The following is a 122,382-nucleotide window of genomic DNA, read 5'->3' as shown; positions in this document are numbered from 1 at the left end:
AGAGTTAACTTGACTTAAAGTTAAAGAGGCACCTACATAGGGAATGTATCTAATAACGTAAGTATCTACACAGGTATGTACAAGTTATATGTGCCATATAAAGGAGCAGGTGCAATATGGGGAGCGATGTGATCAATGGTAGCACACACTGAGTAAGAGGTAGGACTAGAGGTAGGTTGCATTATAATAAATACGGTTTATAAATAGAGGTAGGAATGTTGGTTGCATTATACTACAATAAATATGGTTTATGTCACAGTCTGGCTGAGGCAGAAGAAGGTGGACCCAAGTGCGGACACGCAGAATAACAAGACTTTATATTGAATTAAAACGAACTGTTTATTGAAGGCTGATCTTAGCAATAAAAAAAACAAAAGCAAAGACTAAATCATAACCTAAACTGGGTGAGCTAAACATAACAAAACTGTGGAACATGGACATAGAGACCTTGCATGAATGCATAATCATGGAGACAAGGTAGGATAACAGACGCTCAGACAAGGAATGAATGAACACACACAGACTAAAAGCACACAGGAGGTGATCAGGGGAAGTGGAAACACATGGGGAAACAGCTGACACAAATGAACATAACAACGTCACAGTGGAAGAGTAAAACTAAACACAATGAACACAGCAACACAATACTCTTCAAAATAAAACAGGAAACGTAATGAAACGCAGACCTGACAACATGAACTTAACAAAAGACATGCAGACATGAAACACATGAAGGACATAGGAGACTTAACACAGGGGTTGAAAACATAAGGGGAAACTAATAAACAAAGAACTATAATAATAACCTAGGCATGATAGAAATGAACTTAGAAAACCTAAAGGACTTAAACATAAAAACAAACTAAAACTCAAAACACTGGGTCAAAATCGTGACAGTTTATAAATGCAGTAGAAATGTTAACAGTGAAGTTAACCTTTAATCAGGGTGGAGGTAGGATATGTTTGACAGTTTGTGGGTAGAAATGTTTATTGAGTCTGTTTCTCTTTGACCTGATTGAGCTGTAGCGTTTACCAGAGGGAAGGGGGGGAGTGTACAGGGTGCGAGGGGTCCTTGATGATGAAACTGACTTTCTGCTGAAGTCTGCCAGTATAAATGTCTCTGAGGGGGGTTAGTGAAGTTGTGAAGTTGCCCGCTCTGCTGCCCTCACCACCCGCTGCAGTTTTCTCCAGTTTTACAAAAACTTTAAAGAGTCTTTAATTGGAATTCAAAAGTTTTTTTTTTATCTTTTCATACTTGAGAAACAAAGGATATGAGAAATGATCTTATCTTTCTCTGTGTTATTGTATTACCATAGAAAGTGCCTTGAGGTGACTGTTGTTGTAAACTGGCATTATATAAATACAATTGAACTGAAAAAAATAGAAAATTATTTTCACAAATAGCAAACGTCTTAACAGTTTTAAAACAAAAGTCAAGCAAGTTAAGCAAAATCTGCACAGCTCAGCAGTTACATCCCAGCACAGCAGGGCGCACCATTAAGGATGCAGGTGGAGAAGCTTTATTCACAGCTAAAAGGTTTAAATGGATTTTTTTTTTTACAAGAGAAAACAGAACATAAAAAAAAATACTGAGCTCAAAACAAAAACAAAAGAACAAACAAACAAACCGAAAGATGACTTTTTAACCACGAGCAACAGAAATTTAACTGAAATAATATTTTCTAAAAGACCAAAATTAAACCTAGTGACTGTAGTTAAACTTAAATTTAAACCCACTTTATGACTTTATGGAAGCACAAAGTTTGAGTAATGAACTAACTGGTAATTAGAGTGCAATGATGGCAGGAAGTAGAACATGACCGCCTGCAGTGTAAATGCTGGTGGGGGTGGCGATGGAGCAGCTGGAGAGGTTCTCTGAGTGACCAGGAAGAGGCGGGTCGCACAAATGAGATTCTGAAAGGCAGAATGACAGACGAGCAGGGATTTAAAGTGAACAGAGGCTGATCGGCGTGCAGATGGTGCCTGAGGAAACTGTTGGACGAGAGTGATAATGATGAAATTGAGTTTGACAGACTGGTAAAGTGTCATGTCCTGAAGACAGACAGAAGAGAGAATGCACATTTCTTACTGAACTTGAGATTCAGATGCGCGTCATGTAGAACACGAAGCACCTCAATGTGGATTCAGTTTTAAAACAGCTGAAATGTCTTAAAAACTTTGCACCTAAGGACGCCTCAATCATCAATCCAACTGTATTTATGTATATATATTGTCTGAGTCTCTCCTTGCCCAATGTTGTGTCATCAGTCACTGCTGTGTGTTCCCCATGGTATTCCTTAATATGTGCTTTCCCTTGTTTGAGCTTAACTTTTGGTTTATCTTGGACTTTCTGTTATTTTAGCACAATATTAAAGGCTCACTTTATTACCTCACCCTATATCCTGAGTTCTGGGTGCTGCTTCCCACACAGCTATACCTGCCTGATCCTTGATAATGTTTTATGTTAACAAAATAAATACATTGGATTTAAATTAAGCACATTTTTGTGTAAAGAAAATCAAACAGTTAGACAAAGATTTACTGAAAGAAAAAATAATGCCATACTTGACAACTGGATATAGTACCGGTAAAGTGTGAATACAACATAATACATAAAATTAAATTCAAACATTGATTTATGATATATAATAGTCTAATCACATAAAGTCCATGGACAGAAAATGGGACAGACGAGGGGGTCACACATGACAAGAGCAGGGCTACACTAGGACACCCACATTTTCTATGCCCATCTCCTCTCCAACCTATGCCCCTTTAGGAGCTGCACAGCTGATCACCACCTGCCTCCATCTCACCCGATCCGTAGCGTCTTCTTCACACCAACCCTCTGCATGTTCTCCTGCACTACAGATGCAAAGTTAGACTGATCACCGTAAAACACAGATGCAACAAATGGAAAGTTGGCAGCCCTGCTTTAATGTAAATCAGCTGGAAATTGATTGGACTGGTAGTCCAATGGTGGAAGGCAGGAAGTGTGGGCACAAATCTGAAGCAGGGACCTACATTATTTTAATGGGAAGGAGCATAGCTGAAGGTATTTTTGAACTTTATTCATTGTCAGTGAACATTGTCAGATAAATTCAATATACATCATCAAAAAAGAAAAAGAAAGGAATGCATCTGAACATATGTAGATACAATTCCTTTACAAAATTTAGCAATTTTACGCCTCATGATAATACCTTTAGAGTTAAACTTCTCAACCTACAATATACAGGGAGATATTTCTGGAATACTGGAATACCACTAAAAATACCACTTAAAGTTTTTGAGTAATGCCAAAATGAATCATTTAAACTACACAAGTCAGCAAGTAATCTACACTGTAAACGCAATCATCCTGTATTTTATCAATTTAAATCAATATATTTATCCTTGTACATCACAGTTTGCAGAATCTTTATTTAACTTATTTAGCTTCTTCAAAATATAACATGCCAGCATAGCAGGAGACCTATAAAGGAAGCAGGGTTTGGGCTTATCCAGGTAACAGCCTGGGCTCTCACTGATATTAAGGTGGTTCATGTCCTGCTGCAGACCAAACCTGCTCCTGTGCAGGGTTTGTGTGAGATGTGACAGTTAAATCACCAATCCTCTGTGCAGAAAAAAAAGTCACCATTCCTGGATGGTATACTTCTGTGGACAGATACTAACAGACTCTAAAATTTTTTTTAACAGCATCTAAACTTTTGACTTTTTTTCTGCAACCCTGGATTACTTTATTCAGCTGGTGGCCATGCACGTGTGTGCTCTTTGAATTGCCTGCCATTCAAATTACAATGCAGAGACGACAACACTTTGCAGAAACATAACTTCAACTCAATCAGGACATAATGACAAATAATCAGTACGAATAAGGGTAAGTGGTCAAAGGCAATTTTTTAAAACCTTTATGTCAGTTCAGCTGACATAAAGGTTTTAGCAGGTGCACCTATTTTGGGCACAAACTGAACCACATAACGCTGGAGGAGTGAGCTGGAGGGGGCTGAAGCAGGTTTAGTTTAGTGAAACTAATTTTTTAGCAAGATATGACAGTGGGGAGCACCAGTGAAGGGTGAATCACACAGTAAAAGTGTTTATATAAATATTTCATAAAGCTTTGAATTTCTAAAACAATCCTTTTCTCCACTTTGCAGCAGCATTGTTATAGCAACCGGTTGTTCAGCTGGCAGATAGCGCATAAGCAGCAGCTCACCTTTTCCACCCACCTCCAGGCATTATGAGTGTTATGAAACCCCTGCTTCACGCACGTTTGCATGAATAAAACCCACACCCTACGTAAAAGTGATCACACCCACATCAGATGAACAATTCTGTTCCTAAGCAACTGATGCTCTCTGCGTGGGGCTTGCATGTTCTCCGTGTGTCTGAGTAGGAGTCCTCCAGGCGCTCCACTTTCCTCCCACAGCACACAGACATGCAGCTCAGCTGGAGTGAGCACTTTAAAACACTCCTACGTTTGAATAAGTGTTCGTGGGTGGTCTGACGGAACGGGAGTTTGAGGTTTCCCTGTGAGAGCGACAGTGCGCAGATAGAGCTCCAAACCCCCCACGGCAGCTATAAAGACTCCAAGTTCTGTGTTGCATTTTCTTCCTTAATAAAATTGTCCTTATGTGCATTTCAGTGGTGAATACAGCAGACCACAGCCCTGTTAACTGACCCAGGAGGCTGCAGTGTTCATTATACTTCACTATAATTAAATAATCCCTGGAATAATTTCTCTGATGACATCAGGAGGGCTCCCCTTTAGAGTGAAACTTAAAACTTATCTTTTGGCCTCATTAGCTGATTATTCTCTGATTAGTTTGGCCCATGTCGCGTTTAGCCTCACCGCTGTGGCTCTCACTCACATGTTTGAATTATTGCAAGTATTCATAATTATACTGATGTGCTTTACAAAAGGTTATTACTTTATTTTGAGCTGATACCAACATTACAGACTCGCCTGCTGGTTCCTTTCTATATTGGTTTTTAAAAACAGTGAGAATCACTCGTTAATCAGTCATTAACTAATCAGGTATGAGTCTGATCTGTGCCTGTGTTTCGTATTTGTACAGTCTTTAGAGGATCTGTGATGGTCTTCTCTATATTGTTATGTTTTTAGCTGAAACTAGAAGATGTAAAGGCAGGTACTGAGACAGAATAACAACAAACACACTTTTAGGGTTTTTATTACAAGACCAGAATGCACAATATTGAATAGGGGTTGGTGAAGAGTGGGCAAGCTGCTGAGGTCCTTCACAGGTGAATAATTTTTCCAGAGTGAGTGTTTGATTATGAGCCCGAGGGGAAGCAGGCACTAAAGGTGATGTAGGGTGGATGAAGGGGAAACAGTTAAATACGTGAATACATAACAGAGCCCATAGCAGTTCTAAAAGACGGAACAATCTGGAAATATGTGCTAGTAATGAGTTGGTGGGATATGGGTGCACTAGCATGAGATTTGTCAGGAACAGGTGACGCTACTCCAGCCAGATTTTCAGTCCATCTAAACTTTTAATCCATCAATGAGCAGCTAAAAAGAAGGATTCACAGAATTATTGGACTCCATCCCTCCATCCATCCATCCATTCTCTTCCGCTTATCCAGTTCAGGGCTACAGGGGGCTGGAGCCTATCCCAGCTCCTACATGGTGAGAGGTAGAGTACATCATGGACAGGCTGCCAACCCATCGCAGGGCCAATAAGACACATAAACAAATGTTCACATTCAAGCAGTTTAAAATCTCCACTTAACCTAACTCCATACATGTCTTTGGACTGTGGAAGGAAGCAGGAATACTGGTAGAGAATCCACGCAAACATGGGAAGAACATGCAAATTCAGCAGAGAAAGACAAGGAGTCCATCCTAATAAACATTAAACATGCCCACCGGTGTTAATATCTACCACAGTAATGCTGTTTTTGTATCATTAGCTCAGCTCAAATCCAATGTGTAAAACCAGAGGGTCACTAATGTTATACAACTCATCCCAAGGGGACCATGAGTATCTGGAGCACATTAATCATAATCCATCCAATAACTAGGATATCTCTGTCACCACACTCACAAAGACGACACTAGATGTAACACAAACCATCTTCACTGTGTTAGATGTGTTAGTGTTATATCAGAGCAATTGGCAGTTATCTACAGGGTGGGCCATTTATATGGATACACCGTAATAAAATGGGAATGGTTGGTGATATTAAAGTCCTGTTTGTGGCACATTAGTATATGTGAGGGGGCAAACTCCTCAAGATGGGTGGTGACTATGGTGGCCATTTAGAAGTCGGCCATCTTGGATACAACTTTTGTTTTTTCAATAGGAAGAGGGCCATGTGACACATCAAACTGATTGGTAATGTCACAAGAAAAACAATGGTGTGCTTGGTTTCAACGTAACTTTATTCTTTCATGAGTTATTTACAAGTTTCTGACCACTTATAAAATGTGTTCAATGTGCTGCCCATTGTGTTGGATTGTCAATGCAACCCTCTTCTCCCACTCTTCACACACTGATAGCAACACCGCAGGAGAAATGCCAGCACAAGCATCCAGTATCCGTAGTTTCAGGTGCTGCACATCTCGTATCTTCACACCATAGACGATTGTCTTCAGATGACCCCAAAGATAAAAGTCTAAGGGGGTCAGATCGGGAGACCTTGGGGGCCATTCGACTGGCCCACAATGACCAATCCACTTTCCAGGAAACTGTTCATCAAACTGTTCAACTGCTCGGACCTGGCACCCATAATGTGGTAGTGTACCATCTTGCTGGAAAAACTCATGGAATGTGCCAGCTTCAGTGCATACAGAGGGAAACACAACATCATGTAGCAATTTCAAATATCCAGTGGCCTTGAGGTTTCCATTGATGAAGAATGGACCCACTATCGTTGTACCCCATATACCACACCAAACCATCACTTTTGTTGTTCCAACAGTCTTGGAGGGATCCATCCAATGTGGGTCAGTGTCAGACCAATAGCGGTGGTTTTGTTTGTTGACTTCACCGTTCACATAAAAGTTTGCCTCATCACTGAACAAAATCTTCTGCGTGAACTGAGGGTCCTGTTCCAATTTTTGTTTTGCCCATTCTGCAAATTCTGTGCGCCGATCTGGGTCATCCTCGTTGAGATGCTGCAGTAGCTGGAGTTTGTAAGGGTGCCATTTGTGAGTAGCTAATATCCGCCGAAGGGATGTTCGACTAATGCCACTCTCCAGTGACATGCGGCGAGTGCTACGCTGTGGGCTCTTGCTGAATGAAGCTAGGACAGCCACTGATGTTTCTTCATTAGTGACAGTTTTCTTGCGTCCACATTTTGGCAAATCCAACACTGAACCAATTTCATGAAACTTAGCAAGCAGTTTGCTAACTGTAGCATGGGAGATGGGTGGTCTCGTAGGGTGTCTTGCATTGAAATCTGCTGCAATGACCCGGTTACTGTGTTCACCAGATATCAACACAATTTCGATCCGCTCCTCACGTGTTAACCTCTTCGACATGTCAATGGCTGTGAACAAAGAAACTTGTAAATAACTCATGAAAGAATAAAGTTACGTTGAAACCAAGCACACCATTGTTTTTCTTGTGACATTACCAATAAGTTTGATGTGTCACATGGCCCTCTTCCTATTGAAAAACAAAAGTTGTATCCAAGATGGACTTCTAAATGGCCACCATGGTCACCACCCATCTTGAGGAGTTTGCCCCCTCACATATATTAATGTGCCACAAACAGGACTTTAATATCACCAACCATTCCCATTTTATTACGGAGTATCCATATAAATGGCCCACCCTGTATATTTAACCCATATTTTCTTTGAAAAAATGAATTGCTGTCCATGAAGCCCAACAAAGATTAGGCATTTATTCGATATTTTTGTGCCCGTCCTAAAACTCAAGTTAATTATTATCTGATATAGAGCTACTTAACTTAAGAACATTTTCATTAACAATTCAGCTCACTGATAACTGTGATGGTTGAGTTCCTTTTATCCTTGCACTGATCCCTAGTTTTGCTATACCTCTATGTAGAAAAGAGCCTCAGATTCTCTTGACAAATATCGATTCCCCACTTGTCTGTCACTCTTCATTTGTCCTTAAGGGTGACAGTCAATTAGACGAGAGCATTTCCAGGACTTGATTTCACTCAGCTAGCTCTGCAAGGCCTCAAGGAGCAGCTGTTCAGTGAGGTGAGAGACTGGTGGCTGAGTTTCCAGACCAAAATGGAATTATGTCCCTATTTTCATCCTGATGCACTAAAAGTGCAGCTTGCCTGAAATTGAAATGAGAGTCTTGCAGTTCTGGGTATCCGCACTTGCCTAGTATGCACCTCAATCATTCAGCAGGTTTGACAGTAAGAGCCAAGTTTAAAGAGAGGGAAATGCAATAAACCTGAATATGTAAACATTGCATCTTACAAATATGAAAACCTGCAAAACAACACAATAAAAAAAATCTGTACATGAGTCAAAATCTCTCTCTCTTGTGTAAGCAAAATACATTTTTGACTCAATAAAAAATAACAAGTGCTTTCAAATTGCTGTATTTATGAATAGCTCCATTGTCTTGTCTGCTTCTGTTTGAACTACGCTCTCTTTTGCGCATAATTAATGCTCTTAAATGTGTGGAAGGTAACCTTGTCTCGTATGCCTCTGTGTGAAAAGTACCCTCTTCTGTGTATAATTAATACTGTCAAATTGTTCTCGGTGTGAGCAGTGCGCTTTTCTCCCTTCCCCCTCTTTACCTTTGTGTTAACAGCATAGTCATTCCTTTTGTGTGTCAGCTCTGTTTATTTCATGTTTTCTAAGTAGAGATTGTTTTGGTTGATTTGGAATTCATTCTACTTATATAATGCGATTTTCTTTAAAAGCCTAATTCATGCAGCTTAATCAGCAGGCAAGATGGGTATGTTGAGATAAATCTTTTAAGGGGAGATGAGCACGCCCCTGCCAACCACCGCAAGAGGAATGTGGTGCTCTTGATCAAAGTGTAGGACAAACAGACAAACCCTCGTCCCCGCTGGACGGACTCCTTATCTGTCCCCTCTGACTGTCTGTCCTATTTTTAATGGACAGTAAAGTTGTGACATGCCCTGTTTGTCCCATTGTTGACATTCCTCTATTCTCTTAAGCCCTGGAGGCTTTGTGTTTGTTAAGCTGTAGAGCATCCCTCCTCCTCCTCCTCCCTCTCTCCCCTCTCTCTACTATCAATTACATTAACAGCATCCTGAAGCTTCCCCCTAGCATGTTGCTCCATTTTGTGACAGGAAGCCTCACTGCTGTTAGTTTATGGCCTCCTGCTACATTATTGCACTACGCTGGTAATAGAGCATACTCTCTATTCTAGTCCAGACTTTGTCCTCTAATCCGAGCCCTCTTTCCAATGCCAGACGTTTTCTGGTGACAATGAAGTATTTTTATGGCTGTGCTGATATCATCACATTTCTGTTTGTCCCTCATCTCCCAGGGCACTGCTTACGGGAAAATGAATTATACAATACAATAGATGGGGTGGATGCTCTGCAGTCAACTTGAGGCCAATTTGCCCTAACATGACTTGGCTTGTGTTTCCAGCTAGCTATACAGCTGAAGGTAATTTGAAAGCTTCTGAAATTTTGTATTCCTGCTTTCTTCCTCTCGTGTTAATTATGCATTACCAGGAAGACGCTGGTGGAGCCATGTGGCATGTCAAGTTTACCTCTGATCGTTACCAAGGCCAGAAATAGTACATCAGGCATCCCGACTCTAATTGCTTGTCGTATTCAAGCCAGTATGCATTGTAAAACCACACACCATGTAAATTCAATGGAGAGCCACAGCCTTAAATCATTCATTGATTTGAGTGAACTGCAATGGCAGAAAAACGCTGGAAAGTCATGCTGCCTCGGGCTTTGAGCTTCCCCCAAGGATTGTGTGGAGTGATGGTTTTGCACTTCTCCGTGTGCACGCACAGCATGTTTGAGCCACTCAATTCAAGGTATTTCTGCACATGAGATGTTAATATTATGCTTCACTTGCTTCAAGCTTGATCTTAAAGCTGACCCCTTGCTCATTTGAACATTGAAATACCTTTTCTTGTTTTAATCATTTGTCCTGTTCATTCACAGCCCAGAAACGATAAAAAAAATTAACAGGAATCCTCCTGTAAGCAACAACAAAAAAAAAAAAGAAAGAAAGAAAAAAGAAAAAAATTCTCTGAACAGTCTCATTTTTTGTCTTAAATAAATTGCTCATAAATTCCCAAAATTGAAACTCATATATGGACATTGAGATTTAAGTTCTTTCTCTTTAAAAAAAAAAATATAGAGAGAAGTTCAATAAACACTCCAGTTAAAAAAAAATCTGGCAATTATTTCATGGTTCAGACTTACACCGTTAAAAGACACTCTGGAGAAAAATGAAAAACTATCATATAAGATAACTGAATGCAAAAATAGTTTGCATCTATTTATTTAGCTCTAACACACTGACATAGTTTATCTCAAGGAGTTAAGAGATTCAACCATTTAGATAACTTTATGAGAGTCAAACTCCATACTTCACTGGCCACAAACAGCAAATTTGATCTTAAATGTATTATTATTATTATTATTATTATTATTATTATTATTATTATTATTATTATTATTGTTATTATTATATCATTATTATTATTATTATCATTATTATTTATAAAGAAATGTTAAAAGTAAGATCCTCTTAATGAAGGATCTGTTTACAAAACTCACAAGCCACTTCCTTGGCTACACCTTTCCAGCACTGGTTCAGACTCCCTTTGACCTTCTGAACTGCCTTAATTCTTCATATCATGGATTTAACAAGCAACTGGAAACATTCCTCAGAGATTTTGGTCCTGACTTGATAGCATCACGGGATTGCTGCAGATTTGTCAGCTGCACACCCATGATTTGATTCTCCCATTCCACCACATCCCAAAGATTTCTGTTGGATTGACATCTGGAGACTTTGGAGGGGATTTGAGAACAGTGAACTCACTGTTTTGTCGAAGAAATCAGTTCAGTTCATATGTTGTGCCTTTATAAATGCTCTTCTGCATACCTTGGTCAGATCGAGTGGTTCTTTCACGAAACTGCTACTTTTAAATATCCAAGTATTTTCATTATTGTGAAATATTGCTATTCCCACAGGAGGAGCTAAACAGCAATTTACTGATATAATTTGAAGTATTAAAGATGATTTCTTTGCGATTTTGGCCAATGCTGTCGCTGTCCACTGGACCTCATGTTTGGTCATCTGGGTTTGTAGGCTCAACTCATTTATTCTGAAATTTCAGTGTTTAAAATTAGGCTTTTATTCTGAAGAGATCCTGCTGCCGGCGGAAGTCGTGGCATGCACGTCATGGCTACCTGTCTGAAAAATCTGTAGCTAAACTTTCAATTTGTTCTGAAAGCACAACGATTATGGCGACGTTTTTCGGGGAAGTGCTGTCGGTTTACTCTCGGGCTGTGGAGGAAGACGACGACGAGCTTGATGAAAACGAGGAAGATGAGCAAATCCGCAGAGAGCTGGAGGAAAAAAGGTAAATAACTAGCTGTAGCATCGGGGAGTGAACGCAGAAAAAGCATGCAGAGGGGAATCGGGTTTAGTTAATCTAGCTAGTTAGCTCGCTGAAATTCAGAGATTATTGCCAGTGAAATACTAAGACGTACAAAGGTATGCAGACCATATCATCCCAGTTTAAGCATTTTCTTACTCTGTCAGCTGGATGGATATCTGCCGCTGAAGCTAACTGAGCTAACATGACACATGAGTTTTCAGTTCACCCATTCAAACAGCATTTACACACGTAATGCAGGAACCAGTTTTTAACACTTTCGTCAAGTGTACAAAAAGATATGGCAACATTGTCATTGCTATTATGCCCTTAAATACGGAAATGGTTAGTAATAATAATAATAATGATAATACAGAAACTTAGTAGTCAAACAAAACGTTAGGGTAGTGTCAGGAAGGGCATCCTCAAGAGTGAGATTTCCATAAAAATCAGTCGAAGCCCGGTTTATCAGTGCTGCTGATTGAAGACAGAGGAAGAGAAGATGTGTGTTTGGAAGCTGCCAGAGAGAAGGAAAGGTAGGAGGTGAGGGTAAGGACTTTAAATGCAAAGGATTTTAAATGTGAAGCTTTCAGGGTGCCGGAAAGAGGAAGACAACAGAGAAAAATAATGGATGCAATGAAGGAGGAGATACAGAGGGTTGGTCTGACAGAGGAAGATGTTAGGTTGGAAGGGTGAGATGGAGGCATTATCCATTACAAAATCATGAAAGTATTTGTATGTGTAGTTTTTCCAGAATTCGATCTAGAGAATAGCACATTTCATGATTATTTTATGTAAGAGAAAACAATATATTAAAATCAAGTTTTTCAAAGGCAAACCAACACATTGTGTGATGACAGGCAAAAAGTAGACACATAGATTTTTATTTTGTTTTTTGTCTTTCTTTTCATTCATTATATAGACAAAAGTTCATGTTACACCTCCAGGAGCTGCTCATCTATGGAAACCTGTAAGCACACAGTTTTTGTGCTGATGTTAATGCCAGGGGAAGTTTGGAGCTCTGCTTTCAATGAGCAAGCAGCGCGTAGGTGACGTTTAAGCTCTGTATGCCTCAGCACTCAGCAATCCTGCCCTGTACATGATTTCTGAATGCTTCCCAATTCCCATAATATCACTTAAAGTTGTTCATGGAATATGGGAGGAAAGAAAAATCTCAAACTGTTGCAACAGTGGCGTCCTATTACAGCAATACACTTGATTTTAGTGATCTTCGTAGAACGACGTGTGGAAGGCTGTCTAAACATCTGAGTTTAAATATTTTGTTCACTAAGCCCAGAACCCAGGATTGGCAGATCTCATTAGGAGGAGCAGTTTTATAAATGCATAAAAATGTTGATTGGGGGAAAAATCTTTAAACTCTTTCTTCTCCACAAAACCAAACAGAGAGGTTCATCTGCACTGGAGCCCTGAAGTCTCTGAGTCGCTGAAGTCTGGAAACAAGTTGCAGTGTTCAGACTTCATCCTTGCTGTGGGACAAAATGCTTCCAGTAAGTTGCTGCTGTCTCTGTCCTGTCTGCTGACTCACCTGTGATTGGTTTAACTGGATGCCCAATGTTATTACACATTAAATGAATATTTAATATCCCCGTCGGGACACTGGAACATGGTGGACCAAAATGTCAACTCAGAGGCAGTAACAGAATATTTCCAAGAATCTTTTGTACTTTTAAAAATGATGACATGGGAAGCGAGTAGGTTATGGTGCTAAAACACTGCAGGAAATATAATGCAGACAGTCGGGGATTTGTGTTTTGATCATCACTTAATCTGCATCTTATTTTCTCAATTATTCAATGAGTCTTGAACCTTTGAATATGTAGTTTTTAAAATTTTTTTAACTAACTGTTTTCACTGAGTTGGTGACTGTTTTATTTCTTTGAAGTGAGGTTTTGATCCACAGCTCTAGGTGGCAGTAGGCCACGCCCCTCGGCAACACTAACACTGTATACTACTGTGGACTGGGATAGCAACAACATGCATTTTGGTGATCTGAAAAAATTCAGTTGACATCAGATCTTTTTCAATTCAGTTTTATTTATATAGCACCAAATGACAACAATAGTTGCCTTAAGGCACTTTATATTGTAATCCCAGTTAAATAAACTTATTAGTTTTTCAAGCCTACCTTCAATATCTTAAGTCTGGACTTTTATTTTTGCTCATAATCTTTCCTTTTGCTATTGTTCCCTTCCGTAAGGGATACCAGTAGCGCTCTTGTTATTTCATGTTTCCTATTTGGAAATAAACACTTGACTAACTTGTGAGCTTTCTTTTAAAACTGAGAGACTCTGTCTGCACAGGTTTTCTGTCAGTGCACATCCTGTCCACGCCAAACTGGGATACAATCGGACGTGCGTCGGCGTGGAACGAGAGGAGCCGAGCTGTAACGGGGCAAAGCTGCGAGGAATCAGCGTGTGTTTTCTACAGACACAAGGACAACCCAACAGTGAGTGACGCACCGAGCGGGGCAGCACTTCAAAATATATCTGAAAGCTCCTGACGGTCGAGAACTCGATGATCATTCAGTTTAATGGGTTTGCTCCTGAACTTCTGTTTAATATTTTTCAAGTGCTGTTTGAGATGTTCGCTCATTTATATCAAGGGCACTTTATAATGGCTGCGGCCTGTTCGCTGTCGAGCTGCAAACAGATGAGATATCATAAAAGAAAAATCTGAATAAATTACGTGCAGTGCAAGAGTAAAGAATGAAATGCTGGTTCTGTTACAAAACTTGGAAGAGAGGCCATTACACAGAGGATTAATGAACCCTGGTAATCTAGTGTCTGTTGTCAGAGTTATAACCGACCGGTTTATTGTGTGCAGAACCGCCTGCCCTCAGCCACACGTGATTCAATCGAGATAAATGTAGTGAACGGTTGCTCCTGCGCTGCCGAGGAAGCTTCAGATTTATCACGAGTGTCCTGCTGCCTTCAGGTGGCTGCTGGGATTTAATGTACTGGGGGACCACAGGAGCAGCTGTGGACAGCAGATACCGCGACAGTTGGCCATTAATTTAAAGATCAGTGATTTACTAAAAGTCCTGCTAGCACAACCTTCATTTTTAATGCTGATTTAAAGGGTGGGGAGTGTGTTTTAGACAGTAGTTGGTGTGTGTGGTGGAAAATAATGCAGCAAAAGCAGGGATATTAAGTCTAAATAAAGCTCTCAGTTCAGTGTAGGATCAATAAACGTGATTTTTCTTTGAAGAGTCGAGAAGCCTGAAGAAGTTTGTAATGCGTCCACTTTAATCAGTCATCGGTGGAAAGAAAACTTTAATGTGAGTTAGAAGATAAATCATTGGTTTATGTTTTTTGATAAAGGCAAAATACCCAGTGTTTGCTGACCTCATGTTCCTGATTGAAATCTCTGACAATTAACTGACTAAATAGTAAAGTAATGCTCTAACGTAAGTGTGTGTGTTGAATCAAACTAATTTAGCTACGTATTTAGTGGAAGGGGTGGCTACAGCCTGTCCCCTGTCCTGGAGTGAGAGGCGGGTTACACCCCGGAAAAGGTCACAGTTCATCCCAGTGAAAGACAACCATTCTCTTTCACATTCACACCCAGTTTAGCCAGTTTAGAACCACCTAAACTAATCTTTGTCTTTCCGTGGGGCCCCAAATTTCCCGGTCCCATGTCTTTCAGTGTCAAGTACATTCTTCTTTAATGTTTTGGGTGGCAAATACCTTGTAGGTGGGTTTGTAGTAGTATTAAAAAACAAAACTAGAGACACTATATTCAAGACAAAAAATGGCCACACAAACTTCTGGATTATTTGAATATTTAAGAATCCATACTTGTCGGTCCTCTGGGTGTTTAGTTTGACTTTAATTCAACAACTTTAACTAATTATTGCAGAGCTTAAAATGTTGATTTACTCTTCTCTGATTTAAACTCATTTAATCAGTTAGAATATGGGGAAATCCTATTGCATTTGAATATTAAAGGTCTGAAAATGTTTAGTTTTTTAAAATTATGAAAGTTGCATAAAAAGTTTTATTTTTCTTTCCTTGAAGGTTTTGATATGCCAGGTGTCGTGCTACGTTGCAGAAGACCAGCTTTTTCAGTGGACAGAAAAGGTATGTTTAATGAACTAAGCGAAGAACTGCAGGGAGATTGTGTTATGTTGTTAACCTAGACTTTTTTTATGATGTGAAATGTGAGCCAGTGGTTGTTGGCGACCCATTCTGAGGACTTGAGCTGAGCATTTTTGACACTGAATGCTCATAAGCTAAGCCCGATTTAAAGAAAGCCCTGCTTCATGCAAGAAACTACCGGCTGAGCCTATAAACTCAGATTAGAGAGGTCAAATAAAACTTTTTACAGCAGTTGTCCCTTGAAGTTTAATGCATTTAAACTTCAAACTTCCATCATTTATATACAGTTTGTTTTTTCTTTGTGCAGAGCCCTCCAGGCCAGCATCTGCTTCTCAGTCTCTAAACCCATTTTTTTTCTTCTTTTAGTTCAGCACAATTTTATTTATTTTTTGTTTCACTTGTGAAGCACAACAGCATCATAAAGCATAAGGTTTGCTATAATATACATTTACCAGTATCTCATCCAGGCATGATCAAGAAGCTCAGATTTTTAGACCAAACAGGAGAACTGGGATAAAGTGTGATCTTGTGATGGTTGTTGGTGCTACACAGGCTGGTTATAGAGATCAGAAACTGCTGATCTCCTGGGATTTGTTATAGTGCAAAAGCAGGGTAGCATCTCACACACTAAACCTTCAAATTGGCTACAGCAGCAGGAGACCAAAGAAAATTTCACTCCATTTGGCTGAGAACAATAAACTAGGCTGTACTAGACACCGGCACACCAAAACAGAAGCAAATTGGAAAAATATCAACTGGTCTCACGAGTCTCCAGTCCTGCTGCCAGAATTTGGTGTAAACAACATTGATCTATCCTGCTTCGTGCCAAATGTTCAGACTGGTGGTAGTGTGGAACATTTTCTTGGTACATATTAGGTCCCTTATGTGTTCAGTAATAAATCAACCACTGAGTGTACAGTAATTATTTATTTACTGGCTTTTTTTTTTTAACCACACACTGAGATTACAGTGAGACATGGAGGTTTTTCAGCGTGACCAGCATGGTTACAGTGTTGTTTGCCTGACTGTGTGTTTCTTTTGTCTCCTGTAGGTGTTTGACTGTCTGCAGCTCAGAGAGCTGAATGTGACGGTTCTGTCAGACACCTCTGTGGCTGATTATAAGACGGCAGACTATCTGGGCGGCAGCTCCGCTCCCTTCCTGCGCTCTCTCCACACCAGTGCTTTTGGTGATCAGCCTGTCTGCCAGTCACTGGAGCAACCCAACATAGTTACTGGACTTGCAGCTGCAGGTATTACTGTTGCACGACTGCGTGACTCGGATGTCTCAGACTTAAACTGTTCGTACTTCTTTTTCTCTCTCATTTTGCAAACGCACAAGGAAAACCTACAGACGCTGCATAAAAAACTGCAACTCTGTTTCCCCAGTCGTGGTATTGCTGTGCAAATTTAGCAGAAAAAAACCCCCTTTGATGTTTGATTGAATGGCAGCTTTATTCTTACAGATGGGTTAGGGAGGCATTTTCCTTTAACCCAGATTTCCTGCCTTCTAGGCAACCTTTCCTAAGTTATTTTGGTGTCATGTTCACCTCTTGTTTCCTTTCCATGTTTGAAATCAACACCTGCCAAGCACCAGATTCTCCTACTGAACAACATATACATGAATAAATCTCTGATAGGCCAAAATCAGCCAGAAATATAAGCCAGGTGATTTACTGGTCAGGCTCTAGTTCTGCAGACCGTATTCCCATTCTTTATAAATTAATGAAAAAACCCTCTACAGAGTTTCTATAGAGTCTTATGTGTTAACTCAGGAGTTTTATCCTACTTCTATAAGACATTTATCTGAAACAGTGTAGATGACCAAGACAATTACTGTGAAAAGAAGAAACCGGAAGAAGTAATTTTCTCACAGACATACAACAAGTCATGTTTCTGGTATAAATTAGGCCTTAGCAAAGGAATTGCCTCAAACGTTTTTCATGACCACCAGAGGGCGACACCGGTGCTTGCACAAACACCCCAGTACTGTAGAAGTCTGAGTAAAAGCAGCGTTCGGCCCCAACCTCTGTTTGCTTATGAGTTTAAGGGCTTGGTCATGTGATTTGAGTCATGCTGACTAAAACATGAAGCCCATTTTGTGAATTTTGTCTGTTTAAATTTCAGAATGGTTTATCTGGCGTATGCTCATGCTAATGTCTTGTTATTGACGTGTCACTGGGTTGTGAGCATGCGGTTTCAATCACATCCACACCTTGCCCACTGCAAAAGGTTTCAAGACACCAAAGCTCAGTTTGACGTCACAGTAGCTATGTCCATCTTTTGTATCTGGGCTCTGTGGTGTAGTGGTTAACACATACATGCCAAAACTCCCTGGATGGAGACACAAGTCCAGCCTAAAGAGGTCACAAGTTAATGCACTCAAAGTGCTGGTCAAAGACCAGATTAATGGGATTATTGCATCAGGCAAGCTGCCTCTTTCCACTGTGGTGACCCCTTGGGAAATAAGCGAGGTGCTGAAAATATCTTACTGTTCATTGTGAACTGAGATCAGTGTTTTAACTTGAAAATATTTTCACTTTCTGTGTATGTCATTTCCAATTTGGTCTTGAATTCCGTTTAAAGTGGCTTTAAGAAGGTGCTTTATAAAGACACATATTTAACACCTAGTTCTGCTGCACAGCACCAGTCTTTCTCTTCAGTAATGGGACAAAGTGAAATAGGCTGTAAAAGTTCTGTAAATAAAGCTTTAGCTGTGTTTGTTTCCCAGCTTTTCTTGTTGAAGTGTCCTTGAGTAAGATACTGAACCCCAGTTTGCTCCTGATGTGTGTCTGTGTGTGTTTGAGAAGTCGCTTTGGACAACAGTTTCTGCCAACTGAATGAAATGTGGTGCCATTAGGCTCCTCTCCACTCACTGAGAACACAAAGTCCTGCATCCTGATTTTTGGTGCGAGTGCTCTTAAAGACGCAGGTTCCAAACAAACAGATGTATCATCAGGAGATCACTGGACGGTCACGCACACCTCATATCAATAACCTTGGTGTCTTCTTCTTCTTCTTTGTGCTGTTTCATCAGTACTGAACCACTGCCAGGTCCACCGCATCGCCGCTGTTGTTTACCAGTGTTACAGTGATGTCATTGGCCCTGACTCTGTCACCATGGAGACCTACAAGCCTGTATTAATCAAACTTGGCAGATCTATACAGGTGAGCTGTTTTTCCTTTTTATATCTGAAGAGGCTTTTAAAAAGGTCACAAAGGAAGGATGCACACGAATGTCCTACATCTACTGAGCCGCTCTCTTGGCTGAACCCCAGTCGATGACGCCACTGCAGGTTTTAATGCTGATGGAAATAGAGCTGTAAAGTTTGAGGAGCAAACTTTCAAAAGTTTATTTCAATTTTAAGGTCTGTCTTTCGAGCAATAGCCACAGTCAGAGCTCCCACAGGTCATTTAAAAGTCACAGATAGTGAGTGAAACTGAAAGAAAGTGTCTCCTGAAAAGGTGTGTGATTAAGAGAAGTCATAAACACTTTCATTTTGTAAATAGGTTGCTCAGCATTTGTTATTTTGTTGTCAACCTCTATTTATTTTAAGATTCACCTACATTTTATTTATAGAGCAACGCAATAACCTTACCATATAACAAGACATGTTATATGGTAAGGTAAAGACCCTGCAATAGTACAAGAGGAAACCCAAATGATCAGAAGATTACCTATGAGCAAACACACGGCGGCAGTGGGAAGAAAGAACACCTTTTTAACAGGAAGAGATCCCCAGCAGAACCAGGCTCAGAGAAGTGATGGGAAAGAGAAGAGAGACAAAGGGAGAGCAGAGAGAGATCAATACAAAGCAAACTACAGGAGTGAGCAGACAGAATTTAATGCTATGCAGTAGCAGTGTATAGATGCATTGTGAATGAGAAGAGCAGAGTTGAGATTGGTCGGTGCATCATGGGAAGTCTCCCAGCAGTCTGAGCCTGCAGCAGCATTAACTACGGGATAGCTCAGGGTCACCTCTTCCAGCCTAACTATACCCTAACTGGGAGCTTGTTGCACAAAGAGGGGCCTGATATCAAGTTAACCAGAAGCCAGAAAAGCAACGTTATAACAGAGACTCATACAGAGTATTTAAAACAATAGGAAGCGTCCACTGCATTTTCTGTTTTTTCTCCTGTTGTTTTTTAATGTTTAACATGTTTTTGGGCTTTGTGGTGAACTCAATCTCCTGTTCCAACCCACTTTAGGACATCTGCATAGATCGCACACTGATAATCCTTCACAAAAGATGCAAATGCAGCAGCACTAGTTTTCAGCATGAAAAGGATATTTCTAATTTTAGCTATATTGTTCTGATAAATAAAGGTAGTCCTAGATGGGTTTAATCGATGTTAAAGAACTCCTTCTGGTCAAAAATGACTCCCGGGCCACAAGAGTGAGTGTTTGGTTAGACGTCTGTGAAGGTTCTCAGTCATCGTGGTGGAGAGAATCTGGGACTCTCCACCATTTGACTCTTAGAACTGAAGAAGCTTCTCGGATGAGAAGTGAAACGTCTTCAAGCAACTTAAACAAGTCCAGACGCTTTTCTTTCCAAGCTCCTTAGACTGTCTGGTTAGACCTTTGAGATTTCTTGTAGACACAGTTCACAATCTAAACTCATGTGAAACTTCTGTAGGTTTACTTTATTACGAGGATCATTAACGGCTTAATCTTGTCAGTAATCACATTTTTGTTCATCAGGCCTGCGTGGTGGATAGCTCTAATCCATACAACACCCATGAGCCTTGACGGCTTGTTGCAGTGCAGGAGAGGCAGAATCAGAGTGGAAGCCAAATGAAAGTGCTTCACTGTTGAATTTATCTGAAATATGGTTCCCAAATGAAACCAAACCCAGAAGCAGGGATTCCAGCAGCAGCTTGTGTTAAAATTTTTCTCTTTCAACCTTTAAGATTTTTGATTTGATAAAACTTTGCGAAAAAGTGCCCTCGGAGTCTCAGATTAAAATCTCCCAAGAAAGTTTTAGGTTTGCATGTTTGACTTATTATCAACGATCCTTTCCGATGCAGCTGCTCTTCCCTTGCTGATGAATTATCCAAGAGTGATTCATGCTCCAGCTCTGACTCAGGCAACATTGTCTTTGGTTACTTCACAAGTCAGGTGTCTAAGATCAAAGAAGATGAGTTGTTTTTTTGTTGGTTTTTTTTCAGCAAATTTGTCAGTGCCTACTGTAACGATGGAAATGCGCTTTATTTATACCCGAGATCTCTTTTATATACTTTGAAACCCTTGCAAGTTTTTAGAGAACATCAGTCATCAAATCCATGAGGGTTTATAAAACAAAAAGCTGTATTTAAATGAAACGAAACTGTTTTTCATTTTAATTTCCTGCATTTCTCTTTCTCCTCAGCTCGATCCGTCTCCAAGCACAGATGCCCTGCGCAAGTTTGTCAGGACCACCGACCTTCAGAGCAATCTTTACATCTGAGTCCGTGCTGCACCCTCTGTAATTCTATTTTTCTGTCGTAAAATGCTGTCATTTTTTAAAATAAAGACATTTTAAGGAAAAAAATATTAGAAATCTTTTAAGTTTAATTATTTACTTCAGTCTGTCCATAAATAATAGGTCCTAAAAGTTTCCAAAGAAATGCAGATGCATACCAAGAAAGCTGTTGCAGCTTTATGGAGAACATATATAAACTTTTAACTTGCCTGTAACTATTTTCTTAAGAATTACAGGCTAAATCGTTCCACAAGGTGATACAGACAGTCCACGTAAAAACATTTCCATCGGGGATAAAAACAGCTGAGGTTACTTGAAACTACAGATTTGTAAACTGCTCAAAAGTTTCCTCCGTTTTCCTCCCTCTCTGATTCCTGAATAAAGTCAATTTTATAAATATTTTTATTGGGTTTTTTTTTTCTAGAGAGTCAGATAAGTATTTTTTGAATGCATATAAAATTTGGTACAAATATTCTTGGATGAAATCTGTCAACCTTTGGTTCCTTCTGAGTTTTTGTGCCTGCAAAACTAATAACACTCCCAGATTAGTGAGCCTTGAAAAAGCACGTTTGATAGATGTGTCCTCTGAGCTATAATCTCTTGCATTAATCTCACATGAAGTTATTAAGTGCTATACATATCCTTTTGGGCGAGCATGTCTCATTATTCCCACTGATCTCCTGTCAGCTGTGCATGCTATGGCAACAGCAAAAATAAGCCCAACAGTAGCTGAGAAGGGCCTATATTTCCATTTTATGGCAAGCACAGTTTCATTTTGGTGCAGAAAAAAGACAAAACTGAAAGCAACATGTCACAAAGGCAACAAAATGCTTTATTATAAAGTCTTCTTACACATTTTCAAGTTATATGTATGCATGTAATCATTGTTTATGAAATTATTACTATAATTTATGAAATGGACAGATTGGAGTCGTTTCATTTCCCAGTGTGTGGGGATGACAGTGTTTCCTCCTGGCCAGATGGGGGCAGCAGTGCGCCGGTGAACCCCAAAACGCTCAAAGAAGTTGAAGTGAGCGAAACTCAAACAAACCAGTTGGTCTAGATTGTTCACAGGTCCTCGTAACAGGTGCTTTTAAAAAAATTATTTTTTGCCATTTAAACAGTGGAGATCGTGCATAATAGAGTCGATGTATGTGCTGTGTCTGTCTGTAGTAAGCCCGCGTAAAAATATTGCTGTCTGTGGGTTAGCCCTGCTTAAAACGTTAGCCTGGTTACCAGGCTACCAATGAATGCTAACCGGGTTATAGCTCCTAAAAACGGCAGGAACAAAGCTCCAGTCGGGCGGATGAAGGAACACCGAGCCTTCAGAGCCAGCAGAGTGCTGGCTGAGAGGAACCAGGCGGTGGTGGCGGTGGGAGCCTGGGTGGAGGGCGGACAAGACTTCGTGGAGCATCCGGCTGTAAGTTTGGATGTGGAGAAGCTAACTGCTGACAGTTACTGTTTGTTGACATAAGCTCTCCTTCCCGTCTCCTTTCCATTTAAATTTACTTCATACTAAAGAACTATCGATATATAAGCAAATATTCACACCGGAGGAGTTTAATCCATTGCAATTTAGACATTTATTATAACTGTTATTAATGTTGGGTGGTCTTAATCTAAAATCACTCTTCACTTTAAAATTATGTTTCTAAGACATTTCACATTTCACTGTCATAAATCACCCTGATGTTCATCTCCACCTGCTCCACCCTGCTTGCACGCTCTTTTTTACCTCTCATGTGCACTGTCTGCTGGTGTGAGTGGTCATCCACTTTCGCTATTACACCTGTCTCCTTCTCATTAACACACATGTATTCTGTCTCTCTTCTACTGACTATGAATGAATGGTTGCACTTGTGATTTGGTAAGAAAAACCTGGAAAATTTCTATTTAAATTCCAACTGTGCAAGATTATAGACTTATCAATATCAATATAGACACAGGGGGATTTTACATTAATTAAAGAATAGAAGGACATTTAACTGGCAAGTAGACTTGCCCTAGATGCAAATTTTATATAAGGTTAGCTGGTGCAAGTCTTAGTTACCCTTGGTTTTCTTCACTACAGTTTTCTAAACTAGTTTTCCTGTGTCTTGGTTTAGACTCTTGCTTTGCTGACTGATGAGCTACAGGCAGAGAAGAGGAGGGAGAACGAAGAGAGCCTTCAGCGTTTTCAGGATGAAGTGCGCCACCGTGTGGCACAGAAAGCACATTTGTTCAAGAAGAGACAGCAGCTGCAGACAGATCCAGTGGTAAAAAAAAAAAAAAAAACTTGACACAAATGAAGTAATAATAATAATGGATTGGATTTATATAGCGCTTTTCTAGGCACCCAAAGCGCTTTACAATACCACTATTCATTCACTCTCACACACTGGTGGAGGCAAGCTACAGGTGTAGCCACAGCTGCCCTGGGGCAGACTGACAGAAGCGAGGCTGCCATATTGCGCCATCGGCCCCTCTGGCCAACACCAAGTAGGGTAAAGTGTCTTGCCCAAGGACACAACGACCAGGACAGAGAGCCCAGGGATCGAACCGGCGACCTTCCGGTTACAGATGCGATTCTCAACCCCCTGAGCCACGGGTTAATTATGTTCCTTTCACCCCAGATTCCCACCTGAAATTAACACTGCAGCTAACCAGATTTATAGCTAACATTATTGAGTTATTTTGACTATCATTTAGAAAAGGTAAAACAAATTGTAATGTACTATCATTGTCATTGTTAAATTTATCAAATATATTCCAGGTGTTTTATTAAGTTTAATATCTAATTAAATGGCATGTTGATTATGTTGATGTAACATAAAACCCTTAGATGAAGCAGCTCCTCATATCTGAGAAAACTTTGTGAAACCACATTTTAAACACACGGATAGCTGAGCCCTCTGATTGCCTTTCCTGCTGCTGCTGATGTTGTTGTCTTCTTGTCCTGTATTGTTGCATATGGTGTATTTTTTGTCCAGGTGACACCTGACATGCGAGTCATCTGGACCCATCGTGAAGGTGAGACAGTGAGAACTGCTGCACAGCAAAGGGTGATGGAGAGGAGACCTCAGGAGGTGAGATATTAGTAAATAATTACAGGTACAATGTGTGCACCCTCCAGAGAACTAAACTTTAGTGAGATGTGAGTTTTAGATGTGCTTTCAGCTTAGTTGCTTTTTAGGGTAGGATGGTAGTGATGTTAAAAATGGCAAAATAGTTCAGTTCAGTTACTTCAAATAGGTGAAGCTGAGGCCTAGCAGACACTGATTGGCCACGGCTGCCTATTTAGGACCTCCTGTCAGTCACAGGACGACACCCTAACTTTAAGGCTTAACAAAATCCAAGCAGATGAATTATAAAATGTTCACCCACCATACAGGTGTCATTAAAGGGGGCAAGTATCCATAGAGACCAAAACTGTAAATGTGCTCATATAACATGTGAGTCTATTGAGACTGACGATCTTTCGCATCAAGCCTCAAATGGCCTTTAGAAGAAGTGCAGTTTGTGGCTCCATTTGTAGGCCTCAGAGGTTGCTTTCCGAAGTCTTTCCTGATTATAAGAAGCTCTTAAGCCTGTATATTTTTTTTGTCCTTAATGACATGTTGATCAGAGACGTGTGTGTGGGTAAGGTGTGGCTGAGAAATTTAACGTAATGTAGATATTTACAAAGAGTGTCTGCATTTCTTATTGTCCACCAGGGGTGCATCGAGTTTTCATCCCACTTGTAAACTGATAGTCATCTTCTTTATAGGATTCAGCCTTTAAAGTTATTTAAAGTTTTTAAAATATGTTTTAAAAGTATTATCATTGAATTCAAAAGACATTTATTTGAAGTTTGCAGTATCTGCCTCAAACGTCCATCTACTGTATTTGTTGAGACCTTGTTATCTGTATATGTTCTTTTTCTTTATTTTTTATTGTGTCGGATTGTTTATATTTTGCAGTGTGTAAAGTGTGCTGTTCTTGGATTGCAGAAGGATTCCACTGTTCCTTGTGTGACTTCACACAATGTGACACTGATTAATCTGGATTTGTATTTATTTCCACAATTTTCCAGTCTGCTGAAGGCATGAGGCAGGTCAGACTCAGACTGGCTGCCTGTCAGGTGATGCAGCAAGAGAAAACAACGTCAGAACTTCCTGGAGGCAGCTGGAACATCTCTCAAACGAGACATGTGAGCGCCTGTGTCTCATGCTTGTTCCTCTTTTCAAACCCATAATTCCATATTCGGGTTATAATTAAACATTTCCCCCTTCACCTCACAGAAAGCAGAATCTCATGCTCTGGGAGCAGAGGAGGATGCTCTAGGAGAGGAAGATGATGTTGTCTTCACCAGTCGACATGAATGTCCACTTGTTCAACAGAAGGTGACTGAATATTCAAACTGTGTCCCATGTTTATTCCTTTCAGTTTTTAATGGTTTTTCTTAACGTGAAATTCATTATATCCACACATTTACCGACCAACTCGGCCACCACATAGTTACAGATACGATTAAATTATTTGGAGCATTTGCACTGTAAGATGCTTTTTTAGTCAAAAACCAACATTGAAATTCAGTGAATTTGGAACTTGCTGTACACCTCCATTAAAAATTATCTTCACTTTCATGTCATATAGTATTTAAAAGATGGATGTAAAACGTCTGGATCTTAAAAGTGAAGCCTGCATGGAAGTACCCTAATACTCCATTCTTTCTAATAGTCAGCAGGGGGTGACTCCTGGTTGTAAAAAGAAACAAGTCTATGGAAAATGACCCTATGCTTCCTCCTCAGTCACTCAAAAATGAAGATAAAGCTGGGTATATTTAGGGCAGGGAGCTGGACAAGCCACTCAGAAATGGGAAGTTGAATTAATAGGTGGCTACATGGTAGCTACACCATATGTAAACAGGCTAAAAACAGCAAGATGTAGATAGTAAGTTTGATGATCAGGCAGTTTACCGATTACAGCAAAGGTCAGAACTTGGCTTTTTGCGATGTGATGGTAAACAGGAAATCTGATGCTTTAACTGTTGGTGGATGTCAGGCTGAAAGCTCAGTGCTAGGAAGAGTAGTAGGCTTTTCTCCTCTTCTCTATTGCTGCATTTTTAAATGCCTTACATAGTGTTTATTGAGTGTAAATCGTTGCCCTTAATGTTAAAGTCCAATGTGGATTCTTAAGAATTATTTTGCCTACATGGGATGGCTAGAGCATGATGATAAACTCAACTCTTTCAACCCACAAAGATTAGATTTGATTACCTCTGCTGTACCTTTAATGATGAGTTTTGATACTTTGGTGTATGCCGATAAAGACGTGGTTTGACGGCCATTAGAAAAGTTCCTGGGTTTCTGCACTGGCAGAGTCCACCCTCACCAACATCCAGTTATTCTGTTCCATAAGCAGGTCTGAAAGCACTCAGTTCAACAAAGAGCTTCAAGGGCTAAAGATTTAAGAGTGAGCCTCTGTTTCACTCTTGCCAAAAACACGTATAGTTCAAAGTTTATGAGCATGATATAACGCCTCAAAGAGCAGAATTATAAGCCTGAAACCAGGTCAGGTTTCATTATTTCATTACAGGCTGTAATGTTTAATTTTACCACATCAACATCATCATCATCATGATAATGACGTGGATGTGTGTGAGGTTAATGGAAAAAAAAAATATAAATATAATGTCCAGTTCCCTCTCACATCTTGTGAATCATTATAAGCTCCAAACAAGGACAGTAACATAAAGTAAGGCTTATGTCAGGCTTCCCCTGTCTGTACAGATTTTTGCTTTTGTTTTTGTGTTGACTTGTTTTCACAGGAAATTGAGTGAGCTGTCAGCTAACCACACAGATATGAGTTTAGCCTCAGGGTTGTGTGTATCTTAAAAAAACAGTGTTTCGAGATTGTGAGTGTGCTGGATGAGTAAACCTGTGGAAAAAAAACTAGAGTGTTATTAAAATTGTCACTTGTTTTAAATGTTTCTCACTTTGCACGCACCTTAACTGTGGCATAACTTCAATCTTTACCAGCTGCAGCCTGTACATATGGAGTTATGCATATGAATGTTATACATTTTCAGTGCACTACACTACCTTGTAATGCTTTTAGTTGCTACTGTTGATCCATCCATCCATTCGCCTCCACTTATCCTTTTCAGGTTTGCAGGGGGCACTAATGGGATCAATGGGATTAATGGGATGAATGGAGATAAATATTGGCCAATAGAAAAGGGATAAGATGCCAGCAAAAAAGTAGAAAGTTCTTTATATTTATTTATTTCTTTATTTATTAATTGCAGAAATATTTCAGCAATAAGTCATAATCAGGGTAGCCTAATACAGACAACAGTCACAATAAGTCAGGTTAGATTCCTGTAACATTCAGAAACCAGAACTCTAATTATAAAATAAAACCAGCACAACATACAAAAATACAGTTTTTTTTAAAAAATAGCGTGAAGACAATATCAATATACACACATAATCTATGATGTTAAAATCACTAGACATAGGAAAAATAAATGTGTAAAAATATAAATATAATATATGTAGGCAGAAAGTTAACACTAAAGTTAACAGATGTTGAAAAAATCCATAAATATTCTGCAGCTAAATGACAAAAACATATATTCAATATCAAATATCTGTGCACAAAAGGTATCCGCTTACATCATAGCTTCCCAGTTTAGACATGGGGGGATTATCTCCTGGTACAGCAGAAAAGCAGAAGGATAAATAATTATGGCAATGAGCCCTGACTAGTATTTCTCTCAGGTTTTTAGCACAAATTGATTTATTATTGAACAAATGACCTGTGGAAGGGTCACCAGATAAAATATGCCAATATTTACTGATACTTCTTTGTAACTGTTAAGATAAAGGAGAAAATGTGGTGGCAAACACCACATTTTTGAGCCCCTCCTTGAGAGACATTTAGGTGTCAATAAGTTGCTGCTCTCTATGTTTTTGACTCTATCTTTCAGATAGAGTCAGGTCTCTTAAAGCTGTAACCTCTAATGGTTACAAATATCTCAGGCTTGTTCTTCAAAGGCTTTTTTGTATATTATGCTTGTGTCTTTTTCTTTTTTTATGTTATGATTGGCACAGTTTTGCTTTTTTGGAGGCGTTTTTCTTTACAGATGTTATTCATTAAGTAATTATTACTTATTATTAACTAATAGCATTATTACTTAATGCTAAGTTATAGCATTAAGTAATAAGGCACTACTTTTTGATTGGTCAAGGAATCTAACCTGGCTTTTAAGGGAAGTATTATCCAATAAATACTGTACAAACTACAGTATCTAATTAATAAAGGGAAATATAACAAAGTAGCTCTGTAGCAGAGAATAGGATAAATCAGAGATTGAATGTGCAGGAAACTCTTATTAAAATGAGTTCTTATAGGATGTGTCAACATTAACCAATAAAATAAAGTCAATTTTTTAATATTTGAATATCTATTTATGCTTATAAACTGATATTTTGGAGGAATACATTTTTATTTTTATTAAAAGAAATGTTTGTTTAAATGTCAACTTTTTGATAATAATGTGCTTTTAACACCTTCATACATACATTACTTTGGCTGAGGGTCAGTAGATCAGTCTTCACTCGTCTTTATTTTATTTGTATGCTTTTCAGGGAAGTGAACGTCCACTGTGGAATCCTGAACAATCACAACCTGATTCGGGATTCACATCCAGCTTCAGAATCTGGCCTCTGACTGACCAAGAAGAACTGAAAAGACAGGTAGGAATCAGAAGCATGCACAAACCTTTGGCTTTACTGGTTTGATGTCAGACGTCACAGACAGCGTGTTTGTCTCTGCAGCGCAAGTCTCAGTTCCTGATGCACCGCCGCCTGGCCATGAACATCGAGAGAGAGCAAGTGAAGGAGAACAAGCAGCACAGGAAGCACCTGAAACAGACAGCAAGGTGAAGAGAGGACAGGCGTACCATGCTGTATCGCTTCCTCTTGTGGTTTGGGGTGTTCCATTAAAGTGAATCTAAATCCTGAGATCTCTCTATAAAGTGTCAAACTGCAGATCTCTCTAACATGACACATTTTCACAGTAGAGGAAATAAAAACATTTGTTTTCTTAGCTGAACAGTGAGCTTGCTTGGAATACAATAGATATCCAAAGTCATTTAAAAAAAACCTCCTTTAAACTTAGATTACATGTTATTGTCAGTGAAAATCTCCTTTCGTGTGTTCTTGTCTTCACTGAAGGATCAAAGCAGAGAAAGAACAGATGCGTCTGGAGGAGGAGAGGAGGCTGGAGAGAGTTCAACAGCTCGCAGAGGCCAAGCAGAAGCTGGAGGAGAGGGAGCTGCTGATTCTGGAGCGACTAAAGCTTGAGGAGGAGGAGAGAGCTGTGGAGTTACAGAGGAGGAAAAGAGAGGAGAAAGGCAAAGTAGCTGCTAGGTAATTAAGCAAGAGAGACTCAACTGAATATACCTAATGCAATTAAAACAGGAAAATCCACTGATGTTTAAATGTGGAAGTCTGTTTGCAGTCATTGGAGAGTGCTACTTGATTTTTATTTAAGGCCAGATTTTGAAGGCTTTTGTTGCCTCCAATAGGATAACAGATGTAAACCTGCTGCAAACCTATTTGAGAGACGGGGCATATGTGGGTCTGTAGGGTTAATTTTCATTTTCTGCCACTCATCTGGAGTCGCATAATATTTCTCCCAATCAATGTTTTCTGCCTCTTCCTGGCTAGAGTCTGGTCCATTTCCAGGTCCAGTGAGATGTGGTGTATAATCAATCAAGACATTTTTGTATATTGACAAGTGATTAGTAGGGGAATTCAAATTCAAATTCAAATTTTATTTGTCACACACACACAACCATACACAGTATGACATGGGGGTGAAATGCTTGTAGCTGTACAATGCCCGACCATTAAATGACAAGAAAAGTTTTACAATATTTACAATTTACAGTTTACTACAAAAAATGTACAAATTAACTTAGGAATTTACAGTAAAGAATGTGCAAATAGCAGAAGAGATTATAAAGATAAGGATTATAAATTATAGGAATTATAGGATTATAGGAAATGTGTGGTGGTGCGTGTGGTGACGTGTGTGAGAGTCCAGTCTTATAGTGACGTGTTTGGGAGAGTCCAGTCCTACACCTGGTTCCGGCCCCGAATAGCCTGGGGGAAGAAGCTCCTCCTCATTCTCTCTGTTTTGGCCTTAAGGGAGCGGAAGCGCTTCCCAGACCTCAACAGTGAGAAGAGTCCATTGTTGGGATGGGAGAGGTCCATCATAATCTTCCTAGCTTTGGACTTGCACCGCTTGGTGTAGATGGACAGCAGGTCAGGGAGCTCTGATTGAATGATGCGTTCTGCCGAGCGCACCACCCTTTGCAGATCTCGTCTGTCCTGCTTGGTGCTGTTCCCAAACCAGGTGCAGATGTTTGCCGTCAGGACGCTCTCGATGGTGCAGGAGTAGAAGTTCTTGAGCACCTTCAGTGGCAGATGGAAGTCTCTAAGTCTTCTGAGGAAGAAGAGACGCTGACGGGCTTTCTTAACGAGGGTGTTGATGTGACAGGACCATGACAGGTCCTGAGTGATGTGGACACCCAGGTATCGGAAACTGTCCGCTCTCTCCACTGGCGTGCCACTGATGATGAGGGGTTTGTAATTCCTCGCCTGCTTTGTAGTGAAGTCCACGATCAGCTCCTTAGTTTTGCTGATGTTTAGGAGGAGGTTATTCTCCTGGCACCAGGTCTCCAGGTTCCTAATCTCCTCCAGGTAGGCCGTCTCGATGTTGTCGGAGATCAGGCCCACAACAGTGAAGGGGAGAATGTGAAGTCATCTCTATGGGCTGAAGAGTTAAATTTTACTTTCTAATTGTTTTGTGTTGTTAGAAATAAAATGAGCTTGACTGTAGCTGTGACTTCAGTAATAAATATATAATAAAATTGATCACATTTTAAGTCCCAGTTACACAAATGGGAAAAGTGATACCCCCTGTTTGTAAGTGTGACCCTCACAAACCACTGTTTAAAAAAAATGTATGCATGGCTTTGTGAAGCTGAACATCTCCTTATTATTTCTGCAGGTTCATTGAAGCTCTGAGAGCTCAAATGAAGGAGCGAATGTCTCAGGTGAAACTGGAGCTCCCTCCTCTCTGCTGCTGTGCGTCCTCGTTCTGGGACTCCCACCCCGACACCTGCGCTAACAACTGTGTTTTCTACAATAATCCCAAAGGTGAGGAATTCACACGCAACCATCTGCTTGCTTACTGAGCTTCAATCCAACTACATGAAAAATTTTTTTGTTCTGCAGTGTATGCCCAGGCCCTACATTCAGCATTGGCGAGTTTGGATTTGCAGTAAAAGGAAGCTGATGTCTGCCTGAAGGTCCGGTCTCAGATTTTGGAAAATCTTGTGTACATTTTCTAGCCTACGTTCAGATCAGTGCTCTCGCTTAGCACTGAGGAGTCCAGGACATGTTGAGCCTCCACAATAGAAGAGATTTATATGTTTCAGTTTATTGTTGTCTTCCAGAAATAAAATCATACGTTTCACGTAGCTCTAAGGAGGGAATCCAGAATGATGCTTTTACTCTGAAATATCTCAATGTTTTAAAGATGATTTGGTGCACAGATTGTTTTCTAAATGAGCAATAACAAACATGATGTTTCTCTTTGCCTTTGACTCCTGTCTTTGCCTGTTGCGTTATTATCGGATCATCTTCACTTTCCCCAGATCTTTGATTTTAATACTTGGAAAACTGATCATGTTTTCACTGAACAGTCAGATTCCTATATTTATTCTGCTGGTTGTGAAGAATGACATGGAGTATAAAATTTCCTTTTGAACTCTTTTCCTTTGTTTAATTATTGCTTATTAAAGCTGACAGAAATTTGCTTTGATTTATTTATTGGTAATGAAGGAATTTGTGCAGTGTCTTACTCTGTGTATGTAGTTTTAATGGCAGTAGTTAATGTGCTGAGTAAGCAACTAAACTTGAAAATGTCCTTGTGAGGATTTGCTGTTTGTTGTGTGGGTCAAGAGTCATGTTGACCTGTTTTAGCACTCCATTTAACAAATAACACTTCTGTTATGTTTGTTTTTTTAAATAAATGTCACTTTCTGTGGTAAATACAAATTGTGAAATGGTGTGGTCTGCTTTTAAAAATTGTATTCCTTTTTATGATTTTGTGACTGATGCACATTTATATGTTTTAAAATGGTGATAGTTATTTACACTTTTATTATTTTTAACATCAGCTCCAGTTATTTTTGTTACATTGTAGTTACATAGTTGTGTAGCTCATTCACTGGCAAAAAATCAGACTCACTGGCCCTTTTGTTAGGTCACCCATTCAGTTGCTTGTTACATCCTTTAATTTTCCAATCACATGGCAGCAGCTCAATGTATTTGGGCTTGTAGACATGGTCAGAACAACCTGCTTAAGTTCAAATTAAGGACCAGAATGGGGAAGAAAGGTGATTTAAGTGACTTAACATGGCATGGTTGCTGATGCCTGACTGGCTGAACTTTATATTTTAGAAACTGCTGATCTGCTAGGATATGCTCTCACAATCTCAGGAAATTACAACAAAACAGGCAAACCAAAAATGATCGATAGAAGATTGGAAAAGTGTTGCCCATAAGGTCCCGTTAGGCTTTAACATGTTTTTCATTAGTACGGACTCGGATCACCTTCGCCACGACTGGACTGATTTTCCTTATTACAATGGAGTAACTTCCAATGTGTTGGGTAGTTGTCATAGCAACGCGTCCGAGCGTCCCGCGACGTAATTAGTATGCGACACGAACGCTGGACGTCCAGGGAAGAATATACCAGCGCTCGGTCTGTGTCATCAGATTCAGAGGACCACGGCAATTTTTTTGTAACAATTTCCCTCTGCTCGCCCGGGGTTCCAGATGCAAGGTGCAAATAATTAAATGAATGTACATTTTAGATTTAAATGAGGAGATGCTGAGCTGGGCAACACATTGCATATCATAGTTTACTGATTTACTCATTAACTGTTTGCTGACGATTAAATTACAAGATGAAAATCAGGACTGATTTTCATCAGGACTGATTTTCATCTTGTGAACCGATTGGAATAAGAAGCGAAACTTGAATATTTTACGCCTCTTTTTAAATAATTTGATCAATACTTTTAGTTTTTAATGTCCAACTTTAAACTAATTTAAATTAATAAAAAACTAATAATACAATGAATAAAATATTTAATAATAAAGGCTTTAATCAAGGCTATTTCTTTAAAATAACTGCACTGGCATGTACCCAGAGGGGATACCTGCAGAGCACCCAGGTGGTCAGAAGGACTTTGATCTGAAGTGTAACATTTTAAAGAGCCTAACACGTGCTTTTCAGATACTTTTAATTCTGTTGCATTTTAACTTAAATTGAAATACCTCCACTTTGAGCAGTCCCACCCACTGTCCAACCCCGTTTAGACAAAACAAGGGTCTTTGAATCGCCTGCGTTACGTCACGCATATGCGCATGCATAGGGGCTGGTGGACAGGCTGTCGCCGGGAGGCTGGAAAATCTTATGGAAAACCAAACCAACATTGGAGTATTAATAGCAGCGGTGTCTTACACTTGTATCACAGCGTTTAAGAGGCAGGCCGGCTCTTCTGACTGCGTACTTGAAGTATAAAAGCCGGTCATTATGGAGCATTGCTGGAGATTCACTGCGGGTACCTCCCAACAGGAGCTGCTTTACAGCTCCCGTAGCTACCCCATGTGAGCCTCTATTTTAGCAGGCGCACAGGTCTGTTTTTATTTTGCGGTACTGCACAAGTACTGCCTCTGTTTTCATCCAGGGTTAGTCAGCTCTCTGCGTTTATTCATCTGTACCTGCTCAACATCCGTCTGCTTCCAAGAAGACATGTCCGGGACCCACTGCTGAGAGTCTGTTTTCTCACAATATTTAAAATAATCAAATGAAAATGAAGTCGTCTCTGGCTCCTGGGATAAGACTTATCACCAACTTTTCTCGGGATAGTTGGTAAGTTTCCATTCTTTTTGTCCTCTTGGCGCACACGCAGCCCTGTAATGGAGATTGCTGCTTCTTATCTCTGCTAAATGATTGATATCTCTGTTAGATGATTGACTCAAACTAGTCGATAAACCGTCAGAATGTGAACTGTTCTGGGACCAGTAAATCCAGAGACATTATCATGTAACCAGCTATTGTTTTAAATGTCTCAGTTCCTGTTATAAATGTATTACTACTTCTTGTTTTCTGTACCCGGCACGTCTGGTTTCCCCTGTGCGAATCTAGAATCCCACCAAACTCCATTAAAAAAATTGACATTTTAAGAGGTGGCCGGCCACAGTTTCCAGTGTCGACCACTGGGTTATTTTGCAATAACCGAAAACTGTCGAAAGGGATTTATACCTCCAGATTTATCAGCAAATAAAGTGTCAGTAAAGAGCCATTCCATTATATTTCCTGCTTTTCTAAATCTGACTGAATATAGAAAATACAAATTTTTCTTAAGACAACTCAGGCTCCTCAGGTATGTTTTGTAAATGCAGGGTGTTTTTGCTGGTTACCAAGCTGGAAAACTGCAAGCCACCAAAAAGTTACAAATTGCACAGATTTTATGGAATACAATGAAAAAACTAAAAAAGGAACTGCGGCTGCAGTAAAGACTGAAACTAACTGGGTGAATCTTGAAGAGAGTTTTCATCGGTGAGTCTCATGAGGATTGTGTAGCTCAGAATGAGTCGGACCAGTCTGATAGATGGATCCCCACCAAAAGAAAAGCCAGCAACTGGGAAAAAAGCATCTTTAAATTCTTAAAATGTTTGAGGAAAGGAGAGTACACGAGAGTAGGAAGAGTATCATGTGACTCAACTTCAGTTTCCCTTTATTTCAGTTTCATATACTTTGAGAAGGTCACATTGAAATAATTAAAGCAAATGATTGAATTATTGACCCACATTGTGCTGGACAAACAAAATGTTTGTCTCACACACAGTTTGTTATTAACAAAGGATGTGCCCTTAACTCCTCCCGCCATATCTGCTTGGAACACTCTTGGAATGGTTTGCCATGATAATAACGCCGGAATATGAAAACCATTCAATGACCTGAATGTACAGCATAGTATAAATTTCTCCAAAAACAAAGATCAAACTAAATAATCAAATGATGATAATAAGACAAAACTGAATGTTTCATAAACAATGATGATGATAGTTAGTGTTTATGTTTGTTTACCACCTTTTGCAAGCATTTTTGTATGCACAGTCTTCACCATTATTTATCAATTCAGACAAATGTGCGTCTTATTTGTGTTTGTCCTGATTCCTAATCCTTTAAACACACCTTCGTACTGTATCTCTCAAATTCCAAACAATTTAGGTGAAATCACTGGACTAAAAGAACTTTAGGTTCACGTTCCTTTTGAAAAGATAAACAGACAGATAAACTTTCAAGGGTCATAAACCAAATAAAAGTAGGCTTTGAATTATTTAACACTCTTGCATCTCAAATTAACACCTTACACTCCAAGTATAATGTGAGCACTGAGAATACTTTTTCCACCTATTAACTTGTGTTGTTTAGCCAGCATGAAAACAGCTGATCTGTGAGTTTGTTACCCAAACAAATATTTCTACGTCAGTGGAAAGTTTTACTGTTTTGTGTCATGTGTTTGTGCTGGAGGCATTTTAATTGATGTCACTGCATGATTAATAAGCATACCTTAGTTATTCTCTTTGTAGGTTTATTTTTATTATTCTGTTTTGATATTTTGAATAATAAAGATAATTTGATTGTCATTTTTAAATGATTTTGGTTCTAATGTGTCTGTTTTTGCAGGTATCGTGGTTTTATTCTCATCCTCACCTTCCTGTTCTACACAGCCTATCACTTGTCACGGAAACCTATCAGCATTGTTAAGGTGACTGGAACAGTTGAATTTCTTTTTATGAACACTATTAACAGTGTTTTTGCAGGATCAAATGCTCTCTAGAAGGACAGAACATGTCTTTCTTGTCTTGTACTTTTTACCCTCAAAAATGGATAAAATCTTTACCTTAACACTGCTCACTCCACTCAGGCCATTTGTTATCTCCTTACAGATATATTGATTAAATCTAATTTCTAACATTCAATCTTTAGCTTGTCACAAGATCAGGGAGACAACAGAAGATACGCTCTTTTAAGAAAATAATTTTATCTACATATAACTCAGACACGGCCACAATTAAAGGTATTCGTGTCTTTACAAATTCATAGAAATTAACAGCTGAAGCACAAAAGCTGGTAGAAAAGCAAACAGCTCTAAAGGACGTCTGCTGAATATGCTAAAGGGATTTTTCTTGTTGTTTCAATCAAAGATAGTCAAGCAACAATTGAAAGTGTTTGCATGATACAGCAATGGTCTGCAAATGAAGGCTTTTAAAGTCAAATGCTGTAAAAGCCCCTCATTGTTTAAATTACAAAGTATTCATGAAGTGGTCATAAAACAATCATAGGCTGTGATCCTGTCACCCTGAGAGCTGCAGTGTGTTGTTTGTGGTAATAGTGGTATCCTGGCATATTCTTATACTGTATCTTTATACATTTATACACCTATAGAAGATAAATTTTTTAAATCTTTGGTTCTTCATTTGCTTGTGTCAACTACTGTTTTAGTCATTTCAATTGGTTTCTTTCCACGTTCTTCTCTCGCACTCAGAGTGAACTGCACAGAAACTGCTCCAACGTCATTCAGCCAAAAGACATTAATATAACCAATAATGTTACCTGGTGTGATTGGCCACCCTTTGGTAAGTCCTTTAATTGCTGTCATTAATGCTCGCTTTGGAAACACAACTTCTAGTAGATGAGATTTTGGACAATTGCAGCTCTCAGAAAGTTTCAGTGTACCAAATTATTACTACACATGATTTATCAGTTGGTTAGGTGTTTGCAGTGGAAAAAGTGGCGTATGCATGGATAGGAGGAGCTGCTGTGGTGAAGCAGCTTCTTGAAGCTCTGAAACTCAAAAAAAAAACAAGGAAAAGGGAGACTTTGTTTGTTGTCTGTAGTACCCCAGAAATTCCAAGTATGTTGATGCATGATTACCTACTGCGAAGGACATGCTGTACACTGATAACTAAATAGTTTGTAGTGTGGGTGTAGATTTTCTCTGAGACTGGAGGCCACATTATAGAGGTGTTCAAGTAAATTTTACACCTTTTCTAGATCATTTTATGATGAAAACTTTAAAATCAGCCACTATGAGATACTATAAAATGAACTGGTGGTTTTGCTCTGGTTTTATATTTGTGTTTTTATATTTTTTTTATATTAGAGTTTTTGGTTAAAGTCCACCAGCTGCTGTTGACTCACGTATAGTTGTCTTTACTTGTTGGCATTAGTATTATAGGTCATTTAAACCACATACACAGCTACACTGTGGCCAGAAGTTGAGGTTAATAGATGAAATCTGCAGTACCTGGAACTTTTTGGGGAAAAGTCTGGTGGAGAGTTAAGCTTAGTGCTCTAAATCCATAGAGGCTGCACTGTCGTGGCCAAGGTTGTTGTTTGTGTTTGTGAGCTGCTGTGAAACTGAGCTGATCATGTGAGACCTGCAGCTGATAAATATTTAACTTTTAGTTAATGTTACAGAAACACAGAAAAGAGATAAGTGTTTGAAGCTGCACTGGAAGAATACTGGCTATAAGATAGATACAATTACATCTTCTACAACAGAGAATTACCACCAGTTGCACTTGTCATAGTTCCTGTGCTCTGTGGTTACTTTTCTGGCAAGTTTGAAAGCAACTAAATTACAGGGATTATATTAAAAGGGTCCTACTATCATTCCTTCCTCTTTGTCAAGCAACTTTAAGTCTGGGGTTAAGTTTTCAGCTTGAATCTAGTCCAGCTGTGATCGTGTGAGAGCCTGTAATAGGTTAATAGTCCATCATATGGTCAGACCAGAGAGCCAGACAACTCTGTGTTCACAGACGTCCCACCCATCAGTTCATTCAAAACATTTTTTTTGCAAATAAACCAATCAGAAGAAAGTTGACAAAAAGGGGGCCGCTAAAGATAGAAGAGCTATTAATAATATTAATTAGGCATATATTATGATGTTGTTTAGCAACAACCTAACAACAGACTAGGTTCACTGACCAAACAACATTGTAGCATAGGGATGTGGTAGTAAGATAAACAAGAATTATTTTATTGATGACAGGAATACAATGAGGAGCTGGTAATGAGATTAACAGGTCCAGAACTCTGCTGCAGTTTTTTGTGTGTGTGAGCCGTACTAATTGACGAAGACCTCACAAAATTATACGCGCCGATGCGGAGAAAAGTAACAGTTTTCTCTGTTTTCTTGTTAAAGACCAGGACAACTATCAGACACTGTTTGGGGTCTTGGATAACTGCTTTCTGGTTGCTTATGCCATCGGGATGTTTTTCAGGTTTGTATTTGCTGTTTTTGGCTGACCTTGTTGTGTTTTTGTCTGAGAGGGCATGTGCTGCACTGAATAATAATCATCTCTCATGTTCTCAGTGGGATATTTGGTGAGCGTCTCCCTCTGCGGTACTACCTGAGTATTGGGATGTTGATGAGTGGGTTGTTCACATGTCTGTTTGGCCTCGGCTTCTACTGGAACATCCACTCACTGGGGTACTACGCCTTCGTCCAGGTAAAGAAACAAATCCACAAACCTGACCTTTAATTTACTTTCTGATTCATGTATCCTGTTCTCTTTTATTATTTCAATTGTGGGGCATATGACTGTGATATCATTTATAAATAAGAGCTGAAATGTGAGCTCATCAGCCACACATTAGCTGATTTAGGTTGCTAGCATGAAAGTGTCATGGTCCTGGGTCTTTTGACCCAGCGTTTTAAGTTTGAGTTTATTTTGTTCATTAGGTTATCTAAGTTCATTTGGTTATTAGACTCCTTGTGTTTTCTTCCCCTGTATTTAAGCTTCCCCTCACCCTTCGTGTTTCATGCTGCGTGTCTTATGTTATCAAGTTTGTATTATTATGCCTAAGTGTTTCTAGTTATTATTTTCCCCTCGTGTTTCCAACAATGTTAAATCTCCCCTGCTCTTCATGCGTTTCATGTCTGTGTCTTACATTGTCAAGTTCTGGTTGTCGTTTCTAAGTCTGCATGTTTCCTGTTTTATTTTGAAAAGGGGTCTTGTGTTCTGTGCTCATGCGGTTAGTTTTACTCTTGCCTGTGCATCATTATGTCTATCCTAGTCAGCTGTTTCCTCATGTGTCTCCACTTCCCCTAATCACCTGCTGTGTATTTAAGTCCTCTATTTTCAGTGTGTGATTGTCAGGTCGTCTGTTGTCCACGCCATGTTTCCTATGCCATGCTTCCAAGTTTCTTGTCTAGGTTTTTCTTATTGTTTGTTTAGATTTCCCAGTTTAGGTTTGTGTTAATTTTGCTTCAGTTTGCCTTGCCCTTTGTTTGTACCTTTTTTACCAGCCATATTAAACGGCTCACCTTTTGTTAACATTCAAGTTTTGTTCCCTGTTCCTTGGAGTCTGCATTTTGGGTCCTTTTTTCAATTCATACAGTCTGCCCTCGCCAGACTGTGACAGAAAGTGGTGGTTTCGTTAGCCACACAGTTGAGAAAGTAAATCGGTAAATGTCCTGTAATTGTTTTAATGTTAAAAATCCACTATTAGACAAAAACAGGGGAAGAGAGTGTAGAAACATTTTGACACTTTCTTGATTTAAAAAATTAAAGGAGTGAGTTTGACTTTTTGCTCTCACCTGACTGAGCAGTTAAAACACTGAGCCTGCCCTGACTGAACTAAACTGAAATTATAGACTCTCTTTGAAGCTGATTAATCTAACACTTGGACACAAATGAAAAGCAAAGTGCGGTTTTACACGATTTAACTTCATCTTTACTGAACAGCAGCCAGCTGCAGTGACCGTGGAGAACTTCCCTGGAGCTATCAGCTATCAGTGCTCCTTCAGAGACACAAACCCAGATAGAGATGCTGCATAAATACACTGTGTTTACAGTTCAATTTGTGACATAAAGTAAAGTTTAGCTGTTGTATTAGTCTAAGAGAGAAAGTAGATTTGCATCCTTTTATCTTATGTTGCACAAGCCTTTTGTTTACATTTCTAAACGGATTGTCTTTGAATCTCTTTCTCTGCTGAGAATGAGGAAACTTTGATTTGCTATAAACAAAATTGTGTCCATTTCGGGAACAACTGCAGCATACAAAAAAAACTGCATTAGGTGGAAAAAATAAGGGAAGTGCAGTGATCAGATGAACTGTCTCTTGCTGACCTCAGGTTTTACTGATCGCTGAGGTCTGTAGAAATGTTTTCTCTCACTCAGTGCCTCGTCTTAAACACAGGCGCTGTCAGAAAAGTGTTATTTCACTTCAGGGCTTTTTTCACGCCTTTTGACCACTAATAATAACACGCCAATGGGTTGGATTAGCTCAGAAACAAGTGAAAAAATTAGCTTCAGCCACAGCTTAGGCTAGTTGCCTTCCCATAAATTAGGGATGCCAGTAATGAGACTATTTAGTCTGTTTTTTAAGTCTTTAAATTGAAACCTCAGCTTAAAAAAACCTGGAGATATTTGATTTATATATATATATAAAGCAGAAAAGCTGCACACCCTTATCTTTGTCATGAGTTTGTCCGCCTATAAATGCAGGAAAATATTTATTTATTTAATTTTTCTGACCTTTGTGCAGTTGCCAGATTGCAGTATTGTTTTACACCTCTCAAGTATCACATGAGCTTCACACGTGTCACATGACCAGCAGTCAAATTCCATCAGCACTTCTCAGGAAAGCATGGAAAGTTAATCAATCAATAAATAAAGTTAAAATTAATAAAGTTAATTTTTAATAAAAATAGGATTCATTCAATAAATGGACAATGAGTTTATTCTAAGGTCTTTACCTCAAAATTGAATTGAATTGAGTTTGTAAGAAAAAAAAGGCGTCTATGGCAATAGAGAAATTGAAATCTGTGACCGGAAGTATTTAAAAAACTGGGTCAACAGTATTTATTTCATTTATGATCCTGTTTATTTTAACCTGTTAACATGTGCACTTTAGGTATGGATATTGAGCATCTCTTACAGGCGTGACCACTGAGAGCTCTGCAGGTCAGTGCAGAGCTCTCTTAGCAGCTTTTCCACTTGAACGTGCACAGAGCACATGGTGGCTTAGTCACTCTTAGATCTCACTTATCACATGACTCGCAGCTGCATCACATGACTGCACATGCAGAGCTTTGCTTATATCAGTTTGGTGTAGGAATGTTGAGAATCTATGTTCGTTGATCTCTTCTTCTTTTCCTCTTCATGCGGAGTTTACAGGGTTTCACGAAGAACGTTAACACAGTCCAGGTTCTCTTTCTGTTTCATTCTGCAGGTCATGAACGGGCTGGTGCAGACCACCGGTTGGCCAGCAGTGGTGGCTTGTGTTGGCAACTGGTTTGGAAAGGGGAAGTAAGTAGTGGGGGAGAATTCATGCTGAATGTGCATTAGAAATTGCTTTTTTCCCTTCTTTTTTCTTTCTTTTTTTGATGGCAGCAGAATGAAACACAAGCACATTGTCAAACCAGGCTTGGTTGTAGGTCAGACGACACTCACATCGTAAATTAAAGTTATGAGCCTGAACAACTGGTTCTCACTGAAGTAGAACTAAAAGCACAGCAAGCAGACAGACATATTAAGAATATATAATTGGCTCTAAAAATACACTAAAGAAAGGGGCAGGGAACAGAAAAAAGAACAATATTTATAGTAACAGTCACATGTCTGTCAGTGTTTGCACTGCTGCTATTGATTATGTCCACCTCAGCCAGTCAAAGAAGTTAGGTTACACTAAAAAGAAGATTGCATGTGTACATAGGTGATGAGTATTGACAAGATCTAATTGACTGCCATTATCAGTTCCGCTTTTAGGTTGGATTCTCGAGCAGTTCCCTTATTAACTCCTCATCAATTCTGAGTGCAAAACTATTGATATCTTTGAGTCTGAACATGGTGTCCAGTTCAAAATAAGCTTTTATGTGACTTAGGTGTGCAAAAGCTGTGATAAGTTTGCTGGAGTCTTTGTGTTAGGGGAATTGCTGCAAACCTGCCTTTACCTGACATATGTAATCATATGTCATATGTAATCATATGTCAGGTGCAACATATTTATATGATAAAGAAAAGCATCAGGAGTAAATATGAGGCACTTACATATGAAATTTTAACTTCAACAGATAACAGGACTGTTCTCTTTTTCATTCATCGCCATAATTTTGCTTGTCACTGCTTTGATCTTTGCTCATACTGAGGCTCCCGGCTTGTGGCTGGCTGAACTGTGGATAGCTTTAGCTTGAGACATTTTTCCCATGTAACGTGGCTACATGACTACAAACTATTTAACAATATAAACCTGGATATTTATGGACATAAAAAACAAAAACATGTTATCAGTTTTTGGCAGATGACTGCTTTTTAACACAAAACTGATCCCTAACCTGTCATTCAACTCAAATATCATTTTGTAAACCCAGACAAGTAACAAATACGAGGATTTTGACAGAGTAAACCTGTCGAAAAATCACCATATTTGAGAATTGAAACTCATCATTTTACTGTCATTGTATTAATTTCTCAATGACTCCCCTCAGCTTACAAGTAGAGGCACCTCTGCAGCTTTGTATCGACCATAATGATTTTTTTACTCCAAAGAAAATCTCAATATGAAGTTTCAGGCAGACATGTCAGTTGGAACTAAGTTAGCAGATTGACAGATCTGGAGTGGAGAGATAACCTGTGTGAACCGCTGCATCTGGAAGTCCTGCACAGGCGGTGCATGAGAAGGACATACATCATGTTTCAGAACTGGATATTGAATAATCTAGCACCTGCACAAAAATCCTGCAAAGTTCACCAAATGTCAATTTCACCAGGTTTTTTCTGGCCATATCAACAAACATGTTACGTTTTTTTTTTTTTACCTTAATCAAACCGTGAGAGAAAATGGACATCATGCTTATTAGTCAGTTAAACAATCATCTTGTTCATTCATATGTACATTTGTAATCTGGCTAAGCCTGTTTTCCTGCCTCCCAGTGGTCATGCTAAGATATGTTAACCATTGTCTGGGTCCTGCAAATCTCTTGTGCTCCAGGATTCAGAGTATCAGAGAGCACAAGAAATGATTGTGAATCATCACAGCACACACGCTCTCTCAGATAAAAAGGCAAAAGGTCAGCCAAAAAAAAGCGCACACAAACCTGGAAAACACCCTGATGGCTTTATCCAAGACCCTGCACAGTGTCTGATAGTTCTAGAGAAACAGGAAACAGATAAAACTCTTTCTTTTCTCCCTTTTTAAATTCATAACGTTTATAAATGTGTGTTTTTACTGGCCTTCCACTCACAAAAGCGGTGACAGCTGACACACACATGACAGTTTTAGGCCTTAATTTGTGGCTCGCAGACATTACTTATACATTTGCCACATTGTTTACATGTATAACAGAAGCAAAGCATAGTAGGCCCCATTTAAACCCCAGTAGTGATCTCTGTTTTAATGAACCAGAGCCCTAATTACCGTATTTTCACAACCATAAGGCGCACTTAAAAGTCTTAGATTTTCTTCAAAAAGTACGGCGCGCCCTATAGCGCAGTGCGCCCTGTGTGTTGTAAGGAGGACGTAGTAGAGAACACCATGAGAACGCTAAAGGGTGAAGTGTGTGCGTTGACTTTATTGCACATACCTGTATAAAAGAACAGGTATGTGCGTTATGCAGGACATCGTTGTTTTAACAACCCTGAAAATGGCAAAGAGACACGCTTACGAAGCACAGTTTAAACTGAAGGCCATCAGCTACGCGGAGGAACATGGAAATCGAGCAGCGGCGAGAGAATTTAAGATTAATGAATCGATGGTTCGCAAGTGGAGGAAGCTGGAAAACAAGCTCCGGCAGGTCAAGAAGACGCAGCTGAGTTTCCGCGGACATAAGGCGATCATCGAGCAAAGAACGAGCGGGAGAAGCGTTTCGACGGTCACCATTCGGCTAAAAGCAGTTTCACTTTCACTTTTTATGAAACGGTGCCATTTTTCCATCCGGACCAGGACTACGGTAGCGCAGCAACTTCCAGCGGATTATAAGGAAAAGCTGGCCATCTTCCGCTCCTACTGCAGCAAACACATCGGCGACAAACACATCCAGCGATGGATGACCGATGGAGACCACAGTTTAACCAAGAGTGGAAACCAGCGCCGGGCGAGTTACGCCACAATTTGCCAATGGATTGTAGATGCTTGGGCTAACATGTCTGCTGGCACTGTTGTTCGAGCTTTCGCGAAAGCCGGCATCATTTCCGAGGAGCCGCACGGCACGGAAAGTGACTCTGACAGTGAAGAAAGTGAACCTGGCATGTTTGATGAAGATTTAGCGCAGCTGTTCAATTCAGACACAGAGGATGAGGACTTCGATGGGTTTGATTGATGATAAAAATGTGAGTACCAAACTTTGTTTTGCTCCTGCTTTATTTTTAAATACGCACACTTGTATGCTTGTGTGTTGTTGATGATGACGATTATTGGTAATAAAAATGTGAGTAAGGTACCGAACTCAGGTTTGCTCCCGCTTTATTTTTAAATACGCATACGGTACTTGTATGCGCCCTATGATCCAGTGCGCCTTATGTGTGTGTTAAATACAGTAATGGCACACATAACTGAGACTGCGCCTTTTAGCACAGTGCGTCTTATGGTCGTGAAAATACGGTAAGTTCTTGCCTACTTTTTACTTCCCCAAATGTCTTCAGTGCATAAAACAACATAAAGGCATGCTGACAAGCTTCAAGACTCCAGCTCAGCATTCATGAATCCATTTTGTAAAACTGACTTTCAGCAGGAGAACTTCTCGTGACCTTCTCTGTTTTGATTGCCAGGCGTGGCTTCATCATGGGTGTGTGGAACTCCCACACCTCAGTGGGAAACATCCTGGGCTCCCTCATTGCGGGAGTCTTCGTCTCCACGGCCTGGGGATTATCCTTCATCGTCCCTGGAATCATCATCGCCTGCACTGGGGTCCTGTGCTTCTTCTTCCTGGTTGAGAGTGAGTTTCCGTTTGTCAGACAAAATCCAAAATACTTCCCCAAAGTGAGCTTTAAGATTTAATGTCTCCCATCCCATTTCGTCCGTTCTCTTTTCAGAACCTGAAGACGTGAACTGCTCATCTCCTCAGCATCATGTAAGTTACAAAAGCAACGCATCCTTTCCCCTCTTTCCATGAAAAAGTCTGCTTGAGCTGTTTATTTGTGTGTCAGAGTGGTCAGGAGAGGAGTCAGGAGGTTGGTGAGACGGCGCCTCTCTTGCGGGACTCATCCATTGTTGATCCATCCATCAATGGAGCCGTCTCCACTGAGCCAGACGTGATTGTTGAGGAGCACAGCGAGGCCATCAGCTTCCTTGGAGCGCTGCGCATACCTGTGAGTGGAAATGGCACCTTTAATCACAGAAATGTGATTGATTGGCTTTGAATGTGCAGATATTTGTGCCATATTTTACAGTAAAATTTTCCCATCACGCTTAGTTTAACTCAAGGGTTGAAAATTGCTAACTTTGGCACCACCTAGTGGCTAATTAAAAATATCACTCCAAACAAACGTTATAAAAACTATTTTAAAGTTTCTTTAACAATGAAAAATATTCACAAATTGTTTTTATATTTATATTATTAAAGTTGAGGTTGTCAGACTGTTTTTGTCACAGCTGTCTGTCTTAACTGGTCACTTAAATGAAAAGGAGCCGTTATTAATGTTATTAACGAGACTTTTGTTTCTTCGAAAGTCACAAACCCACGCGGCTCCTGTGAAAACGGCTCTGTGTGTTTATCCTGTTAAAGATGGGAGGGACAGTGATTGGTCGTTTAATCTCATTGTTATGTTTACTTTGCTGATAATGAGACTGTTGCCTAGTAACAAATAAGACACATTTGACACAACAATTAGAGACCAATTCATGCGTCACTTATTATCACCTTTACTTCACTCACTTTGACTTGATCACTCCCGTGATGATGATTGTTTTTGCTGTTAAGCGATTATCTCTTCTTTTCTTTTTCTTTTTTTTTACTCCAACCAATCAGCAGCGAGCAACTTATCCGCCAGACAGCACGAAGAGCGCTGCAGAAGTCGCCTGGGGGCACTTAACGCTTTTTCTTTTTTTTTCTTCAACTGTCAAAGAAACAGTTGATTTTTCCAGTCAGTGTTTATTATGACTTTAGGAAAGAACCTTATGAGAAACAATTACTTTCCCATAAATATGCCTGTCACAAAGACCCGCCTTCCTGGAGGTTTCTGCTGGAAACAGCAATGATTCTGTTGGAATAATAAATGTGAATCAAAGATAATGATTAGGAATTTACGTGAGTATATGTTAGGAAAAATAAGACAAAATAAGAGTTATAAAGTTGCAGTTTAACTACAACTCTATAAATTTAGCCAGTGCAAATAGTCCTGATCAAAAACGAGTTATAACTCTTTTCCACTCTTCAGTATGCCTGGTTAACAAACACTACCAGTGGGTTTTATTATTATTGATAACATGGTGAATTTCTGCTGTTTGTTACTGTTAAACTGTTTCTATGAGTCACCTCTTTCTTTGTGATCAGCTATTCATCAGTGGTATGAAAACAGGTTTGCATGAACAGGTCCTGAGCAGTGAATGAGTTAAGCATAGATACATGGATACACATTAAATACATTATAGGTACCTGTGTTCATGTATATCTCCTAGGGAACTAGGAGAAACCATAGTCATCTGCAATCATATGTGCACTTGAAAAAAAGGTTTTTTTTTTTTTAATCACCTCAAATTATTCTATGCATGGGGAAAGGCCCATGCAGGTGAGAAGGTCTAAGAAATTCAGAACCCATGAGGTGACTCACAGTCATTTCCCAATGACTTTGAATAAACTGGAATTAAGCGATGTCCTCACTGTGGGTTCATGAGAAAGAGTCAGAGCTGTTTTGAAAACCGTGCATGGATTTGACACGCAACTCTGCTCCTGTCATTGTATCAGAAGGGGAGGGTGTTTGATTTCCACCTGTGTTGCACCTCTCTGATGGCTAACGGTGAATTACAGGATGACAGACACTTTAAGTTGCTTCTGGGGTTTTTTCATGATGTTTTCTGTCTCTCAGGGCGTGGTGGAGTTCTCGCTCTGTCTGCTTTTTGCCAAACTGGTCAGCTACACCTTCCTCTACTGGCTTCCTCTCTACATCTCAAATGTTGGTCAGTATTTACACACATCATTTTACTATTAAGATAACCTAATGATCAGTTCATGTGATTTAAAGCAGTTTTTAGAGTTAATGCATTTGTTTTGTTTTTGTTTTTTAGCACATTTTGAGGCAAAAGAAGCAGGAGATATGTCGACATTATTTGATGTCGGAGGAATCTTGGGTAAGCTTTGAGTCTTGTTTGATTTGTAAAATCACTCAGTCAGTTCAGTTTTTGCCAGAAATAAAGATGCAGAACATGATGCAAAAATGCATCACTGCAGTGTGACTGTGTCACATATGGCTGTGTGACAGGCGGGATTTAGACCCAAATGCAGAAAATAAACTCAAGACTTTAGCTTTATTCCTGTAACCCTAAAGGAATGCTGAAAGTAAAAATGTTTGCACAATAGGAAACCAAAATATCAGAAATATCATGAAACACAGGAGAAGGAGGTGCAGAGCATTGAGGAACGACATGAGGAAGGGCAAAGGGAGAACTGGGGTTATAAATAAACACAAGATAATAAGGAAGATCAGAAACACCTGGGAACACAGCTGGTACAAATCTGGGATACAAGACTAGGAAAGGAAAACTGAATGTTAAACACATGAAACAAAGGTTACGAAAAAGCAAGACAGGGATATCTAACACAGAGACAGATGGTCAGATATGGTACAGGGAAACATGAGGGAGACCTGAAGACCAAACTCTGAGTACAAACAACAACAGCTGTAACGGGGAATAAATACAAGTGAAATATACAAAGGTGAAAACTATGCAGTAAGTAAAAATATAATAAATATATAATACATATATAGTTATTTTAAACTAATTATAAACAATTATAAGTAGTGATATCTTAGTCTTCTGTAGAAACAAAGATCTTTAAAATTAAAACTAAAAACTTTTTTGAACACTTGTTTTTAATGAATTCTTAATATTAAAATCTCCCAATTTTATGCAGTCAAAATCTTAACTTTTAACCTTTAAATAACCTTGAATTAACCTTTAAATTTGTGCAGTTTTTACTATTCAAAGTATAATATATCGCATAATATCCATGCTCAGTGATAGCGATAGAACAAAAGGATTCTGAATTTAGGCAAGATTTCAGGTTGTGAGGTTTGAGTGGGTGGTGACGGTGAGGTAGATGTGAAGTTTTTCAGCTGTGAACATTTCATGCAGGTATCTCCTGCTCTTAAGCAGTTATGGGGGTTCAACAATTGTGGAAAAAATAAGACAAATTAAAAGGTTTCAAATTTTCAACCCGCCCATATAGTTCAAGAGACTAACTCTGAAAATATTTGTGGGAAGAAGGAAAAACTTGACTGAACTGTCTTTGTGTCTGCAGGAGGCATCTTGGCGGGCCTTGTGTCTGACTACACTGGGGGGAGGGCGTCGACGTGCTGCGTCATGCTGGTTGTTGCTGCCCCCATGGTGAGTGTCACCTCTTATATTAGATTAATAATACGATTGTGGAGCAGTGAAAATGGACGGGGGGGTGGGAGGGTGGCTGGTGTAAACTTGATTTTTAAAAATCCAAGAGGTCAACAACACTTTCATTTAAATAACTAACACTTGCCATGGTTAGAGGCTTCTGCATACAAGCCTTCATCATGGGTAAAAAACCTCAAATTTATTAAATGCATCTTGCTAGTATTGGGTTGGACCCTCTTTACCTCCAGAACTGCATTAATTCTTCATGGCATCGATTGAACAAGGTGCTGGAAACACTCATCTGAGATTTAGGTCCATATTGAGACGACAGCCTCACACAGTTTCTGTAGGATGTGTCTCTCCCGTTCCACCATATCCCAAAGGTGCTCGATTGGATTGAGATCTGGTCACTGTGGAGGCTATTTGAGCACAGTGAGCTCATTCTTATGTTCAAGAAACTGTTTGAAGTTGTTAAAAACAAGTGTAAAAAGTTCAAATAAGTTTTCAGAAAGTTCAAGTTTTTTTTTTACAGAAGATCACTCAGTGTGTGGGAGGTGTGACTAAAGCAACACTGTGATGTCACGCTTCATGAAAGATCAACACCCAGTCTAAGAGTGCTGTTTAAAAAGGATAGGTGTATACAGTATATACAGACAGTATATTCTGCTGTTCACAAAAGTCAATCACAAGTGTGTGCTGGTGTTTTTGGCTCCATGTTAGTGTAACCACAATAAGGTAATTTTACCAAAAACAACACAAATAGAAGAAATGATAATTGATCTCAGACACTGTAACATTGAATGCAAAGCCAGCGTTATTCATAGCATGGACTTGCAGATGGAGCACTGCTATAAATGTCGACCACAGTTTTTGACCAGTTCAAATCATAAAAAACAGAAAAAAAAATTTGATAAGGAGATTTAAGTGTTTTGTTTTTGTCTTTGTTTTTTTAAAATCTGCTGGTTTTAACTAATAATGACACAGAAACATCCTGAGCAGCATTGTTAACGCCTGCTCCAAAAGCAGGGTTATTTCTCTCACTGGGGTAAAAATTATTAATCATTTTGACCAGTTTTTTTTTTGACCAGTTTTGTCATCCGAGTTCAGGAAGCTTCTCTCAGTCAAAGTGTATTTAATGTTTTTGACAGGATGATATTTCACACTGATGTGAGAGAGGTTTCTGGCTGTAATAATTGTCACCCATGTGCAGATTTTCCACAATTAGTTGATTGGCTGATTATTTGTTTTGCTCTATTCTCAGCTTTTCCTCTATAATAACATTGGGCAGAGGAGCCTCGGTACTACAATCGGTAAGACTTCTTTATTTTGTCATTTTTAACTTTGATACTAATCACATTAAAAACACCTTGTTGTTAAAATGTTTACTCAAATTACATTCTTGTATAATGTTTAAGAGTTTATGACACAATATTATGGAGTGTATGTAGCGTATGGTCATGATTGTAAACTGGTCACTTTGCCAAAATCAAAGTAAAATTCAAGAATATGACAGAAAGAGGAGACAGGAAGTATTGCACAGTAAAGCATTTTTGATAATCAAGACGTCTAGAAATTGATCACAAGATGCAAGATTTCATTGATTTATTGATCATGTTTTCAGTAGAAAGAAAGATTTCAGAGTTATTAATTCATTATTTGAGCATAGATAACTCACAGATTCTTTACATTTGCTTACATTGACCTGAACTTAGCTCGAACTGAAAATAGATTAGATAGACTTGTTGTGGATTCAGCCCTCACTTATACTTTTTCTTTCTGTGTAGGTATGCTGTTATTGTGTGGAGCCCTGGTGAATGGACCTTATGCTCTTATCACAACTGCTGTATCTGCTGACCTGGTAAGGTCTAAGGCATCATAGGAAATCCTTTGCTTTACTTAAAAATGTCTCCGCCATTGGCATAATGATGCTTCCGTTGCCACAGGGGACACACGAGAGTCTGAAAGGAAACGCCAGGGCGCTGTCGACAGTGACCGCAATTATTGATGGGACAGGATCAATAGGTATGCATATCATGACTAAACGTTAAAAAATCTTGAGCTTAACTCTTTCATCTGTAATTATCATAATAACTAAGGAACAAACGAGTTGGTTAAGTCAGCAGAGGATTTTAAGCCTCTTTTGTCTCAAAAAAGCCCAAAATCTTCCAGATGTCACCTGTTCAGCACCAAACTGCAGACAGGTAAAGTTAGCACCCATCTGTTGATCATGGTGGAACCATTTAGCCTTTAAAAGTGTTTGTATTGCCCTCAGGAGTTGGTGGACACTAAAAATAGAGCTTACATCTTACTGTTAGTTTGTTTGCCCATGAACTCCTCCTGTGTGAACAGGAGATGAGAAACGAAACCCGACACGCAGGTACATCTTATTCCCCTCAAGGTTTTTTTCTATATCCGATGTTATTATGATGTCATCAGGTTGCCCAGCAACCACTTGCCAATGAGGTAGACATTGGACTTTACTCATAGTTTACCTATGGCACCATATAAAAGCACTGTATGATCTGTAATTTCACAAAAATGACATCTATAATGTATATCCATAAAACTTTAATTAGGCTTGATGCGTCATCATGTTGCCTAGCAACCACATAACAAAAGACTAAACAGTCCTGTAGCGTGGTCATGTACTAGTATTCATATCATACTCTTTATAAAACACGGAGACTATTAGTTCTAATATAATTAATGCATCCTTGCATTTCTGTCCACATTTGTCTCATGGTTTAAATTAAAATTAAAAGCGTAGATAGAACATAAACAGTTATTTTGTCTTTTGTACTCAGGACAGCAGTTTGTGTAACTGTAAAAAAGAAGATGGAAACTGATGAAGTCCTGAGAGACTAGAAAATTGAGTACTTAATGTGTGATTTAAAAGGAAATGGCTATTTTTCCATTTTGTGTTTTTCCTCCTGACTTTTTCATTTAAGTCTGAATAATTCTTGACGACTTTATGCGTTTACACTTAATGACTTATTTTTATGCTCTCTGCAGGAGCTGCACTGGGTCCTCTGCTGGCCGGTGTGATCTCACCAACTGGCTGGAACAATGTCTTCTACATGCTCATCTCTGCTGACGTCTTAGCCTGCCTGGTCAGAGAGCAATCTTTATCTGTTCACTCACATAGAATAAACTTGTTCCTTTTTAATGCAAATGCCAACCAGTTAATTTAAGGATTGTTGTGGTGGTTCATCCTAAATTTATTATTGTGTCAGCATAAAACCGCTGATACAAATGTATACGAGAAAACAATATTAAACATTGTACACTCACTGGCCACTTTGTTAGGTACACCTGTTCAGCTGCTTATTAAGGCAAATATCTAATGAGCCAATCACACAGCAGCAACTCGAGCATCACAAACATAAACGTGGTTGTTACCAATGTGTGCCTACTAAAGTGGGTGAGTGTAACACAACAAAGACAACAAAATTGACAGCTAAAGTTACCAAACAAACAAAATTACAACCTTACAAACAAATTTAGTAATTCATTCATTTAACAAAGAAATAACGTGCAGTACAGTGTTCACATTGAAAACATAAGCAGACTGGTGTGAGGTAGCAAAACAAAGCATGTCTGAATAGGCAAAAAAATGAAAAGGTAACTTATTGCAGTTGGAAGGTTTTTTTAACAGCTTTCTTTGGTACAAAATGGACATTAAAGAAAAACTGCTCAGAACTTCTTATATAGTATATCTATATAGTTTACTTTAAAAATAAATTGGCACCGGTGAAACTGGCGTCTTGAATAAAGGAGCCAGCTGAGTCTGTGAAACATCTGAACATACAATTCTGCAGAGTCGGTTATATTTACCACAAACATGGTACCAGTCTCATGTCATAATAGTCCATTATTGGCAATGTAAGTTACATGACGAGTCTTTGTGTAACATTACTGGTATGTTACTGGTGCAATGCAGAATATCGGTGCCTAAGTCGAGACGTTGCCGCCGCGAAGCTAACCTCAATTCACTTGATTTATGTTGAGAAAAGGAGCAAACAATAGTTTGCCAATGCTGTCCTGTGGACCTTTATTTCACTAAGCTCCACATGGATCCTTTTTTATTCCTAATGATTTTTAAATATTGTGGTTTGTGAGTATGCCAGAGAACTTATGAGAACCACTCAAACCCCCAACTGACACTTCTTTTGTTTGGCTCCAGTTTTTGTCCAGGCTTGTTTACAAGGAAGCTCAGAGATGGTGTGGGTGTGGACCCAGAGCCAGAGGGTGAGTATCATCGTCAACGCCACTGTCTCTTTTTTCAACCTTTACCTTCTTTGTTTACATTCATTTCGGGGAACCCTAGAGATTAAGTAAGCCAATACAGAAAAGACTGATGTTTAAATATGTTTAACACAGCCGGTAAAGATGGAACACAATAGGAAGGCTTTTTACAAAAAAGCCTCAGTTTCTCTAGAGGTTGCATGAAAAGAAGGATGCCTGTGCATTAAAAAGGGAGCTGGGGAAATGTATTAGGATCGTTAATATAATAACTGGAAGCAGGTGGAAGCCACTATCCTGGCTCTTCCCTGAGGCAACAAAATACACTTTTGAGAAAAAGTAAAGCACAGGAATTAGTTATATTGTGCTAGTTTAATCCAACCCTGAAGTAATTTGTTTTCCTCTGTAAACCTGAACACATCTGCACAGTAATCCAGATTAGGTGTTTTATTATAAACATGAGTCATTTATTCTTCAGAATATACTCACAGAATGAAATGAAATAATCTGAAATCAGTGCATCTCTGTTGTTTGCTGCTAAGCTAACAGTGTAGCATATGATTATAGTATCGGTTTTTCTGATCAGCCTCTACCTGCAGGAATTTTGTCATCCTCTAAACTAACTGTGACTTTTTATTGCAGGTTCAATGAGCTCTGAAATCAAAGTGAAAACCAAAACACACAAAGGGAGGAAACAATGATGAAACTGACCTCACCGTACAACCAACTAACTCTTTTTTTTTTAACCTCCAACTTGGACAATCTTCTGCTGAGCTGATGATTGAAGCCTTCTAACTGTACGACAGTATGCTTCTATAAGGAGACAAATGTCTTTTTGAGGACTAATCCACTCATTCTTACTTGTTTTTAATGTTCTTTTAGCATTAAATGGTTTACACTGTTTTTTTTCTTATTGGGTCTTTTTTTTGTCTCCTTGGTGTTTGTGCCCTTTCAATGGCATTTTAGGCAAACAAGCTGGAACACTGGCTGAGTCAGAAACTGCTTCAGAGGGTTTTACATGCAGTAGAAAGTCACCGTGTAACTGAAAACTAAGTGTAAGGAACTAAGTAAGAAAGTTTTGTGATTTCAAATTTGGAAATTGGCTAACACTTTATAATGTGGCCGTGACTAACAGGGTTCGTGTAACATGCCACGTGTGTAGTCAGTACAATCAGTGGTGTGAAAGGAGAGAAGTGATACTGTAAATAATTTTAAATACTACAGGCATAAGTACACTGTAATAAAATTTAAGTTGTGAATAAGTAATTTTAAGTACTGTTTAACATTTTTCTTGATAATTTTGCAGAAAAACAAACAATATTTCCGTATGTTACATTGCAAATACGTTGTACTTTTCAGTGTTTTGGTCATATTATGAGCTGGTTTAACCTTCCAGAGCTTCCAGAAAATTAAAAATGACTTACCTACAAATACAATTTTATGTAATTTTAAGTAGCTAAGTAAGTAATATAATAATATAATATAATTTGTGTCTCCTTTATTTTCTTGAAAGTTAGGCAAGGTCATGTCAATCTACGGCCCATAGTACGACGTACTTATGATGAAAGCTGGGGAATTATTGATTGTTTTTCCACAAAATTACCAAGAAATTAACTACAAAGTAGTTTACTTGTAGTTAACTAAAGCTAGAGACTGTTGGATCAGATGGTTTTACCAGTCTTGCATGAGGCATGGGGTCACGAAGCTACTTCCCTGAAGCTTTTCATGTTAACTTTTTGAAGGAAGATTTTTTTAAGTTGAATAAAAATGCTGTCAGTTCTACTGCTGTATGTGGTAGATTCAAACTAAAAGAGACGATTGGTTTCTAGTGTAGATTATTGAACAGCAAACAGAAAAATTATTTTTTTTTAATATTGTTTCTTAACACTGTAAAGCCTAAACCGCCAGAAATGCAAACTTTTTTGAAACTTGAATGTTTATTAAGCCTCCTGACAAATAAAAAAAGAAATTTGCACATGATTTTGCTACATCTGGCATTTCTGTGTAATATATTGCTTACAGTATGCATGTGTCTGATTGTATACGTCAGGCTTTTCAGGTGAAAAAAAGTCACACTGATGTAAAAGCCATGTATCAAATATGAATAACTTGACATTACAGAGTTAAAGAATCAATACCATGAAAGTGTTTTTAAACCACAATGGATGTGCCTCATTCACTGCCAGTTAAAAATAAATATTTGATTTTATAGGATTTCCTTACTCATGGGGATATATGAGGGTGGTGAATGACAGGAACATAAAAGCTGCAGCTGAGATGACGATGCCTGATGCCCTGAGGCAAAACTGGAAATCTGAGATTTTTAACAATCTGTGCAAATTATGCGATATTTAAGCCGGAGCTCAAACTGGAAATTTTCCGGTTTTTGGATGTTTGCATTTGGTGTTTAATTGGGAGGTTCAGATGTGGGTTACAGTAAGATTTCATGGAATTGAACACGTCAGTTGTTTATGCACACTCTGAGACTTGGGGAAACTTGAGTATAAGATATTAGACTGAGATATGGTCTAACTAAAGATATTACTGTGCAGTGGATGTGGGTGATTTTAATAATATGTTATTTATTTCTTTGTGTGAGTGCATATTTACCTCCTGCCTTGGAGAGAATAAATTAAAATTCAGTGCATCTCAAAAAATGTGAAATTTGAATTTGTTTTTTGGTAATTAATTATAAAAATAAACTGTTCAAAAGTCTTGAGTCACCCCTCACCACTTTATATTTTGTGTTCAAGAAACTAGACATGTCATTTCTAAAGTATCCTTGAAAGTGTTTCTTTGGACACTGTCTACTTTTCACTTATCAGTTAATCTATCAACTTTTCACTGAAGCCTCATCAGAAATGGGCTCAGTGGCAACCTGTCTGATGGAAGGATGATTACAAATTTTAAACTTTTGGTTCAATTCTTCATCAGTGTGTGTGGAGGAGGTCGAGACACAGTGAGTGTGAAACATGGTGGAGGCTCTGCCATAGTGTTGGGCAACATCTTTGCCAGTGCTATTGGAGATCTTGTCAAAATTGATGGGATTATGAAATCAGATTTGGATCCCCCCACCATGTAATACCATATGGAAAACATTTGATTGGCAGCAACTTCATTTTTCAGCATGACAACGATCCTGAACACACTGCCAATGCTGGGTATGAAACACTGTCAGTCATGACAAAAATACCCCAACAACACAGAAGTTCAACCTCTTTTTATTGAAAGAAAGTAAATAAATGTTAATAAACATTCAGTATGAGGTAAATACAAACGATTCTCTGAGACTCAGAGGATCACACGTCACTGTTTCCATTTTCACCTTTACAGTGGTAGCTTCAGTTACATCAGTAAAAACATGACTCTGCTGTAACGTTACATAACATACAGTAAATATAGTGGCTGTTTTCATTTTATGGCTGAAGTTGGAGTTTGGTCCCACTGCAAAACTTTAACCCCGGACAAAAAATATACAATGGACACTCAAAACAGAAACTGCAGAGAGGCAAACACAAGTGAACTGAGGACAGAGCAAGCTACGAGCTACAAAATAAAGAGAAACTCTGTCAACACTTGCTTAAGTGCTCCACTTCCAAACTAAAAACAAAACAAACAAAAAAGGTCTGGTGATATTTTATATTTTACAACTGTCAACAAACTGTCAACAAATCCCACAAAGACCCCAAAAACCAGCAATAAGCGTTGTGTGTACTTCCTGTGATGTGATTCATGTCAGAGGGCACATTGCAGGCAGTTTTGCTACTTTGATGTGATTTGTTAGAGTTATTTTCTTTAACTTGACGATAACAGGAAATGACAGGTTAGCTAAACACAGAAAGTGACAAGAAAGTGTCAGTATGAAACACTTACAGGTCGTAACCAAGTTCAAACATTCAGACTGCAGCTGTTAAAGTAGTGTGTTATGCATAGACGACATTTAAAACTGGGTATGTGCTTAATGCAGAGATCAGCCAGCTCTAAGCAGATCTGATTGGGCACGTAGTCCCCGCTGTTGCCTCCACAATGAATACAAAACACAGTGTGGAGGCAAAACACAATGATGGTGTTTCTCAGCCATTAGCTGAGTATCTTTTTAATATAGCCCTAAACCAACAGAGTTTAGCAGCTGAGAAACTCCCGCACTGTGCTCTGCAATGCCCTGCAGAACAGTCAAAGCTGCAAAGTTATGCAAAAGAAGCAGGCATTCTCGAGAAGAGCTATAGGACACAATGGAGAGCAGTGTGATCCAGACACTCGTTATTCTAACTAATCTGTTTGAAATATAAAAGAGCCTTTTACGTATGAATTATGATACAAAGGAGATTTGTTTATTTCTCTGGAAAACTTGAGTGTTAAATGGCACAAAAAATCCCCATCAGTTATTATTTCAGGATGTAGGTAATGTAACTGCTAGGATTCACTGAGTTGCCCGCAAAGGGTCTAAACGGTTTGAAGAAACCTCCACATCTGCCATAAAACTCAATATCCATAAAAGTGTCTAACACATATGTGATTTGTTAACGAACCGTGCAAATAGCCCATTCAGAGCTTTGATAAGAGCCAGATGGCACGATGAAATTCAAATTATGGTTCAAAGTTTCATCTGTAATGAGCTTGACACAGGGCATGGCATTTCTGTTTGTTTTAATACGTGTTTTTTAACTGAGATAAAGTCGTTTCATGTGACATGTCCAGATCTTATTCAGGTACAGCGAGAGTACAGTGTTGAATAAAAGTAGTAAGTTGCAGCACTAACAAACATACATGAAACCTGTAAAATCCCTAAAAACACCCTGAAATCAACACTAAATACAATATAAACATTAAAAAAACAACAGATGAGAGGAGAAAGATGGCATTATAAACAGGCTGATGCGCAATATAAATTATTTTAAGTGGTGGCAGTTACAGGCTCAGACAGGACGTTTCCCTCCATTGTTTAGGATATTTGTGTGTGTGTGATTTGTGTGTGTGTTCTTCATATTTGCAACTGAATAAAGAGTCACTTGAACACAAATCAAACAGCTGAAGGCTGTTGGGACTTGCATGAGCAATGAAGTGAGTGTTGACAGAAGAGTGGTGGCACGCAGTCCTCTGCTTGTGCTGCTCCCGCTTCTTTGTCTCATGTGTCCGTGTGAGCTTTCACCTGTAGCTGTAACCATGTGTGTTACGGGACAATGAGCGACTCCATGCATCCTTCTAGAAGAAAACTACCTTCAAAAACTTCATGTCATACAGTTTTTCAATGGTGATATGTGGGATGGTTCCATGTGCGGTACCATGACCTGAAAGACCAGAGGGAAGATCGCAAGCTCTTAGGCAAATGTCTTTAAAAAGTACAGGAAACAATTCTGATAAATTTTTAAAAAAAAGGTCCACAGTTTTATTTTTAATATTGGCATTTAAATCTGTATATGTAAAAAAGAGCAGAACTAATGAAAGAAAGCCATGCTATTCTAAATATACATATGTTGTCCTTCATTTTTGGACCTATTTTTAAACCTGAACTCATCTTAATAGCTCATCAGTCAAGGGGAAAACCTACAAGCGCAGTGTTTTTCCACATAGATATATAGATACAGAAAATCAAGCTCCACAAGCAAATCATCTGAAGAATAAACTGAATAAATTAATACACAAACAAGGAAACTGTCATGGTCTCTGACTCTTCCTTGTGAGTTATTTGTTTTGAGTTTTGTATTTCACTTATTACAGTGTTTCCTGGTTTGTTCCTTTACATTTATATTCTGAGGTTTTGCTTTTCATCATGACTTCAGTTTGGCTTGTGTTTTATTCCTTGAATCTCAGTGTCTTGTTTTAGATTTTACTTCCCTTGTCTTGTTTTCTCAATTAGGTTCAGCTGTCATGTGTGTATCCACTCCCCTTGTCACCTCGTGTGTGTTTATAACTTCAGTGTTCCTATTTCCCTTTGTTGCGTCCTCTCTCTCGGCTGTCTGCTCTGCCATTGTTTCTTTTTATTTTTGTAAGACTTCAGCATTAAAGCAGTTCTTCAGTTTATGTTCCATCCCCGAATCTTTCATGGTGTGTCCATATCCTGCCTGGCACACAGCCGATTTATGAGGAAATACTTCCTAGGCTTGCGTAATAATCAGAGTTTTGACAATACGTCTGTGTGTGTTGCAAAAGAGTGCTGAAAAGTCTTAAACAAAAACAACAATGCCACTTTTTCATATCTGTTAAACTCCTGCACATAATCCATCTCAAATACCCTTTTTGTCTGAGCTAACTGCTTATTGGCTTTAGTTTTATTTTTATTGGAAGTGGCATCACTCTCCTCATTTAACTTGTGCCAATAAAATTACAAACTGCTCATTTAAATTTCAACGGATTGGATATCTAAGCAAATTAATTATTTTTTCAGTTTCTGAGGAAAAGTTAAACAAACAGTTTCCATTGTTTTTGGAGTAGATGTGAAGCAGCCAGTTATTGATAACGGCTTGTGAAACACTCTCTCCATGGTAACAACGTCCTGAACTGACATCCTAAAACTAATATTGATGCTGGAGTGAAGGAAAAAATATCTTTTACAGAAAAACGGGATGTCTGTGTGACTCTTTCTTACCCTGACGTGCTGTAGGAAGCTGCACTGACTGGAGAGGTTAGAGAGGTGGAGGCTGCAGACAGACCGTTGGGAGATGCCTCACGGCTCATACTATTTGGGGATGAACTTGAAGAAACTGTAAAAACAAGGTTAAAATATTATTTAACATGTACGCATATACAGATGATTACTGTATACACATGACAGTGAAAGGCACATTATTGAAGCTGGATGGGACTTGCCTCCACCTGAAGCCAGAGGGCTGTAGGACCTGGATGCAGAGGCCTGAAACAATAAAATGGATGTTAGGATGGTTAAACATACTGGCATTACAAAGAGCAGGTTATAGGTAACCCTCTAATATATCTACCAATCCTCTTGGGAGGCGTTTAAAGTGCTTGGCTCAAAGAAAAGTCCAACTTAAGACCTGTTTACTTTGCGTGGCTAACAACTTACACACTATACTTGGACTTTTATAATTGAAGATAATTAAACATTTCCTCTCTGCAGACATAAGAGTGCTCTGCCACCTAAGTCAAAGAAAGCATATATCAGGTGGCTAACCATCCTGGAGTTGTAGGTGTGAGACTTGACAGGTAGAGTTGATGTCGGGCAGTAGATCCTCTTCTCCTTCTGGCGACGGTTACAGAACCAAACTCGAACCACCTCCTTCTCCATGGACAGCTGCTCTGAGATCAGGGTTATCTCCTCAGAGTTGGGCTTAGGGTTCTGAAATTCAAAAATATGCACGATTTTGACCTTGTAATTTTGCACAGGAGGTGCATAACGTTGATATCTGCCTGACAAACAATGAGTGTCCAAGGTTATTGAATGAGCACCGTATTAAGCAATGATAAAAGAAAATTACTTGGTCGTCACTAAAAAGATTCTAAAACTCAATCAAATTAAAATTAAATTGTAAATAAAAATCAAATATAAAAGCAGATGACAGTTAGGTCCACACGGGGGATGTTCTTGACTGAGAGGCCCATCTCAAAACTGCAGCCAATGGTAGTTGGACATTTGCATAAACTAGAACGCCTGCACGGCAGCAGAGGGAACAAAGAGTGGAGGCTGAAGGCCAACTGTCAGGACTATCCTATTAATTTCTTTGTGTTCATGGATTCAGCCAGCTCATGTCTACAGTCATCCACCATCTTAACATTCCCGATGTACCTCTTTTCTTACCTTCCCTCCCACAATACAAGTCCTCTAACAGAGGAGAGCTTATAACAATGTTGTTTGTTTGCATCATACTGTGTTTTACTAACCCAAGTTTTAGATATCTCCTTCTACAGGACAGATTTTTCCAGGTTTTATTCATTAACGTGTAACGCTTATTCAGTTATAAAGGATTTCACCATGCTCACCATGAAAACAAGACAAGTAATGAATGAGTCTTACATCCAGGAAACGTTTCTCCAGAGTCATTTTGATGTTGGTTTCAATGCTCGTCCTCTTTTTCCGTTTGCGCCCGTAGCCCTCCATCAGGGCCGGCAGAGAGCTGGAATTGCTCATCGAGTCAGAAGGTGAGTTCTCTGATGTAAAAAATGAGATTCTTAGATTTTATAACATATTTTGTGTCCCAGTGTTAGTATTTTACATATTCAACATTTCTGAGAAGATGATATCTGATGGGTTTAGTTGTAACAGACATTTTTGTAAATCCACGGGTGTGATTAACAACATCAGTCATATCTGCATTCCTTAGTGTTAAATCCAGACTTCTTATGTCTGCATGTTAGCTCATGTAATGACTGATCAGGCGTTTCATATTTTATTAGGGCCAATTCAGGTATAAATAGCAAAAATAAAATAGTGCTTCACCCTGTAAAGCCTGGACTGCGAAATGATAGCCAGAAAATTGAATATTTATTGAATCTTCTGATAATTAAAAAAAAACAAAAACATTAATTTGCTTACATGAGTTTAATTTGCCACATTTGCTCCATGCAGCATCCTGCATTTTTTACAATTTATTTATTGCTCAAAAATATACTGCTCAATTTATTTAGATTTAGAAAACACACATTTTAGAAATCTAACTAAAATGTGTTAAAAACTAAAAATTATATTGCTATTTATACAGGCAAAAAACTCACGTTACATGTTACTCACACCCAAATTTGAGGATGTCACTAAGAAGTCACGAATTAATCAAGCATAACATTCAACCACTAAAACTAATGATTCTATTCACGAAGGAAGAAGGTAAATAAGTGTAGTTTAGCATCTTAATAAAAATAAAAATAGAATTGTGATTTACTATTTTTCTGTTTTTTAAAACAGTAGATTCATGAATCAAAGCAATAATTATATTTTAGCATTACAAATATCGTCTTGATTAAAAAGCTTGCACGTACGGGTGGATTAACAGTTATAATTAACAGTTAAACATTGTTTTACTGTGCAGATTTTCAGATCCTGATTTTCTGTGATCAGCAGTGGCTGTACTATATGAACTTGTTGTGATGAGGAAGAATAGTTTGTTACAATTTTAATGGTAGTATAGGAAACATAATAAGAGTTGCTGCGTACCGGCATCGCTCAGCCATTTCTCCAGCAGAGGTTTGAGTTTGCACATGTTTTTGAAGCTCAGGTTCAGGGCCTCAAATCGAGAGATTGTGGTCTGGCTGAAGTCATTCCCGTAGAGTTTTCCCATTGCAAGGCCAACATCTCCCTGTGAGTACAAACACAACAGAACACAAAACATTGATGGATCTCTCATGCAAAAGCAATTCAATCAGCAAATCGTGGTTTTTAAGCCATGAGACCACCGTTTGTGTTTGATTTCAACCTACAATTGGTTTTGCTTATTTTTTCCCCAACTTCCATCTTTTTTGACTTTCATGGGAACTTGCTAGATAGCTTTAGTTACTACTAATTACAACTGTTTACATTTAGGGATCAACCAAGGCCTGCAATGCAGAAACGATCCCTTTGCCAAACTAGCTGTCCTTTGCTAAATAAGTTTCATCACTATTCAGATACAACTTCTTAGTTGGACTTATGCACTATGAACTTCGTCATTAAATTTTTGTACTAAAAACTACTTGGTTAGGTTTAGAAACTGTGAAAAATGGTCATTACATTTGGATCTGTAGCTTTTTTCTTTAAAGTTCTTTAAACTGTTTTTATAAGGCTATAAAATCAATTAATGAGATTTAACAGGTAACACTAGGCTATAAAGAGGCATTGGCTGAATTATTAGTTGTAGCTTTTAAATAAAAAATAAATAAATAAAACTGTATAGGACTTGCAGGGGGTTATGCAAGACCTGGTGTACTGGCGAATTTGTAAATACTCTGTCAGAAACGATCCATCCGCCCCTCTATTTTCTCATGCAAGGTTTATGGAAATTCCCTTGAAGCAAACCAGCAATATTGAATAAACACTTAGTGGTGCCAGAGTCTTGTTTTACTCTTCTGGAACTGATTATCGTTTATCTACATGAACTTGAATCCCTCCCAAATGATTTGTGGTTATAAAATCATGAGGGTGGACATGTGGCCTTCTTTGCCCTCTTTTTTAACCTGCTTAACTGTGACCATATATGTTTTTATTATTATTATTATTATTATTATTATTATTATTATTAAGTATCCAAGCAAAAGCAGTAACAAATCTGTAAGATATAGGCTAATTACTTAAAGATAAAGGTGAAGCTAGATACAGTGTAAACCTAAATCATGGAATGATTGGTGGATTATGGGCTAGGATAGGCTCCAGCCTCCTAATTTCTAATTATAAGATTATGTAAACATGGTCTTAAAAAAAATCTGGACTCTGATGCATAACTGAATAAATTAAGCGTGGTCACCACAGGCCAAAACCTCACAACTACCATCTGGTTTTCATGAGCATGTTGCAACACCCAGAGTCTTGTGTAACTTTCTCTATATTTTTTGCAGCATAAAAAGAGAAAACAGTCAATGCACTGAGTGAATACAGTCTTTCAGGTCTTTTTATAGGGCCTGATTTACCTGAGTGAAACCCAGTTTGATCCGTCTTTGTTTGAATGCTTTAGCAAACTGCTCCAGATCCTCCAGCTCGTTAGGTTCCTCCTGTGGAGGCACCGACATGTGTTTGGGCATCTGCAGGTGGGACATGTCCATGTGGTTCTCCATGGAAGGTCCTGCCAGACCCGAGCGACCCATAGCCTGGATCAGAGAAACATCACAGAGGGAAATCTTCAGTTTCCAGGTGATGTAAGGTAAAAAAAAAAACAACACAAGTTTTTACTGTACTGAGACAAAAAACGACTGTTATGCATATGCAGGACAAAAGCTTCAACTTCAGCTTTTACTGTTTAGTTTCCTGGCAGGATCATAGATATCGCTTTCTGGGCTGAACAGTGAAGCCAGCTGAGGTGCCTTCAACTCACATTCTGTTTAATGGCCAGCAGGGGGCGACTTCTCTGGAGTTGCTATGAGTTTAATGGACTTTGGACTGTTGAGAAGTCTGTGGAAAAACAGTCCTTTGCAACCCTCATTAAACACTTTCCTGATGACTTTCTGTGATTGGTAACTACTTCCAGGCCACGATAAATAAAACATGTTCATTTTGTAAAATATGATCATTCTAAGAGTCAGAAAGGAGGATTATCCTTTGTAGTAACTGTTCCCCCTTATTATATATCTAAACTTAATCAAACAACTGTCTTCTTTTGCTTTCTGAACCTCCATTTGGCAGTGTATCTTAGTGCATTATTAGTTTGCTCTGTTTTAGGTTAAGATGTGAAGCCCGTATACAAATTTCTGACTATTTAGAGTCTCCTCTCTACTGGAAATACTGGTCAAATTAAGGATGATTCCTTAGACAGAGTGTGCAAAATGCAGAACATTTGACTTGGCTTGCTGTGAATTCACTGACTCATTTTTCTCCCAATTTAAAAGCAACACTATCCCTGAAGATTATACAAGGTTAGGTAAAGACAACACAAAATAAGCTCAATAGTGAAATAATGTATTGTTCTAAAGAGCATACTGAATTCGATCATGGTGCTGTAAGAGGATGCCACCAGTGGAACAAGTCAGTTTGTGAAATTTCCTCCCACTTAGATATTCTGCGATAAACTGTAAGTGGCACTATTACAAAGTGGAAACGTTCAGAAGTCAGCCGTCAAGTGGCGACTACGTAAAGTTACAGAGCAGGGTCACTGGGTCACCAACGCTCTGCTGATTCAGTAACTGCAGAGCTCCGAACATCCTCTGGCATTAACATCAGCACAAAAACTGTGCGCCGGGAGCTTCATGGCATGAATCCTTAAAATGTCATCATGTTGTTTGATAGGTGGCTGGTCAAAACAATTGATCATATCACATGAAAGGTCTCCTTTTTACCTACATATTGATAAAAGGCTCATTTTCCAGCTGTGATTCCTTCTGCATCAATGTAAATGTCTAATATAGCCTTAATTTAACATATGCAAATCTAACTTAAGGTTGTGAAATAGAGAAACATCACCGGTGTTCACATTTGCTTTATGACAGCTTGGATCAAACATGTTTAGATGCTGGAGAAGTTTGTGATGCGCTGGCGCACGCAGGAGGAAATGGAAGATTTTCATAGATTGAAATGATTACTTTTCAATAAATATCTCAAGTAAAAAAAACAAAGAGTCATAAGTAGATGTTTTTTTTCCTTTGAAGCTTTGAAGACATAGCTTGAGAGTGGGTAGCGTGTGTTAAAGGAGAATACCATTGTTTTAATTTTTTAATTTATTATTTTTTCCACATTCCAGATACCTCGGAAACCGGATGTTGGAGGTGGGAGTGACGTAATTCCTGAGTTGTTCCAGTAGTAAAGTTATGTTATACTTTTATTTCTTGTGTTTTACTGTGACGCACTTTACGAATTTCATCTGTGAAAATGGCTATATAAATTAATTTGACATATTTAAACTCAGCTAAGTAAGCTGAAGCAATTTATGTAGCACTAGTAGTTTTTTTTATTGGTGCTTAAACACAATGCTGCCCCATGTTCATGTGCAGATCCTGGTCAGCACTCTTTATATGGTTTTTTTTTTTTGCAAGTTACAAATATACAACAAAGGAAGGACAGATTACAAGTTTTGCAGTTTTATTATGTTTACATTCACCGCCACCATCTTGGACCATTAATGTGAGATTAGTGAGGCTGCTACAACTTTCCAAGTTGGGACTCCAAGTTGCAGATGAAAATTCTGACTTGGAACTTTGTTGGAAAATTCTATTTTTCGGACCTAACTTTGAAGGCATTGTAAAATTTTGCATGCCTTCAATCAACAGATCGACGTTACTAAACAATAAAAATCAGCTAAATCCGAGGAGGTGAGGTGGAAACATTTTTCAGATTTGATGATGTAAACTATTTTTTTTTAAATGTATTATGACTTCGATGTCTCCCAAACCTCAACAAAGTTGTCCGTTATCTAAAATTAGCCAAAGCTTAACCACAATTCATTTGTTTGTCAAATGTGCTTCCACAGAAATAAAGCAGTTTTACACCTGTAGTCTTATTGTCTGCCTCTGGTGCAGCACACTTGGAAGTGTTCTGGACTTACCTGTGGAGTCAGAGCCAGACCAGGCTGATGCTGAAGAAGACCAGTTGGGCTCTGGCTAGGAAGAGATAGCAGGTTCTGCTGCAGAAGGGCTGCAAAGAAAAACAGCACAGAATAATAATATTACTGTTTGTGACTGTGTGTTTATATTTAAATATTTGACATAGCCTAAGGTGTCCACATAAGGCCAAGTAGGTAAACTGTTCTTGGTTTCAGCCATCTGTTAGATTTTGGATAAGCTTACAAGTCAGCTAAAATGCACATGATGTTTGCTAGCAAACTTGATGCTTTTGCTGTTTTCGATCTTTTAAGCTGTAAGAGTATTTTGCTGTTGAACAATTTTAAAGAAAAAACAAGCCTATTTTTTTTTAAATGTTTGACTATTCCTTTAAGACATTTGTTTAACTTACTTTGCCTGGGTACGAAAGAAATTCTCCTGCAGGCTTGGTTTTATGCTTCTGTTTTTATACAAGCTTGATAGCAAGCTATAAAACAAGCTATAACACGTTAAGAGGTTGTTTTGTGGTAAGCTAACCAGCTGATGTGTAGATGTGGTGTGCAAAATTGCTGTCTATTAAATGTCTGTTCTAATATGTAATGGTGCCTTTAACCCCTGAAAGGAAAGCACTGGTCTTAACTATTCCTAGAGCTGTGATCTGACTGGATGTTTTATGATACCTCACCTTGGTGACTGGAGGAACTCTGGGAGAGCAGGAAGGGGGAGGGAGATGGCAGGTGAGAAGGAGGCATCAGAACCAGCTGCTGCATGGGGTGGAGAGATGTGAGCTCCTGGAGCAGAAAGCACCACAAGAAAAATGAGTGAGAAGTGCAACTTGTGGGGATAGGTTAATTGGATAATCCAAATTGCCACTAGGTGTGAATGTGCGAGTGAATGTGAGTGCGAATGGTTGTCTGTCCCTATGTGTTAGCCCTGCGACAGACTGGCGACCTGTCCAGGGTGTACCCTGCCTCTCGCCCTATGACAGCTGGGATAGGCTCCAGCGCCCTCCGCGACCCTGAAAAGGATAAGCGGAAGCGAATGGATGGATGGAAGTAAATTAATAAGTCAATTAACTTTAATTTACTTGTACTTTATATTTAGATTTTTGTTGCTACTTTTTCCTGATGATTGTGTTAAAATAAAACATGAGATGAAGTAGTAAAAAAACTGCATTTGATTTCTTATTTTATCACTTACCTTACAAAAAGCAAAAACACAATTTAAAGAATAATGCTAATTACCAAAGCAATAAAATGTGCTGAAGTACTTTGATAATGACTACAGATTTCTAAAATGCAAAATATTGGTCAAAAAGTTCACAAATTAAATTTTTTTTAAAAAAATTATACAAAATCGTTAAAATTATACATGCAAAAGTAGGAATTTGAAGTATTAAGACAAAAACATATTTTTCTGTCAGTTAATCACCTAAGAGTACAATGGTTTTAGCATTTCTTAAAGTTTTCCTCCGCTCTAAGGTTTCTGTTAAAGCTGAAGATTTTTGTATTTATAGTAAAACTCTACACATCATTTAGAAACAGAGATTGCGTTACCATAATGGATACATAACTATGTAAGTACAATTCTCCTCTGTAGCTGGTTGAGATGGTACTAATCAATCAGTGTTGGGTTGTTTAATCTGTAATAGCACTTTGGTTTCATTAGTTTATAAATATCCAATATATGAAATAAAGGTAAAAGCAGAAAATAATGTTAGTTAACATGTTGTTTTCTAGGTAAGTAAAGTTCCTGCACTCTCAATACAGAACTGTTTCCAAATGAATGCATCTGCAATAACAATCAAATTAATATAAGAGTATGCCACTGATTCCCTGAGAGTTACTCTATAGTACTCCCTATAAGAAAATAAAATACACTCCCATTTTTAAATCTGAGTCTATATCTTACCCCAGTCAGCTGACCTCCGTGCACTGGAGAGCTCTGTGTCAGGTGGCATGTCTTTACGGTGGAGCCTGAATGAGGTGAGTCATGAATGTCCTCTGTTTTTATCTAAGACGTGGAAAACAAAGCCAAACAACACAATAAACTATTAACTTCTGATGAGGATATTAAAAACCGTTCCTCATACAGCTGTGTGAGACCCCTGTGGCACAGAGCCACCAGGCATGTGGAACCATGGGAGTGAACATAAGTGAATCTGACATCTAATCTCATTTTAACGGAATTTAAATTCTTTATTTAATTGTTTCTGGCCAACAAAAACACGTAAGTTGGGTTTGTGAATAATTTCAATCAAAAAGAAGCCTTGCTAGAAAAAGTTTAGCAACCACTGGTGTAGAGACAGACCACATAAACAGAAAACCTGTGAACCTTTGCCAAGACCAGTTTGGTAACTAAACACGATACAAAGAACGATAGACTCTCTCTGCCTGCTTTTGGGTAAGTCAGTATGCAAATATCCCCTCCCCCACACCCCCCACTAACTAACCCCTGAGAGCGATGGCACTTCCTGAAAGCTCGAGAACTGAAAGACCTGTTTTCCTCTACCAGAGAGAACGTTTGGAGAAGTATCCAAACAGCCGCAGACTGTTTCAAAAGAGATTACAGTAATATTCACATTGGCGAGCAGGCAGATTTTCCTGAGGATGTTAACTGTCAAAAAGTTAGTCAGTTCAGCACCGTTCCCATGCCTGTAGGATATTTATTTTGCAAATGAGCCTTGTTATTTAGAGTGTCAAAGGTTACAGAAAGTTATACAGTTTTCCTATCATCAGCAAACTTGTTTAAGACCAAAACTGTCTATATCTATGTCTAAATCTACCATTTACTCATTTGAGTGACATTTGCTAAAAGAATAAGCAAAAGGGAAATTTTCAAATAACTAACAATCACCAATCATTTTTTATTTCTTCTGTCTACTCCTAAAGCTCAGGTCAGTCAGCTTTTGTTCCAAAAAGTGACGACAACAGTCTGGGAATCAGTAATGTGGGAAATTATTGACTTTTGGCTCTGTATCTTGGGTCTGTAAGTAGTGTTGCTTTTCCCAAACCACAGAGTTTGGGAACAAAGTCAATAACAGCACAGCAAATGTTATTTTTTCACCACTGAAGATATGTCCCAAAATGCTAAAAACCTACAATGTCAAGCTGGACTGTGGTGCTGCAGAGAGCAGCTGTTAATATGAAAATATTAGAAAATACTTAATCATCCAAAGCAGTATAGTAATAATAATAACAATATCATGATCCTGGAGATTGAGTTTAATCTTTGCTTCCTCTTGATGCTTGTTATCCACTCCCTGCTACTCTCAGTCAGACGTTACAGGCGCTCTTCAGTTATTTGTTTAGCATATGTATGTGTTGTTTGAGTAAATGTGTGCATGTCAATAATGTGAATCTGATCCATGTTTGTCCTTAAAAGGCACCAGTGAGCTTCACACACACATCGTAGTTTAAAGCCGTTACTGTATTTAAAGCAATACAAGTCATGCTGCTGATAACAGAGAGCTTGTTCGTGGAAATTTCAGCACAGGGAGTGATATCGTGAGCGCTCCTACTCACCTGACGACTGAAGTCGATTCCGTTTCGCTCTGAAAGTCAAAACAGAAAAAAATGAATAATTCAGACTTAATCAAACTTTGATTTGTGACAAACTTTTGTTGTAAATTAAAGTGAAATAATGCTGTTAAATAAAGGAGTTTCTGTGGCAGTCGTACTGCATGCAGCAAAAGCAGATTTGGAGTTAGGTTAAATGTATCGGTATGAGGCTGTAGGGTTAGCTTTTTATGATGCAACAACATCAGATATTTCAGGTTTTTATAAAGTGAGAATTTGCTGCTGAAGAAAATATCACTTTTGAGGTTTGACTTTCTTGACTTTAAGATGTTGAAGAAAAATGTCAGGACATTGTCTGCAGTTGCCCTTCCTCACGTGTGACACACAGCACGACGTGACATCCACTTCAGACCTGTTCCTGGGTAGAGCAGCAGGAAGGAACCGTGGCGCTCACTCACCTGCTGCACACTCACAGGACAACTGCTTGCTATGTTCTCACGCTGGTGAGAATATTAAAGACTGTTTAAAGTACACGCCGCTACCTCACACATTTATGTTCTCACAAGAAACTTTAGGGCTTCAGTGCAAGTGTGAAGACATCATAAGTCAGACAATACAACTTGAAAGAATCAGTTTGGTAGCATGTATGTACGCATTTAACTGTTTTTATTGTATTTCTAAAGTTTTCTAAACTAAACAACCAACTTAATGATAATAAAATTGGCACCTTGTTAAATGATATTGAAAGAAAACTAATTTAGATTTTTTATTTTTAATCTTTTGCTTAATATTCATTATTTTATCCCATATTTAAATGTTTTAAATGGTGTTTAAGTATCTAGATGCCCCCTCTTCACACAGATGCTCAGAAGTCTGAAGTCTTTTCAAGAAAACTCACTTTTAAACGTATGTTAAATGGACAGAGAGCGATCTCACAGGGGAGGAGAGCACAGAGGTGTGCTGGATAAATTCACATCATTTGAATGTCAAATTTATCCCTCTGCACTGCGTGTGTGCGCGCACTGGGGAAAAGAGAGGCAGTGAGCTGCTGGAGACACACAATGCAAATACACCCATAACTCCTCACCACCATCACTATGTCACCCACTCCCAACCAGACCTCCTCCCCCATGGCACAGCCAGCTTCACAGCCTAGGTTCCAGTATGGAAATGACCAAGACATGCAAATCAGCTGTGAGCGCAGGAAGCCTGTGTCTACGCACACACATAGATACTCGATGTTTGCAAACCGTGCATTGACACAAAAAGTCACGCACACTAAAAGAAGAAAAAAAGTTTCATCTGTTACATCTGTTAGTCCTTAAACAATGAACAGAATCCAGCTAAGATATTACAAACTTCACAGGGAGCACATGGGACAAAATAAACTCTACTCATTTAAATATTTGATATATTATATATAGAGAGAGGTTTCCCACCTCCCCCTCCTTACATTCTTAACACTATGAATAATCTGCTGGTCCAGAAGCAGTGATGTGTTAGCTCATCTGAAAATACTTCTCTACCCTGGCTCTGGCCCAAATGAAGAGAAGGCTTTAAAAATAAGTGACATGTTCACAGTTTCATATTCTAAAACAGGCGCTGTTACTCAAACACAAGTACACAGTGCACCTTTTGGGGACTATTTTTATGCACAAATAGCACAAATCATGATGCTTTGGTGAGTATTTGTGGCAATATGTTGACAGAAACAAACTATTGTTGTATTTTAAATATCTGACAGTTAATGAATGTGTTCATTGTTGATTTTTGGTCTTTCAGATAAGAAAAGCATACATATTTGAGTATCATCAGCTGTTGCCTAACTCTCCAAATGACCTAAAAATCTGCTTATAGTCACAAGTTCACATGTGAAGCATGGACAAAGTGTTCTAACAATAATCAGTCACTCTGATTTTCCCTGTTTTCCTATCAGCAAACTAATTTGCTCCACCTGCACTGTCTCCATAATGAAGCCCTGTAAAATCATGGCATCAAAAAAGCCTAAATATGGAGCTCTGGTCAGCAAATTGCAGGGAAGGAGTTATGATAGCATTGGGCATAAACAGGAAAGACAAGTTATAATTATTAGTTACCAAACAGTTGGAAAGGACAGCAATTAAATAAACCTTTTCCTGCTCCTTTTTGAACATGTTAACTTATTTGAGAGATATAGTTAATGAGATATAGTTAGGTCCATATATGTTTGGATACACCCACACGATTATTTTACCTTTTTAGCAAAGCACATTTTGAATGTTTTGGATATATGTTGATTGTACTTTCATCTGTCCAATAGTGCTGTTTCAGAGATGCTCTGGCATTTTAGATTCGTTGTGTCACTGGATGGAAGTTCTGACAGTTTTTCTTCACAGTGGAAAGGATCCTGTGATCATCCATTACTTCTGTGGCTTGTGCTTCAAGGCCTTTTAATGATGCACATGTGCCTTATTTTTTCTTTTTTTCTTTTGCAGTCCAAATATACCTTTTTTTTTTTTTTTAGAACTGCTTTGACAAGTGTGGCTTCACATGGGCCCACATGCAATACACCTTTACCTACTTAATTAAAAAACTTAATTTAAAAAATGTTTTTAAATTGAAACTAAATAAATTTAAAAACAAATAATCACACTCCATGCCCATGAAAAAACCCTTTACAATTATAGACCAAAGAGCATAAGATCATATTATTTATATTCCTGTGACTTATATACATTTTTGTAAACACAATTCCCCCTCCTGGCACACCTGGTCAAATATTCGTCAAGCTTCAGTGTTTTTCACCTTGCCCTGCCCCTTTGCTCCTCACCCAAGCTCCATGTAAACTCCGTGTAAAAGCTGGCTCTTGTAGCGTTTTTGCTTTTCTGTTTTCATTTTCCTTAGAATTTCTTCAACTCTCTTCTTATGGTTTTCATGGCTCCTCTCTTTATTAATCTTATCTAGTTACCAAATAGTCCTTCAACAAGTCTGAGTCCTGTGTTTCCCATGAGCCTGTTTCTCTGCATAGAACAACTGCAGTTTAAATGAAACTGGCTAAAACACAAGTGTTAAATGTTGCTGCTATGTACAGAATTTTTTAACTAACAATAAATTAGCATTAAAAAAATGCCTGGCACACTGTGTTTCATAGTCTAGAATGTTATTGCAAGATATAGATTATGTACAGTAGTTGTCCTTTTAAAGTTAAAGATGCTGAAAAAATTGTTAAAGTCAATACTTTATCAGATATTTGCAGGAAAACTATATTTGCTTGCTGCTTTTCAGTGAAACTGGGTGACATTTAAGGTTAAAAACGAGCAGCATTTCAGACATCTGGAAGACTTTGTTTTAAAGAAAGATAAACAAAGGAAAATGGCAATAATGTTCACTCCTTACTGGAACTGTGTCAGTGAGGAGTGTGGTTGTAAAACTGCATCCTCCCACTGATTCCTCTCTCTGATCCTGCAAGTCTCCAGAGAAGACCTTAACTTGTAAACGGATTTTTGTCCTGCAAGTAGCTCATAGTGTTTCCAGATGTTAGTACAAACAAAGCTAGTGAATGCAACATGACAATATTGCAAATTTATACTGAATATCAAGTTTTGGTGTTCCAGAAATTTTGTTTAAAAGCAGCTGATTTCTTCTGACAAGAACAAGGAAATGTTTTATTAATCACACGTGCTGTGAGGCACCCAGTTTAAATGAAGTGAGCATGGGCTTAATTAAATTGGAAAAGTGGGGGAAAAAACACCAATGTTTTATTTCCTGTTTAATAGTACAAACATGAAAGAGGAGGTTATTGTCCTTTCACCGCAATCTTCTATTGTCTAATCACACCTGGATCTGATACAGGCAACAGCATTCGCTGTCACAGGCCTGCACTGAAAATAAAAGTCGCCTCTGAACATAAGGAATGCATCCAGCGTGAAGGTAAACATTATTTCTTAGCAACAGGTTTGCAGTAAGTGAGCAGGTGCAGGTGCAGATCCTCCTGAGATAAGAACACTTCATATTCTGCCTTTTTTGCTTTCTAGTTTATCTCAAAGCGAGCAGTTTTCACATACAGATGAACTTTTCTAGACATTGCCAGGCGAAGCTGTATACAAGAGCACACATTCCCATATCATGCTTTAAACAGTCTTTAACATCTCATCTCTCAAGTAGGAAGTCTGTTTGAAGTCCAGCTGTGTGAAAATTCATAGCATGCAAGAAGGTGCTGTATATGATGCCTCTTGAAAGCTGTACTCAAACTTGTGTTCCCGCGCCTAATGTAAATAGAGCATTTCCATCCAATAGTCCAAACATGTCTGTGGTGGATTCTGCCCTTTAAGAAAGGGCAACTTTGTCCCATCCTGATTCTCCTGACTATGAAGTTCACATAGGAAAAAAAAGAAAATCTAGTTGTATCTCTGTTAGCGTGCAGATACTTTTGATTTGTTTAGGTTTGTCTCTGAGATTGCTATCTGCACTCCACCTCAATGGGGCTTCTGTTTGCCCACAACACTGAAAACAATGTCAAAACCGTCAACAGCAATTTATTTCCAGAGAAAATGTCCCCATTTTTGTGTTTGTTGGGAAGAAGCACCTCTTAAAACACTCAGTTTCTGAGCGCTTGAGTGGAGGCTAAAATCCACTCGAAACATCCAGACAAATAGAAATATCTGCAGATACACCAATGTGTAGTCACTAATTTGGTGACTCATCCATTTAAAATAGATCATCACATGACTAATGAAATGATTAGCTGCATCAAAATATCTTCTGTGGGGAAAACAAACGCAGCTGTGCACCTGACCATATGTTGGCAAAAGTACAGACATTTGTCACTTCCACGAAACTGAGCTGTTCACTTCTCTCGCACAGCTATTGTCTGAGTAAAAGTTCCACATTTTCTGCTGCTGCTGGTTCCTGGTTTTGTTTCGTGGCTGCTTGGCATCCTCAGCCTCTGGGCATCCTCAAGCGAAACCAACTGTCACATTTTCCCCACACAAATACACCTTTTCCAGACAGGTGCATGTTGCTTTTATAATGTTTTACATGCATGAGGCATGAATGACATTTTTTTTTGTTTTAAAAGCAGAAAACATTTCTGCACCGCATATTATTGAATACGATGAAACATAGACCCATCTATGTTTTCAATCTGGCCTTTTAATGTGTGACCTTAAAGTCACACATTAAAAGGCCAGATTAAAGATCCTCACCTTTTTATAAAAAGTACCTAAAATTTCAGAATATTTTCATTTAAAGAGATTTTAATAAGCTGTTGGTGCCATGTTAACATTAGATTAAATAAACCTGTAACTTTTCCACTATCTTTCCCCAAAGATAGCTGCAGTGGCCAAAACTACAGCTTTCTAGACTCCAAACTCCATCCGTGCACCATGAAGAAGGTAAAATATCCTTACCCGTCTGTTCACCTGGAGCCTCCGTGTGCTCTGCCGTGTCTGCGCTCATCTTAATATCTGTAATGATAAATATAGCTGATTTTCCTACAGGATTGTAACTTTACCAGGACAATGAAGCACTCAGGCCACCCAGGAAAATGATCTTGAGTTTATTCTAATGCGCCCTCCCCTCCACACCACCGCACAAACTTTACACACTCCTGTGTGATCCCTACTTGTAATATTCATAAGCAAGGCCGATAGCCCCATACAACACTCATCTCCATATGGCGTAACCACGCGGCACAGGAACGCTTCTTAAAACTCAACTCGTGCGTTTAAAATGAAATAAAGATATTAAAATGTCATTGATGAACAGAGGTGTTGGAGTAGTGACTCACCTTGAGTTAAAAGCCTGTGCTGCTCCAGTTGCTGTCTCCTCCACTCTCTAAGTATTCAAAAGGAAGCAAGTGAATGTTGGAATAAGAAGTTTTGTAATTCTTACTGCTGCTCATCAGGATTTTCCTAAGTGGGAAAGCATTCACCTCAGCAGTAGAAACCTGCTGATGACTCTGGCTGATTTGCATATGTCTCTGTGCGACCTATCCAGCTTCAGACACTTTGCATAAAACAACAATGGGCTTGCTTTAAATTTTAGAGCATGCGTGTGTGTGTGTGTGTGTGAGTGCATGTGTGTACCAAAACCTCATGTGGAGTTATCCTTGTATGTTTTGAATAACTAAGTGATATTTGTGTGATTCCTTCATGAAGGTATTAACTTGGCTGTCTTGAGAAAAAAAATATTTTCATATCATGCAACAAATACTAAAAATTGAATCATGCTGAAAAAAACAAATGTAATCTATAACAGCTGCAAAACTATAAGATAGAAACAAAATATGCCAAGGCTCCATGGACAAGAGACATTTGGGAGAGTACTGAAATGCAATAAATTTCACTGACCCTGTCACTACTCCAGAGTGAGATTTGAAAGCCCTCCAACAAATAATTCACCAAATCAAAACTGAAATAAGAGAATAAATGACACCCTTTTAAAAATGAGTCAGTCAAGGAGCTGAAATTCAAAGAACATTAAAATATGTTGAGATAATGGGAACAGTTCAAGGCTGCAGGGCCTGCACAGTAGTTAGCAGCTGTGAGGATTAGGAGCTGGGCAGCTTGGAGCTGTGTTTACATCTGAAGGGGTCCTAGGCGCTAGGTGAGAAACAAGATTTGTGTGAATTAAAAAGTGCAGGGCTAGAGACAAAGGTGACTGTGGCATATCGCCTTGCCACTAGCTGGAAAATATAGAGTGTTTTTATGGTTATTTGAGACATCCAACATTTTAGTCATTTATTTATCCTAAGTTTATATTTACAGTACTACATGAAAGTTAGGAACATCCCAAGTTATGAAAAGAAAGTACATCTATTTACATGTAATGTGGTATAGCACAATAGTGAGCAGGAAGAACTCCTTTTCAGCAGGACAAGACCTCAAGTACCATGCTCAGGAAGGGACAGACAAATAGCTGAAAGACAAGAGGAAGGAACACGGAAGGAAAAGAGAGGAGTGGAGGATAAACACTCAGTGCATCATGGGAAGTCTCCCAACAACTTAAGAGATGGTGAAGGGTTACCTTCTTTTCTACTGGATGCAGAAGAAAAAATCATTTTTAGGCTGAATGAAATAAAATAAAAATGAAATTTTCATAGTTTTATTTTAGATGCTTATATGTTTTTTACTTTGCACAGAGACAAAATTCGTTTACAAAAATCAAAAACTACCAGGGTCAAAAATCATTAGGCCTCCTTATGCTAAGTGTCAGTTATGTATCCTTGTTGCTGGATAAGTCTCACACACATCTCCTCAGCAATCCCAGCTCACACTTCGCTGATGAATCTCTGAAGGTCCTCTGGGTTTGGTGATCTGGCATGGTGCTTGGTCTTTAGTTCACCTCACAGATTTTTAATGGGATGCAGGTCAGGGCTTTGTGCAGGCTAGTGAGTTACATTCTTTTTGGTTTTCTGGAGGCACTTCTTCCATCGACGTATGCATGGGTTGTTGTTGTGTTGGAAGACAAAGTGATGACCCAGACTCAGTTTTTTTTATTGTGGACTGATTGACATTTTCTTTCAATTCTTCACGTCTTTCTTTCTTTATGATTCCTTCCACCCACTGGACTCCTCCCACCGTGTTTCACTGTTGGGACAGTGTTTGGGTTGTGCATCTCTCCCTTCTTTCTCCAAACATAAGCAGCATCTCTGTAGCCAAAGAGTTCTAGTTTTTTTTTTCATCTGACCAAAGTTCAGTTTGTACAATCTTTCTCTAGGTTGTCTTTAGCATACTTCAGTCTGGCTTGAAGGTGTCTCATCTGCAGAAGTGGAATTTTTCTTGGTCTACAAACTCGCAGTCCATAGCTGTGCAAGGGTCTAGTGATCATCTTCTTTGAGACTACCTCACTTGGCTAAGTTATTCAGTAGTGTCTTGGCACTTGTTCTGGGGTCTTTAGACACATCTCTTACTAGTTTTCTTTCCAAAGTCTCTGAAATCTTTCGCTTCCAAAGTCTGCCAGGTTTGATCTGTACTATTTTGCACTTTGTAATTTCTTGATAGTTCTCAAGAAATTCTGTCAGTTAATGTGTGCAAATAGAAGTCATTTATGATTCTAAAGAAAACTAGTATGTTTAGAAATGCTGTTTCCCTCAGTTTAAAAAGAACTTGGGGAAATTTTGACAAAAACGAAACTAAACTGGGCTAAATTTCATGGGCGGATTTAATAACTTTGTTATTAAAGGCTCTACCTGTCATTCTACTTTTAGGAATCATGAATAAGTCTTGGACCTGAGAGCATTAGAGGACATGCAGTGTATTTTCATCAAGGAGCACAACACAATACCAGTTTGTCAAATGCCATCTACTGCAAGTATAGACATTTGTGCAGCAATATTAATGTCTACCACCAAAGGATGACATTCCTATTTTAACTCTTTTGCACATGGATTTCTATTAGAGTTGTTGTCAATTGTCATGTTGTTACAATAAGAGGTCTGAGACCATAGTTGCTGGGCTCTTCATGCTTCGCTCTTCATGCTTTGTACTTTGTTTATCTTTTTTTTCCCCTTTTTACTTTTGCTTTCACTTGATAGTTACTTTTAAGCACTTAAAACTATTTGCCTGTGTATATATGCCAATAAAAGCAAAAACAAATAATTGAGAATGATTCATTGATCAATAATAATCACTTAGAAAATCCCAAATGAATTTAATGTAAGTTTAGTTTTAAACAAAAGCGGTTGAGTGGAACTTTTAGGAGGTAGTTGTTGTTCTTGGGAGTAGGATTGGGTAGGGAGTAGTATAACATATTATCATATGTTATTTTATTACTTCACTAATTTAATGTGTAGTATGAAGATTATAGTGCCCCCTACTGGAATATTGGCAGCTGAAGCATTACACAAACAGCAGTAGCATGGTGTTATACATCTATTAATATGTAATATGTAATATTAATATTCATATAGGACAATCTTTGTATAATTATATACTGTTGCTTGCTTTTCTCAAACCAGAATAAACAAATGTTATTATTGGTGTACTGGTTACCATTTGCATTTCTCCACAAAATACGACAGTTGGATATTTCTTTACCTGTAGTGCTGTACAGGTGAAGATAGACAAAGAAAAAAAACTCCCCATATGTTTTTCCCCTGAGCCAAAACTTAACTGATCTTGTGGGCCTAAGAGTAAACAACTGTTTTGCCTTAAGGAGTGCATGCATTTCTTCTTTATTTGCGCTTTCATGAAGTAACCTCATCATGTGTTTGACATCTTAAAAAAGCAAATAAGCAAATAAAGATAGTAGCTCGCTATTGTCTTCATCATCACACCAGTTTTGCTTTGAGTTTATTGGCTTAACTGTCAACAAAAAACAACCACACAGCAAAAAAACAGAGGTTTTGGCAGTTTGCTGGTCTGCAGCATTCAAGTGTGTGTTAACACAGTGCCAAGCAAGAAAGACATCAGCAATCATCTTAAAGAAGCAAGTCTTGCTCCTCATCAGACGTCAGAAACTGCAAAAAGCTCAAGAGCTACATATCAGGCTCTCCAGCCCTCGATGAGCATGTTAAATGTTAAAAGTCATGACAGTACAATTAGAAAACTGAAGACATGTGCCTTATTTGGAAAGGCTGCCATGGGAAAGCCTATGGATGACGATGAGATGAGAAAATGAAAAGAGTCAAGGTGTTGCAATAGCCCAGAGCCCATATTACAGTTTTTCTCCATTGGTTTGGCTCATTTCTTGAAACAGAAATTACATTCTCAAAATAACATGGACAAACCTCCAAACCTCTTGGCAAATGTTCACAACAGAATGGCATTTCTCATTCATTTTATCAAATGGCAAATGCCTTAGTACATGTCTCAATTGTCTCAGTGCATCTTTGCAAATGATTAAGTACACGTAGCCTACAGTTATACAGTTAGCCCACATTTAGCACATTTTCCAAATGAATAGATCTTGTAGATCTAAACTGATTAGTTGATTCTCAGTCTAATGATCATTCTCTCCAAAACATGTCAGCATGATTTCATTGTATAAGTACTCGCATGCACAACTGTCTGTTCAATTGTCAAAATTGGTCAAGAACATAATACCATGAATACCATATATGAATTTCTTTGAATATTTGATAAATTGATGACAGTCATTGACAGTCAGGTGAAACTAGACTAACGAAGGGGGAGTGTCACACACAGGTGTGTTCCATGATTGTGTGCTGCCAAACACAGATATATAGAGCTTGACCAGAGCCAGTCCGATCTCTGAACATGGATAGACAAGGCCAAGCAAACGGACAAGGGGAAGTTCTTCCTCAAGGAAGAGGAGGAAGAAGAAGAAGAAGAGGAGGACTGAGAATGCGTGGTGGAGGAATAGGGGGAAGAGGCCGCAAATAATGCCATCACATTGAGACAGATCCGTGATGCCATCCTTCAGGACAATCATATATTCCAGAATATAAACACATTAAGCATCTCCACAATAGACCGGGTTTTGAAGAAGCATCAGATGACAATGAAACAAATCTACAGGGTACCATTTGAGAGGAACTCTGACAGAGTGAAGGAGCTGCGCTACCAGTATATAAATGTAAGTCAGTTACTGGTTGTCTCTCATTATAACCTTACCTGTAATCACAGTAAGCAGTAGTTCACTTATTTGGTTTCAATACCTCCTTTACCTGATTTCAGAATCAGTATTTGCTTCATCTGACTAACAATTTCAACAGAAAACTGCAGTTTACTGTATGAAACAATTCTCATTATAATCCTTATTTTATTGTCTCCCAATCAAATCTATCTACTACTGTAGGTTTTACTGTAACATCTCAGTAAGTCATCAGTATTTCCCACTCCCCTTTCTATCAAATACCCCTGCAGTACTTCCTCATAGGCCTATCACTAGTTTAGAACCACTGGAGTAGTGGCCTGTGGTATATTGAACCTGTGGGGGAGAACATGTAATTGTCTAACTGTAGTATATGACTCTTCTGTATGACTGATTTTATGTTCTTTACTCTATTTTAGAGAATAATGTCATTGGAAGGACATGAGACCCCTCACATCCTGGTGTTCGTGGATGAAGCTGGCTTCAACCTGGCCAAGGGCCGAAGACGTGGCCGTAATATTATTGGCCACTGGGCCACAGTGGATGTCCCAGGTCAGCGAGGGGGCAATATAACTATGTGTGCTGCCATTTCTGAGAATGGTGTGGCCACTCACATCCCCAGTCTTGGCCCATACAACACACACAAGCTCCTCATCTTCTTGGATCGCCTTTATACCGATTTTTATACTGAAAATGAGAGAGGTCTCATAGGGCCTCACCTACCCATTCATGTAATTGTGTGGGACAATGTCAATTTCCACCATAGCCCACTCATTAGGGGCTGGTTTGCAATGCATCCAAAGATGATCACGGGGTTCCTACCACCTTACTCTCCTTTCCTCAATCCGATAGAGGAGTTTTTCTCTGCTTGGAGCTGGAGAGTGTATGAGCATCATGCTCAGGATCAGCCGTCCCTGCTCCATGCTATGGACGCAGGGGATGGTTGCGGCATGCACGCCGTGTCTTCCCTCGTTGCATCGCAAGAGAAAGTATCCGCTGTGATGTGGACGAGAATCTGTGGCCAGACGGACAACAGCGTGTAAATAATCAGGAGGGTGAAGACAGTGGACAAGAGAGGGAGAATGAGTACAGCGACCACTGAATAAGTCCTTGTTTTTTGATTTTGTGTTCATACAATTTACTACTGTAATGTACTTTTTTTTTTTTTACATATGTATGAAACTTTCTTTGCGTGTGAATAAAAAATGGTTATAATTTCCTTGGTAGTGTGAGTGCAATCTGTGATGTCAAACCTTGGAGGCTACTCTTTTCTGTTGTATATTGTTGGACCTCTGCCATAGTGACAAAACATCTAAACATTTTGTATGGCAGCACTCACACAATGCCAAGGGGACGATGCATTTTGGGGGCACTGACTATTCAGATTAGAAAGAAATGTAGTTTTGACACATGAGTGAACTGTTTTAGGAGAGATATGAGCTTTTGCAGGTGGACCATGTTGTTGTGATCAACCATCCAGGTTTATTTTGACAAAAGCACCAAGAATGATGAGAATGTCCGATCTGTGTCGAGAAATGAGCCAAAGCTATTGAAAAGGATCTTTGCCATTTTGGAGACACTGACTGTTTAAATGAGAAAGGGATTTAGATTGAAGCCTGAGTGAACAGTTTTGGAAGAGATATGAGCTTTTGCAGGTGAGCTATAGTGTTGTGCTAAACTGTAAGAGTGTTTTGCCAAATGATCTTAGAGTTTTGAGAATGTAATTTCTGTTTCAAGAAATGAGCCAAACCAATGGAGAAAAACTGTAAGTCAAATTGTGTGGCAGGAACTTAGTTTTTCTCAGTCGCTTTGGTGCGTTTCTCAGATCAGAATTGAAATTCTCATAACTATTAGTTCAACCTCCACAACACTCAGTCATTTGTGCACATCATAGTAGCAATTTCTCCTCTCTCTGAACAAACTGCAAATGATTTTGGACATGAATCAGTTGCTTCCATACATTTCCCTGCTGCTTTCTGACATTTCCATTTGCTTATGTCATGTCAGTCAAAAGTAATCATACCTATGGATGCTGAATAGTCGTTCCCAATAAAACTAATAGTCATACATCCATTGCTTGAGTCATCACACACAAAATTGTTGAACTAGTTATCACATGCCAAATATTGGCCATCTGTCAAGCAAATCCTATACCTTTCTGTATCATTGTTCCTGGAAATGTCTCCGAAATTGAAGTGAATTACAGCTGTCACTCATGAGGAGGCGTGTGAAAGTTTAGTTGTAACCAATGACAAACAACTTGTTCACTGTCAATTATGGATGAATCCTGTGAATCCCCAATTGGCAAGCATATATAAACTGCGCAGGAGCTAGTGTGTACCATTTCTACACTTCTGTGACACAAAATGGAAGGTCAGCACCGTGGAAGAGGGGTGAGGATGTGGGGAGGAAGGGGAAGGGGAAGAGGGAGAAGAGGCAGATATAGGCGGATTCCTAATGAAATAAGGGCTACAATTGTGGACCATGTTGTCAATCACGGCCTCACCATGGAGGAGGCTGGTCGAAGGGTGCAACCCAATATTGGAAGAACTACTGTCAGTTCAATCATTCAAACATTCCGTAGGGAAAACAGGTATGCAAACAGTAATACACTGTACTGTACTGTGCCATCTCAGACACATCACATGTTACTGTACTGTATTTGCAATTTCACAAAAAGTTTACTCTGCACCACATAGGATTGTAAGACAACCTCGCGGAGGCGGAAGAGGGCCCCTTTTTACCCCACAGCAAGAAGAAGCCATTTGTGCAATGGTCATTGCAAACAATGCAATAAAGCTGAGAGAAATACAAAGCGCTGTCATAGAGAATTACACGGTATTTGGCAATATTGAATCTGTTTCAATTTCAACAATTGACAGAGTACTCAAGAAAAATGAAATCCACATGAGCAAATGGCCCTGCTAGCAGCCATGGATGCAGCATGTGACGACATCACAGCAGGGTCCTGCAGAGGATGGATTCGCCACTCCAGGAGATACTTTCCTCGCTGCATTGCGAGGGATAACATCTGTTGTGATGTAGATGAAAATATGTGGCCAGACAGACAGGGACGTCTGGATGTGCCAGAATGATTTACTGTACTGTTACATGTGCTGTTTATTGTTCACATTAGTGCACAGCTCTACCAAATGGGTGATTTTATGTTTACATGTATTCTACAGTGAACAAGTGACTGTAGCATATTTTTCTTTTGCACAATTCTGTAGGATTACAAACACTTCTACACAATGGAAATGTGAAACGTACGTATTCAGTGTCTCAGTTACTCCCAAGACTCCCATAACATCTACAGTGACTTTACTGCACATTTCAGATGGCTGTACAGGTAGGCCATAGTGCTGTCGTCAGCATTTTCAGGTGTCACCAATTGTTTTTGCAATGGGAAACACTGAAATTATAAACTGTCATAGTGGAAACATGACAATGCCATTTGACTATCTTGTTCATAAAGATGGTGTCAAGACTTTTCATTTTGATGGCACTGACAGTTTCATTGACATGGATACTTGCTTTTGAGGTATGGATAATCAATTCTGTGCATGTGACGTGCTTTTGCAGGCTATCCACTAGGTTTTGCAGTTTGCACTAATTGTTTTGGGAAATGCACTAACTGCTGTGCAAATGTTAATGGTGTTCTGAGAAACGCACCAAAGCGACTGAGAAAAACTGTAAGAGAGCTATGAATAATCAAATGACCACAAACACCAAGAGTGGGCCAAAATTCCTCCATAATGATGTGAGAGGCTGATAAAGAAACACTGATACTAATACATAAAATGATGACTTGTACGATCTCATGGGGTGGGGTCTGATTGGATGTACTCCATTATGTTTTATTTTCAGTTTTACACCCTGCTCTTTTTTTTTTATATTGGCTTAGAGATCATCCAACATGCCAGAAAGAGAGTGTTTGGTTAGCAATACTGATGTAATAGATTTAAAAGTTGTTAAAAGGTTTCTACAGGTCAGATCTTCATCACTGCTTTCTGTTGCCTTCATGGAGCTTTCCCAAAGTACTGAGTACTCACTCTCGCTATGCACACACGCACACACACACACACACATATATATATATATATATATATATATATATATATATGCATAGATAGATAGATAGATAGATAGATAGATAGATAGATAGATAGATAGATAGATAGATAGATAGATAGAATCTAGCCACCACCTGTTGCAAGTCATCTGCTGCCATCCAACCACGGTGTTTTGTTTGATATCTGTTGAGTGTGTCAAATCAACAGTATATACAATTTTGGTCAGAAGTTTTCATATACTCATCATGGGCATTAATGTCACGGTAATTTAATGATTTTTTGTTTAATTGATCTGTTCTTTTTCAAGGGCAAAATGATTTGAAAGCATACATTTTTAATTACTTAAAAAACAAACAAAACAAAACAAAAAAGACAAGAATTGGGTGCAAGTTTAACTTTACGTAATCTCTAATCTACACAGGGTCATACAGCGTCAAATATATGCATACATCCCCACTAATATTTGGTTAAATGTTGCTTTGCAAATTGCATCTCACCTATTCACTCTTGGTAGCCACCAGGCATAATTCTGGCTGAACATTTTGGCCACTCTTCTTGGCAGAAGTGGCACAGTTAGTTTGAACTGGTTGGTTTCATTACAGGGACCCAGCTTTTACACATAGTCCACAAATTTTCAATGCAGTTGAGGTAAGGGCTTTGGAAAGGCCTTTCCAGAAGCTTGATGGTAACCCTGTCCCATCTACATGCTCGCCTACATGTTTCTGTTATCATCTTGTATTTAGTATATTTCATTTGGTTACTTCCTGTATTACCTTGCTGGGGGTTTTCCTCACATGTTTTGTCTATTTTTTACTGATCGTCTTCACGTCTGTAGGATTATGTTTACATGCACCTCATTCTTTAACTCTTTCTCACCATCTGTCCTTCATCTGTCTATCCTGTCCTCACCTGTCTTTGTCAGACTTTCTGTTGGATTGTTTCCATTTTTCCTCTTTTATGTAATGCTCATATCAGCTTTGCACTTGTGTTATTTCCTGGTTTGCTCTCACGTTAGATTCCTGCGCTGATAATTGATTTGTTTTTTTTGTTTATTTCTGCTGTGTTTGTCCTACGTTTCTGTCCTGGCTCTGTATGCTATAACAGGAGGACTGAAATGAGTTTAAAAGTTTAAAATATCGAGCAATTTGAAAAAACGATAGAACTAAATGGGGAATAATAATAAAAAATACTAAGTTTCATGTAAACGTGTTAGAAAACTCCTCATTAAGCAGGAGCCATTTATAGTATTAGTGTATGTTAGTAACCTATGAAAGCACTAGGTGCTGCTTGGTGGAGCACATATATGTTTAACTCAACAGCTCATGTTTGCACATCTAGATCTGTGCTGTAGGTTTTGATTGAATGCATTTATACAATAATTCATCTAAAACCCAGGAATAGCAGAAAAACATGCAAATTTACGTTGTTATGGCCCATCTAGGGGTGGCCAGACCACAACACAAGGGTGATCTATCCTCGTCAGCAGCCACATCACACAACTGGTAAAGTTTGACAATGATTTATTTATCATAATTTGATTCGTTAGGTTATTTTTCACAAAAGAAGGAGGTGGTTATAACTTCAAGATGGACCTAATGCCAAAACAACAACAAAAAGGGGCCTACCTCAACGATTTAACAAACTTACCTGCTCATAAGAATGAAACCAAATGACAGCAACATGCCCCCCTAACTATGGAAAACCTAATATAATCAAACAGAATGGTAGTTCACCCCTACTACTCCTGTATAAGGCGAATGGCACTGGGCAAGTAACAAAAGATCTCCTGATGCACTGCCATTAAATAAGTCGTGTCCAACTACTTAGCCAGTCTGTATGGTCAGTCCTTTGGATCCACCAATCCCGGAGAGGCACCTGCACACTGAGATTTGCATATTTAGACAACATTACAACAGCAGTTGTAACAACATTATATGAGAAACTGATGACACTTGTCACAGTTTTTAACATGAGAAGTAGATCCTGCTGATGTTCACAGCTAGTTATTTTTTGTTGTTTAATTTAAGCAATAATAAAACACCTCATCCCCAAATGCATTTAACCATCCAACATGTTTAACATTTTTGCTGTTTTACTTTTTTACCCAGCAGTTAGACAGCATCTGACTCAACTCCCTGGGTTTTACGAGATTCATTCACATACTTGTTGTCTTTAGTCATGTGCTTCTGCTAAGTTGCGCAGCTCCTTTTGTTTTCCCTCTTGTTCTGTGGGATGACTGTTTTTTATATCTCTGAGAGAGTGGCACATCTCCTTGCAGCACATTAAACCACAGCAGATACTTAAACACAACAACAGAACAAAGGGGGTTAGGAAAAAAATGCCTGACATGGTGTTCATTTTTAGTTTACATAACTAATCGTTAACCTCAAAGAAAGGTAAAAGAGGCCAACTGAAATGCATTAAGGTAGATGCTTTCTTGATCATGAGCCAAAAAATCAGGGCATCAGGGGAGAGATGTGTTCTCTGGAGTGACAAATCATGCTTCTCTGCCTGATGAGCCAACGGATGAGTCTGGGATTGGCAGTTCCCAGGAGAACTTGTCATCACCTTAGGAATGAATTAGAGCGGAGACTGTGAGTCAGGCCTTCTCGTCCAACATCAGTGTCTGACCTCACAAATGTGCTTTCGGTCAAAAATTCCCCGAAACATACTCCTAAACAATGCCGAAAGTCTTTCCAGAAGAGCTGAAGCCGTTATAGGTGGTGATGTATGCTGGGATTTTCCTTCACAACCAATTCTGGGATTTATAGAGACTGATGAGAAAACGAAAATATGCATTCAGTGACAGTAACAGCATGGATCCATTCATCCATAGCAGAGTACCCATGTTCTGATGGCTGCTTCCAGCACGGTCACAAAGCTTAGATATACTCAAACTGGTTTGCACATAATGATGAGTTCACTGTAAATGGCCTGTATTTGTATAGGGCTTTAATTAGTCCCTAAGGACCCTAAAGCACTTTACACATTCAGTCATCCACCCATTCACACACTGGTGATGGCAAGCTACATTGTAGCCACAGCCACCCTGGGGCGCACTGACAGAGGAAAGGCTGCCGGATACTGGCGCCACCGGGCCCTCTGACCACCACCAGTAGGCAACGGGTGAAGTGTCTTGCCCAAGGACACAACGACCGAGACTGTCCGAGCCGGGGCTCGAACTGGCAACCTTCCGATTACAAGACAAACTGCCAACTCTTGAGCCACGATTGCCCCACTGTAGCCTCCACAGTCACCAGATCCCACTACAATAGAGCACCTTTTGGATGTGGTGAAAAGGGGCACTCCCATCCTGGATATTCAGCCAACAAATGCAAAAACTGTGTGATACTATCATGTTGGTATGGACCAAAATCTTGGAGGAATGTTTCCACCACCTTCTTTTATCTATGCCATGAAAATTAATACGGTTCTGTGAGTGGGTGTCGAGAACAAACCAGGGGATTTTTTCAAACTATTATGTGTCAAAATTGTTAATAATGTTCCAGTGTAATCACTGCCTCCCAGCTATGAAGTTAATAACAATCCAGTGATGAAGTAAGTATGAATATGTTCTCAGTATGAATGCTAGAAAATGCATTTTCTGAAGAATGAATGAATGAAGAAACTGAATGTTTCGCGCTGAAATGATATATTTGCTGAATGTTAAGTTAAAAATATTGAATGAGCTGAAAAATACTGAATTTTTCACCTGAAAAAAGTGCAGAACTGTTGAAAGCTGACGTTCACACAGAAGAAGTTGAAAAGTAGCTGAACAGGTTTAAAATGTAAATTAGAAAAAGCTGAGTAATGACAAACGAAAATAGAGTCAGAAAACAACCGAAAGAATATTAAAAGTTCATATTCTTTTAATCACTGAATGACTGAAATGTGATCCCCCTACTTGGATCCACACAGTTCAAAAAGTTTACATCTCTGAGCTTTGGAAGACACACTGTTGGAAAGAGAATAACGATGGCTACGTCTTGAGGGTCAAATAATAGCTGTAGACCGAACACTGTGGACACAGCAGCAGTTTAAAGAGAAGGTTTTAAGATAAATTTTTCCTCTACTCCCAGTCTGGCAGTTGAACTGTCTCACTCTAACATATATATATATATATATATATATATATATATATATATATATATATATATATATATATATATATATATATACATTCATATTAGTATATATTATTAATATACTAATATATATATATATATATATATATACATTCATATTAGTATATATTATTAATATACTAATATATATATATTAGACAGTTATATATAGTATACGATACAGTTTACGATATACAGTGTACACTTTGTGCTTTGCCCTGCCTTAGGTTTACGCTGTACTTTCCCAAACTTTCCATTTGGGGGCGGCAAAGCCCCACAGACTTTCTGTCACTTGCAAACACATAAAATTAATAGAAGAAGAAAAAAAGCCATTCGATTGGTTATTGCTAGGGGACAAACAGCCTCTCACCAACCACTGTTACATCTTCAGCTTAGGTAGAAAGGCAGCTGTATACCATCCTTGGTGCGGCACAGTGTGAGGTCTATTTTGTCGCAGCTAAATCTGAGTAGCACTTTAGTCTTTTTTATTTTTTTGCGGTGCTTTACGCGACGGAGGTGTTGTAATATATTATAATGTAGCCGTTAGCCGTGGTTTGTTTATCTGGCGGGGTGGACAGAGCCGATTCTCCGTCTAGGTGAGTGAACGACCCTGCTAATGCGAGCAAGCTAGCTATGAAAGCTCTCTCTCTCTTTCTAGATATATAAATATACATACACGCACTTATATATGTTTTTGTATTCAGGCTATCCTGCTATATGCTGCTGTCAGGGTATATCTTCCTTCCATCTATAGCTGCTGCCATTGCTGCTGTCGGACTGGTTTTGTGTCTGCTGATGCTGGGCCTCTGGCACAGATTGCAGGCTGCCGTTCACAACAACTGTCATGTTGTTGCTAATGTAGGCGAGCCCGCTGTTTGTGTTGTGCTCTACAGACACAGTTGCACTGATGTTACTGAGGTTTACATTCATCTTCACCACGTGCAACTATTGAGTATCGATTAGAGCTGCAGGGGTGACAATTTTGATCGTTTTCCCCATTTACTCGGATATTAAATAAAAAAAAAAAAAAAATTAAAAAAATACCTGAAAAAAACTGCTGTTTACTACCGCACATTCCTGGATTTTTATGTGGCCAGACCTTCCAAACCCCATTTAATATACGATATGTCAAAGTAAAAGATGTGCCATTTTTGCTTTCACAAGAAATAATTAAATGATAATAAAAATAAATAAATACAACTTATGCTACTTTCTCTTTATTAAGCATTTGAGTAAATTGCTTTTTAAAGTTGCAAAAAAGGCTCCAGACATGCCGGACCATATGCACTCACCAGCTACATTACACCTTCCTAGTACCAGGTTTGACCCCCTTGTGCCCTCAGCAGTGCATTAATTCTTTGTGGCATAAATAGCTGGAAACGTTCCTTTGATTTTGTCCATAGTGACATGATGGCATCACACAGCTGCAGGTGTTTCATTTGCACATGTATGATGTGAATCGCCTGTTCCATCACATCCCAAAGGTACTGTACTGGACTGATTACTGTAAATGACATTTGAGTACTTGTTGTCATGGTCAAGAAACGGGTTTGAGGGGATTTGACCTTTTTCACATGGCACATTAGCTCATTAGAAGCACCTTTTAGAACATAGTCAGCAACAATACTAAGTGTGGTGTTTAAAAGACGTTCACATAGTATGACGGATCCAAAGTGTGCCAAAAAAAATGTCCCCCACATCTTTATAGCACCAATTTTTTACACTAAATTCAACAATCTTCTGTTGTCCTGTTTAGTTTTGGTGAACCTCATTTTCGTGTTCTTGGCTGTCAATAGTGGTCCTCGGTGTGGTCATCTGATCTTCTGCTTCAAGGTTCAACGTGTTATGCAGTCATAGGTCCCATTTGGCACCAACAGCTATGCTTCAGAGTCACTTAAATCTCCTTTATTCCACATTCTGATGCTCGGTTTGAACTTCCTCAGGCCGTCTTGTCCATGTCTGCATGCCTAAATGTACTGAGTTGATGCTGTGTGTTTGGCTGATTAGATATTTGTGTTAACTACCAGTTGAATGGGGGTAATAATGAAGTGGCTTGTGAGTATAGATTTAAACTTAACAATTAAGTGATGTATTTATTTTAAAAAGTAATATTATTTGTTTTAGTAATACTTAAAATTACTAAATTGTATTAAAAAACTATTTCTATACAGTGATGTTTTATTTAAGAAATGTAAGTAATTAAAGCAAAAATTAGGGGTCCATTCTCAGTGTGCTTGCAGTAAAGCCATCAAGTTTCTACATCACATCTGTAAACCTTCTGAAATGCTTGTGAGGTTTCAAATCCTGCAAACCTTGATCTCAAATGTCAGGTGCCTACTTTCAACTGTCCAACTAAAGCACAGTTTGTTTATTGATATATCCTTATACTGTTTTTCTTTTTTAGAATACTTGTTTGACTTGTCTGTGAGGCCCAGAACATCAAACTGGCTGAAATGGATGAGCAAAGTGTTGAGGTCAGTTTCACTGTTAGACTGCTATGATGTATTACATTATATATTGTATTGTATAGTGTATTACTTACCAAATTCATGTAATGTGCATGGTTTAATCTTCATAATCTGTGGTCTTGAGTTCTGTGGCTGTAGTCGGTTTAAAACGTTCTTCTGTCCCTGTGCAGAGCATTGCTGAGGTGTTTCGATGCTTCATTTGCATGGAGAAACTGAGGGATGCTCGCCTCTGTCCACATTGCTCCAAACTCTGCTGCTTCAGCTGTATACGAGTGAGTCTGTTTAGACATAGCAGCGATCAGAAAATGTTCTCCTCACTCCACAACTCTGCATTCAGTTTTTACAAGTATCTTAGTTTTTATCTAATCAATTTTGTGATGTGACCAAAATTACTGCGACTATGTGCAATGAACGTACAGTCTTGTTGCTTTTCTAATAGTTGTTTCAAAGACAAGGGCCACAAAACAACATACGTACTTGACAACCTTGGTTTTATAGAGGAATATAAACCAAATGCAACCAGTTGCCAACAATTTTTGTCGAGTCCCCTGTTACAGAAACACATGTTGCAAATGCTTATTAGCGCAGACTGACTCAGATTGCTTGCAGCATGTTGCTAGTCCGTTTTTATAGACAGCAGATTTTGCAAAACTTCGCCAACCTGTCCGTGAGTGATCATAGAATCAGACTTAAACCACAATTATTTGAGAGGTTGCCTCCAAGCAGCCAAACTGTGCAGCCACCTTGTGATTAAAAGTGGTCACCTGCTGGTTGAGGGTGTTTCACGCTCAGCCTCTGGGCAACCAACTGTTTTCATGCAACTACTTGAAATCAATCACTGAATGTGGGGAATAAATAAATAAAATAATGGAAGTCACCAGGCATTAGGCTGGTTTTTTTTTTTTTGTTTTTGTTTTTTTTTTTTCCAACTTGAAATGAGGTTGATGTCCTATTTTTACTCTAATGTGATTGAGCCATTAATGATAAAGCGATGAGACAGATAAGTCTGTTAAATCACACAGTTGGGATTTATGTAGAGCTTTTCCAGTCTTACTATCCAAACCCTTAAAGAACACACAAACATTCAGACAGCACTTTTAAAAAAATAATAAACTACACACTGTCCAGCACACCTGTGTATCTTTCAGCCCACCGTTATGTGTGTAAGATCTTCGTGTTTTTTATACATGTTATTTTTATCTTTGTAAAATTTGATGGTGACTGGTTTTGGGATCGGTCACGTGCTGCCACCGCTACTTCTTTCATGTTTTATAGCTACATTGATAAATACTGAGATGACTTATCAAGTTAATAACCACCAACAGTAACCACAGTTGTTACTGTTCCCTTTCAATAATATTTGGTCAACAGTGCAGCAGTGTGATGCCGATGATTCACATGAGTCAGTCTTTGCTTATCCTCACACTCAGTAGGATCAGTTTGTGTAGTTTAGTTTTTCTTGGTCTTTATAAGGAATGTACAAATAAGAAAAAAATATAAAATGTCCTGAATCATGAATCTTTGGCAGACTGTTTGTGCTGCTTGTATTTAAGCTGAAATCTCTCCTGTGTAACAGCGATGGCTGACGGAGCAGAGAGCACAGTGTCCACACTGTCGGTAAGCACCTGCTAACACACATCTACTTCATATAACTAATCACATTTGGTGGAATAATTCATGGTCCATGTGAATTTTGTTTGAACTCATAAGGTACCAGACCAGAGTAATGACTAAAAACAGTGTGTAAGAGCTATACAACTCACAATGTAACAGCGTGGAATACATATGAATTCGATGTGAGTTAATTCAGCAAGACATAAGCATATTATGTCTTTAGTATATCCTATGGGCAAGGAGAACACCAATAAAACTGATGAAACGTAGCGAAACAGACAAAAAGCCTCAAGATAACTTTCTGATCTGCTTCATAATGTTAGAATAGCTATGCAGTTATTAAAATATGTGTGTGCATTCTTTTGTACAGGGCTCCACTTCAGCTGAGGGAGCTTGTCAACTGTCGCTGGGCGGAGGAGGTCACCCAGCAGCTGGACACCCTGCAGCTTTGCAGCCTCACCAAGCATGAGGACAACGATAAAGACAAGTGAGTTCTTGACAAGTGTCTTTCAGTCCCAGTCCTGTTTTCTGAGTTGAAAGTGTTCTTGTCATTTTTATATCCCTGTCTTCCTTAAATTTCTCTTCATAAATCAAATCTTAATGCCAGAACTATGAAAAGTTATTTTAAGACGTTTTGTTCATTCTGTGTCACCATTGTTTTATATTTGTCAGGGTTTTGGTTTTTTTTTTTTTTTTTTTGGTTGGGGTTACTTATACATGCTCTGTGATGCTCAACTCAGAGAATAACAATCAAATTTGGTACAGTTGTGGGAAACAAACAGTGGTTGTCTTGTTGCTCTGCAGATGTGAGAACCATCACGAGAAGCTGAGTGTTTTCTGTTGGACCTGTAAGAAATGCATCTGTCACCAGTGTGCCCTGTGGGGAGGCATGGTAATGCTTCACTTATATAATAGTTGGCAAAGTCAGAAACGCTCTCATTAATGAGTTTTCCGCTACATAAAAGTCAGATGGCGTCCGGTGAATTTTGCTGTTTTGGTTGCTTCCAGCACGGCGGCCACACCTTTAAGCCCCTGGTGGAGATTTATGAGCAGCATGTGACCAAGGTGAAGGAGGAGGTTGCCAAGCTGCGCCGCCGCCTCATGGAGCTCATCAGTCTGGTGCAGGAAGTGGTGAGGACTGCTTTTTCTCTTATGAACAACAAATGCTCAATAGTTTGATATTTACTGTCCTGTCAGATCAAACTCCTTCTGTTTCGTGCACTCATCACTTTTCACCTTCACCTCTTCAGTAAATCTTTTTAACTGCAGATTCATATCCTAGTACATATTTGAATTCTTCTTGACATTCATGGGACTTGAGGGATGTTCTCTCCCTCAACTATGAAGAATTATTAATGGGTTGGCGAGTTATCTTGAGGCAAACTCAGTTTTCAGTATTACAAAGGTGTCCTTTCTTAGCTGTCTAGATCAGCGGTCCCCAACCCCCGGGCCTCGGACCGGTACCGGTCCGTGAGTCGTTTGGTGCTGGGCCGCGAGAGTTGAGGCTCAGGTGTGAAATGTGTGGTTTTCAGGGTTTTTATCGGGTTTCAGCGTTATTTTGTTATCGTTTTTATCGTTAACTCGGTCTTCCTGGGTCATTTCACGTGTGTTATGAATAAATCTTCTTTTTTTCGGTACCGGTACTAGTTTTATTTTGTTGTATTTATCCGCGACACCTTAAAGGCCGGTCCGTGAAAATATTGTCGGGCATAAAATGGTCTGTGGCGCAAAAAAGGTTGGGGACCGCTGGTCTAGATTACCACGATGAGTTATGCTGCTTTAAGTAGAGTTTAGATTCTCTGCTGAAGGAATAGGTTTTATATGTATTGCTGTATCTTACATGCCACTGTTATGATAAGCCAATGTGTTACACTGTCTGCCATAGGAATTTATACACATTCATTTTTTGATGCAGAAAATGCATAAATGTTTTTATTTTCTGACATTAATATAAAAAATAACTAGCATTTTTGTTTTGCACAAAGAAATAAAATCAGCTCCATAATCCATAGAGCCCAATTAATGACCCACTTGTAGAGGAAAGCTTAAGTCAAAGAGCCTGTGGAAATTGTTTTAACTTAGGACCTCTGAGGCCCACTTTAAAGTTTCAGGTTATTAATGTCAACTGGGTACAGCATGAAATGTCCCGACAAAGCACTTTGCAGTGTTTCTTGGTCATTATTTGTGTGATTACACTGCTACATTATTGTAGTTCGGTGGTGGGATTCAGGAGCACCTGAGGGTCACTCTGGCCTTCTCAATTTGAGCAGTGACATTAAAGCAAACAGCAGTGAACTCAGGGAACTGTTATCATGATACTCCTGAAAGATACACATAGATGAGTTGTATGAAGACTGCCTGTCTCTCTATCTCTCTTATGAAAGCATCCACTCTCTAACTGCTTCTTCACACGTATCGTGTCACCTGACATGATGGACAGAGTGAGACGAAAGGTGAAACAAAGAATAGATAATAATAAACTATAACACAATAAATTAAAATGCCCATAAATGCTGAAATAAATGCAAGTCAGTTACAAGGCAAAAACACTCAGTCTGTTTGCGTCATAGCTTGTGTTCAGTTTCAGTGTCTGTGGAGTCTGCTTTTGCTTTTTGTTTGAATATAATACGTCCTGCGAGAGGATGAGCTCACTCTCCTGTTTAAAAGGCTAAATGCTTTCTGTGATTGTGCCTGACTTTGTTGGTTTGTGTGTCTACTGAATGATGTATCCTGAGAGTTTTTAGGATGCTTCTATAGCCTCGGGATACCTTCATGTTTGTCTGTTAGACCAAAAACTTTGGACTGCATTAATCTGAATTCCATATCCCAGATTATCATAGTGGTCAAATTTTAGCTCTAGGTATATTGTGATTATACTTCCATTCGAAAATGAAATATCATCTTGATAAATCATATAAGTTGAATTATTTTGTTACCCCCAATTTCCTATGCTTCACATCCAACGATAGATGTGACATTGTGATATAGCGACCACAACAATAAAGTATCTACTGTACATTATAAAGCGCCTTGAGGCAACTTTTGTTGTGATTTGGCGCTATATAGATAAAATTGAATTGAATTGAACAACAGTCCTAATCAACACACAGGATTAGACTTCAAAATGATATCAAATCCGCAGCCTACAGTATGGGCGTGCTGTATTGCTGACATCCAGCAGATGGCACTGTTGTTTTAATAAAAGCTTGTCAGTGAAGTTGACACAGTGAACGCATATTTAACACAGTGTGTTTGTGTGTTTTGTTTGATGGTTCAGGAGAGGAACGTTGAGGCAGTTAGGGGTGCAAAAGACGAGAGGGTCCGAGAGATACGTAACGCCGTGGAAATGATGATCGCTCGTCTGGATAACCAGCTCAAGAATAAGCTCATCACCCTCATGGGTAGGACTCACACTGTGCACACACTCACTGTCAAAAGCAGATGTCCAGATAAATGTTTTTTTTTTCTTTTTTTAGCTTTTTATATACATTTTAACCTTCAATTTAATTAATTACACATCATTTCAGTGCATTGCTTTTATCTGAAAAAGAGCTGACCTCAAATCTTATTTTAAAAACATTTTTGACCACTTTCAAGCTCATTATTTCCATGTCTGAACACCTTGCCTACTTTTATGTAAAAATACTGAAAGAACTCTGGTAAGCTGAATTGAATGACTGGCTTTTAGGCTGCAGGAGAGGACACATTATTCTCATTTTCACCTGCATTTTTTTGACTTCACCAGAGTAGCTTTGCACGATTAACTGTTCAAAAAAATGTCCTGCAGCCCATTAGATGGTTCAAACTCTGTTTAGAACAAGGTCAAACAATTGTCTTCCGATTGGCTGAAAAGCAGGCGGGTGGGGCTTGGGCACTCACAGACAGAACTGCATGTCTGAGATGACCAGATTTCGGCTATCATACAGAGCCAGGAGTATTTTTAAAAAAATGAATGTTTTGCTGACGGGGTGACATAAAATCTTTTTACCATTAAAATATCATTAAACATGAATTAAGGAGCATTCAGCAGTATTTTGCAAAAAATAAGAGATGAAACTGCTGAAAAAACATATTTAGAGTTATCTGAAGAGAATGGTATGTTAGGGTCACCCTTACTAACTGTAGTCATTAATTAATATTCAGCAGTTAAATAAATTAATCCCAGTTCTGTCGCCACCTGGTTATGCATTCCCAATAGAATAAGCATCATTTTAACAGGTTAAAGACATATGGCAGTGTTTAGTTTTCTTGTTGTTGCAAGACTGGCTTTAAATGTGTCTAAAGGTCGAGACCTTCACCCAACAAAACACGCAGACTCCCCACTGAAAGCAGTGAGAGGCGCCCTTTATAGCTGCGGGTAATATACATATGAAATATTTATCTGGACTGAGTGGATCCGTGCACTTGGCGCCCACATACACAACCTGCACTCCCACACACTCTCACTCAGCAGCTTCCATCAGGGCTGACATTCAGCACAAGAGTACTGAAAATAGAACTGCGTTCCTCCCCATCAGGCCAGAAGACGTCCTTGACCCAGGAGACGGAGCTGCTGGAGTCTTTGCTGCAGGAGGTGGAGCATCAGGTTGGTCGTCTGCAGCAGATCAAAGCCTCCATTCATTTTTTTCCTACTGCATATTGTTAGTTGTGTAATATTAAAGCTGAGAAACCCCACACACAATACAGCAATACATGCTGTCTCATTGATTCAACACTATTCCAGTCTTTAAGGTCAAGGTATATTTTAAATCCTCTCTTATAGCAAGTGTCTGGTGCAATATTTTAAAAGTTTCAACTGTGCTGTTAACTGTTTTTAAAAAGGAAACGACTAATTTGAGGTCTATCCAAACAATACATCTGCAAGTTATAAAACCAAAAGTATGATGTAATGGCTGCAGAGCTGGTGAGAATTCACTGTAAGTGCTTTATTTTACACTGTGGGAACTTCTTTTATTCATTATTGAGTAGCAGAGCATGTTGCACGACAAATCAGGCGAGCAGGCATGTTGCATTTGCACGATTGTTTCTTACAATATGATGTGATGAATCATGAGCTTTTCTGCACTAAGAGTAGCAGCCAGAAAATATTACAGCACATTAAATACAGAAATACTGGCAGCGTTGAGGGATGGGTCATCTCATTTACCATCTTGAAGTTATTTTGTAAAATGACTCCAAAAAAGTTGCACTTTACTATTTTTCATAGATATTCATAGCATAAATGTAACATTTTACTAAATTACAATTACAATTTATTTTTTTTACAAAAGAATCAGATTTTGAGGGGGTCAGGTGGGAGACTGTTTTTTGTTTTAAGAAATGAACTTTTATATTCTGACTTTGCTTCTTTTGTTACTGAATTAAGTAAAACATTTAGTTGAATTTCAGTTAACTGTTTATTTTTTCTGAGCAAAAATCAACACATCATCGATTGTTCAGCTGCTTGCTGGCAGTAACGAGATGATTTTCCTGAATTGTGTGTATGCTGAACAGCTTCACTCCTGCAGTAAGAGCGAACTGATCTCAAAGAGCCCAGAGATCCTCCTCATGTTCCAGCAGGTCCACCGGAAACCCATGCAGTCTTTCGTCACCACGCCCGTCCCTCCAGACTTCACTAGGTAATATCCTCAGCTGCAACACCAGACGCTTTTCACGGTCCAGGGAGGATGCAACGAAATGCCTTAGCTACTAGGGATAACAAAAATTATCATCAATAATAAATGTTATGTGGCAGGAGATTCCCATTTGTTTTTTTTTTGTTTTTTTTAATCAATCGATTAAATTTTATGGCTCATAATACTAAAGGAAATAACCTGACAGTGACTGTAAACTACAGGTTAATTATTGTGCTTTTATGTGCAGTCATCTTTCCTCTTTGTGCTTTCAGTGAGCTGGTTCCTGCCTATGACTCCAGCACTTTTGTTCTAGTCAACTTCAGGTAAATCATCTCTGAGGCTGCATTTGGTCATAGAGAAGACAAACAAGGAACTCTCACTCTGACATACTGTCAGCTTCTTCCTATCTTCAAACACCATCCTTAAATTTTGTTGAGGATTTTATAAACTATGGAAAAATGTAAGGTACTTTTTAAAAATTTATTTAGCCTTTATTTAACTAAGTTCCTTGAGATTAAAATCTCTTTACACACTATTACAATGTTACAAGTTAAACTCAAATATAAATGCAAAATAAAATGAGTCAGAGTAAAAATAACCAGTTAAAAGCTTCAAATGGGAAATCTATCAAAACATCCTGATAGGGTTTCAGCTCGTTTGATATATGTTTGTTTGTAGCACCCTGAGGCAGCGGGCTGACCCGGTCTACAGCCCTCCCCTGCAGATCTCTGGCCTCTGCTGGAGACTCAAAGTCTACCCAGTGAGTTGATGTATGCCTTTTAAAACCTGGCTGCAGTTCTAGCTGACATCGATTGGTTATTGTGACTGTAGTAATTTAGACAGAAATCACGTTGTCTTTGCTAAAGCAGCACATGTCTCTGTGTTTCTGCAGGACGGTAACGGTGTGGTTCGTGGAAACTATCTGTCTGTGTTCCTCGAACTGTCTGCAGGACTTCCCGAAACATCAAAGTATGTAATATTTTGTTGTACATTGACTGCTCTTTCAATAAATTCCTCCTCTGCTCTGTTTTCTTTCTGTGACAATTTTTTATTTATTTTTTTTACAGTCAAGCCTGGGGCTAAATTGACTTGCGTAAAAGATTTATTTTCAAGTCCAATTTGAATAATTTACAGTTAACATGCAGGAAGACACATAGATTAAAAATGTTCAGTTATAATGCAGCCAGTGTTTTTCATAAAACCGTCAAGATTGTTTTAAAATGAAATGAAAATCTGGTCCTAATAGATGCACAGTATAACAAAAACCACTACATTACATGATATAGGATATTTGAAAAATGAGTTTGGCATCAGTGAGGAGATAATACTTTTTCTTTCATGTTTTAAAGACGTGTTACCGCTTCAACCAGGGGAGCAACAGGGGAACCCCTGATTGAATATTTAACGAGAAAACTGCATCAAATTTTGTCATTTTTAGCCGATTAATACCAAAATCAGGTGATCCTACTTGGACTCAATAATACTTGTGGCTTGAAAAACTAATCACTTCTAGTTTGGTGTGTTAAATATCCGTTCACTGTCTTTTAGTTCTTTAAAGAAATACATCCTCAAAAGTCCCGGATGAGTTCTGCTTTTGCTGCATTTCCTGTGTGTTGATATGCTCTTTGATATGCGTAGATATGAGTACCGTGTGGAGATGGTCCATCAGGCCTCCAGTGACCCCACAAAGAACATAATTCGGGAGTTTGCCTCTGACTTTGAGGTCGGTGAATGCTGGGGCTACAACCGCTTCTTCAGGCTTGATCTTCTAGCCAGTGAGGGATACCTGAACATGCAGACAGACACACTGGTCCTCCGGTGAGAACACGCACGCCCAATTCTAATCATGTAGAATCAGGTTGAGTTGGAGATCTTTTATCCCAGTGTGACTGAGTATCATTGGTTTTCTTTGCTCAGCTATCAGGTTCGCTCACCTACCTTTTTCCAGAAGTGCCGAGATCAGTACTGGTACATCAGCCAGCTGGAGTCGGCCCAGAGTGGCTACATCCAGCAGATCAACAATCTCAAAGAGGTACTCTGTCTGTCCGTGTTTGTGTTCTGTATTTATAGGCATGTTTTGTTTTTTTACTGTTTGTTGAATTTAGGATTCACTGACTCTCGTCAGCCATTGTTTTAGAGTAAACAGATTCCAAAGTTTTCAAAGATGCCAAAGTCTCTGAGTCACTCTGACTCATCTAGTTGGAGTTGCTGTCTGTTTATTTTGAGCTAAATAATATTCCCCGAATCTCTGTATTTCTGATTCCAGAGGCTCGCTATCGAGCTATTTCGCCGTCAGACCTCACGCAGCTCCTCGCCTCCTGACCTGAGGCTTGCTGCGGGCACCACGACCTCTGAAAGAGACCCTCGCTCGGTGAAGAGTGACGATGAGATTCAGACCACTTTGAGCAATAATAAGAAAGGAGAAGAAGAAGAGAGGACGCAACACGATGACTCTAATGTGAGGATGGAAAATACTGCTTGACTTTGAAAAAACAGCTGATTGCTTCTTAATGTTTTCTTATTCGAGAGGGTGTCTGTGCATAGCTGAGCTTATACAGGTTTTCTTAGGTGATGGGCATCATGTTTTCACTGGAGGTGTTATGACTATGTCAAAAACTACTAATTATCTAGTATTATTTAGGTATTTTATTTATTAAGCTATTAATTTATTGGTGTTAAAATTTTCTTTTTATGGGGCATTTCATTGAATTTTAATTAAAAATCAAATGAATAAGAGCTGGAGGTTTTGGGATCCAGCGTCTTCCTGTACGAGATACAGCTCATTAATTGCCTGGCTCCTCTGTTGTCCAGGAGCTGTCAGACGGTGACCTGGAGGTGGACTGTCTGACAGAAGAGGAGGTGAACCCTCTGGATGGCAGCAGCACTTCAGGGAGCTCCACAGCCACCAGCAACACTGAGGAGAATGACATAGACGAGGAGACAATGTGAGCACAAATGGCTTTATTGTGAAACTTTCTACAAAAAATGTGCTTGGTGGTAATTTGATAATGAAGGCTTTGGTTTCTTTGGTAAGCCGAAGAAATGGATACTAACAGAAATATTTTCACAGGTCCGGGGAGAATGATGTCGACTTCATCGGCAACCTGGACACAGAAGAAGGAGAGCTTCCTGATGACTTGGCTGGAGCCACGGGTATAATTTAAAACATTCATAAAACTGTTTGATTTGAGTTTCCCACAGCTGACATGTTTTTGTTTTGTTTTTTTAACACACAGCAGTGTTAAAAATGTCAGATGTCAGTTTTATCGTTATGTTCTTGAAGGATTATTTAACCTATGCAAACAGAAACAAACTTAGAACCATGATTTGTGAACACATGATTTATGCTGCTGAACAACAAAGAACTGTTTATTTTTTTACCCCTGCAAATTGTGTCCTGAAATAAGCTTTCATTAATTTGTTCTTAAGTATAAATCAGCAGGAGGAGAAATCAATAATGAATGACTATAAAGCAGAACACAATTTAAAGTAATATTAAATATGCACATTACTCAAGGTGTAATGTTGTCCATTTACAGCAGATGTTCTAAATAAGGACATTTTCACACATTAAAGTTGATTATAAACCTCTATTTCTTACTTAGAAATATCAAATGGAAGCTCTTAAATCAAAATACAAGTGCAATTTAGCCAGTCTTAATTCATATTACATGAAAGCATGATTTTAAAAAAGGAAAAAAAAAGATTTCTAAATGCTCGAGTTCTTCTTAGAGGGCTGTAACTTGTGGTTAATAGTATAAATGAATATGTTTCAGTTATTTAAATAAAATATGGTGTTTGTTCTCATTGTAACTCAGTAGGGCAGTTAAACCGTTAAATCTGATTATTTTCATGACAAAAATGTTCATCTAAAAGTTGCTACAAAAGCCCAGTGGGTTTACTGAACAATTCCCTCCATTTACGGAGTGTAACCATCAAATATTTATTGTCCTTTCTCAGATAAAGGCCCTGTTGTCTCCTCAGTTGAGGCAAATAAAAGTCAGCCTCTGTTTGAGAATTTTAGGAATCTATTTGTGTTGTTTGACAACTGTAGAGGCAGATCACAGCAATATGATGGTGGACCTCAAAGCGGCTCCTTCAGGCGTGTTTGACTGTGTTGGTGTTGAAAGGCATGAAGAGGATGAGTCAGTGTTGGTGCACCATGCCCCTCGCAGCCTGCCGATATAGAAGCACTTGGTGTCCGTGTGTGTACATGTGTGGGGAGGGGGTGTTAGATGTCAGAGTTGAACATATCTTTGCTGCATATTGTTTACATCCCACATTGGAGTAATTTTTATTTTTTTATGATTAGGTTACAATTCAGCGAGAGACTCCAGCCTGTTTTGTAACTCTGTTTTTGATGCAGGTTTCTTTGTCTGGAAAACCTTTAGAGAATTTTCTCTCCCAGCAGCTGGAAACTGGCCAGCCAGAAACTCATGTGGGCTGTACAGATAATAACATGTCTCACTGCTGCTTGAAACCAGATCAGTGTTTCTGTTGAGCTTCACTTAAACTTGAATCCCAGATTCAGTAGGTCTAAAGATTAAAAAAAGAAAAAAGGGGGAAAAAAAGTATTTTAAAAAATTTAAGAAGTTCAGACAGCTAAAACCTCCTCAGGCTTTTTGTTGGCAAATTTAACCATATTAAAAACTTAAGGACACAATATATCCTATAGACGTTTACTTTTGAATCAAGTTTTTATTTCAGTTAACTGAAAGGTTTTTCACAATGCCTTTTAGTTTAGTTTTAGTTACCTATAGTAACAATGAAGAGCACCAGATCTCCAACATAAAGAAACAGCTCAAATAACACATAAACATGAATATTTGGAAGGAGAAATGGAGCAATAATCACTTAAATAACCCCTTATTCCTCTTTTAATTTAAGCACAGCCACACATGAACCATATAAACCCTGTTTTTGTGTCTGATCTGCAGGCGGTTCCAACTCCAGTGTGCGATCATTACACCGTAGTGCTGCAGCTGCTGCCGGTCGTAGTACTAGTGGCAGTGGAGCTTCCGCTGCTGCTGCTGCCGCCACCGGTGCTGTTGGGCCAGGTGGTAACAGCCTCCTGGAGATCGACCCGGTCATCCTGATCCAGCTGCTGGATCTGAAGGAGCGCAGCAGCGTGGAATCCCTGTGGGGTCTTCAGCCTCGGCCTCCGGTGTCTCTCCTCCACAGCCAAGGTCTGTAGGCACGCTAACAAAATATCAGTCCCACTAAACTGGGAGTCATTACTCAAACTCTGACACAGGAGTTCCTCAAAATAAAAAACACTTTGTAAGGTCACAGGTTAGCATGTAAACAGCACTGGTTTCAACATATTTAAGTATAGAAAACACATGTAGGATGTTCTGTAGGCTTTGGGGATAAACGCTGTGTTTGCACAAGATTACCAGAGAGCCTCATGCTGATTCTTATCAGTCTCATCCTTTTTCTCTTTTGATGGATTTGAACTTGCTTTCGATATGAATCGGTTTTGCTGCTTTCTATGGAGAAGAAATACATTAGACCAAACTTTTCATTTTCAGGGTGGGAAAATTAAACTTACAGGAATCAGAAAGAAGGGTGCAGCGAACGCCAAGAATTTTGTGAAAAGAACAAAGAAAAAGACCAAAATCAGTTTTCTTGGGACTAATATTGTCCCAGCACCTCTGCTAGGAGAAACATTGGAGCTAATTTGTTGTGGATTTTTTTTTTTTCTTTAAAAATTGGTCAAAACCATTACCACCAGCATCCTTTTGTAACCACTTTCTCTTGACCTGTTCGATTAAAAGCGTTGAAGAAAGGTGGAAAGAGAAAAACAGTTTTTAGGGCAACAAACTACCCTCTCACCTTGTAACAGCTGATGTTATTAAGTCTGAAACGACAGTGATCTGAAGGACTACAAAAATCTCATCTTACGTACTTTTACAGGTCATTAAAAAAACAATATAAAGTAAAATAAGATGTTTGCCACATTGAGACCTTTAGTTCAGCAGTTTATTACGTGAAATAGGAAACAGACTGTTAATTAACATTTATGTGATCTGCACCACTTGTTGTGAGTTATAGGACGCTATCCTCTGCTAAAGGAGGTAATAAAGGAAGTATTGAAGTGTTTTCCTGAGTATCTGGAGAATTTAAACCGAACTTAGCATAACTGCCATGCAGTTTGTGAAAAGACTTTAGGTACATTTGATGTTTAACTTTTTCTCAGTACCAACAGGGAAGCTTCTGATTGGTCCCCGAACCACCATGCAGCTTGCGACCATAGCCCCAAACATAGTTTTAAGCTGTATATTTGGAGCTTCACCTTATCTGCTTCTCTAACTTGTTTCTTGTGTCTTCAGCTCATCCTCACTCGAGGAAGGAACGAGAGCGGCGTCCGCAGGTGGTGCGACGATCAGCTCCGGACTCGGGGGTCCTCATCCGCCTCAAGGCTCAGATGGCTGAGGTCCGCAGCAAGATGGCCGATGTCAAGAGTCAAGTGCTGGAGGTGCGGGGGTCAGCGGAGCCCAGGCCTGGCCCATCTGGGGCCTTCGGTGCTGAAGAGCTCCCGTCTCATCACGGCGATTCAGAGATGGCAGCTTGTCATAAACCCAGCGAGCTTGACATGGTGGGGAGAGCAGCTGCGACTCGAGCCAGACCCTGCCGCCCCGGTGAGGACTGCTGTTGCAAGCTGTTCAGTGTTAATGTGTAAACAGTGACAGTTTCAACCAAACAGGGAATCTGAGTTATCTGGTTACCCACGCTACAGTTGGTCCGTTTGATTATCTCAATCTCTGCCTGAGGAAATGAATTTATTGAATTCTTTTTGAAAAGAAAAAAACATTGTAGAAATGAAGAGCTGTGTGAAAACTATGCTGCTTCTTTTTGCATGGCATGTTATTCTGGTGGACAAAGTACACAGCAAATGTGCAAACCGGAATAGAGAGGACAATCTGTGTGGGTTGCCACACTGTCAGTTGTCAAGGGTACTCATATGTAGGGCTGTCCCGAATACTTTTGTTTAAAAAAAATTTTTGGGGGGGTGCTTTGCAAAAGCAAATGAACATAACAGAGAGAGAGCATCGTATCTGTGCTGGGAGATCACAGAAAATGTACATGATGACCTACAGATATTTTTTTCTTTAGCTTTTGAACAGTAAATCTATTGAATAGGTATAGCTGTTCATCACTGTAAAAATCCACCATGTTGCCCTGCAATCTTGAAAACAGTGACAAGTTGGACATTGCCGTTCTACCTAATCAGGTTTTATGTATCTTTTTAGAAAGCGGCCACATGCGAAGTAGTATGAATTGGCTAAACAACAACAGCAGTTGGTTATAAGCTAATATTTTCCAAGTTATACTCGAGTGTCGCAAAAATCGCACTCGCCTGCAGAGTGCAGATTAATGCACTACAGATGGCCAGCATTTTTAAGCGGACTTGGTCAGAAACATAAAATACTGCAAAATATTAAATTGACACATATCGTTTTTACCCATCAGCTGCAAAAGGCTGATGAGCTATTGCTGTGGGCTGGGTGGGCGGTGTGGACACCCGAGTTTGTGAACGTGATAACTCAAGAAGGAAGTCGCCTAATATTTTCAAATATTGATACCACAGGTACATCTACTAAAAATCTCAGACAACTTCAAAGCCTGGCGACTTTAACCTCAAGGTCAGAGGTCAAGTTTTCTGAAAATATTCTGAATGCAATGACATTAGAACAAGGCGACATAGGATTTTACCACAAGTGTATCTACTACAAGGCTAAGGGACAGCACTGGGAGCCACCAGTATTTTTTATTACTCATTTATTGCCAAGTGTTTATATGATTCCAATATGTTACATGTTACATGGTCTAAATTTTACTGTTTTTGAACAGGATGTTCACATTATATTCTCAGATATACGTATACTCTCAGAATCCACTAAGCTAAAACCTAACAGGTTAACATGCTCTTGCTGAGACTGAAGCAAGTTGACAGGTTGGCATAGCCTCAGTTTCTTTTTTTTCTGTGTCTTTTGGGAATTGGTCAGACGGCCCGGTGGCGCTAGTATCCGGCAGCCTCGCCTCTGTCAGTGCGCCCCAGGGCAGCTGTGGCTACAATGTAGCTTGCCATCACCAGTGTGTGAATGTGTGTGTGACTGGGTGGATGACTGAATGTAGTGTAAAGCGCTTTGGGGTCCTTAGGGACTAAGTAAAGCCCTATACAAATACAGGCCATTTACCATTTAATTACAACATTGAAAGTCAATATTTGCTGCTTCTTTGGATCCAACTAACCTTACATCATTTGTAGCTTTATTTATAGCTTATAAGGGAAATAAACTCTTTTAAACCCTAATCATTGCATAAAACTTGTAATATTGCCTGCTAGCTCTGGGAAACATCAGTGGATGATATTCAGGCTAATTTTTCATTGGAAAAATGTGCCCAGAGAAATTTTGGACTTTTTGAGATTCTATTCTGTCAGGACAGATTATGCTGTTTTTGTTTTGGCACAGTCTTAGGAAGAGATGGATTAGTTTACTTTCCATATTCCCCTATTACACTAAGCCAGGAAGGCCTGCCTCACTATCTTTAGATTAAACTCCAGATAACAAGGCTCACGGGACTTCTGCTGGCACAATCAATATGGTTTTTATCATTATTATTATTATTATTATTATTATTATTATTATTATTATTATTACATTTGTGTGTCTGTGTGCAGCCAGGAAGTCTCTGTCTCCTGTCCTGGACAGCAGCTCTCTGGTTGTGAAGAGGAGGAGTCCAGAGGAGATGGAAAAAGACCTGAGGGGAGCAGAAGCTGCTCTGGAGCTCAGCCTGCATCCTAAAGATGGGATGGGAGGAGCAGAGGGTAAGTGTATTCTTGTTGTTGTTGTTGTTGTTGTTGTTTGTTTGTTTTTTATTCTCCTTTAAACCTGCATAAAATCACAGCCAAGGTGTAACATTGTCCTAAAAAACCGAATTCAAATCTGAGAGAATGACGTGAACAGTAGATGTTGTAAAACCGAAACACTGATCTTTAAAGTGCAATAAAGACAAACGGCAGAGTCAGGTGATCATTTGTTTGTTACTTCGTCACTTCAGGTGAACATTTACAACTGTTTAGACAAAATATGGATAGAGAAGGGTTGATTTATTTATTTTTTTGATTTTGTTTTAGAGAATCAACAGTGATTGTGCGGAAAATTTAGGGTGCAGAGCTTGACTGCTTGAGTGCACTTTACTCAGTCAAGTATCCACCTGATGGATCCTGAAGTTTCTGCAGTTGATTTTTATATTTACTCTCCCCTGTACTGCTTCATTAAGACTTAAAATAGTTTGTGATTCTTTAGTTGCTTTTATGTTTTAACATCGACACAAAAACAGTAACACTTTTCTTTTATAAGAATTTTAAAAAAAAATCTGATTCCTGACTTTTATAGGTGACTTTATTAGATTAGCCTTCAGACGTGCAGTTCATGATCTCCCCTTTATGAGTCATGTAATCATCATAAATTATATATTGTGGTTTAAGAGGTTGAGCTTTTAAAACTTTTCATATCAGTATTATGGTGTGGCCTGCAGTTAGTTCACCTTTAAGACACTCTGAATATCATGGTAACAAAAAAACCCCTTAAAGGGTTTTAAATGAGGTTTTTCATTTGGGGAAAAAAAATCATCGTAACTCTCTTCCCAATACAGACAATATGTGATGACCTCCCCTGTACCCATAATGATTAGTTTTGACACCTCAGTATATATTAATAATGACCTAGTTTAATGACCATTAGAATAGTTTGTTTTTTTTTCAGGGGTAACTGTATAGGCGGAGACCACCTGCAGTAAACCCAGTCATTTTGTTCTATAAGCAGACACTGTTTGGTTCAGAAAAGGGAAACAAGGGTTACTGCTAGTAGGGTTTTCACGAGGTATAAAGTTAAGGCAGCAAATCACAGTGGTTTTTATTATCCACTGAACATTCTGTAGCACCACCATCTGATCAAAATAAATAGATATCCAAAGACATTATACACTCTCCTAAACCTGCAGTATGAAGGGATTCACTTACCCCAACACTGGCGATCACGATGAGTGGTTACACAAAGCTGGTTATGAACTTTTTTAGTTATCCCAGGGTTTCCTGATCTGCGTATGAACGTTTACGTAAAAATGGTTGGCGTTGCCAGCATCTGAACAATCACACTGTTAAGTGTATCAGCAAGTAAAGCCATAATACAGAATAAAAGTAACACAGCTGCTCCAGATGAGTCAGCGATGTGAGATAACCAATCACTCTACATTAATTTAATACATACAGCTCTGAATAAAAGAGCTACTATGTTAATGAAATTGAACTTATTTGAAGCTTGGAAAGAAAGTGCGCCAACTGTGTAAATATGTGTAAAGATACCGAAGATTAATTATTTTATTAAATAAATTTTTAAGTTGGTTTTGCATGCACACTGGATGTAAGGTCAACAAATACAAAGAAGTGCTCTGCTTGTAGAACAATAAAAATTATTCACAGCCAACAGAAAAATAATGAAACAATAAAATTGTCTCCGAGAATTTGTATTTCTTGCTGATCATCAGGGAAATGGAAAGAAATTAGATATTACTGTCTGCACACAGTGGTCCGAGGGTTTTTCCAGGAATGGTGATGCTGTTTTCCAAGGAATTAATCAGCAGGCGGTGATTTCATATCTGTTGATCTCTAATTATGCTCGCAGTTTAAGTTACCAAGCTGATATACCCTGATAAGAAGTGTGAACCTCCTCCGTGGTACAGAAAACCCAGGATGAACCTGGATGAGACAAAATCCTGCTTCATTGCAGAGGCATTTATAACTTATTCATAGTGGAATTTTCAAACTGAACGTCCCACGATCTTTGACGTTGATTCCCAAGAAACACTTTTCATGCTCCAAAGAAGATAAACTCTTCTGATTTTAATGAATCACGAGCAAGCCATGCCGAAAAAGGTCGAACTTAGAGATTTCTGCACACTCCTCAAGACGATGCTTACGCTAGTGCTTCTTTTATTCAGGCTCTAAGGAAACTTATTATGACAGTGTCTTCAGTGCTTCCAGATTTGATTTGCAGTTTAATGACTGATGGGTTCTGGGATTCGCCAGCAGGGCTTTTTTTTTTAGAAAAATAATACACAATATTACTTTATGGTCACACCCACTCAGCTCCCTGTTTTATCTTTTCTTAGCACATTCCCACTTTTCCATCACGTGACTTGGCTTTTGTCTTCATTCCAGGAGTGCTGAAGGCTGACAGCCTCCAGGGACCCCTGGTGTCTCTCAGCACCGCATCAGAGCAGCCCTCCACCTCTAAGCAGCAATATACGATGGAGCAACAGCTATACGGGGCCTCGGGGTCCAGGGAAGACATCTTCACCTTGGCAGCATCGAGCTACATGGCTTCAAGCAAGAACTGTGGCAGCAGGAGCCTGGGGTACGACCCAGAGACTCCTCACGCACAAGAAAAATTATATCTGCAAGAGACAGCTGTGTAATGGAACGCCAGGGTCCCATATGTCTTTCATTTCTTCCCGCTGCAGGGCAGCTGCGTTGGACTGTGAATCTGAGAGCTCAGGAAACTCCCATCAGTCCTTGCCGGAGGTGCCGTCTGCACAGCTGCTGTCATGTGAAGGTTGGTTCACCTTCTAACTGTGAGCCTCAGGAGTGATTGTGTTTGATGATTTGGATTGGCTCTCTGTATACCAGGCAGGGTTTTGTGCGTCATGCTACAAGGCCGTGTCCCCATCAGTCAGTCTAATTTAGTCTTGGTACAAGTTTGCAAAATTGAAGCTTGATGATACTTTCTTTAATTAAAAAAGAACATCTGGCACTCAGCATACTTTAAAAAAGGAATCATTCCCCTATTCTGACTGATGGTCTGTGAAATCCATCAATTCAATAAGAATTCTCCATCCATCCATCTTCATCCGCTTTATCCGAGGCCGGGTCGCGGGGGCAGCAGCCTAAGCAGAGAAGCCCAGACCTCCCTCTCCCCAGCCACCTCCTCCAGCTTATCCGGGGGAACACCAAGGCGTTCCCAGGCCAGCCGAGAGATATAATCTCTCCAGCGTGTCCTGGGTCTGCCCCGGAGCCTCCTCCTGGTGGGACATGCCCGGAACACCAACCCCATGAGGCGCCCAGGAGGCATCCTTGTCAGATGCCCGAACCACCCCACGTGGCTCCTTTCGATGTGGAGGAGCAGCGGCTCTACTCTGAGCCCCTCCCGGATGGCCGAACCTCTCACCCTATTTCTAAGGGAGAGGCCAGCCACCCTTCGGAGGAAGCTCATTTCTGCCGCTTGTATCCGTGATCTCGTTCTTTTGGTCACTACCCACAGCTCGTGGCCATAGGTGAGGGTAGGGACGTAGATCGACGGGTAAATTGAGAGCTTCGCTTTTACACTCAGCTCCCTCTTCACCACGACGGACCGGTGCGGCATCCGCATCACTGCAGCCGCCGCACCAATCCGTCTGTCGATCTCCGGCTCCCTTCTCCCATCACTCGCGAACAAGACCCCGAGATACTTGAACTCCTCCACTTGGGGCAGGAACTCATCCCTGACCCGGAGTGGGCACTCCACCCTTTTTCCGGCTGAGAACCATGGCCTCCGATTTGGAGGTGCTGATCCTCATTCCCGCTGCTTCACACTCTGCTGCGAACTGTTCTAGTGCGAGCTGGAGGCCCTCACCCGATGAAGCCAACAGAACCACATCATCCGCGAAAAGCAGAGATGAGATTCTGAGGCCACCGAAGTGAAAGCCCTTCGCTACTTGGCTGCGCCTAGAAATCCTGTCCATAAAAATGATGAACAGAATCTGTGACAAAGGGCAGCCCTGGCGGAGCCCATCACCCACTGGGAACGAGTCCGACTTATTGCCAGCAATGCGAACCAAGCTCTTGCAGCAGTTGTATAGGGATCGAATGGCCCGTAGCAATGGGCCAGACACCCTATACTCCCGCAATAAGAATTCTGTAACACTGAATTATGAGCGTGCCTGAGAAGTTGGAACTTAAAGAGTTCTGCACACGTGTAACAGTCTCATTCTTTCTCGTCTCGTCTGCAGATCAGCCGGCATCTGTCCTGGTGACGGCTACAAGCAGCGACAGCGACACTGAGGACGAGGCCCTGCAGAGCAACAACTCTCGCTACGACAACCACACTCCACCCTGCACAGGTAACCAGCACACACATCATGAAATGAGGCAGAGCCAAGGTGCATGATGTAGATACTAAAATCATTGTTCAGATTCTGCAGAATCTGTTAATGTTTCCCTTTTTTCTTTGGTGGTTATCATCTCTACACACTCCTCCCTCTCTTTCTGCTCTAGCGCTTTTTTGGTATGTGCGTGTATAGTATACATGTACAGTCATGTACAGAGTTCGCAGCTTCAGTCGTTCGCAGACTTTTCCTTAGACTCTAAATAATAATCGTTCATGTACAGCCTTGCACATCCTTTACTATTTTTTATTTATTTATTCTTTTTTTTTTTTTTTTTAAGGAGAAGGCAGATTGGGATGGTGTACCACCCCTGTATTCAGAAGCAGGAGGTTTAAAGGTAGCCAGTCCAGGGGTGTTATTCATTTCTCCTTACTGCGTCTCTGGCAGATGGAGTCCAGCATTCCTGCATCATCAGTTTACCACGTGTAGCCATCTCGAGTGTTTTGCTCAGTTTTCTTGTGTTTTTCATTTTGTTCTTCTTAAAGCTCTATGATGCTGCCCAAATGCATATTTAGGGTTTAAACTATTTTAAAGGCATTTATAGGCATTTTCTTTGACCACATCCAAAATCCACAGTTTTCACAGTTCGCTGGTGCTCTTGGAACATAATCCCCGCAGATTTTGGGGGGCGACTATATTTGATGAGTATTAGTACCACTTCTTTTTATTACTTTTTTTAAAACATGAGAGCAACTGGATGAGGTGAGTGGGATCCCACAGGGGTGGTGTGTGAGACAGCAGACTGTTATCCAGCAAAAAGGATGCACATCATCAGAGAGACTAATGATTTCGACCCTGGCAGTTTTTGTTTTGTTTTTTTCCCTCATCTGTATATTTGTGGATTACTGATAGCTAAAATAATTTAATAGTCAGATGTTTGGGAATTTCCTGGTACTTTTTGTCTCCTGTTCAGATGCTGATTTTGTGTTGTAATAGTGTTATGAGTAACACACAGATTGGCGTGTTTTTCCTCCTTACTTCTTCCAGGAGAGCAGCTCCTGTCTGATGACATGAGTCTACCTGCTGACAGGTGAGCGCAGAAGGGCGCCAGCTTCACGCCATAATAACGATGCAATAATGGCTGGAGAGGACACACATGCTAGTTACACACAGCTGTAGAGTAGAAACTATTTGTTATGCATGAACTGAAAACAAACACTTGTTTTTTTTTCTTAGAGTTTCCTGAATGTCTTTATTATAGGACCATGGCAGAAGTTAATGAAATAACTGTTAAGAGCGTCACTTCATGTTGTGCAGAAACAACAGAGCTGCTCCCTTCAAGACAAACAACATCACCGTTTGCGTTTAAAGTTGTTTTTCTCTGTTCTGGGTTTGTCTTCATTCGGGGGTTTGACCCCTCGGTGCTGCTTTTTGCTCCTCAGTGTGGCTGTTATATAGCAGCACTGGGTTTACGTAAGTCAGTTAGTCTCATTATTTAATAGCCACGTACTAATGGCGACACTGCTGTTTGTTTAATGACTGAATTTCTAACAGTGTTAGGTGCATAGAAGCAGGACTGCAGTGCTTTTTAGTCACTTTATTTAATTCCTTGTGTATAAATGCTTTTCTAAGTCTGGCCTGTCTACAGCATATATATGTAAATAATATGTAGCCTGTCAATAAGAGTTTAGTGTTTCTACTGCTGTGCTGTTCATGCTGAGTTCAGTCTTCCTGCCCTTCAGGCCCAGCACCTTCTCCTCTTCCTTCACCCACTCGGCTCTCTTTATCCACCGCTCAAACGCTTCGTTTCAGACACACAGTTTTTTGTTTTTTTTTGTTCTTTTTCTCGAGGTGAACCATTAGCTTTCCTTGTAAGTCATGTAAATGTCTTCGCTCTTAATAACAGCCGCGTCAGACTTTATTTGACATTTGAAAAGGCTAAACGATCAACTGAGTAACGTGGTTTATGAAGCTGCCGCTGCAGTCTGTGGGCTGAAACTTCATAGCACACCGCAGCCTCTGCGGTGACCCTCAGACTCTCAGGCAGGTGTTTTCAGTTCAACATCTGCATAAACACCAGTGACTGCAGGGCAACGGGCCTCTGCCCGCAGAGACTGACACACATACAGCACACCTGGCAGCTCATCAGTTATTATTAATTTAAAGGAGCAGTCTGAGTTTGGGTCTTCTCTTGATTCTGTAAAAATCTTTGTTAGCTTTACTGGACTCTATCCACACCTGCTCCTCTCCACTCCCACAGATTCAAACACCACTAAAACAACTGCCTTTTTTTTTTAAATTTATTTATTTTTATTCCATGTTTTAAGTCTGCAGTGAGTGAGCGAGCATTGAAAAGCTGAAACTGAGGCAGTAGCTCTGTTTAAATTATTAGTAACACCTCTGTGTTCCTGATGTGGTGTGTCAGCACATCTGCTCTGGAGAGTTTCTGTATGTGGGCTGTACTCAGGCACAAAAGTGCAAAATTTAAAGGGCTAGTACACCCAAATTAAAAAGCTTACGTAGTGTTATCTATTAGTGAGATTGCTGTTCTTACATGGACACGATGGAGGGGCACGCAGGGCATTTACTTAGTACTCTCTCGATTAATCCTACGGATCATTTTCTCAGGATTTCATTTGGTTTATTTAATGGTTCCAAAGAGTGAAAAATGACTGTCGCAGAAAAAAACGATCGGCTAATCAGAAAGTTTGCCCGTTAATTTCCTCTTTATCTAGATTTACTGAATAATTGCTGCACCTCTAGGTGAGTGCTAATTAGTTTGGGGAGCTCTGAAAAATGACTTTCCTTCTAGACCCTCTTACCATTGATAATTTAATTGGAAATATGTGGGGACCTTCTAATGAAAACTTCCCAGGATGGAAGGTTTTTGTTTTTTGTTTTTTTTTTGGGTGGGGGAGTAAACTAAACAAAAATAATCTGCATAGAATGAAAGTGTGTTTCTAATTTTGGGTGAACTGACCCTTTAAAGTCGAGGCACATTTAGTTTTCTGAGGAGTTGACAGCAGAGCTTAATAAGAATCGCTGTAATTATGTAACGTGTGCTCTGCTGCCTTGCTGGCTTTTCTTGATGGATTAATTATTTCTCACCTCACTTCTCTGAACAAACAGAGTGAACACGAGTGAAACGCTGTTGCTGCACTTCACTGGGAGAAAACATGTCGAGCACTCTGTCAGACCTTTCTCCTTCACCCCTCAGCTGTAACTCATTTTAAAAGCCACTTATTCTTCCCATAATCAGGAGTTTGTGTTGTAAATATGTTGGAGTATGTTCTTTTGAGGCTGTGCCTGAATGCACATGGCTTTAACAGCTGGACTGAAAGAAGATGGACTTCTTGTGCGCACCAAGTCTTTACACTAATAATTGAAAAAGTCCATTGCAGCTCATCTTGTAAATTCTGCTTTTTCGTCTGTTCCACTGTTGCGCACTTTCACATACATGACCGAAACATGGAAAAGCTCATATTCTTCACATGTTGTTTTGTCAAAAGCTGCTTTTGTTTTACATTTCCAGAAGTTGCAGTCTATAATTTTATGTGTATATTTTCTTTTTGTTGTGAGTGTAATAAATAAAATGTTTTATGATACTGAGAAAGAGCACGGTTGCTTATTTGTGTACCCCACAGCTCACTTATGCTCGTAAAGCTCTTGGAGCCGTAGCCGAAACCCAACAGGAAGTTCACCATTTTGAATTTAAGACTCAATTTTGGCCCTGTTTCTTATGCTATTTTAGGATGTTATGTTCCAACCAACTACTAGGGATTCAATTTGATCAATTTTGTTTCTCAATCTCATCCAAAGACCTTGGTGATGCTAAGCTTGGTGAAGCGTTTGCAGCTTCGTTAACGGGCGTGTCTGTGGCAGCTTGGAGAATGCCATTTATCCGCCATAGCGTTGGAAGTTATCAGAACTCACGTCTTTGTGAGTTTGGCATGGTTGATAAACCTCCAGGGCTGAGACATCTACGTGCTGAAAGGACATCGCCACCATAGCTCCGCCCAGTGCCTACAGACTAAAGCCTTTTGTGATTTAAAAATTCTGATACATGTGACCTTTTCATCATTGGTTTACATTCTAACAGGACTAAAAGACTTGGAACAACAAAAAAATCCAGTGGCACTGAAGCGACTCACAAAATGATGGCAAGAGGAAGAATTAGTGCAAATTACCAAAAATGAGATGTGCAAAAATTAGGCTTGAAACAGGCGTAATACACTGTCAACCCAAGACTACAGAGGTCCTGAGTTTGAATTCAGAGCCCTTGTATGTGCAGCTTGTATTTCATCCTTTTACTTAATTATGTTTAATTCTCCTGTCACTGTAATTGTAATTGTAAAAAAAACAAAACAAAAACGAGAGGGTTTATGGATGTTGTTTAGAACAGCATGCACATGGTGGGTTTGAGAGAAGGGGCATGCTCCTTATTCGTTGTAGTCAACCTGGAAGTGAGCAGTGGAAAGAAGATCAGATGGATTCAAAGCAGGACTGAGAATGACTGAAAATACAAGAAAGATTCAAAGAGACCTCAAACTGATGCAAATCAGCTAAACAAAGACAAAAATGTGCATCAGAAAGACACAAAATGTAGAAGTCTGGATCTCAGGAGGGAAGCGGTGTCGATTTGGAGCATCAAATAGCAGCTTTCACTGAATTGAAAGACCTGAGCCCCTGATATTAGATGCTCAGTGTATTGAAATGAATCAGTAATCATATTTATTACACTCTGGTACGGGTTAATACTGCAGAGCATCTTTAAATGTCACGTGTAAAACACATTATTTACACAGTATTCGCACGCTGGTTCCCATACTCGAACCCGGTTCTTTTCCTGTTTCCATACTGGAATAAGGAACAGAAACATTGACGCGTTCTCCCTTTTACCTCTGATTCTCATTTTCCTCGGAGCCTGAACTGCTGGAATGGAGAGAATAAAGCCAGATTATGATAGGGGTGAAGTGATGAGTCTTTTTATAGAAAGAATGTGGAGGACTGCTCACTTTTGTAAAGCTGTTTATGTAATAGCAGACAGCACCGTTCCACATGAAAGCCCTGTTACGGCATCACATCTCCGCACACCGTGGCTTCACTTCGCCATACGTGAAAACTCTTTGTGCAGGTTTCCTCTTATTCTCTGCTGCAAATGAACAAAAAAAAATGTCAGACCTTCTGTGGATGGATTTTATATCCCTCGGGCCATGTTTGACCAGACCACATTAGTGACTTCACCTTCTTTGCCTTTACACAGATGGCTGCTTTTTAATTTTAGGCCATAAGAAAACAAAAGAGGGACCATCTGTGGGGTCACCCACGGGAGTCAAAAGGGATGATTGAGCCCTCGGGTCCGGCTTTACTGCTCAGTCAGTAACCGGAGCTAGAAAATCCTCATCATCTGTAGCTCAGGAGGCCAAAAGGTGTGAGACGATTAATCGGAGTGGAAAGGAAAAATAAATCAACCTTCGCTTTTTGTGAATGTGACCTGCTTCAGCCTGAAAAGGTTAATTAAACCAATCCAAACCTTTTTGCCTCAGACCTGTGACAAGTAGCGAAAGCAGTCGTGGAGGGCAACTACATATTTATTAACTCAAAGCCTTTTGCTTCTCAAGTTAATGCAAAACAAGAAACTTTCTGCTTCTTCCTCACTGCATAAGAAAGGCAAATGCTCAATTCTCACATTTCTCACACAGCTTTAGTTATTTTTAATATTTCAACACTGACTGACCCTATGAGATCTAACCCTAACTGGAGCACTCAGCTTTAAACATAAGTATTAGACCTAGCCTAAAACTCACTGAAAATCTAGAGAAGCTCCACTTCACCTTCAGGTTATTTACACTGTTAAAAAAACAACAAAACAAAACTAAATCCTTAAAAATAAATTCAGAAAATTAAGTCATTTTGTCCTGATTTCCAGGACTTAGTAGAATTTCCCCAAACTAAAAAGGGTCAGGTATTAGGGGTTAGAGTTAAGACAACAGAGGTTGTTTTTGTGAAGATTAAATCAATACTGGCTAGTTATGACTCTTTGCCATCTTTTACAGTCCTGACTTGTTTTACATTAAGAAATTCCCCTGAAGCTAAAACTCCCTGTTTTAAACAGAAAAGAAAGAAACAAAGTCAAAATTCAGTATTTTATTAGCACTGAGCCCTCTCATTTGTTTGGTTATTATCACTTAGATATTAGTATTAATAATTACAAAGTAAATTAATTCTTTTACTGTTGATATTTAATTAAATGTAGCTGATGAGTCACCTTTTCAGGGCTTCAAATGAAGAACTTTCAATAGCTTTGTGGTGTTTTGTTGGCCTGGTTTATACATGGTGGTGTTGCTTCAGTAGAGGACCTTAGTCCTCCTCACCACTGCTTAAGTCACTTGTATGTAGGGGACTGAAAAGTGTCAGTTTTTTCCTTTTGAAATGTAGTGAAACAGAAGTGTAGTGATCGTCTGGCTCTCAACCACGATACAATACAATAAAAACTAACTAGACTTTTGAAATAAACAAACTGATTGAAGGTACACTGCTCAAATAATTAAGGGACTACTTGGTCATCACAGTGTAACACAGAGCCAGTTAAACTTCAGGGATATTTATCTGCCCAATCAGGAATCAGAAACCGCTGTGAACCTGTCTCAGCTGAGCAAATCCAAGGCGGTGCCACAGACCAATTCTCTCTTCTTATTCCTCCCTGGTCTCCTTGTCACTGCTGGTACCAGTGGCATGATACCTGCAGCCCATTCGGGTTGCGATGGCAGATCCATCCAGGTTTGCTTTTTCTCTCATATCACTCTCAAGAGTGTGGAGGTGATACCAGGAGATGGGTTAGACAGGGGCCATAAAAGGGCAACAACCTAGCAGCAGGAGGAACAGGAAGAGCACTGCCAGAGTTCCTGAAAATGACCTCCAGATGTCTGCTCATGTGCATGTTTCTGGCCAGAGATGGACTCCATGAGGATGACACGAGGACCTACACCTCAATGCTACCATTCGTGCACCTGTTGGCATTTTGATTTCCCTGACAGTTTACTGACTCGTGTTACTTTATGACCAAGCAGTGTATATTATGCACAAAACTAAAGTATAGTAAATCCAACAGAGATGGAATGTTTTTTAGTCTTTAATGTTTTTTTGTGGTCATTTTGATTAATATGTTTATTGCAAATTGGATGTTTACATGAATGTGAGTCAGGCGTCATCAAACATATTATAATAAAGAAACAAGTAAAAGTAATACAGAAATAATTATGTCAAACTCAATCAGGAAACTGAAATAAAAAATGAAATTAGAATTAAACTAATAAAAGATACAAAACTAACTAACGGGGTTTATAGTTGTGTGATGGCTGCACTTACAGCCACACAGTGGTAATATCACCATGTTAGTGTAGAGGCTTATAAGTAACATTGCATTCACATTTCTTTCTTTAAATATAGGAATTTATTGACAGGACAATAAATAACTGGTTTTGGTTTGGAGGTAATTCACATATCCACATAGACTGCATTCTAAAATAAGTGCGCACATTTTAGTTTACACTGTTATGTATGATTAATCTTTTGTTTTCTGAGTTACCTTAGTTGCAGCTGTTCCAGTCCCTTGATTAAGGAGCCAAGAGGTGGAAAAGGGGCGGAGCGAGGTTTAAAGGAAGGCTACAAATTGGTTCACGCCATAACTCAGGACCATGGGGGGGGGAATTGGAGTTCATTATGTTTGGTTTAGTTAGGTTTTGTGTGTTTTACCCCTTCTCCTGTTTTTGTGGGCTGATCAGCCACTATTTAAGTTTCCCCTTTGTCTCGTTAAGTTAGGTCAGTTTGTTTGAATTATCAGTTGTGTTGTCAACTTTGAGTAGAGTTTTGTTAGTTTGACCTCTTTTATGGGCCCAAGATTTTGATTCTTTTTGCATGAGTTAACCAATTATGTTTTTTGGGTTAAATAAAAAATCATTTTTTGGACTTTAACCTGTGCCTAAGTTTCCTTCACTGCTCGGTCCATCACAAGTGGTGTCAGGAGTGGGATCAGCAGTTGAAGGCACAGGATTTTTTTTTTCTCTTTTTTCCCCTCTTCACTCATCAAGCCATGCACAGAATGGGAAGGAGTGGCAGAGGAGCAAAAGGAGATTGTCAAAACCAGCCAGTTGGAGTGGTAGAGCAAGTAGAAGGAGGAGAGGAAAATGGAGCCTCTGGAGGGGTGGATAGTACTGAGAGCCAAGGTAAGGAGCTGACAATGTCAGAACTGATTTCCATGCTTCGTTCTCATATGGGTCAGCAGGAGGCCCAGGAAGCAGGAAGCTTTAGAGCACTGCAACATCAGTTTCAGCTGTTGCAGGTAGAAGTGCAAGCTCGTACCTCCCCGGTCCCTGAGCCTCAAATGGAGGAACCTGAACAACCAGAGGTAGAGTCCTTTGAAGAGGAGGATCCTCCCTGTGCTGGCTCCAGTAATGAGCAAATACATCCTCAGTCAGGTCAGTCTCGCTTTTATGAACCCAGGCTGGAAAAATTGACAGAGGATGATATTGAACATTTTTTTAACAACATTTGAACACATGGCTGTAGTTTGCCGGTGGCAAAAAATGGACTGGGTTTTTCATCTGATTCCTTTACTCACTGGCAAAGCAAGAGGTGCGTATGTTCATATGGATATGGATGACTCTCTAGACTATGACAAAGTTAAAGCAGCTATCCTTCAAAAATATGACATTAATCCTGAGACATATAGACTGAGATTCCGTTCACTGGAGGTAAAACCTGATGAGAATCCAAAAGAACTATATGCAAGATTGAAAGAGTTATATGAGAAGTGGGTGAAGCCAAAAGGAAAAACGGTGCATGAGGTTAGTGAAATATTAATTTTAGAACAATACTTGAGAATGCTGTCTCCTGAGTTACAGATATGGATTAAAGAACGCAATCCAAACTCTGCTGCGGCGGCTGCAGAGCTGGCTGATGTGTTTGTGGCAGCACGGAGAAAAGGACAGCCATGGAGCCACACAGCATGGAAAATGAGAGGTGGTTCAAAATCTGTCCCTCACTACCAGAAAGCAGGGGTGAGTAAACCTCCAAAGAGCCAGTCTGTCAATATGCCGTCAAGACCTCCACCCAAGACTGTGATTTGTTATTTGTGTGGGATGGAGGGCCACACAAAACCTATGTGCCCAAAGAATTCTACAAAAATAACTCAGATGTGTTTTGTGCCCCGACAAAGTGTGGAGCCTAAAGTGGAGTTTGAGAATGGTTTCAAAATGACCTTAGTTGAGGTTGATGGGAAACCATTAAAGGCCCTTGTTGACTCAGGAAGTACTCAGACTCTTGTGCACCGAGACTTTGTACCCGCAAATAAAGTTAATGTGGAGACAATCCCTGTTCGCTGCATTCATGGAGATGAGAGATCATATCCAACAGCAGATCTGTACATCAAGGTACAAGGACAAACGTATATTCTAAATATTGGTGTTGCAGAGAATCTGCCATTTCCAGTAGTGCTGGGTTGAGATCTGCCTGTGTTGTTTGACTTGCTGAATCCTAGTCATACATGCAATGTTGCAGTAACAAGAGCTCAAGCTAAGAAGAAAGAGGAGTCCCTACACCCACTCCGTGCCTTGCCCTTCTATGATGCGGACATAGAGACTGCACCCGGGAAGTCTCGTAAGTCATGTGGACAGAGAAGGCAAGAGAAGTTTCTACATACTGCTGTTCGAGAAGCTCCTAGCACAGAGCCTGAGTTACCTTTGGGTTTCAAAATCCCTGTTAATATTATTGAAATGCAACATGACGATCCCACTCCTGACACCACTTGTGATGGACCGAGCAGTGAAGGAAACTTAGGCACAGGTTAAAGTCCAAAAAATGATTCTTTTATTTAACCCAAAAAACATAATTGGTTAACTCATGCAAAAAGAATCAAAATCTTGGGCCCATAAAAGAGGTCAAACTAACAAAACTCTACTCAAAGTTGACAACACAACTGATAATTCAAACTGACCTGACTTAACGAGACAAAGGGGAAACTTAAATAGTGGCTGATCAGCCCACAAAAACAGGAGAAGGGGTAAAACACACAAAACCTAACTAAACCAAACATAATGAACTCCAATTCCCAAGTTGTCAGCTGGTGACTGTGTGGAGGTGATTTGAGTACAGTGAACTCACTGTCATGTTCCAGAAACCAGCTTGAGATTATTTGAACTTTGTGGCATGGTGTGTTTTCCTGCTGGAAGCAGCCATCAGAAGATACAGATGGACACACTGCTGCCATAAATGGTTGGATGTGGTCAGCAACAATACAACGAGTTGTATGTAGTGGCTAAATGATGCTTAGTTGGAGACCAAAGCCAAAACCATTGATACAAAGCAGGATGGATCCATACAGTCATAGTGCTAATGCCAAACCTTCCCATCCAAATGTTGCATCAGAAATTGAGGAACCATTTTTTTCACTCTTCCATTTTCCAATGTTGAGTCAAATTTTACCATTGCGTTCTTGTTCCCATAAGTGGAACCCAGTGTGATCTTCTGCTGCCCAATGCTTCTGCGTCAAGGTTCAATTGTGTGGTGTGCTCAGAGATGCTCTTCCGCAGCTCGAGGCAGTCGGCCATTCTCCTGTGACCTCTGATTTTCAGATTATACATTTGCATTAACAACCAGTTAAATTAGTTGTACCTAAAAAGTGTACAGTGAGTATATTTTATTGAAGGTTACAAATGATCTTCTTATGGCCTCTGACAGTGGACTCATCTCTGTGCTTGTCCTGCTAGACCTCAGTGCAGCGTTCAATACCGTTGACCATAATATCCTATTAAAGCGATTAGAACATGCTGTAGGTATTACAGGTACTGCGCTGCAGTGGTTTGTATCATATCTATCTAATAGACACCAATTTGTACATGTAAATGGAGAGTCCTCTTCACACACTAAGGTCAGTTATGGTGTTCCACAGGGTTCGGTGCTAGGGCCATTTCTATTTACATTATACATCCTTCCCCTAGGCAGTATCATTAGAAGACATAGCATACATTTTCACTGCTATGCAGATGACACCCAGCTCTATCGGTCCATGAAGCCAGATAACACACACCATTTAGTTAAACTGCAGGAATGTCTTAAAGACATGA

The 122,382-nt window shown here is 39.3% G+C and overlaps 5 protein-coding genes across 6 annotated transcripts; 4 read left to right on the top strand and 1 right to left on the bottom strand.

Moving 5' to 3' along the window:
* The first annotated feature begins 11,355 nt into the window (after positions 1-11,355).
* psmg1 (proteasome (prosome, macropain) assembly chaperone 1) lies at positions 11,356-21,510 on the top strand. Its single transcript, XM_085364037.1, has 7 exons — positions 11,356-11,552; positions 12,972-13,075; positions 13,889-14,034; positions 15,605-15,667; positions 16,737-16,935; positions 18,720-18,850; positions 21,052-21,510. The coding sequence occupies exons 1-7, from the start codon at positions 11,434-11,436 to the stop codon at positions 21,127-21,129; spliced, it is 840 nt and encodes a 279-aa protein (XP_085220163.1). The 5' UTR covers positions 11,356-11,433; the 3' UTR covers positions 21,130-21,510.
* Positions 21,511-22,390: 880 nt separating this feature from the next.
* Positions 22,391-31,465, top strand: ccdc15 (coiled-coil domain containing 15). The gene is made up of 10 exons (XM_085364036.1): positions 22,391-22,564; positions 23,250-23,399; positions 24,114-24,209; positions 25,196-25,312; positions 25,404-25,505; positions 28,758-28,865; positions 28,947-29,050; positions 29,346-29,540; positions 31,189-31,337; positions 31,416-31,465. The coding sequence occupies exons 1-10, from the start codon at positions 22,391-22,393 to the stop codon at positions 31,463-31,465; spliced, it is 1,245 nt and encodes a 414-aa protein (XP_085220162.1).
* A 2,163-nt stretch (positions 31,466-33,628) lies between these two features.
* Positions 33,629-53,954, top strand: slc37a2 (solute carrier family 37 member 2). Its single transcript, XM_085364035.1, has 18 exons — positions 33,629-34,125; positions 35,950-36,031; positions 36,812-36,902; positions 38,474-38,552; positions 38,645-38,780; positions 41,509-41,585; positions 45,042-45,208; positions 45,306-45,343; positions 45,420-45,581; positions 47,298-47,388; positions 47,497-47,559; positions 48,731-48,816; positions 50,078-50,126; positions 50,601-50,674; positions 50,760-50,838; positions 51,829-51,926; positions 53,000-53,064; positions 53,701-53,954. Exons 1-18 carry the CDS (start codon positions 34,061-34,063, stop codon positions 53,714-53,716), a joined length of 1,518 nt encoding a protein of 505 aa, XP_085220161.1. The 5' UTR covers positions 33,629-34,060; the 3' UTR covers positions 53,717-53,954.
* Positions 53,955-58,303: 4,349 nt separating this feature from the next.
* Positions 58,304-75,116, bottom strand: pou2f3 (POU class 2 homeobox 3). Of its 2 annotated transcripts, none has more exons than XM_085364033.1 (12): positions 75,068-75,116; positions 69,687-69,715; positions 68,074-68,175; positions 66,848-66,953; positions 66,168-66,256; positions 63,607-63,813; positions 62,162-62,303; positions 61,028-61,161; positions 60,188-60,352; positions 59,866-59,908; positions 59,645-59,759; positions 58,304-58,346 (listed from the first exon to the last, which is right to left on the bottom strand). In XM_085364033.1, exons 1-12 carry the CDS (start codon positions 75,114-75,116, stop codon positions 58,304-58,306), a joined length of 1,224 nt encoding a protein of 407 aa, XP_085220159.1. The 2 variants fall into 2 exon arrangements, with proteins under 2 accessions (XP_085220159.1, XP_085220160.1); XM_085364034.1 differs by having other exon boundaries at positions 63,607-63,783.
* A 13,713-nt stretch (positions 75,117-88,829) lies between these two features.
* Positions 88,830-113,104, top strand: trim37 (tripartite motif containing 37). The gene is made up of 25 exons (XM_085364032.1): positions 88,830-89,009; positions 90,818-90,887; positions 91,052-91,153; positions 92,458-92,498; positions 92,866-92,982; positions 93,300-93,387; positions 93,504-93,626; positions 95,773-95,896; positions 97,013-97,080; positions 97,989-98,113; positions 98,383-98,433; positions 98,789-98,870; positions 99,003-99,079; positions 99,749-99,928; positions 100,028-100,142; positions 100,377-100,568; positions 100,922-101,055; positions 101,181-101,263; positions 103,048-103,296; positions 104,443-104,751; positions 106,797-106,943; positions 109,338-109,533; positions 109,640-109,731; positions 111,164-111,274; positions 112,307-113,104. Exons 2-25 carry the CDS (start codon positions 90,867-90,869, stop codon positions 112,351-112,353), a joined length of 2,874 nt encoding a protein of 957 aa, XP_085220158.1. The 5' UTR covers positions 88,830-89,009; positions 90,818-90,866; the 3' UTR covers positions 112,354-113,104.
* The last annotated feature ends 9,278 nt before the right edge of the window (positions 113,105-122,382 follow it).

Source organism: Diplotaxodon limnothrissa, linkage group LG10 (genome assembly GCF_057381915.1).
Source record: "Diplotaxodon limnothrissa isolate DT_005_m linkage group LG10, D_limnothrissa_male_GT1.1, whole genome shotgun sequence".
Classification (NCBI taxonomy): Eukaryota; Metazoa; Chordata; class Actinopteri; order Cichliformes; family Cichlidae; genus Diplotaxodon; species Diplotaxodon limnothrissa.
Note: the sequence above shows the minus strand (reverse complement) of the source record. Positions and strands in the feature narration are given on the sequence as shown.

What these genes read in the sequence shown, in the direction of transcription:
- trim37 (XM_085364032.1), top strand. Translation starts at nt 90,867, where the DNA reads ATGGATGAGCAAAGTGTTGAG. An exon ending in ACAGACACACTGGTCCTCCG is followed by an intron (nt 99,929 to 100,027) that starts GTGAGAACACGC and finishes TTCTTTGCTCAG; the next exon opens with CTATCAGGTTCGCTCACCTA. An exon ending in TGGGATGGGAGGAGCAGAGG is followed by an intron (nt 106,944 to 109,337) that starts GTAAGTGTATTC and finishes TCTTCATTCCAG; the next exon opens with GAGTGCTGAAGGCTGACAGC.
- psmg1 (XM_085364037.1), top strand. Translation starts at nt 11,434, where the DNA reads ATGGCGACGTTTTTCGGGGAAGTGCTGTCGGTTTACTCTCGGGCTGTG. An exon ending in AGAGAGCTGGAGGAAAAAAG is followed by an intron (nt 11,553 to 12,971) that starts GTAAATAACTAG and finishes AAAACCAAACAG; the next exon opens with AGAGGTTCATCTGCACTGGA. An exon ending in AACTTGGCAGATCTATACAG is followed by an intron (nt 18,851 to 21,051) that starts GTGAGCTGTTTT and finishes CTTTCTCCTCAG; the next exon opens with CTCGATCCGTCTCCAAGCAC.
- slc37a2 (XM_085364035.1), top strand. Translation starts at nt 34,061, where the DNA reads ATGAAAATGAAGTCGTCTCTGGCTCCTGGGATAAGACTTATCACCAAC. An exon ending in AACTTTTCTCGGGATAGTTG is followed by an intron (nt 34,126 to 35,949) that starts GTAAGTTTCCAT and finishes CTGTTTTTGCAG; the next exon opens with GTATCGTGGTTTTATTCTCA. An exon ending in TGATGTCGGAGGAATCTTGG is followed by an intron (nt 47,560 to 48,730) that starts GTAAGCTTTGAG and finishes TTGTGTCTGCAG; the next exon opens with GAGGCATCTTGGCGGGCCTT.
- ccdc15 (XM_085364036.1), top strand. Translation starts at nt 22,391, where the DNA reads ATGAATGCTAACCGGGTTATAGCTCCTAAAAACGGCAGGAACAAAGCT. An exon ending in AGCTGCAGACAGATCCAGTG is followed by an intron (nt 23,400 to 24,113) that starts GTAAAAAAAAAA and finishes TTTTTTGTCCAG; the next exon opens with GTGACACCTGACATGCGAGT. An exon ending in TTTCTACAATAATCCCAAAG is followed by an intron (nt 31,338 to 31,415) that starts GTGAGGAATTCA and finishes TTTGTTCTGCAG; the next exon opens with TGTATGCCCAGGCCCTACAT.
- pou2f3 (XM_085364033.1), bottom strand. Translation starts at nt 75,116, where the DNA reads ATGAGCGCAGACACGGCAGAGCACACGGAGGCTCCAGGTGAACAGACG. An exon ending in TCAAACTGGGTTTCACTCAG is followed by an intron (nt 62,304 to 63,606) that starts GTAAATCAGGCC and finishes TTGTACTCACAG; the next exon opens with GGAGATGTTGGCCTTGCAAT. An exon ending in CCCTCTGGCTTCAGGTGGAG is followed by an intron (nt 59,760 to 59,865) that starts GCAAGTCCCATC and finishes TTGTTTTTACAG; the next exon opens with TTTCTTCAAGTTCATCCCCA.